This window comes from Theobroma cacao, chromosome 2, assembly GCF_053813885.1.
Source record: "Theobroma cacao isolate CCN51 chromosome 2, ASM5381388v1, whole genome shotgun sequence".
Classification (NCBI taxonomy): Eukaryota; Viridiplantae; Streptophyta; class Magnoliopsida; order Malvales; family Malvaceae; genus Theobroma; species Theobroma cacao.
The window spans coordinates 43,009,449-43,150,751 of NC_142640.1; the positions used below are offsets into that span (position 1 = coordinate 43,009,449).

At 35.0% G+C, this 141,303-nt stretch overlaps 16 protein-coding genes, 1 long non-coding RNA gene, 1 other non-coding gene and 2 pseudogenes across 25 annotated transcripts in view; 7 read left to right on the top strand and 13 right to left on the bottom strand.

Moving 5' to 3' along the window:
- Positions 1-391: 391 nt before the first annotated feature.
- Positions 392-2,720, bottom strand: LOC18609585 (GDSL esterase/lipase At3g26430-like). Its single transcript, XM_018114736.2, is given in 6 exon segments — positions 392-656; positions 659-805; positions 917-1,187; positions 1,277-1,443; positions 1,524-1,733; positions 2,428-2,720. Coding segments are annotated over 6 exon segments (1,068 nt in total). The 5' UTR covers positions 2,672-2,720; the 3' UTR covers positions 392-627.
- Positions 2,721-9,453: 6,733 nt separating this feature from the next.
- LOC18609586 (alpha-L-fucosidase 3-like) lies at positions 9,454-12,078 on the bottom strand. The gene is made up of 5 exons (XM_018114560.2): positions 11,719-12,078; positions 10,720-10,929; positions 10,430-10,599; positions 9,989-10,259; positions 9,454-9,865 (listed from the first exon to the last, which is right to left on the bottom strand). Exons 1-5 carry the CDS (start codon positions 11,969-11,971, stop codon positions 9,600-9,602), a joined length of 1,170 nt encoding a protein of 389 aa, XP_017970049.1. The 5' UTR covers positions 11,972-12,078; the 3' UTR covers positions 9,454-9,599.
- Positions 12,079-13,066: 988 nt separating this feature from the next.
- TRNAR-ACG (transfer RNA arginine (anticodon ACG)) lies at positions 13,067-13,139 on the top strand. Its single transcript has one exon. It is a non-coding gene; the product is annotated as a tRNA-Arg (tRNA).
- A 6,760-nt stretch (positions 13,140-19,899) lies between these two features.
- On the bottom strand, positions 19,900-20,508 carry LOC148764302 (uncharacterized). The gene is made up of 2 exons (XR_016024725.1): positions 20,394-20,508; positions 19,900-20,311 (listed from the first exon to the last, which is right to left on the bottom strand). It is a non-coding gene; the product is annotated as an uncharacterized LOC148764302 (long non-coding RNA).
- Positions 20,509-20,759: 251 nt separating this feature from the next.
- Positions 20,760-24,537, bottom strand: LOC18609588 (GDSL esterase/lipase At5g14450-like). Of its 2 annotated transcripts, none has more exons than XM_018115457.2 (6): positions 24,413-24,537; positions 23,297-23,821; positions 22,789-22,998; positions 22,523-22,695; positions 21,444-21,714; positions 20,760-21,298 (listed from the first exon to the last, which is right to left on the bottom strand). In XM_018115457.2, exons 2-6 carry the CDS (start codon positions 23,619-23,621, stop codon positions 21,051-21,053), a joined length of 1,227 nt encoding a protein of 408 aa, XP_017970946.1. In that variant the 5' UTR covers positions 23,622-23,821; positions 24,413-24,537; the 3' UTR covers positions 20,760-21,050. The 2 variants fall into 2 exon arrangements, with proteins under 2 accessions (XP_017970946.1, XP_017970947.1); XM_018115458.2 differs by having other exon boundaries at positions 23,297-23,805; positions 24,413-24,526.
- LOC108660933 (GDSL esterase/lipase At5g14450-like) lies at positions 24,484-27,703 on the bottom strand. Of its 2 annotated transcripts, none has more exons than XM_018115459.2 (6): positions 27,241-27,703; positions 26,570-26,855; positions 26,028-26,237; positions 25,725-25,891; positions 25,247-25,517; positions 24,484-24,809 (listed from the first exon to the last, which is right to left on the bottom strand). In XM_018115459.2, exons 2-6 carry the CDS (start codon positions 26,826-26,828, stop codon positions 24,571-24,573), a joined length of 1,146 nt encoding a protein of 381 aa, XP_017970948.2. In that variant the 5' UTR covers positions 26,829-26,855; positions 27,241-27,703; the 3' UTR covers positions 24,484-24,570. The 2 variants fall into 2 exon arrangements, 1 of the variants encoding a protein (XP_017970948.2); XR_001926665.2 differs by having other exon boundaries at positions 24,668-24,809; positions 25,047-25,517.
- A 74-nt stretch (positions 27,704-27,777) lies between these two features.
- LOC18609589 (eukaryotic translation initiation factor 4B2-like) lies at positions 27,778-32,696 on the bottom strand. The gene is made up of 3 exons (XM_007044772.3): positions 31,283-32,696; positions 28,879-29,289; positions 27,778-28,423 (listed from the first exon to the last, which is right to left on the bottom strand). Exons 1-3 carry the CDS (start codon positions 32,419-32,421, stop codon positions 28,399-28,401), a joined length of 1,575 nt encoding a protein of 524 aa, XP_007044834.2. The 5' UTR covers positions 32,422-32,696; the 3' UTR covers positions 27,778-28,398.
- Positions 32,697-50,587: 17,891 nt separating this feature from the next.
- SUFE2 (sulfur E2) lies at positions 50,588-51,779 on the bottom strand. Its single transcript, XM_088803192.1, has one exon. It carries the CDS (start codon positions 51,569-51,571, stop codon positions 50,888-50,890), a length of 684 nt encoding a protein of 227 aa, XP_088659318.1. The 5' UTR covers positions 51,572-51,779; the 3' UTR covers positions 50,588-50,887.
- A 7,636-nt stretch (positions 51,780-59,415) lies between these two features.
- On the bottom strand, positions 59,416-65,146 carry LOC18609593 (Melibiase family protein). Its single transcript, XM_007044776.3, has 14 exons — positions 64,877-65,146; positions 63,706-63,865; positions 63,311-63,568; positions 62,943-63,117; positions 62,471-62,532; positions 62,224-62,387; positions 62,020-62,117; positions 61,457-61,515; positions 61,228-61,362; positions 60,899-61,143; positions 60,647-60,806; positions 60,147-60,222; positions 59,982-60,032; positions 59,416-59,842 (listed from the first exon to the last, which is right to left on the bottom strand). Exons 1-14 carry the CDS (start codon positions 64,939-64,941, stop codon positions 59,625-59,627), a joined length of 1,926 nt encoding a protein of 641 aa, XP_007044838.2. The 5' UTR covers positions 64,942-65,146; the 3' UTR covers positions 59,416-59,624.
- Positions 65,147-65,295: 149 nt separating this feature from the next.
- Positions 65,296-70,996, bottom strand: LOC18609594 (O-fucosyltransferase family protein). 2 transcript variants are annotated; one of them, XM_007044778.3, is made up of 12 exons: positions 70,566-70,996; positions 70,217-70,267; positions 70,025-70,115; positions 69,606-69,682; positions 68,915-69,003; positions 68,087-68,206; positions 67,302-67,418; positions 67,025-67,168; positions 66,813-66,936; positions 66,524-66,715; positions 65,737-66,102; positions 65,296-65,639 (listed from the first exon to the last, which is right to left on the bottom strand). In XM_007044778.3, the coding sequence occupies exons 1-11, from the start codon at positions 70,989-70,991 to the stop codon at positions 65,743-65,745; spliced, it is 1,791 nt and encodes a 596-aa protein (XP_007044840.1). In that variant the 5' UTR covers positions 70,992-70,996; the 3' UTR covers positions 65,296-65,639; positions 65,737-65,742. The 2 variants fall into 2 exon arrangements, with proteins under 2 accessions (XP_007044840.1, XP_007044839.1); XM_007044777.3 differs by having other exon boundaries at positions 65,296-66,102.
- A 126-nt stretch (positions 70,997-71,122) lies between these two features.
- LOC18609595 (Ribosomal protein S21 family protein) lies at positions 71,123-72,595 on the top strand. The gene is made up of 2 exons (XM_007044779.3): positions 71,123-71,483; positions 72,343-72,595. Exons 1-2 carry the CDS (start codon positions 71,161-71,163, stop codon positions 72,350-72,352), a joined length of 333 nt encoding a protein of 110 aa, XP_007044841.2. The 5' UTR covers positions 71,123-71,160; the 3' UTR covers positions 72,353-72,595.
- Positions 72,596-73,368: 773 nt separating this feature from the next.
- LOC18609596 (sphere organelles protein-like protein) lies at positions 73,369-78,419 on the top strand. Of its 2 annotated transcripts, none has more exons than XM_088803355.1 (13): positions 73,369-73,696; positions 73,784-73,848; positions 73,942-74,223; positions 74,347-74,568; positions 74,796-74,865; positions 75,239-75,316; positions 75,779-75,947; positions 76,080-76,117; positions 76,603-76,800; positions 76,978-77,049; positions 77,138-77,290; positions 77,816-77,993; positions 78,066-78,419. In XM_088803355.1, exons 1-13 carry the CDS (start codon positions 73,508-73,510, stop codon positions 78,269-78,271), a joined length of 1,920 nt encoding a protein of 639 aa, XP_088659481.1. In that variant the 5' UTR covers positions 73,369-73,507; the 3' UTR covers positions 78,272-78,419. The 2 variants fall into 2 exon arrangements, with proteins under 2 accessions (XP_088659481.1, XP_007044843.2); XM_007044781.3 differs by having other exon boundaries at positions 73,374-73,696; positions 76,077-76,117.
- Positions 78,420-81,702: 3,283 nt separating this feature from the next.
- LOC18609597 (protein-tyrosine-phosphatase MKP1-like) lies at positions 81,703-86,667 on the bottom strand. The gene is made up of 2 exons (XM_007044784.3): positions 83,511-86,667; positions 81,703-82,173 (listed from the first exon to the last, which is right to left on the bottom strand). Exons 1-2 carry the CDS (start codon positions 86,025-86,027, stop codon positions 82,102-82,104), a joined length of 2,589 nt encoding a protein of 862 aa, XP_007044846.2. The 5' UTR covers positions 86,028-86,667; the 3' UTR covers positions 81,703-82,101.
- Positions 86,668-100,701: 14,034 nt separating this feature from the next.
- Positions 100,702-105,531, top strand: LOC18609599 (Pentatricopeptide repeat (PPR-like) superfamily protein). Of its 3 annotated transcripts, none has more exons than XM_007044787.3 (6): positions 100,702-102,400; positions 103,078-103,211; positions 103,472-103,537; positions 103,641-103,741; positions 104,852-104,964; positions 105,211-105,531. In XM_007044787.3, the coding sequence occupies exon 1, from the start codon at positions 100,845-100,847 to the stop codon at positions 102,393-102,395; it is 1,551 nt and encodes a 516-aa protein (XP_007044849.2). In that variant the 5' UTR covers positions 100,702-100,844; the 3' UTR covers positions 102,396-102,400; positions 103,078-103,211; positions 103,472-103,537; positions 103,641-103,741; positions 104,852-104,964; positions 105,211-105,531. The 3 variants fall into 3 exon arrangements, with proteins under 3 accessions (XP_007044849.2, XP_007044850.2, XP_088659478.1); XM_007044788.3 differs by having other exon boundaries at positions 104,865-104,964; XM_088803352.1 differs by lacking the exon at positions 104,852-104,964.
- A 212-nt stretch (positions 105,532-105,743) lies between these two features.
- On the top strand, positions 105,744-107,655 carry LOC18609600 (uncharacterized). Its single transcript, XM_018115635.2, has one exon. The coding sequence runs from the start codon at positions 106,353-106,355 to the stop codon at positions 107,445-107,447; it is 1,095 nt and encodes a 364-aa protein (XP_017971124.1). The 5' UTR covers positions 105,744-106,352; the 3' UTR covers positions 107,448-107,655.
- Positions 107,607-111,588, bottom strand: LOC18609601 (serine/threonine-protein kinase AFC2-like; annotated as a pseudogene). Its single transcript, XR_016024544.1, has 11 exons — positions 111,092-111,588; positions 110,419-110,445; positions 110,156-110,309; positions 110,015-110,063; positions 109,810-109,924; positions 109,075-109,166; positions 108,733-108,889; positions 108,593-108,657; positions 108,414-108,511; positions 108,229-108,331; positions 107,607-108,120 (listed from the first exon to the last, which is right to left on the bottom strand). The product of XR_016024544.1 is annotated as a serine/threonine-protein kinase AFC2-like (transcript).
- An 8,432-nt stretch (positions 111,589-120,020) lies between these two features.
- Positions 120,021-122,303, top strand: LOC18609603 (cytochrome P450 71B10-like; annotated as a pseudogene).
- Positions 122,304-130,171: 7,868 nt separating this feature from the next.
- LOC18609605 (cytochrome P450 71B37-like) lies at positions 130,172-132,294 on the top strand. The gene is made up of 2 exons (XM_018114645.2): positions 130,172-131,167; positions 131,440-132,294. Exons 1-2 carry the CDS (start codon positions 130,265-130,267, stop codon positions 132,070-132,072), a joined length of 1,536 nt encoding a protein of 511 aa, XP_017970134.2. The 5' UTR covers positions 130,172-130,264; the 3' UTR covers positions 132,073-132,294.
- Positions 132,295-137,403: 5,109 nt separating this feature from the next.
- Positions 137,404-137,961, bottom strand: LOC108660709 (uncharacterized). The gene has a single exon (XM_018114976.1). It carries the CDS (start codon positions 137,959-137,961, stop codon positions 137,404-137,406), a length of 558 nt encoding a protein of 185 aa, XP_017970465.1.
- A 1,293-nt stretch (positions 137,962-139,254) lies between these two features.
- Positions 139,255-141,303, bottom strand: part of LOC108660710 (uncharacterized) — a 2,445-nt gene continuing 396 nt past the window's right edge. The window contains exons 1-5 of the mRNA XM_018114977.2: positions 141,302-141,303; positions 141,008-141,201; positions 140,572-140,810; positions 139,919-140,328; positions 139,255-139,681 (exon numbers count right to left, since the gene is read on the bottom strand). The exon at positions 141,302-141,303 is cut by the window's right edge and continues 396 nt beyond it. Of these exons, the coding sequence (XP_017970466.2) occupies positions 139,255-139,681; positions 139,919-140,328; positions 140,572-140,810; positions 141,008-141,201; positions 141,302-141,303 (1,272 nt within the window). The remainder of the gene's footprint in view (positions 139,682-139,918; positions 140,329-140,571; positions 140,811-141,007; positions 141,202-141,301) is intronic.

Consider the following 141,303-nt stretch of genomic DNA (forward strand, 5'->3'; position numbering starts at 1 on the left):
ACGTGTATGTCAAGAGATATTCATGGATTGGATCGAGAGGTATTGATGGGTTGGATCGAGCCTGTGGAGACTTTCTTTTTTAAACTGTCAAGCTTGAGTTGGGTTTGGTTCACCAATTTAACTATTATTTTATTACTAAAGTAATAATATATTATGTCATATTAATAGTTTAAAATATTTGTCACAGAATTACAGAATTTGTTACATGAAATGATAACAAAATGATGTAAATGGCCAATAAAAATGGTATTTTTTTTGTAAATTACTGATTTTTTCTAAGCTTTGTTAGAAAGTTATTTAATATGTTGCATGAAAATAAAACAGAACCTTGTAAATGAAAAAGAAAATAAAAGTAGAGTTATTTAATACACTACCTCCATTTTCAGCAAAATTTAATAAAACAACCAGCTTTTATTGAAATGAGTATATATAACAGTCTATTGCTAATATTATTGAAGGCCAAACTATCGTCTATGTGAACGAAAAGAAGTTATTTGGAGGATGGAAAGCCTTCAGAGTTGGTGACAATGAAAATCAAGTCAGTGGTCCATTCTTTGACATGCCATTTTCAATGGGATCGGTGGGTCGGAAAAGGAGCCATTGGCGATTTGTTCGAATATCCACTTGTTAGCAGCCTCTGTGAAATGAATCCCATCCCAGTTAACCCGAACTGATGGATTTTGGCATGAATTTGCAATCAAGATCTCCTTGCCATTTACAGTAATCTTTCCCCCACACCTGACCGAGTTGTTGAAATTATACTTCCCACCGTGGCCACAGCAAGCTATAAGAGGAAGCTTAAATCCTGTGAATCCCATGAACCGCCATAAAGAAGTCATGAACCAGAAACAGTTGCTTTATTAACAATAAACTCTGCACAAAAACTTGTGCTGGGAACAATCACAATCAGAATTACCAAATTTCTTGGCTTGGCTGATGAGAGTGTACTTCACAGAGTAGACATCAACATATGTAATTGCAGCCAAAGGAAGTTCTTTCCTTAATCGAATAACATCATCTTTCAGTCTTCGGTTGAAATACTGAGCCACCTCATTGAACGGACTGGCGCAGCCATATTTGTCTACCTGAGGGGCAGTAATGAGAAATCTGTCCAGAACATACGGTAGGCAGCCTACCGGTCCTGTGTTATGTATCCAAAATGCTCTTCCTCCTTGATCATATACTCGCTGCACATAACGATATCAGATCATATGAGATGCCTTCAGTTAACATTAACCTATTGTAATTATTGGGAGGAAAAGGATTCTCATCTGACCTTAACAGCATCAGAAAATTGGCGGAGTACCTCTGGAACATATGCCTTTACTTGTTCCGTGGTCAGGTTAAGCTTATAGCCTGCTGTGAGATCGTTTTGGCCAATGTCCAAAGTGTACAAGGCCTGAGAGAAATATTCCTCCTCGGGCAACAATTTATCAAATACCCCTGATATGTAAAATCATTCCAGGATTATTCAAAGTAATTTTAGAGAAACGAAAATAGTATAATGTGCATTAGCATTGCACCTTGTTTATTGAATATCTGAGATCTTCTGTTAAAGTCCGAGAATTGGACCGACTGCACATCCAATGATATTGGACTAAACCCACTTTGAGACCTGGTTGTGTTTTGTGGCCTGATGGTTGATCCGGCAGTTGCAAAGTTGGCTCCATGGCTGAAATTTGAACCCACTGAGTCCAGATAAGCACTAAGATACGGTAATCCCAAGCTTTCAGCTAATTAAAACCAACAGAAAGTAGATATATTAGGATGGGTTGTAAATCTTCATATCAAATTCTACAGCAGTTTTAATGAATTAAACCAAATGGATTAACTTCGATATTCAACAGTTGATAACACTTTGAAGTAACCTTCAAAATTTTCCTATTAACAAAAAAGATGAGCTTCTAAAGATCCAACGGGTGAAAGAGGAAACTTTGGTAACATGTCGAATTTCTGACATCGCGAAGCAAACGCTTAGAAGCTCTCATATTCTGAAAATTTTCAGCATACCAAGAGTGACTTGTTTGACTCTGTACATGAGTAATCAATAATGCCTCATTCGGACTTTTACCTCTAATGGACCCACACTATAGAGTCTAGAGATCTATGCCACTTTAAGCTTTGAAATATTAAAACTTTAAATGACAAAAAACAAGGAGATATACGTCCTGGAATTCAACTACAGTATCCAAATTTCAAACTTTCAAATTTGACCTTAAAAACCTGTCAAAATTTGTTTTAATGGGAAAATTTTGAAATTCATGCCAATTAACCTGATGAAGTAGTGAACTGAATACTGAATAGGTAATACTTTTCCTAAAGAATGACATAGTTTTGCATTAATAGGAAAATGTGTTTGGACTCATTCGTCTCAGACAAATAGCAAGCGTAAAATGGAAGATGAAACGGAAGGAAAACTCGGAATACCTATGAAATCAATTATCAGTCGCCCATCAGAATACCGTCCTGCCGGGGCATGGAAATAGGTCTCTCCGTTGGGAGCAGGGGCTTGTCCAAATGCCGCTGATAGTCCACCGGTGTCGGAATTTGAGTCCCCAAAGTTAAAGATGGCTGGAAAATTGCAAGGCGCTAAAGAACCGCTTCGACTTGGCGGCAATGTCATTGAAAATATAAGGCCGATGAAAACATGTTTGAAGCTGCGAGGTTCCATGAATCAGAGAAAGACAGACACAGAAAGCGAGAAGGCTTCCATTAATTACATAATAATAAGGGTCAAATTTTAAATTTAGACCCTATATTCTATCAAATTTTGCATTTAGTTCCTCTACTAAATTTCATATAATTAAGTCCTTGTAATTTAAAATTTTTTTAATATCACTCCGCATAATTTAATATCAATCTAATCATTAACACTGTTTAACTTTCTTCATTAAAATTGTTTAGAGCATTGACCATGCTAATACTATTTAATTTAATATCAATCCAACAATTATTTTTTCTCACTTATTTCTTTTATTTTCAATCAACATATTTAATGATTGTTAACAATTTTTTTCCTATATATAAAACCAATTATTTCTTTTTTAATGTATAATATTTACTTTTAAATTTTTCTTTTTCCATTTGCTCTTTCTTCCTTTTTCTTTTAACTTTAACTTTCCTCAAAAGAATACACAAGAAATCTGTTATGTTATTATCTTCATAAAACCGTGAGTCTCATTTGCAGTTTGCAATAAGCATTCAACAATTATGTACTATTGTTCTAATATTTACAGATTTTTTTACTTTAATTTAGAATTTATATTATATTGTTATGTTGCCTTTATTTTATGTGATAGTTTATTTATTTGAATTAAAAATTTTGATTGTTGATTTTGTATTAACCGTTTAAAAAATATAAAAATTTTGCATCTCAAAAAGTTAAAAGAATAAAATTTTAATAATTTTTTTAATTTCAATAAAAAAAGACCTCATTGAATATTTTGCTTTAGATCTTTGAATTTATTGAGCCGCCCTTGGCATTAACCATGTTAACATAGTGTTGATCCATGCTAACATAATGTTCATCAGTAATAATATGAAATTATTGAAGACTTTAATGGTCAAATTTTAGATTTAATCTTCAACTTTATTAAAATGTTGAATTTAGTCTCTCTATTTTAATTGTATAAATTAAATTCTTATACTTTAAAAATTTGTTAATGTTAATCTAACCATTGACATAGTCAAGCAACTTGCGTTAACTCATGTTGATTTGGTGTGGACTGATGCTAACATGACCAAGTAAAATTTAAGAGAATTAACGTGTTTAGCTACTTGTCTACTCCCACAAAATAAAATAGAGTCATAAATGTTAAGAATATTTTTATAAATATCCATTTATGTTATCTATATCTAAATTTGACGTAAATTAGATTGGATTAAGATTTAATCTGTCTAATCCTTAAGTGTTATTTTCATATTATAAATTCAATCTAAATAAGGGGTTATTAGCTTATAAATAGACCATTTCACTTTATTTGTAAATATATACTTGAATAAGATCTTCTTACTTTCTCTAAATACTTTCTTTATCTATATATACTTTCTCTTATAGTTGTTCTTTTAGATTTATTTCATAACACGTTATCAGCACGACTCTCTAATCTCTCAAGTTTTAGAATTATTATGGTTTCTTCATCTTCAAGCTTCAAAAGGATTTCAATGATTGGGTTTTGATTTATGATTTTAAAAAATCAGGTAAGTGACTTGATATCTCTTTAATATTTTCATTCCCTAAAAATTAACCTTAATATGAATTTTACTATCATATAGTATATATTTTGTCCCGTAATTAGAAAGTGAATTTGCTATTATATAGCTCTTAATTAAAAACCATGAATGTCCATTCCTTGAAGTGAATGTGACAAACAAGCTACTAATAAAAATTATAAATGTTCATTCCCTAAAGTAAATGCAATAAACGGGCTACTAATAAAAAAATTATAAATCTATCTATTTTCTGAAATAAATGCGACATTATTTAATCATTATAGTCATAATCATGAATCCATCCATTCCTTAAAGTGAATGCAACATCATTTAATTATGATGGCCATAATAATTTACACTATCACTATTTTAATTATAATTTTACCACAAGAAATGGATGAATAATTTTATCATCTGAATTTAAGAATAATTTTACCACTAGAAGTGGATAGATAATTTTACCATCAAAAGTGAATGAATGCCTTAACTCACTAAAAAAAAATATAGATAATCCACCAAAAATGGATAACCCATCATATGCGGATCACCCACCAAAAGTGAATGTATACTTATAACCTATCACAAATAGATAAATACTTTCAACGCACCAAAAGTAGATGGATACCTTAAACCACTAACCCACTAGAAGTGGATAACTCATCAAAAAGTGAATGAATACTTGTAATCCACCAGAAGTGGATAAATAATGAAAAGAAGAAAAAGAATATAGAAAACGTATTGTTATTGATGTGGCATGAAAGAATATTGGTCACGTACCTATTGTACGTCTTAAATTTTATCAAGTATCATTGAAAATTAAAACATCTTTTGATAATTTTAATCATGGTCAAGTTGATATAGCACATCAAGATATTTGTCCACCCTAAAGAAGGAATTGATTACATGATTGGTAATAGAAATATCTATTATTGATTTTCTTGCCCTGAAAAAGGAATTGACCATTCGATTGGTAATAGAAATATCCGAGAATGAACTTAATAGTAATTGGTATATTTAGTATAACTATATTATGAAGATACTTTAATATGTTTTCATTATATTTAACGATATATTCTTATTATGTGTTTTAATTTTATATTTAATATTCTTATATGTTAACTTGCAAATTTCTTATTGTATATATTTATGGATATTCATATTGTTGGATCTAAGATTTATGATGTAAATATATGTTTAGCAGACATTACTATAACACACATTATATTTAAAGATAAGAAATATTTTTCCTATTTGACAAAAAAAAGCCAATGTCAATTCAATATCTAGTAGTCTAAGATTAACTGAAAGCTCCAAAAGAGCTAATATTTTACTACCTTGAGGAATAAAGTAATAGAGGATGTATTATTTTCAATTAAGTCTCAAAGAAGTTTATTAAGTTTTAAAGATATTCGTTTGAATAGATATCATATTGAGACAACAAATGAAAGAGATACTTCATACCTCTATATTACATCTATTATCTCAAGTAAAAAATGTGTGTTGAAAAAAAATTACTCGCTCCGTTCTCAGAATTAAACTATACAAATATTAGAATAATTAAAACCTATAGTAAACCAGAAGTTTACTAATGATTTTAATATTTGACATGACCGATTGGACCATCCCGGATCAATAACGATGCAAAAAATGATTGAAAATTTATCATTTATTAAAAAACTAGAAGATTTTTCAATCTAATGAATTTTATGTGTTACTTGTTCTAAAGGTAAATAAATTATAAGGCTATCATCAGCTAAAGTAGGAATTGAATTCCCTACGTTTTTGAATAATATTCAAGATCATATGTGGATTCATAGATCTACCTAGTGAACCATTTAAATATTTTATGGTTTTAATCGACGCATGACTAGATGGTCACATGTGTGCTTATTATCAACTTGCAATTTGACATTTGCAACCATTCATTTGCAAACATATTTTCCTAATTATGTAATTAAGATTATTTGTCTTGATAATGCTAGTGGATTTACATCTCAAGCCTCTAATATTACATATTAGTTGGAATAACTATTGAACAGCCTGTTGCTTATGTTTATACACAAAATAGTCTAGCAGAATTATTTATTAAACACTTCCAACTGATTACAAGCTTATGAAATTCAAACCCCCAATGTCTACTTGGGGGAATGCCATTTTGGATGCAACAGCATTTGTATGCATCAAGTCAAATGAGTTATTATAAATTCTCCCTATACAATTGGTTTATGATCATGAATCAAATATTTCTCATCTAAGAATTTTTGGATGTGCGGTATATGTTTCAATTGCTCCACCACAACGCACAAAGATGGGTCCTCAAAAGAGGTTAGGAATATATGTTGGATACGAATCTCCATTTGTAATTCAATATTTAGAATTATCAATAGGAGATTTATTCATGACAAAGTTTGTCAATTGTCATATTGATGAAACAATTTTTCCAACAATAAGGGGAGAAAAAATAAGCAACTGAAAAAGAAAAATTCTTATAATGAATTATCATTATCTAGTTTTGATCATCGCACAAAGCAATATGAACTTGAAGTCCAAAAGATAATTATTTTATAAAATATAGTAAATCAGTTGCCAGATATATTTACTAACCTAAAGGGAATAACTAAATCTTATATACCAATTGCAAATGCTTCTATTAGCATTGATGTCCCTATATGACAAGGCATGCTAGAAGCATGAAAACCAATTGGTTCCAAGGATAAAATCCTCGAAAAAGAAAAAGAGCAAATATTTAAGATGGTCAGAAAGAGGAAGTAGAAACTTTAGAAAAGACCCTAGCATAATTGATAAACATTATAGAAGAAATTCAGGTACCTGAAATCAGTTAAAATAAAGAGATCTCAATCAATTATGTCATAATAAGAAAAGATGGAACCGGTAAATAAATGTCGATGATATTTTATATATAATATAGAGCTCAATATTATGAAAGAAAAGCGAGGATCTTGAATTTATATTTATTGAAGAATATAGACATAGAAATGGTTGGCCAATGTGGAAAGACGCAATTAAGGAGGAAATGTATTTAATTGCAAAATGTGAAGTTTTTAGACATATAGTCCGTACACTAAATGGTGTAAAACCAGTGAGATATATACATGAGTATTTGTGTGAATACGAAATAAGAAAAATGAGATTATGAGATATAAAGTACGGCTTGTCGCATAAGGTTTTCTCTAAAGATTTAGTATTGAAGATGAAGAGATATTCTTTATGGAGGATACAACTACAATTCTATATTAACTAGTTTTACAATAAATAAGAAAATTAAAATGCGTCTAATGAGTGTAGCTACAACCTATTTATATGGCTTATTTGATATCGATATCTATATGAAAATGCCTGAAGGATTTAAGTTGCTTGAAGCACAAAATTTGAATTTTTAAAAAATTTATTCGATCAAATTAAATAAATTTTTATATAGATTAAAGCAATCCAGACACATGTGGTATAATCACCTTAATGCATATTTGTAGAAAGAAAGCTATAGAAATAATCCTATATGCCCATGTATTTTATAAAAAGGTTTAGATATGAATTTATTATAATTGTTGTTTATGTTAATGACTTGAACATTATTAGAACTCCTGAAGAGTTATTAAAAGCCGTGGATTACTTAAAGAGAGAATTTGATACGAAAGACCTTGGAAAAAAATAAAGTTTTGTTTAGGTCTGTAGATTGAACACTTGGCAAATAAAATTTTTGTCCATCAATCAAATTATATAACAAAAATGATAAAACGATTTTATATGGAGAAATCATATCCATTGAGTTCACCAATGGTTGTAAGGTCATTAGATGTGGAAAAAGACCATTTCTGACCTCGTGAGGATAATAAAGAACTTCTTGGTCCTGAAGTACCGTATCTTATTGAAATTGGAGCACTAATGTATCTTGCTCGCAATACATGACTTGATCTATCAATTGCTGTGAAGATATAGTTTTTTTCCAACTTGAAGACATTTGAATGGAATTAAACATATACTTCGATATCTCTGAGGAACAATGGATATAGGCTTATATTATTCAAATGTATCAAAATAAAATTTAATTAATTGTGTAGATGCAGGATATTTATCTGATCCACACCAAGCTTGATCCTAGATAGGTTAGTTGTTCACATATGGAGGTATGGCTATTTCATGACATTTTATAAAGTAAACTATAATTGCTACTTCTTCTAGTCATGTAGACATTTTAGCAACTCATGAGCAAGTCGTGAATGTATCTGATTAAGATCTGTAACTTAACACTTTGAGAAACGTGTGGCATGTCAACCAAGAAAGAAATTTTAATAACGTTATATGAGGATAATATTGCTTGCATAGCACAACTAAAGGAAAGATATATTAAAGGCGATTGAATGAAACACATAATTCGTCAAAATTCTTCTTCACTCATGATCTCTAAGAAAAGGGTAAAATAAGTGTTCAACAAATTCAGCCAAGTGACAATCTAGTAAATTTATTCACTAAAGTCCTTCTTACTGTAACATTTGAAAAGTTGAAATGCATCATTTTAAAGATCTCTATAATGCAAGTTGGAATGCATCATTTTAAAGATCTCTATAATGCAATCATCAGGGGAGTAGAATATGCACTGTACTCTTTTCCTTCATCAAGAGTTTTCTTACTAGGTTTTTCTTGATAAGGTTTTTAATGAGACAGTATTTCAAAATCGTATTCTTGAAAAGATTATATACTCTTTTTTCTTCACTCAGATTTTTTTTTCATAAGTTTTAACGAGGTATATTCTTAAGGAGGAGTGTTATGAATATTTTTGTAAATATCCATTTATATTATTTATATCTAGATTTGATGTAAATTAGATTGGATTAAGATTTAATCTGTCTAATCCATAAGTATTATCTTTCTTGTAAATTCAATTTAAATAAGGGATTATTAGCTTATAAATAGATCATTCACTTCATTTGTAAATATATACTTGAATAAAATATTCTTACTCCCTCTAAATACTTTCTTTCTCTCCATATACTTTCTCTTATATTTCTCTTATAGTTGTTCTTTCTAATTTATTTCATAACAATAAAATGATTTTATCTTTTTGTCATAAAAAAATCCCAAAAGCACTACTTGTAAATTTTAAAGAGTCAATTTGATAGTAAAACGTTCAAAATAGAACAAAAGTATAGACTCCCACAACACTATTTTACTTAATATTATACACAAATTAAAATTTTAATCAAATAAGATCTTAAATTCTAATAGAACTAAGACCGAAGACATGGTATTAATAATACCATGTAGATCATTCTACAAGGCATTACAGAAATAATGTAAAAAATCCAACTTAAGGATAGCATTGAAGGTGCTGAATACAGAAAAAACAAAGTTAGAAATGCAAAAGGAGTTTAGTTCCCCTTCCTCTGACAGGCCATATTTAATGGAATTGGAGGGTCCGAGAATGAACCATTGAGAATATGTTCAAATATGTACTGATTAGCTGCTTGAGTAAAGTGTACTCCGTCCCAATTAACGTAAGTCGAAGGATCTTTGCAAGGTGCCCCAACTAACACTTCCTTCCCGTGTTTAGAAATCTTTCCTCCACAACCCAAGTTCTTGTTGTAATTGTACTTTCCACCATGACCGCAGCATGTTCTGAGAGGTTGCATGAACCCTGCATTTTCATATAATCCTTGTCAATATAAGCCTACGGATTACATTGAATGGGTTGCTTGAACCATGCATCAGTTATGGAGAATTGAAGTAAATTCTGCAGAGAAATTTAGAATGGACTCACCATGCTTTCTTCCTTGGCTAATTAGGGAGTATTTCACAGAGTAAACATCAACGTATGTGATTGCAGCAAGCGGCAAATCTTTGCGCAACTGTTCCACCGTCTTTTTCAATCCAAGATTGAAAAATTGGGCCACTTCATTGAATGGGGAGGCGCATCCGTTTTCATCAATCTGGCCTGCTAAGACTGGGATACGTTCCATGACGTACGGCAGACACCCTACAGGACCTGTATTGTGTATCCAAAAGTATCTACCTCCTTGGCCATATATATACTACACATTTGCAAATTAAAGTAATAAATAATCAATAGTTAATTATAGTTTTTAATTCAAAGATTGCTTGTTGTTTTACTAGCCTCAAGCATAGACTAAACTGATTAAGCAAATTGCAAATTAGGAAGTAGGCAGAGTCTAAATCAAATTGTGAGAGTTGGTTGACTAGCCTGAATTATAGTCTGGAACTGATTAAGCACATCGGGAACATAGGCTTTAACTTCTTCGGTTGACATGTTTGAGAAGTAACCAGCAGTGAGATCATTTTGGCCAATATCGAAGGTGTACAAGGCATTTGAGAAGTCTTCTTCCTTTGGCAATAACGTTTCATACACTCCACCTGCATAGCATACATAGATAAACATAAGTCACATGCTTAGCCAACAACAACAGGGGAATTTACAATTTATGTTTTAGGCATAAATTAAGAAAAAAAGGGTAAGTGTATGTAAACTATTACCTCTTTTACGCACAACTTGTGACCTTACAAGAAAATCATGGAACTCGTAATATTGAACGTTCAAGGAGATGGGGCTGAAACCGCTTTGCTGCAAGGTTGTGTTCTGAGGTCTAATGGTGGATCCGGCAGTGGCAAAGTTAGCTCCATGAGTAAAGTTGGTCCCCACGGAGTCAAGAAATGCACTTAGATATGGTAATCCAAGGCTCTGGGCTGAAAAAACGAATGTTAATATAATATAATTCAAGCAGAACATCAAACAAACCAGGTATGCAAATCTTTTCAGATCTTTGCGATGTTTTAAGATGTTTCTTGGTTGTTTTCCCCTTCTCTGTTATCAGTCATAATCAAAGATAAGGTACCAAATGACTTTAAAATTTCGCAAAAGTGCTTGATTTCCCCCCGCGCGTTTCAATAATTGAATTCGGAGCTAGAAGAGACAAGCAAGACCCCATTTTCTCCTTTTGAGCAGAAAACAAGACCCAATATTCACGCCTACGTCTCTTTTTCTGCTTGCAGTTTGCTAAAATCCAATTTGCACGTGCCATACTTTTTTTTAGTCTTTTATGTGGAATGGAGTCTGCAAAATGGGACCCGGACGGCAGACTGGGACATGAATGATATTTTATTATATATATATAGATGGTTTTATTTGTCATGTCCGAAACTAGTCCTACTTTCGCTAAGCGTCGGTGGATGTTGTTGTTCTTGTTGTTAAGCTACTGTGATCAGCAAAAAAGGACGATTACGCTTACTAATCACTGATTACTTAAGGCCGACTGCTTTGTTTGTCTTGTTAATGGCAGTTTACTGACCAATGAATGAGAAAGCAAATATATGTAAAAGAAAAATGAAAAGACGAATGCTCTAATTAATTAAGATCATTTTGGGATAACCGTTAATTAATATTATAATCCTCGCACTGCATTCAATCCCTTCTTGCTTGATCTTTGTTATAGGGAAAACGAGAAACTATTTAGGTGAGATATGTAAGAAGTGTACCTATGAAGTCGATGACAAGGCGGCCGTCGGAGTAGCGGCCAGCGGGGCCGCCAAAGAAAGACTCTCCATTCGGAGGACCCGCCTGGCCAAATGCTGCTGACAAGCCTCCAGTGTCAGAGTTTGAGTCACCAAAGTTGAATATTGCTGGGAAGTGGCATGGCTTACGAGCAAGCACCAAGGATGGAGTGAGGCTAAATAAGGAGATGGCAAAGATAGTGGTAACTAAAATGGGGAAGAGAGATGCCATTAGCATAGGGAGAGGAGAAGCTAAAGATTATTTGGAGAGGAAGAGTATGCAACTCATTGATGAGAAGTGCCCTTTTATAAATAGCCGAGGATAACGCATATCATTGGATTTTTTTTTTTTTTGAATTTATCCAAATCAAACAAGATTTTGTTCCTTTTTTGTTTTCTAAGTCTAAAAGGGCAATGCTTTTTAGTGAAAAACCAGGCACTTTTTAGTGATTTCACTATTTTAGGATTCTCAACTTGCGAAGTAATAGCCTCCTCTGGGTCATGCTCCTCATTCCTCAAGGATGAGCTTTTTGGGTGTAATTAAGATTTGTGTGTCCTTTGGTTTGGCCTATTTTGTTTGACGAATCACCACTCGTCAGTGATAATTTTCTTAACGCAGTGTTTTGATAAAGGCATGATAGCAAGGCGTTGGTTACCTTTCCTTGTAGCAATAGGGTGCTCAAAACTCGCAGATTAATGAAAGACGAAAGGGAGATTATGCCTGGCACGATAGTTGAGTTCAAGCATCGAAGTTTGAGATAATATTTATCTTAAGCTAAGGTTGCTGCTTTATCTGTTTGTCTTCGTCAGCAATTACTATCAGACAAATTGCACAACACCAACAAGCACTTTTATATTGGAATCAGAATGGGACAAGGGCATGAAACCAATAAACGATGCATATGGTCTTTATGTTAAGCCGCAAACTGGTTCATTCTGGCTAAGATACTGTAACAAATATCCTGCAACTGATATCAGGACCATGTTTATGCGTTTTTGCTATACCCAACCGCTGCTTGCTTCAATAGATGTTTTTCTGACAGAAATTGGACCTAGTATCTTATTTTGTTAACTAATTCTACTTCTTGGGTGGCTCTTAATTAGCAAATGGAAGTTCTTTTGGTTTCAACATTTTGCCTTTAAGGCTTTTCCGTTACTTTGCTCAAACAAAAGAAAACTAAGATGGACTATGATAAAGAGTTGTTAATTTTATCCATTATTTTCTATAGTCATGATTGCGAGGAACTGGTTTGGCTCAGTTCATAGCCAAATGTAGACAAAAGCATGATAGAAAATTGAATTCTATTAGATCTAAAAAAGCCCACTGTACCAGGACTCCATGGCCCAATGGATAAGGCGCTGGTCTACGGAACCAGAGATTCTGGGTTCGATCCCCAGTGGAGTCGTCATGTACAATGTTTCATATTTTTAGTATAGTCTGGGATATTCCTGTATGAGAATAGATATCCGATTCAGAGCGAAGGTTGTTAAGTGTAAAATGTATACACTGGGACAAATGCGCATTTGCTCAATTTCTACCTCAAATAAGCAAACATGAAGCCATACGAATGAGCTACTAATAGAGATTACTATAAAAAAAATCAGTATAAAATGAAATCCAAAATTTCGAATATTACAAAACAAATTTCAATGGTTGCATGACAGACAGGGATTTAAAGAGCATTATTTACCTAGATTACAAATTATTCTATACAACGATGTCTCCCTCTGCTTCCAGTTTATCCTAATCCTTAATGCTCACACTTTTAACTAAAAAGAGTTGATTTTAAGTGCATCGATGTTTTAGACTGTAACACAATTAAATCAGCCAGCCTTAATCATTTTACCTATAACATGGACATCCAAAATTGTTTAATAATCCTTCTAAATACAAGATGGAAAGCCTCATATCTCATTTTTGGAGGATCGTGATCGGCGCAAGAATCTACATAAATATATATAACCTATTAAGCCCAAACAAACCTTTTCCATATATCTCATAATATCATCAATCTTCATGACAATACTCATCATGAAGTATATCAACAATTCCTCATTTAGTTTATATTACAATTTATACGCAATTCATGTAGATATATAGTTTGCACTCTCTCTAGTGCTCAAAATTTATCTATGGCCTTAGCCCATAGTTATCTCAAACATCATGCACTCATTCTCAATTATTTACATCATCATCTAACTCATAATAAGTATACTCAATTATTTACATCATCATCTCAACATTTATAGTACATAAGTTCAAGACTTGACTTGTGGAGTGTACGACGCAAGAAGGCTTCAAAGGAAGGCATTAGCACACCTACCAATCACAAGTTGAGTTACTCTCCACAAGGCGATAAGCCAAGCGAGCTACTAATCCAAAAAACAACAACAGATGAGGGGTGAACTATAAAACTCAATGGGCAAACACGGGAAGGGGACAAACCATAAGGGAGAGTGTTTGCATTAAACCGTATCTTTGTAAACCACATGCATCTCATGAATAAATCAACCCATTACGTTCAAATGTCTTAGATGTTGTTATTCACGTACCTTTCTCATGAATCTTACTAGTATTCATGTCATCTAGTCATTGAAACTAATTGGAAGCTTAAAACTAAGTAAGCAACCATTAAATAGCATATTTATACTGTTTTGTCTCCTAAGTCTTGATACTTTCTCCGAGGTATCAAGACTTTCCTCTGAGGTCTGGTTACATTCACCAAAAGTATCGAGACTTTCATCATAGAATACTCTTCTAGCATTCTATTTCCAATGTATCAGACTTATGTTCAAAGTCTCAATACTTCATTCATATAAATTCAGAATTTGAGCATTTTCCAGCATCCAACTTCCTCTATCTATATTTATCATTCCCCTATCAAGGTCAATCAATGTACAATCACATAAGGTCAAACATGCATATCTGTAATGCATTCCAACACATGACAATATCATTACAACATGTGTTTTTCATATGAACGCGCACATTTTGCATTCATGAGATAATCATGCCAATGAATACAATTATAAAGAGTGGTACATCCACCCTAACTCATGGCTATATACTTGTGTGATACAACACCTCACATTATGACCTCCAATATACATATGATATGACACCGCATATCATGGCCCTTACCCATGTGTGGTATAACGCTCCACATCATGACTTCCGTGTGTGTGGAATAATGCTCATTTACATATTCATATTTATATAAATCATAACGTAGACTCATAAGTTGTCTATAACCATCAATTGTTTTCATCATACTAAACATCACAAGTTCTCATATAATGTGGTATAACACCCCACATCAAGGCTAATACATTTACATAGAATTATTCATACCAATACATGCATTTTCATACTCTTAATCATAGTCCATTAGCATCACTTAACCATGTTCTTACTTCATGGTCCTCCCATGCTCGTGTGTGGGCATAACAATCCACACTTACATACTCATAAGTGTAGGCATCAACATATCCACGTCTACATACTCATTGTATGTTGTTAAAATAAAGGAATGTAAATAAGTAATGGTGGAAGAACAAGCAGAAATGAAGAACACTTCAATTCAAGGAAGAAAAACTACTGAAGACCATTGAACAGGGGATAAGAACACCATATGCGTCGTTTTTAAGCAAGGCAATAAGGGAAAGTTGAAGTGCACTGTTTCACTTATGACTTGGGTCCCAAAGTTATCGTTAAAAGTTTTTACCTTTCTACTTTACCCTTTTTAAATGTTGGTTAGTTAGTTATTAATATTTAGTTAATTAACATTCCCTCTTTCATCAGCTGGTTAGTCAGAAACCCTTGTATATATATATATATTTTGTAAGCTGACCATTCCCTGAATGAGAAAAACTTGACATTCTCACATCTTTTCTTTGACCCACTACGCCGCTTCTTCAGTAGTTTTGTCATGGTATCAGAGCGGGTTTAGGGTTTCAGCAAAGGTTAGTCATAACAGACTCTCAAAGCTGTTGCTACTTGGTCATAATTTTTTTTTTGGGTCATCTGTAAGTCACCTTCCTTTGAGATTTTACTCTTTACTCTCTCTGACATTGTCTCAAGTAGTTTTAGTGCTATTCATTAGTGTCTTTGCATCAATATGGCTAAGTCTATTGAATCAACTCAAACGAGGTAGCAAGCCTCCCCTGTTACTGAATCAAGGCAACAAATCTCACCAACTGCAGACCCCCAATCTGCATATTACCTACACCATACAGACCACCCAGGTTCAGTGACAATCAATCATAAGCTTACCACCACAAATTATGTGGCATGGAGTAGGTCTTTTCTGTTACCTTTGTCAATTAGAAGCAAACTGGATTTCATCAATGGTACCTTACCAAAACCAAGCATAACAGACCCTTTATACCTGCCTTGGACCAGATGCAACAATTTGATAGTAGCATGGCTACTAGATTCAATCACTTAACCTATAGTATCAACCATTTTTTATATGGAATCAGCTGCTGAGATATGGAACACCCTAAAGCAGAACTTTGCACAACTTGATGACACAAAAGTGTGCAATTTACAATACACTCTAGGAAATGTATCCCAAGGAACTAGGTCTGTTGATACTTATTTTATAGAGTTGAAAGGGATTTGGGAAGAGTTAAGAAGCTTTAGGCCTCTCCTACACTGTGAATGTGGGCACTACAATGCAAGCTGTTTTAAAAGGTACTCAGATTAATACCAAAAAGATATGGTATTCAGGTTTTTGAACAGATTAAATGAATATTTTTCAGCAATCAAATCACAGATAATACTCATGGACCCAATTCCAACACTAGATAAGGTCTACAGCTTGGTCTTTGGAGAGGAAACACAGAAAATTCTTCTTTTTCAATCACAACTAGTACTTGAGTCCACTGCTATGCTTAGTATAGCAGATAGAAAAAGGAAAACAAGAAAAGATCTAGTTTGTAGTCACTATGGAAAGAAGGGACATGTGAAAGAAAAATGCTACAGAATTGTTGGTTTCCCTGAGGACTTTAAATTTACAAGCGGGAAAAACAACTTCAGAAAAGGAAAGGCAGTAGCCAATAATGTAACAGTAGCAAGTGATCGGTACACTAGTGATCATCAACCTGATCAAGAAGAAGAATCAGTTGAGGGTAACTCAATGTCTCAATTGTCTATTATCAAGCAACAAGTCAACAGATTAATGGAGCTTTTGAATGAGAATGGGATCACAAATTCTGATGGTAAGAACTCTGGAACAAGTGTTCAACAGACAAAGCATTCTCTTGTCAATTCAGCCTTTGCAAGTATTGTTTTAAACCATTCTTGTTTTAGCACCATAAGTAGCATACCACCTAGATATAAATGTGAATGTTCTCATGGTAAAACAGAATTCCTGGATTATAGACTCAGGTGCAACAGACTATATCTCTTACTCATTGAGCAATTTCATTTCAGTTAGACTAGTAGAAAATTGATTTGTTAAGTTACCAAACAATGGAAAAGCCATTGTTTCTCACATAGGAACAGTAAGATTAACTCCCTTATTAGTATTGAAAAATGTCCTCTGTGTGTCTAGTTTTAAATTCAACCTAGTGTCAGTAGGTGAACTCATAAAATCTAAGGAAACATGTGTATTCTTCACTAACACGTATTGTATTATTTAGGACATAGCCTCACAGAGAGTGATTGGGGTTGCTAGGGAGTCTGCTGGACTATATCTGATGCAGGACAAAGATGAGCAAGATTTACAACATTTTAGCTTTGAAAAACTTGTTAAATTCCCTTTTGTTTCTTTTGTAAATTCCTTTAAGTCAGGTGCAAAGACTTTGATCTCTAGCATTTTAGGTTAAGGCATGCACCTTTAGAAAGGATTAATGTATTGAATCAAGATTTTCCAAATATTAAATGTTCAAAGGAATTATTGTGTGAAATCTGTCCTCTTGCAAAGCAAAAAAGGCTCTCTTTTCCAATTCATGTACAGAGTACAAAAATGCCTTTTGAACTAATCCATACTGATATTTAGGGACCTTATGAAACCCCAACTCTCTCAAGTCAACGATTCTTTCTCACAATTGTGGATGATTTCACAAGGTTCACCTGGATTTTCTTAATGAAAAGTAAATCTGATATTAGTTTAATCATTCCCTCTTTTAACTGTTTTGTTCAAAGGCAATTTAACTCTAAAATCAAAAGCTTGAGATCAAATAATGGTCGAGAGTTTAAACTTGCTGAATTTTATGCAAAAATAGGTATAACTCATCATTTGTCCTGTGTAGATACTCCAGAACAAAATGGAGTTGTCGAAAGGAAGCACTAGCATATCTTGGTAGTAGCAAGGTCTCTTATGATTCAGTTTAAACTTCCAATGTACTTTTGGGGTGATGCAATACTCACTGCCATCCATATTATAAATAGAGTACCAACTAGAATCCTCCAAAACAAATCTCCTTACCAATTGTTGTACCAAGAACCACCTACCTTTGATTATTTTAGAGTTTTTGGATGCCTTTGCTTCATTTCCACACTAGCACATAACAGAAAAAAATTTGATAGCAGGGCAAATAAATGTGTATTTCTAGGATACCCAAATTATGTCAAAGGGTACAGAGTTTATGATTTGCATGCACAAAAGGTCATAATATCAAGGAATGTTGTCTTCCATGAGAATGTATTCCCATATAGAACCTTGTAGCATGACTCACAAGATTCTGCATTTCATCAAATACCTAATGTGCATGCTGCCGCCATGAATATTTTTGACTTTGACTCAACAAATTCTGCCTTTCATGATCATACATCGACTGAATTACCTACAAATGAACCTTCAACAAGTTCAAAACCTATCTCCACATCGATAAATGATATTCAAACTCATAGTTCATCACCAATGCATACTCTGCAAGTTTCAGAATCTGAAACAGAAGCCACCTAGGAAACTATTGAGCCTGTTCAACCACTTAGGAAGAGTTTTAGACATAGACAAGCTCCTAAATACCTAGATGCTTATTATACTGAACTGCCATCTCATACAAATTCAGTCACAATGCACCCTATAACCAGTTTCCTATCATATAAAAAACTCACACCAGCACATAAGGCCTTCACAATTTCTTTGTCAAATATTCATGAACCAAGTTCTTATCAAGATGCTGTGAACCACTCACATTGGAGAGATGCCATGAATGTTGAGCTTAAGGCTTTGGAAGATAACAAGACATGGAATGTAGTCCCATTGCCCTTGAATTCCCATGCAATTGGATGCAAATGGGTGTATAAACTCAAGTTGAAAGCTGATGGAAGTATAGAGAGATTCAAGGCTCGATTGGTAGCCAAGGGATATAATCAAGTTGAGGGTTTTGATTACCAAGAGACCTTTAGTCTTGTGGCAAAACAAACCACAGTCAGAACTTTCTTTGCATTAGCAGCAGCATACAAATGGACACTTTCACATCTTGATATAAATAATGCCTTCTTGAATGGAGACTTGGAGGAAGAAGTTTATATGCAGCTTTCAGAAGGATACTCATTCAAAGGAAAACATCCTATTGGTTCAAAAATGAAGAACACTTCAATTCAAGGAAGAAAAACTGCTGGAGACCATTGAACAGGGGATAGGAAAACCATATGCGTCATTTTTAAGCAAGGCAATAAGGGAAAGTTGAAGTGCATCGTTTCACTTATGACTTGGGTCCCAAAGTTATCGTTAGAAGTTTTTACTTTTCTACTTTACCCTTTTTAAATGTTGGTTAGTTAGTTGTTAATATTTAGTTAATTAGCATTTCCTCTTTCATCAGCTGGTTAGTCAGAAACCCTTGTATATATATATTTTGTAAGCTGACCATTCCCTGAATGAGAAAAACCTACATTCTCACATCATTTCCTTGACCCTCTGCGCCACTTCTTCAATAATTTTGTCATATGTGGGCATCAACACATCCACTAGTATTCATTTTGAGAGGTGGGCAATAATCCTCCACATTCATATCACAAGAAGTGACAATCATATATTCACATAAGCAATGAACTAGTTATGCATCATTCAACTCATCCATTCAATCAAAGATTCTTCAAGTAAAAACATTTTTAAAGGACTTGTTCCCCTTTATTCAAAACTACTATATATTAGTCATATTTACATCTCGTATATATACTTTTTGAAATCCATTTTCAAAGTCTTTCAATAAGACATCGATAATCATAGCATTATCATTTAATGCATTTCAACCAAGGATTTCATAAAACATGCTTCACTTTACATATCACAAAATACATTAAATAGGAGGTGTCTACCCACTTTGATCAAGTTGTTGACGAACACGCGCTCGAAGTGTAGCGTCCTTACTTCCGCTAACTGTTGAAGTTTCGAATGATCTTAAAGTAGTAATCACTAACACATTAACTTCCGTTTAATCCAACAATCCTATAGCTCAATGTTAGGTCAGCTTAAATCCTAACTTAACCTCTCTTAATCTATTTTCCAGTATGTAAATCTACTGTCACATGTTAAACTAACATCACAACTACTAAAATCTAGGTCTTCATTTACCTTAGTGAGCTTGTAATGAGAGGAACCCACTTAGGATTTCAACTCCTTTTCTGAAAACAAGAAATCTAATGAGAGAAATAATTCTCAATGCTGGAAAACAAAGATTCAAGAGCTTTTAAGATTGAAACTCACCTTTTTTAAAGTTTTCAAAACCCATAAATCTGAAAATACTCTTCAAAAATGAGACCTTGTAGCAAGAGGGTTGAGGAAAGGCTGAGACTTGAGAAGCGAGCTACAAAATGCTGCGGGGGGCTAAAGCTTTTGAAAAATGTGTTCTATTTATAGTGTTAAGTGTGAAAATCCGTTTTTGCCCCCACAACAAGTCTCCATACTTTTTCAAAAAGTATCAATACTTTTCCATTGGGTTTGAAGGTTTTGAGACTATGACTCCGTATCTCAATAGTTCATTCCTTTAGCCTTGCAAGAAAGTCTTCTGGATAGGAAGTATTAAGACTTATCTTTTCATGTATCGATGCTTCAGTTCCAGAATGTTAAAAATAACCTTAAAACTTGTCCACATGGACTCCAAAAATCCATATACTCATCAAATCATCTTGGTTTTCAATTTGTCCAAGATATAAACACTAAGAATGAGATCAAAACAAAAATTCTTACAAGCTCAACAAAGGATTTTTTACATTCTATCCTCTATAAAAGGTCGGGGTCTCACAGAAAGTGGGAAAAAAGAAAAGATAACGGCACATCTATGAACACTTATAAAGTAGGACCTAGTTACATTTTTGTTGCAGAATAGTGTCTGTGACCTAAAGCGGTGATTTGGGCCTAGAATTACAAACGAAGAGGCATGTGGCATGCTTCAGTAATGGGGGTTGAAGGGTCTGAAAACAATCCATCAAGAGCCTTATTAGCTACCCACAAATTTGCAGCATGGGAATAATGAATGCCATCCCAACTTATATAAGCTGAAGGGTTGCCGCATGAAGTCCCCAAAATTTCCGTCCCATTCACTATTTTCTTCCTCCAGCACAGTATATCCCGATAATGCCCACAGCAATATGTAAGTGGATTTGCAAATCCTGCTAGAAGGGTCGGTATTAAATATAGAACATAATGAAATGTGAAGCTCATAATTGAGAGTTTCCACATTGCAGTTTCTTATAGAAGTTCATCTTTTATTAATTTTGGCTGTGGAAACAAAGATAAGTAGACAACTGAGCTTACCATGCTTCTTTGCTTCAGAGATTAAAGAATATTTAGCTGAGTAAATGTCAACATAAGTCAGTACTGCATCTGGGAGTTGCATCCTGAGTTGGGAAACTCTCTCTTTAAGCTGCCTGTTAAATTCTTGAGCGACCTCATTATGAGACCTTATGCAACCATTTTGATCCATATTTTCAGTTTGTGGAGGATAATCTAGAACCTGGTAGGGCAAACAGCCTATTGGACTGGTGTTATGTATCCAGAATGTTCTTGCTCCTTGATGGTGTAGTCGCTGAAACAGAAGAAATGAGGTTAAATCTTTTTCTTTTTTTTTTTGTATTATAGTTATTATGAGTGTATGCTGAATCTTCTGCAATACATCGAGGCCAATCTTATGTGCATGAGTAACTAGAAGCTGTAAATCTAGCAGACTAATATTAAGAGCATCGTCCAACAGATATATAAGGACAATCATCAAAGTTGGTTCTGTCTTTCTCTTTATGAAGTTTCAAATTAACAGAATTTATGAACTGCATGACTCTTTGGGCCAGCATGATGGAGATGTTTTCTTACTTATCTTTCAAGTTTCTATAATTTGTATGAGCTTTCTAAGAAATTATGATTGTTCTTACAAGGGAAGGACTACGCTTGTCCTTGGTTTTGGCTAATAAGATCTTCAAGTTGCAGTAATATCAATTCCCAAGCACTATTTTCCATGTTATTCTCTACCTAGGGCAATACAACATCAGCAAATGAACAAGGCCCTTTCCAGATCTGCCTAGAGCAATAATAAATGAAAAAGAACATCTGGTGCCATTATATTTGCTTGCCACTTAGAAGTTTATATCTCAGAGCATCAAAGTGTTAGCCACACTTGTACCAGTTATTCATTTGAGCTATTTACCGAAACCTAACAAAAGAAAATGCATATAGAAAGTTATAATTAGACTATTTACTGTGCTTTAGAGTAAGCTTCGTGCATGGTGTAAGCATGCAGAAGTATTGTAGATACAGAGTTTTCCGGAACCACATCAATCTCCTCATTTATTATAAGGAAATCAAGACTCTGATAAAATTGTGTAAGCATAACTTCTATTTACCTTTACAGCCTGCGCCAACTGGTTAATTATTCCCGGAACAGATTGCACAGCCTGTTTCTCTGTCATTGACTTAAATGCAGCACTAAGATCATTCTGTCCAATATCAAATGTGTATAATGCGCGTGAGAAGTCCTCTGGTCTTGCAAGCTTGCTTTTGATGTTTGAGTTCAAACCTGAAAAGAAAATTATCAGCAAATTTCATTCCATGAAAAATGAAAAGTCCAATTATGTCACTTTTTCCCTTACTTTCTGCAATTGTTTCTAACCTTCTTTGTATAGCTCATTTATTCTTTCTTTGAACTGTTCAAATTGCAAAAGTTGTACATCAAGAGAAATAGGGCTAAACCCTTGCTTAAACATTCTGGCATCCAGTGACTGAATTGTAGACCCTGCTGTAGCAAAATTAGCTCCATGCTGAAAGTTTGCAATTATTGAGTCCAGATACGCACCCAAATATGGCAGTCCCAGTTTCTCAGCTGCAAAGAGTGACCACAGATTTAATACTTGGATTCAAAGCTTGGAATTTTGTCAAGTGACCACCTAGCAGATACAGGCTTTGCACAGATTTTAAACTACTTGACAGATCATATACAAAAGAAATTACCACAATCAAAAACCCAAGGATGTGAAAAGTCCCAAGGTTGAGCTTTGAACTAGAAGGATTGAAAAACTATAATATGCGCAAATGGATAAGTCTTTCTTATGGGTGCATCTAAATGAACAGCCTTTTTCATTAATACTGAAGAAATGAAAAAGAAATGCGCACTCGCTGACCTATAAAATCAATGATCAGTTTCCCATCGCAATATCTCCCAGCTGGCTTATGGAAGAAGGTATTGCCATTAGGCAAAGGAATCCGGCCGAATGCAGCAGACTTTCCGCCGGTGTCTGAATTCGAATCTCCAAAGTTGAATATGGCCGGAAAATCACAACCATTGAATTGACCAACACTCCTTTGCTTTGCACTGAGCAAGAAAAGAGAGAAGGCAACAGCAAAGAAGGCTGCTATTGCAAACGTTTTTACATTCTTTCTTGAAGCCCAAGCAGAAGCAGTCTTCCATCTCCTACTGATACGAATACCGGGTCTTGCCCCGTCCATGCTGATGCTCTCAGACCGTTTAGCAAACAGCTGACAGTGCTAAAGTCTCGTACTACTAGTTGACACGTGATTCAATATTTGGAGGGAAAAAACACCGTCTGGACTAAAATCAGTGTCCTTCCAGGGAGCTGAAGGAGCCTCTTTCTTGCAAAGAATGCCAGCAAGTTTGAAGTAGAAGTGTGCTCTGTGAGGCAGCATAACTAAAAAAATCTTCGACTTGGGTAAATAAATTCGGATTCATAAACCATAAGTTTAAGGTCAGATCTAGATGAATAATATTATAATAATGGATTACCAAATCATAAACTATGCATTTGGCCTTAATTTTTTTATTGCTAATATAGCTTTAATGTTCATAAGATAAACTTATTTATTGTCAGGTGTCTTGTCGCAGTCTTCCCCAACCTACCTCGAAATGCTGCTTTTCCTTAAACTTATGTACTATTGTATTGTCAATTACTTGAAGATTACTCCTATGGTCCACCACTAGTACTACGCAATGCCACTGCTATTTAGCTCTACCCCACCAGCCACCACCCATTTTGCCTTCCTATCCTTTTTACTTTCTGATCACCAAACTACAGGAGAAGGCGATAATTTGGTAAAAGCAGTTCCTTGTTTCTCCTTTTTCTCTGATTTTTACCACATTTATTTACAGGAATTGGAACAAATGGGCGAAATGTCAAGTGGGCGTTTAACAAAGTTAATGCTGAGAGAGTGGTGGCGTTCAGAACAATAATATCGGATGTGCAGTTAAGGATGGATGTAACATGGAAGTGACTGATTCCTACCAGAATGAGTTTATTCTTTGGAAGCTGGCAACTTGGATCTGGTTGAGATTCTTTAGGCTGCAATGTTCATCTCTCTGAATCGAAATCTTTTCATTTACCAGGGATAAAGAAATAGTACATAACAGTATATTTGGGCTTATAAGTGAATAAGAAAGAGGCTAGAGACATGCTCTGGTTATGGGAACTGGGGGATCTGAGAGGGAGCCATCCAAAATCTTGTTGGCCACCCAATGGTTTGCAGCTTCAGTATAATGAATGCCATCCCAGCTGATGTGTTTGGAAGGATCACTGCAAGAAGCCCCAAAAATTTCAGTACCGTTCACCACAGATGCCTTCCCACATTCGACGTGATAATAACCGTACTGCCCGCAACAGTTCATAAAAGGACCAACAAAGCCTGCAATTACCAAATCAAAGATGGGCGTTAGAATGTTCCAATGAAATTTCTAATCTTCTATTGCATTTTGCGTGGACAAATAAAAACATAATCAACAATATGGCATCACAATAAGCATCATAGCAAGATAAAATCTTAATTATTGCTAAAGATACAGATATAATTTTTTTTTTTTTTTGAAAAGCTACAGACATAATTGTTGCGATACTGTGGAACTTATGACAAAGGGCAGCTCACTAGAAGAAGCTCCAACATTCTGGGTTCTAGGAGAGGTCAAATTACAGAGTCTTTCCCCTCCTTTGCAGATTCAACCTGGGACCACCAGGTCACAGTGGAACAACTTACAACAGCACCAAGGCTAACCCACTACGGAACTTCTGACAGCAAAAAGAAAGATGTCACATAACTGAAAAGGTCAATTATAGGGTAAAACCTACCATGTTTATTCGCTTCACTAATTAGAGAGTATTTAGCTGAGTAGATATCAACATATATAAGCCTTGCATCGAGGAGCTTGGCCCTAAGTTGAGAAACCCTGTCTTTAAGCTGCTTGTTGAATTCTTGAGCCACTTCATTGTAAGACTTAATGCAGCCCGCTTGGTCAGCATTTCCAGGCTTTGGAGGGGAATTTATAACAAAAATAGGCAAGCAGCCAATGGGACCGGTATTATGCATCCAGAATATTCTTGCACCATTTTGATAGAGCTTCTGAAAAGACAGAAAAAGAAATAGCAAAACAGAAGTCATTCAATTGTGATTTTTGAACATGAGATGTCTTAAAAGCTTGTCATCTAAATAAAGGCAAGGCATTCAATTATATATTCATGACACTAGTTACAATAATCTACAGCATCTAAGGGTGAAAAATCCAAGTGCAACTATGCTGGAAAACTGTTAAAGTAACATCAATATTACCTTTATTGCCACAGTAAGCTGACTGATTATGTTGGGAACGGATGCCTTCACCTGTTCCTCTGTAGTTGTTACAAGGCCATAATGGAGATCATTCTGTCCACAATCTAACATGTAAAGGGCCTTTGAGAACTCCTCTGGCCTGGAGAGCCTGTCCGTAATACTAATATCTGAATTCTTGTCCGAAAAACAAGCAAGCACAACATTAATCATCATGATAAATGAAAAAAATATAAACATTTTATCAAAAATTGCATAGCACTACTTGCAGAATATTTCTGAAGCCACAAAGTATGCATATCTAACCTTGGCCATAAAGCTCGTTGGTGCGTTCTTTAAGTTGCTCAAACTGCAAGAGCTGTATATCCAGGGATAAGGGATTAAAACCTGCCCCAACTAACTTGCTATCAGCTGGTTGAATTGTTGATCCGCTTGCTGCAAAATTTGCTCCATGGCTGTAAATTGACTCTATTGCATCAAGATATGCATTCAAGAAAGGCAATTTCAACTCATCAGCTGCACAGATTGTTAACAAACTTAATAAATCTCACAGGTTGTCTTGTTTAGAAAAGGTCAGTCGAAGAGATCATCTCATCTATGGAGGTACAAAAAGAACCAAAAGAGTTCCATGACATGGTGAGATGGCTTTAACCAAAAGTTGACATTGTAAATATCAAAGCAGGTTCCTTCCTGAATGAACATACAGTAGGAATGGTCATAATATGAGCTTAGTTCCCTACCATCTATCAACGTGTGGGCAGTTTTCCTCCTATTATAGCTGCAATCAAACTGTCACAAAACTTCAAACTTGAATCAGAGAAATGTCAACTGAATAAAGCCACGGTTACCTATAAAATCGATGATCAGACGCCCATCAGAATACCGACCAGAAGGCCTACCAAAAAAGGTCTCGCCATAAGGAGGAGGAACCCGACCAAATGTTGCTGAGACACTTCCTGTGTCAGAGTTTGAATCGCCCAAGGCGTAAATTGCTGAAAAATGACAACCACAAGTTGAACCGACTAACGAAGCCACAAGTGACAAGCCGATTGCCATAGCCATTACAGTCTCCCTTTTGCTAATACTGGTAAGGCTTCCACAGTCCATGTAAGGCTTTCCCAAAATCTATCAGATCTTTAACAAAAAAAGGAGCAATATCAGATAAACCAGGTATAGTAAACTTTTAACAGCTAATACGGAAAACTGTGGCACAGTGAGAAGGAGGCTCAACCTATAACTTAATAATCAGAAGTAATACCAGTTGGAAAAGATCATTGATTTGTGGATTTTTATATTCAGTTACAGAGAAGAATATGATTAGAAACAGTGAAAAGAGGAAAAGCCTATATTGATGCCGCCACATTGACAGCTTTAGTTCTTAGGATGAAGATGGTAGTCAGAGGCACAAAATGACTCGAGGTTCCTCGGAACAGAAGATGAGAAAGAATACACACCGCATTCACTGGCTCAGAGAGGAATCAAAGGATTAGAAGATTACAAGGGAAATTAGAAACTGTACCTTTGGTAAGGGCAAGATCCTTTGAGGGGAAACAACTCTGGTAGTTGCTCATTGAGATGCAGGGGGCCGCTCCATACTTAAAAGAAGTTGACCATCTTCATTTTTGGAACCGGGGACGGCAAATGCATCAGACAAATTCTGTGTTACGATTACATATTGTACCATACAATACCAAAGACAATAGACAAGATAAAGTAGTTTGTCAGGTAAAGAATACAAGTTGGCGTTAAAGCAAATGAAGGAGGCCTGATAAGGTCGCCAATTGGGCGTTGAGTTGTTGCTTCTTTTGAACGCAAAAACGACACGGGGTCTCAAAAGGAGCACACTCATTCAGATTCCGTTCTCAATCCATCGTTGGCCAGTATCAAACGTTGTAGCTCTACGCGAATTGAATTCCTAAAGCCTTTGTGTCCATGCTTTGCTTTGATTGTAAACCCAATGAATTATGCATTTCGTTATTTATAGGTGTATCTCCAGCATGAATTAACAATGCAAATAATTAAATAAATAATAAATAGTAAAACATAAAACAAACTGTAGTACAAATGAAAACAAATTCATTTCTAAGGGGCTCCTTTTCATCATTTCAAGAGCATATACTTTGTCCACCCCCGCAGCTTCATAAACAGAGTCCCAACGCCAACCTCTAATCGAACTGTAGTGTGAGCAAGTTGGGAATTTTGTTTTAAAACTAATTTCTTCTCTCTTTTCTTTTAAGGGAAACCATGGTCCGCAGTTTCCACCTCCATCATGTCACTCACACCAAAAACAAAACAGTCGGAATAACAATTCACTAACAACCTCAACCTCATGAACAATACACCAGATTATCTATCTAACATTCCAAAGGAACCTCAAAAATAAACTGGTGAATCCCACAATGTTTGTTAAATCAAATTTGAGTCCTAGGGGGAGAAAAAAAAACAAAACAAAAAAGCCAAAAAGAGGAAGAGTGGTGGAAAGGCCATTTTACATAGCTTCAAGATGTAACAATAGATTAACGCTGAGGTCCGTGTTCCAATACCCAAGAATCCTTGCCCCACTTTACCAGAGCAAAACGACGAGAACAATTAAAAAGAAGTGAGAAGACAAAATATTATTGGTCCAGGTGGTCAAAAGTAGACGATAGAATTTAACAAATCAATTGCCAATTACACTTCACCATCTCTCCCTTGACCTTGACCTGCCATTTAAAACAACATAATGTTATTAGCCATTTGACTAGTCTAATTTTTATGAGCACATATGCACACTCTTAACACGTCATAGTGGGCAAAACAGCATCACAAATGAAATGAAAGAGCAACACAAGCCAATATTTAGTTAAACATTTCAAAATATGACATACAGATAATGGAATTGGATAGAATGAAAACAATGGTAAATACTCCATTTCTTTTTTTCCTCAAAAAAAAAAAAAAAAAAGAATCAATCTGCCAGAAAAGGCCACCTTAGTATACCATGCACTCTCGTAAAACTCACAAATTCTCCTATTCATTATATCTACAAAGTGAGAAAAAAGTAGGGCGCCAGAAAAACAAATTACTCAGCTAAGGACGCAAAGTTTTCCATGAAGACTGGAGAAAGGAGAAGCAGAAAGGCATGAGAGAATAAACTGGTAACATGCTATATCCTTACCTGTCCAAATCTCTGTTTCCCAGGAAACCTCTATCCTTGCCACCCTGAAATCCTCTTCGCTCATCACCAGGCCTTGTCCATGCATCAGCAGTACCACGAGATCTAGGCCTATTATTCATGAAGTCCACACCTCTAGACCCATCAATTGACCCAGACTGAGAAGATGGTCTATCAGGTAAGCTGCCAATCCTGCCAGCTCCAGAACCAGGCCTTTCAACAGCTTTCTGCCCAAATCTAACTTTGTTATCCAAATCTCGGATAAGTATTTCTAATTCCCTTTCTTTGCGAAGCAGTGTGTCACGTAAAGTAGGTTGGTCTCCAGCAGATTCCACTTTTGATATTGATTCTTTCTCAATCTCCTTCTTTAGATTATCTATTTCTTCTTTCAATATCTTTTCCTCTGTTTCTGGCCTGAAACATTTTTCTCATCAGAAATTGAGAACACAATGGTGGGCAATATATTCAAAAGTTGCTTGCGAGCAAGAGATGAACAAAAGGGAATTGAGAAACAACTGTGTGCAAGTACAAAAAATGATTGGGGCATCTGAAATCATCTAGATGACAACCTTACAAAGGAAACCAGAAAGAATGTGCAGTCACCCCAATTAAACAAAGCATTCTCTTACTACAGAACAATAGAAAATCACAAAGAAAATTGATGAAGTAACACCTTATAACTATGATGCATTAATAATCTGGCAGAAGAATTAAAGATGATGTTCGATTAAAAGTAACTCCAAGATAAATAAGGCTAAATAAAGGAAGCACACAAGTTTACATATCACACAAAAATTTGAAACAAGCACATATACACATAAAAACATGGTTTCAGCTGGAGTGACAGAAAAAAAGGTCTAAAACCTAAACTAAATAAGCACTTCAAGAACTTTAAAGAAGCAAAGACGTGTGGAAGAGTGATTGAACAAAGTGTTACAATGGGAGGAAAGGGTAGTACTCATCCTGCCTTAGTCTTGGACTAAAAAACAACAAAATGTAATGTTTATAGGTAAAGTTTCCTATGCTACCTACATGTGCACCACATTAATCTCAGGGTAATCTCATTTACAAACGACTTGTGAAGAGTGTTAAGGATTGTGTACATGTGTTCACTTCCTGCAGCAGAGGGCAAGCAAATGGAAAAGATATTAGACCAAAAGCATGCCCATCCACATCAAAATAATAACATTTCCGATTTGGTAAATGTATGTAAATTTGGGAACATGGCTAAACATAGCTGTCAAGAAGAAGAAAATAAAAGAGGAATCCCCTGGCCAACCAGAAAGGAAAGAAAAAAGTAACTATACTCCCCTAACCCACCAAAAAGGAAAAAAAAAACTTAATTGGCTGTAGTTTTTTATTCAACAAGCCCCAATATTTGTGGTACCATAACCAAGAAAATATTTCAAATTCATAACTGAAAAACTCTTTTTAAAATTCAACAGCAAATTCGGTTTTAATGCATGAAAAAGCTGCTCAAGCTTGATTCAGAACCCTAACAGCTGTCGGGAACTCATACATAATCCAATAATAGTTTCTAAGATGGAACCCTAGACTCCATCATCAAGCGCTTCAGCAACTATACTCACTTTAAAAAAAAATCTGCTCAATCAGTAAATCATCTGTTAAGTAAATTCAGTTGTTTGCAGCTAGACCAGCTTCATCATACTAAACTTATCAGTTCTGTGTTGTCTAACAAAGATGTAAGCACAAACAACTCCAAAAGTCTCCTCGAACTCCCCCCACCCCACAGGAAAAAAAAAAAAGAACGACTCTAAAACAACTCAATTCCCAGCAGGGTAGAGAGGCACGCAATGCACGAACTATTGATCTTACACAATACAAAAACACCCCCTTAAGAACAACTCAACACTCTACAGAGAACAGATATAAAGGAATTGTTTAATATTTTATATGATACTGGAAAAATTCACATGCTACACAAAATTCACGGCAGCAATCAGACAATGAACAATGATTTAGTGGTTCCAAAGAAATATCAAAAAGAACAAAACTATTTTAAGAAAAAAAAAACAATAGGCAGCAATTACATTTTCTAGGTTTAAAGCAACATGATTCAATAAATCTAGGCTCATCCTTAAATAATATTCTTCATATGATATTTGAACTGTTCCACATTAATTTCAAAGTCATAGATCATCGGATTGCTTAATAGACAACATAATATACGCACTAATTATGGAGAATAAAAGAATCTGCAATAACAGCAATGTAGTAACAGATAAGGTAATTTACTGCAGCAAATATGCTGATCACTTAAGCATCTTCAAAACCATCATTAATAATAACACTGAAGGAAACAGAACAAAAGCAATTCTAAAAGATTCCACCAAAACCATTTGGCAATAAATTATAAACATAACGAATACAGAAATGAAATGGAAACCTTTCGATCCTACGACGTTCCAATTCACGATCAATCTTACGCCAATCCTGACCTCGTTCTTCCAGCAAAACTTCTCTAGGCTTAGCATCCCCAAATGGATTCACCTTTGGCCTCGGCTTCACTACATTTTCAATCGCTTGCTGCTGGGGACCCTCGGACCTGCTGGATTGTGCGCTCGATGGCCTGCTAGAGTGTGCGCTGGTAGGCCTACTAGTTACCTTCTTTGCCTCAATCTCAGAATCCAGCGTCTTCCAATCCAATCCTTTCTCTGCCAACACCTCTTCCCTGGGCCTCGCTGCCCCAAAAGGATTCGGCTTATTCGTCTTAACTACTGGCTCATTCACTTCCCCTCTCGGTGGATCCAAAACTAATCTAGGCCTTTCCTCTCGGAATCCACCCCCACCACCACCACCTCGGGTCCATCTATCAGGCTCGGGTCCAGAGTCACGAAAACCCGAACCAAACGTTGAAGATCGAACTGGAATTGGCCGTTTCCCAGCTGTCCAATTATCAACCTCATCCGCCCTAGACATTCCACCACCACCTCCAGTTCCAAGCCCACCGTATCTATTTTGCCTGCCTGAATCAAACGAAGAAGTTGCTTTCTTAGCCATTGCCCAGTTGTCCACCTCATCGGCACGCGACGGCGGATCGTAATCAGAAACCCTAGAAGGCGGACCCCGTCGTTCTTCATCAAAACCTCCGTACGCCCTCCTTCCCGAGCCCCATGACCCGTCGCTGTCCTCACGGTCACGCATAACCCGACCCGCAGGCGGACCGGACCTCCCATAAGACGAAAACCCACCCCCGAGACGCCCATACTGCATTTCCTCGGCGGACCGTTCCTTGGGTCGGGTTGGCAGGAGCATCATCTCTTCGGGTGTCAGCCTGTTGTATTCCGTTACCCTAGCGCCGCCGCCGGACGACGAATAAGTCCCCATGGTGAACTCTGAGAGAGTCATTTTCTTCTTCTTAGCCTTCGTGCTAACAGCTTCCCTTAGGCTAGGAAAACTCTGCGACTCAGCAGTGGGGGCAGCAGCTGCCGCAGCGGCTGCGGCTTTCGCAGCTTCACGCTCCTCAGCTTCTTCTCGCTCGGCCTCGGCGGCCCACGCGCCGATGCCACCCCAGGGTTTCGACATTTTTGAAAAATTTTATATTATTTCGTCTTTTTTGTTTTCCTTTTTTTGGTTGTTTGGTTCAGTTGAGATCTGGGGAAAAAAACAAGAGAGGAAATGGGACAGAGATCTAAAAGAGAGGGAAAATGAGATAATTGAGCTGGGGCTCCGTTAAGGGAGCCGGAGCTCCGATTGCATGCGAAGAAGTTAAGAGCGGGTTACAGTTGTTTTTCTTCTTTTATTTTTTTTCTTTTTTGTGTGTGTGAAAAATTGTAGTTGAAGAAAATAAATTAAAACATCTGAGCCCAATGCGTTTTGTGTAGAGAGAGAGAGAGAGGGAGTGGGGTAAAATATAATGGTACTAACGTGCAGGAAGGGAAGTGGAATGCACGGTCCAATGAGAGAGAGTGAAGGAGTTCTTGGAGTATGTGATGTTGTGGGTGTAGAGTGTAGCCCATTTAAGGTGGAGCCCATGTAGTATTTGACTTGTAGGTTTTGGACGGTAGGGATGGATGGATGGTCTGGAGAATCTTGCCTTTTCTCTGATTTTCTGTGCTTCAAGGAAGCTCTTTCCTCTATGGAGGCAAAGGGTCCAAAATATGATGTCAATTAGCCAATCTAAATTATATTTATTCAACTGATTAATATTATTATAAGCCAATAAAGATAAGGGATTTCTTTCTTTTATGAAAGAAAAAGTAAGATAAGTGTATTTACTTACACATTTCTTAGGTTGACAAAATACAATCATTTCGTGATTGAGAAAAATTAAAAGAAATACTCATTCTCATTTTATTCACGTTTACATCTTTTTTTTTTTGTATATTTTTCCTCTATTTTCAACCTCTGTTACCACAAATGAAAATAAACCAATATTAATAAGTTTCTTCCATTCCCACCATTTTCTTTCCTATTTATCAATTTTAAATTCTTATAAAAACAAAAGACTGGATCAAGATCACCACGTGCAGGTCGTTTAAACCGCCTCTGAAGATCATGCTATGGGTTACTTAACAACTGCTTTGTTGTTATGTTAAGTCAATAGATTGGATTGAATTTCTGGGCAAAATCATTTATGGGCAGGGCCTCATATTGAGGTTGGGTTCACATTTAAATCCAGAAAAACTGGACCTAAGAATCTACCAAAAGTGCATTGCGAAAACGACTCCAGCCATTTTAGTCTTCCAAATGATCACAGAGTCCGACTGTCAATGGGAAGTCAAATAATATGAACGTTTTATAGGCAGCAAAGCATTACTCCAAAGTCAGAAATTTTATGCCCCAATGCCTCTGCCTCTTGGCCATGTTTGTGCGCCAGCATAAGAGAAAATTGTTGGCCATCTCTTCCAAGTAATTGGAGCCTTTTTCTTTGGCTGGGAATTTTGGAGGTTTTGACTTTCGGCTGGAATCCAACTGTGACATGACACCCACTTTGGTCAAATACCATTACTACTTGTTAGCCAATAGCCATCCTCTTCTGCTATGACCCTATGAAGCTTCTGAGAGGAGCCAGAGCCTCGAGTGGAAAGTTATGAACGATGTGCCACAGCTACGTACTTTGTTGGAGTCTTATTATTACAACTCTACTTGTGAGGAGGTAGCTTTTGGTCACAGCATTGAATGCAAAGAAAACTGCAGCCTGTTTCATGTATGTCGAGAGGTTCTTGTAATAGAGAGAAAGTATTGGAAATACATAAAAGGTTGAGAAGACGGATAGGAAGATTAGAGCAATTTTAAAGTATTGTGGTAAGCGAGAGAGAATAGGTAAGTGGCAAAAAATCAGAGAGAATTTGAAAGAGGATATCAGAGAGAGAGCGCACTAATACTGAAAGTCAAAAAATCTTATTTTGTCTTAAAATGAATTGTCGAAACGAGAATTAATGTATATAATGAATGATAGTTAATGACAAATTTTATTATACACTATGAATAACAATCGTTGAAACCCCTACATAAAGGCAAGGTGTTGTGCGAAAGAAACAACTTGAGATTGTTGGGTTCTTTTACTTAAACTGCTTGATGTGATTGAAAGAATTCCATGTTGGATATACCACAAGTTTCCACTTCTAAGAGAGAAAGAATAAGCATGTTCTCACAAACCAAGAGCAGAGCACTTAAATTTTAGATCGAAGTACCTTCAGCAACGGAATATGCATATCCTGTGGGTGAAAAGTGAAAATAGATATTAGATAGCATAGGATTGAATAAGCTTGAAACTATGATGAAGAGCACAGTAATGCCTTAAAGAAGACTCGAGCAGAAAAAGGAGAAGGGAATGTGGGCATAAAAGAGCACTAGTAATACGCACCGTTTTGAAGAAAGCAAGAGGAAGACTTTCAAATAAATTGAAACATTGCGTTTCAATTAAATACGTTTAAAATTCCGTTTTGTTAGTTAATAATTGTAATTATTACTTCTTTTGTTCTTGTTTCTAACTGTTTAGACATTGTATATAAGCAACCTCTTTAGGCATTTTTTTTATGAGAAAACCCTGGGGATATTTTTTCTACCCAAACACAGCGTCGTCTCTCTCTTTCGTTCTCTATGCTATTTTCTTGACATGGTATCAGAGCGAGTTAGGATCTAGCTGGAAATTCATGCTCTTCTACAGTAACATTGGGCTTCACATCATCGGTTGGCTGTTCTATTTCCCTTTGTGACTATTTTATTTCCTTTCCAGCAATTTATTCCTTGTCTTTTATTGATTTAGTATTCATCAGAGTCATTTAATCTTCACATCAGTATTGTTTATCATCTAATTATCTAATCCTTAAGATACCTTTGTTTAACTGATTAATCATGACCGAATCAACTCAACCTATAACTCAAGCTAGTACACAAAACAGCACTCAAACCACTTAATAACATATCGTCAATCTCTTTTTTATTTGCATCAAATTGATAGCCTAGACTCAGTGGTTGTTGATCCCAAACTCAACAGTAGTAATTATATAGCATGAAGTAGGTCTTTTTTGCTTGCAATGTCCATTAGGAACAAAATAGAATTTCTCAATGGCACAATACCTAAGCCTCTAATCACAGACCCTCTTTTCTTATCATGGACCCGATGCAATAATTTATTAGTAACCTGGTTGCTTGACTCAATCACTCAGCTAATAGCCTCAACCATATTTTTCAGGGATACAACATCTAAAATATGGGCCACTCTGAAACAAAACTTTGTTCAACCAAATGATACCCAGGTATGTAATCTCCAATATACCCTAGGAAATGTCAATCAAGGGACTAGGATAGTTGACTCATTCTTCATTGAACTTAAGGAAATTTGGGAGGATTTGAGGAGTTATAGGCCACTACCACATTGCAAATGTGGGAACTGCAATCCTGATTGCTTCAAAGCATACTCAGACCAATATCAAAAGGATATGGTCTTTAGATTTTTGAATGGATTAAATGAATCCTTCTCTGCAATTAGATCACAGATTATAATGATGGACTCGATTCCAACCTTGGGTAAAGTTTATAGTCTGGTACAAAGAAAAGAAACACAGAGGAGTCTGCACATTCAAGGTCAAACAGTTTTTAAGTCCTCTACAATGATGACCACTGTTGACACTAGGAACAAGACAAGAGAAGATATCAGTTGCAACCACTGTGGGAAAAAGAGACACACTAAAGACAAATGTTACAGACTCATTGGGTTCTTAGAAGACTTCAAATTTACTAAGTCAAACTCAAACTTCAAGAAGGGAAAAACAATGACTAATAATGTGACTGCGACATATGATAGACTAGGATTTGATGATTGCAAGGTTGAACAGGAGAATGAAGGAACTAGAACTAGCTCTATGTTTTAGATATCAGCTATAAATCAACAAGTCAATAGATTGATGGAGCTCTTAAATGAGAATAACATAAGCAGCAATGATGGTAAGGCCAATACACAGATCACTCAATAAGGTAGCCTTGCACTTGTTAACTTAGCTTTTGCAAGTATAACTTCAGGCCATCTTTGTTTCCACACTTCAAACAATTTGCCTTCTAACCTTAAAAATGTGGATGTTCAAATGATAAGACAAAATCATTGGATTATTGATTATGGTGCTATTGATCTTATTTGCTATAATCTTGATAGTTTGAATGTGCTAAAGCAGTCAAAAATTGCTTTGTTGAGTTACTTAATTATAGAAAAGCCATTGTTTCCCACATAGGAACAGTAAGATTGACCCCCACATTGACCTTAGAAAATGCCCTACATGTACCAAGTTTCAAGTTCAATCTTATTTCAATAGGTAAGCTTACCCAAAATAAGAAAGCTTATGTTCTATTTACTGATATGCATTGTATTGTCCAGGACATACTCTCTCGGATAGTGATTAGGGTTGCTAGGGCATACACAGGGCCATACTTGATGCAAGAAAAGTATGTTGATAAAGATCTTTTAATGTCATGTTTTGACAAACTCATCAAATTTTCTTTTATTTCTTATGTTAATGGTTATAATCCAACAGCAAATGTTTTGATCTCTAGCATTTTAGGCTTGGACGCACTCCTTTAGAAAGGATAGCTGTCATTCAAAAACAATTTCTTGTTGTCAAATGTTCAAGTAATTTGCTTTGTGAAATTTTTCCACTGTCTAAGCAGAAAAAGCTACCATTCCCAATTCATATCCAAAGCACAAAAGTTGCATTTGAAACTCCCACCTAACCAATCAAAGATATTTTTTAACTATAATTGATGACTATACAGGTTTTACTTGGATTTTTCTTTTGAGGTGTAAGTCAGATGTTTTATCAATAATACCAGCATTTGACAATTATGTTGAAAAACGATTTGAAAAATCAATAAAATGCATCAGGTCAGATAATGGACTAGAGTTTAGACTAAAGGATTTCTTTAACAAAACTAGCATAGTTCATTAACTCTCTTGTGTTGAAACTCCCCAATAAAATGGCGTTGGTGACCATAAGCATCAACATATTTTGGTTGTAGAAAAGCTCTGTTGTTTCAATCTAGTTTGCCAACTCATTTCTAGGGAGATGCTACCATGACAGTAGTGCATATCATTAACAGTGTACCAACAAAGTTACTCAAGAACAAATCCCCATTTGAAATGTTATACAATAAACCACCTACATATGAACATTTGAGAGTGTTGGGCAGCCTATGCTTTGTCTTTACTTTGTCACACCATAGAAAGAAATTAGACCAAAGAGCCATAAAATCCATATTTCTAAGCTATTCAAATAACACAAAAAGTTATAGGTATATGATCTCAATGCAAACAGAATAATAATTTCAAGGAATATTGTCTTTCATGAAGGAACTTTTTCCTTTCAATCTAAACAAAACATTGCAAGACCTGATCCATTTTGTCAAACACCTAGTGTACATACCAAATATTCACATGAATTTGACTCAAGCTTTCTGAATTTTCCTCACCAAGAACATGTACCTGTTGAAACACATAGCATTGAACCTATTACAAGTACTAAAATACCATCAACCTCAAATTCAAATGACTTTGTGCCAAATTCAATTGACGCAGTTAGTATGCCTACTACAACAAACAATGAAAATGAAACCTGCAACAATGAAGACATTTAAATATCACATGATCCAAATAAGAACTTACCAGTTAGAAAAAAACATTAAACCTAAACATGCTTTTAGATATTTGGATGCTTATTATGTTGATATGGCTTCACAGAGTAATAATGTCACTACTCACCCAATTACCAAACTTCAATCCATTAAGAGCCTATCACCTGCACACAAGACATTCACCACATCATTATCACATACATTTGAACCCTAGACTTATCAACAAGCTGTTAGTTATTCTCATTAGAGAGATGCCATGAATGCTTAATTAAAAGCTTTACAAGATACTGGAACATGGAGCACAGTGCCTAGACCTCCAAATTCTCATGTAATTGGGTGCAAATGGGTGCACAAAGTAAAGTTAAATGTAGATGGACAAGTTGAGAGGTATAAGGCCTGCTTGGTTGCAAAAGGCTATAACCAGATTGTAGGATTTGACTACCAGGAAACTTTTAACCTTGTAGCCAAACAAACAATAGTAAGGGTATTCTTTGCCTTAGTAGCAGCTCTCAACTGGAACTTGATACAATTAGACGTGAATAATGCATTTTTAAATGAAAATTTTAAAAAAGAAGTGTACATGGACATCCCAACAGGTTATGAGGTCCAAAGGGAGAATCCAGAGAATGCAAAATTGGTTTGTAAACTTCATAAGTGATAAATCTATGATATAGAGCTATTTGGTGTCACAACCCAAATCTTAGACTATGACCGGCGCATGGACCAAATAGGCACAACCCATCAGACCCAAGCAAGCCTTTTTGTGAAAACTTATTCATTAAACCGCTTGTCTCTCATTTACCTCTAAGGTTCTCAATTCATAATTTTCAAAAATAATTCCTTCTCACGAGTTAAATCATGGAAACCAAGCATATAGTATTCACAAAATAATATTATCACTTGCCGACGTGTGGCGGCACTATTATTCAAACCAAACACACAATGTTTATAATAACTTTCATGAATTACACTTAAACAATTATACACACATACAAAAGACGTTGACTATCAGTGGAGTGACTCTAGTGGGGTTACTATCATTGGGAGTCCTAGTGAAACCTACCAAAAGATGAATAAGAGGGAATGCCTCGACCTAGGATCTAACTACCTTCGATCCTGAAAACTAAAACATGAAGTTGAAAAAAAAAAAGATGAGTATAAACCCAGTAAGTGAACATAAGAAAAGAACAAGCATCAATACGGGAAGTTTTACAAAACATGATGCACTTATGTTGAAAGTAATGCAATTTAGTTTAATTTCTTGTAAAGCTCTTAATTCAACCCTTGATTATTTAATCCCTTAAGGTGAAGGATTTATAATCCACAATGGAGTTGAAAAGAGTGAAAACTACAAAAAAATCCAATCAAGATAAGCAAAACAGAGGGTTTCTCGCTGCAGCAGAAAGACATTCTATAGCATATACTACAATCACATTTTTTATTTTCATAACTTGTCTATAGCATATATATATATATACACGCACACACACACACACACACACACATGTACACCACCGCCGCCTTACTCAGCTCATGTGCACTCCCTACACGCACATTTCAATATCATCACACGCATTCCCGCTCACATCATTATCGGCATGTGCACTCCCACACAGCACACCATTGACACCGTCACATGCACTCCCACACAGCACACCATTGACACCGTCACATGCACTCCCACACCACATGTGCACGGTTATAGCTATTATACAGTATTATCACTCAAAGCATAACACACATATCCACATAATATAGGAACACATGGTTTCATTATATCACATATTTTACCACATAAAAACATTTCATCAAGAGCTTATTCCCATGCACGTTTTAAAGAAAAGTCTGATAAAACATTTCAGGTGATTCAATTAAATACATATGCATTTATCCCAAAACATTTTAATGCAAGTTCACTCACAACGTCTTTGTTGATGCTTTGATCGACTCTAACAGCGTCTAATGCTCTAAATGGAGATGTGGAGTCTCGTTGGAACTTATCACACACAATAGCATCATACCAACTCAATTTACATAAATACTATTCCAAAAGTTGTTTCCTAAATCAAGTTTTACTAGTTATTCCTAACTAGCTTCCAATTATCATTTAAGTAGTCATTGTTCACACTAGACATGATTAAATAACCTCCAACAATAAATCAACCAACAAACCTAATTATTGACCATCATCAACAACTCAAAAATCAAATCTAACTCATTACTCACCTTAGTGGCTTTATAGTGGAATTCTTTTCAAGAGTTCTTCAAGCTATCAAGAAAAGTCTATCTCTCTATAGTACCCCGTATTTTGATACGATGGCTAATAAAGTTTACGAATGTCAATTTAGAGATTAATTACCGAGTTAAAAAGGGTAATTCAAAAGTGAACCTGTGAAATCTTGATCTCTATAGACACATAACTAGAAGTAGATGCGATAATGCGGATCAGAGATAATTTCGTAATTTCTCTTGGTGAGCTCCTACGAGTGGTTTTTTTTTAAGCTATTAAGGTCTAAATAGGCCTAAGGAATGAATAATTGATGTTTATGATGGTAAATAAATGAAAAAGGTAAAAATAATGATAATTTTCACGGTATGGGCAAAATGGTCATTTTACATCTCGAGTATAAATTTTTATGTTTTCATGAACCCAAGTATTTTTAGATTATTATGGACCTTGCCCTAGTGTCAAAAGAGTAAAAAGTTGCACAAAAGATGAGAGGAAGACAAAGTCACCATGTTAAGGGTATTTTGGTAATTTATGTGAGAAATGGATAAACTTTAGATATAAATATCTAAAGCTCCAACAATTTTCAGCAGCTTCTAGCCATTTCTTCTTCCCTTCCCATCTCACGTTTCTTCATATCCATGGGAGAAAGCTTCCATAACTTTCTCTCTCTAGCTTCAATTTTCATGCTTTTGAACATTTCTTCATAGAACCTTTTGTTCTCTTTCACTCTCTCACCTTAAAACCCTTAAAAAGTCTTTGTTCAACACTTTCTCTCACTAGTTGAAAATTTTAGAGAGAGAGACTTTCAATGATAGCTTGAGTATTCTTGAGAAAAAATTCAACTACAAATCCACCAAGGTGAGTAATGAATGAGGATTGATTTTAGGTTTGTTGATAATGGCTAGTAATTGGAGTTGTGAGTTGTTTTATTATTAAGGTTTGTTTATTTATTTCTAGAGTTACTAGAGTAGAGAGAATAGATGGCCATTTAATGGCAATTGGAAGCTAGTTAGGAATAACTAGTGGAACTTGATTTAGGAAAGAGCTTTTGGAATTATTAATGCCAATTTGGGTTGGTTGTGATGTTGTGTGTGACAATAGGTTCCAACGAGGCCTCACATGTTCGTTTGAAGCAATAATCGAAGTTAGAGTCAATTAAAGAATCAACAAGACCGGTGAGTGAACTTGCATTTCAAAATTTCTTTGGGAAATGTGATGTATTTGAATGAACATTTGAATGATTTTATCCAACTTTTCTTTAAAAATGTGTGCTAGGGAACAATCCCTTGATAAAATGTTTTGATGTTGTGAAAAATGTGAAATGTGTAAAAGGATAAATCCATGTGCTTATATATTATGTTGGTAGGTATATATATATATGAATATATATTTTGTATTGATGAATAATGTTCCATGTGCTTCTATATTATGTTAGTAGGTATATATATATATATATATATATGAATATATGTTTTGTATTGATGAATAATGTTGTGTGATGATGTTGAACTGTGCGAGTAGGGAGTGCACACATGATGATGATAGAGTGTGCAAGTAGGGAGTGCACACATGATGATGTTGAAGTGTGCGAGTAGGGAGTGCATAAATGATGATGATATTGCATTGAGTTGAGTGTGGTGGAATGGTATACATGATGATGTATGTATATACAAATATATATGTTATAGAAAGTTTATGAAAATAATCGTGATTTTGTTGTGTGTTGGCATTGTTAATTGCTCTCAAATTGCTTTTCATTTCAACAAGAAAAGGGCTTTTGATGTAACAAGACCCATTTCACTCAAAATGCTCTGTTTCTCGCTGCAACGAGAAACTCTCAGGTTTTAAGGGTCACACTGGCTTGATTCTCCGATTCTAGTGTAGTGCTTTCACTTCAATGAAGATTTTGACCACCTTCCCATCCGTACTGGGAAAAGTGGTAAACATAAAAGTTGTAGCCCTACTTCTTAGCTTTCTAATGGTTCAAAAATCAGATCAATTGGATTTTTGTAGTGGGAGATATGCTACACAAACTGAAATACATGCAAACTAACACTATTTCTCGCTGCAACGAGAAACTTGCTGCCATGCTTGCTACCTTGCTTGATTTTGACATATTTTTCAACCATTTAACTTCATGGATTGATCATGGGTTTTTGCAACACTATGAGTTTATTAATCAAAGTTTGAAAGGAGGGGTTTTTAGTAAGAAATTAAATCAATTGCATTGTTTTCGAAACAAGTGCATCATGATTTCTAAATTCTTCCTATCGATTGCTTGTTCCCTTCTTATGTTCACTCACTGAGTTTTATATTTAAGTTTTTAAACTTCATGTTTTCATATTCAAAGACAGTTGAGACCTAGATTGAGTGTTCATATATGCTCGTCCTCTTAGTAAGTACTATGGCATCTCAATAGCTGTACCTTCACCCACGGTCACTCCGCTGACGGTTAAGGGTCTGTTACCTGTGAACGCGTATATGTAATGTAATCCGCTAGAATCCATATTATAAGTCAATTATGTATATTTGATTACCGATGCCACTATGAGTTGGCAAACGGATGACATTATTTTGACATAATAAAATTGTGAGTTTTTGGTCACTATAGAATATTACTGAAATATTTTAGTTCAGAATTTCAATATGTGGTTTTAGAAATGATGGTTGGGAATAATGATCGGGTTTGCATAAAAATGTTTGCTTGGGCTTGTGGGCTATGCCCATTGGGCCCATGCGCCGGTCATGACCCAGTATTTGGGTTGTGACACTCTCTCTCTATCAAAATGTTCAGCTAGTGAGAGAAAGTGTAGAGGAAGAGCTTTTGAAGGTTCTTGAGGTGTAAAAGTGAAAGAGTATGAAAAAACCTATGCAAAAGTGTAGAAAAGCATGAGAATCGGAGTTAATTTGAGAAAGTTATGAAGGCTTTAAGGTTTCTTTTCCATGGAAGGAGGAAAAAGGATGGGAATTAGAAGAAGAAGTTGTTAGAAGTGAGGAGAAGGTGCTGAAAGAAATGAGATATTTATCCTAAAGTCAATCAAAGTTTCACAGAATTTACAAAAATGCCCATTTTTTATTCTTCTAGTATAGTGCCTTCACTTTGACAAAGATTTTGACCACTTTCTGGTCAGAACTGGGCAAAGTTTTAAACATCAAAGTTGTAGCCCTACCTCTTAGCTTTCTAATGGTCTAAAAATCATATCATTTGGACTTCTTTAGTGGGAGATATGCTTGAAAAAACAAAGCATATGCAAATCAAGCAACAGTTAATTATGCACATTTCTTCACCAATTAAAATTATTTTTGATCCTACTCTTATAAAAACATAAAATAATTATAAATAACATAAAACTAGCATCATTAATTAAAAATAAACATTTAAACATAAATTAAACTAAACTAATAAAATAAATAAAAATACCTAAATTCAATCCTAAATCTAGTCCAACTTAGACTAATTAGGTATTTAATCTCCCATTAAATATGTGAATTTGATGCACTCAACAGTCTACCTCTAGTCACGCATCTATGGAGGTCGAGGTTTCATAATTAGCCACCATATTAAAGTACAGGGTATTATATTTGGGCTTAATTTTGGTAATAATTTATCTTAGTTCTTATAGTAATGCATAGAAATTAGTAGATTTTATTTAATTATTTTAAATTAGTTAATTTAGGTGAGTCAATCTAATCTTAGTTAATTTTATACTTAATTTGGTGTTAATATGGTTAAGATAGGCTGTTATTGATTTATTTGTACTTTTGTAGGTGTTTGATGAAAGAAGAATTTTAATGAAAGAATAAGAGCAGTTTTGAGGTGCAGACTTTTACTGCACATGTTTCGGTATTTTAGCCATAACTTTCTATACAAAGCTTCAAATGAAGAAATTTTAGACCATTGGAAAGACGAGAAAAATCTACAACTTTCATGCTTACCACTTTGCTCAGTTCGGCTTATAATGTGGTCAAAACTCTTATCAAAATTGATGCACTGCAGTAGTCATAGAGCAATTACGATTTATGTTAATTAATTGGGCAAGGCCGCGACCCATATAGTCTGATAAGGAAATCCTTATTGGAATTGACTTCTTTCTTTACCCAACTTGGCCTAACTTCAAAGCCTATAAAAACAACCTTTTAAAGGACTTTGAGAAAAGAAGAGAACTAAACACTAGACTAACAATTGAGAATCAAGCCACAAAGTCATTGAAGTTGAGAAGAATGTGAAGGATTCAAGAAGACTTGGAAGATCAAGATTATAATTCTTGAGTTTTATTTTTTTTATTATTCTTTTATTTTCTTAGTTTGTTTTTATTGTTTAAATTTTATTTGATGATGATGTGTGACTTGATGGGGAACTAATTCATTAATCTAAGATTATGATTAAACTCAATATGTAGTCTGAATTATTTATCTCTCTTTTGTTTATGTTTTACGGATTTAAGTCATTTATTTTATTCTGTTCGTAATGCTTCTAATTGCCTAATTACCAATTAGATTGAATTGGAAACTTAGGTTAAACCTTAACGAAGAAGATTTAGGTATACCTTGAATAGAATAGTGTATGATCAAATGCGTTTAATTGATTAGGTGGTTTGATTTGCATACAAGGTAGACATACACTTATAAGCCATACGTAGCTAGGATTAGAGTACAAACTTAATGAATCTTTTTCAATTTAATTTGCATAGACATATAGTAAATTAATTAAGAGAGGTATTTTTATGAGAAACTCTACAAAGACTTGTAAATAATTTAGAACTCTAGGTTAGCAACTTAATCCATTAAACTAAGTTAAAAGATAGAGAAACAATAATCAGATGAAATATTGATGGATATTATAATTTTAAGTCTGGTAGTTACGTGAGTTTTATAAAATAAATTTACTATTTAATTTTAGTTTCAATTTATTAGTTTTAATTTTTTTATTTTAATTGTTTAGAAAAAATTATGGTGTTATAATTTTAGTAGTTAGCAATAGGAATTAAATAATTTTCTGTGGGAACGATACTCTACTTCATTACTATATTACTTGTTAATGATACGTGCACTTGTATGGTTTGAAGCAGGCCCCTAGAGAATGAAATATGGTTATACAATATGGTTTTCTTCAATCCAATGCAGATCACTCATTGTTCACTATGAAGACAAGCAATGGTGAATTCATTGCTCTCTTGCTATATGTAGATGACATACTAATAGGGAGCACTTTAAAACTAGTTGCAAATGGTGTGAAATTGTTCCTAAGTTCACACTTTAAGCTCAAGGATTTAGGAACAGTCAAATACTTTCTAGGACTAGAAATAGCAAGATCTCTTGAAGGCATCTCCATATCACAAAGAAAATACACTTTGGATCTATTGTAAGAGAATGGTCTGTTAGGTGTAAAACCATTCTTCACTCCTATTGACTATAATAAAAAATTAATCAAAGCTCAAGATGAAGAGAAACTTGCCAATTTGATAAACAACATACAATTGGTTGGCACATTACGTTTTCTCACATTCAATAGACCAGACGTAGCATATGCAGTCTAGGTACTATCATAGTTCATGAGCAAGCCTAACCTTGAACATTTGGCTACAACTCACAGGGTGTTGAAACTATTTGAAAGGGTCACACAACCAAGGCATCCTAATGAAGTCAGAATCAAATTTGAAGATTGTGGCATACTGTGATAGTGATTGGGCAAGTTGCCTTGATTCTAAGAGGTCAAGCACAGGATATAATGTGTTCATTGGGAATTCCTTAGTGACATGGAAGTCTAAGAAACAATTAGAAATATCTCACAGTTTTGCAAAAGTTGAATGTAGGGTCATGGCATCAACCAGCTGTGCAATTATCTAGTTAAAACATCTTTTAGCAGATTTTGGAATTAATCATAAAGATGCAATGATACTCTACTTAAATAGCCAATCAGCCATTCACATTAACAAGAACCCAATCTTCCATGAGAAGACTAAACATATGGAGATGGACTACCACTTTGTTAGAGAGAAAGTGATTGAAGGTACAATCAAATCAGTAGATATCTCAACTAATTTGCAACTAGTTGATTTATTCACTAAAGCCTTATAACCGAGGCAGTTCCACAGTCTTTTGAACAAGATGAATGTTCATAACATTCACATATCATCTTGAGGAAGAGTATTAGATATCATAGGATTGAATAAGCTCGAAATTGTGATGAAGAGCACAATAATGCCTTGAAGAAGACTCAAGTAGAAAAAGCACAAGGAAATGTGCCATTTTGAAAAAAGCAAAAGGAAGACTTTAAAATAAATTGAAACGTTGCGTTTCAATTAAATAAGTTTAAAATTCCATTTTGTTAGTTAATCATTGTAATTATTAGTTCTTTTGTTCTTGTTTCTAGCTGTTTAGACACTACATATAAGTAGCCTCTTTAGGCATTTTTTAATGAGAAAACCGTTGAGATATTTTTCCTTCCCAAACACAGCGTCATCTCTCTCTTCCTTTTTTTATGCTATTTTCCTGACAATAGAAAAGGTGGCTTTGGGGTTAGAGCATGAATGCGAAGAAAAGCAGCAGCTTGATTGAAGTCCAAGACAATCACTAAACTAAACATCATTTGTCATATTCTCTGTTTGCTTCTCTGCTTTTTCTTTTACTAAATCTTTTGTTTGAATTTTTCTTGGCGAAAAAGGGTAATTCAAGAGAAACTGAGAGCGAGGAGTGAAAAAAAACAGATTATGGTATTGTACATGCAAAGTAAAACGTGAAAATTGTGGTTAAACCCATCACCATTAGCTTCCTAAAGTGATTGAATTAAGTCCACCAAACCCAAAATCATGTGCAGCTGAAGTAGGTAGTGTTGCAACAGCCTAATAACAATGGTGGCTACCTAACTAAATTGCACATCAACTTTCCTTTCCATGAAATCTTGTACGATTATTGTTGAATTCAAGTCAAGGTTTTCAATACCAGGCTACTATTTGTTTCTTAGTACAGAAATTTGACTTGGTTGTATGGCTTCGAGGAAAATGGCAAAAAGTTTCCAAATTTAGCGTGCAAACCACACAAACAGTTCATGTCTAACTCAGCTTCAACAGTACATGCTTAATTTCAATAATCAAATTGAATCATTTCATAAAAAAGATTAAAACAGTAGAAAGTAAATGATATTCTCATAAGCATGAAAATTTTAGATCGAAGGGGGCAGACCTACATTAATAAAAGTGTAATAAAATGTCAAAAATTTATATTTGTTATACTACTTATGCTAGAGTTTTTATGTAGTTAATAATGCTAATGAACCCACTAATGTTTTGTATAATTTTGTAGAGAGTGAGGTCAAACATTCTAAGTCAAAGTAGATTTATTAAAAAGTAATTTATATACTAATATTTAAATACTACCTGGAATGATAAAAAAAATTCTTTTATAATTTAAGATTTTATTTTAAAAAAAATCAAAACCTAACTACTCTTCCTTCCATTTCAAAAATTCAAGTCCTACTCTTGAGACAAGCAGTAAGGCTTTTTTTGTGGGTCTTTGGTTGCATTTCTCCATCCTTTCCAAACCACTCATCTAGGCTTCAATTGTAAGTAATTTTCAATCCAAATTAAGTTTTTAAATACTTCATGTTTAAATATTTTTTGATTAATTTGATAGTTTGGGTTCATAAGTATAATCTAGCTAATAAAAAATAATATTACATGTCAAATAATATTTTGATGTATTAAATAAATATGCTGAATTTATATTTTCTTTAATTTAATGTTAAAATTTCTAATTTATGGATTTTAACATGTTTATATTTTTTGAATTATTATTATCATTTCAGTTATGATACCACTAAGAGAAATTCTTCATTATTAAACCACAATGGAAATGCATATGCAAAAGATGAATGAAAATTAAGAGGTACAAAATTTGTGTTTGAATGTCAATAAAATAGTATTGTAGCTTCAGTTTCTCAACTTATTTATTAGAGGGAATACTATTCAAATGAAAGCACAGAAAACTGTGCTAGTCTATGAAGTATGAAGTAGAAAGTGTTTTGGATTTCTATAGGCTACTCCAAGCACTAGCAGTAAAAACCAGTAGCATTCATTGTTAACCAAAAAAAGCTCAGGTGGTAGAAGAATCTTTAACCCAGAACATTGAATTAAAATTTATATCACACCATTTAAAATTCTGCACAAAATGGTGCCAACTTTGCTTAGAATTGGGACATAAGACTGGTACTACTTCTTTCCTGATTGAACACGACCTTTTTATATCATTTCAATGATATAACATATTTTTGGCTGTGTTGTAGAACGCATATCAGTGTTTAGCTATATATGCTACAAACTTTTGCCTCTAAACTAACTTGGAAAGGATGAATTCATGAAGTTCAAGAAGATTTGACAAAATTTAACAGGGACAAGGTGAATGCAAACTTGCAATTGAAGTTGTAGCAGCAGCTCTAATGGAGAAACATTAGACTTTAGGATATAAAATTAACATTTACATGTCTTTTTATTAGTCTTAGTAGTGATGGTGACTATCAATAAAATTTATATATATTTTTTAAAAAATTAAAATAAAATATATAATATAGAAAATTACATTAAAAAAATAAAAATAAAACATATAAGATTATAATAAAAAATAAAAATAAAATAGATGACATAAAATATAAATTTAAGAGATGATATTATATAAAAATTAATAATATAAAATACAAATATATTAAACTTACATTTTATAAATAAAGGTAATTTTGAAAAATGACATTACATTCCCAACAAAATACTTATAAATCAAATACTGCAATGTTATCTTTTTTATAGTTTAATAATATTATTTTTTCTGTAATCATATTATTTATAATTATATTATATTGTAAAATATATCAAATGTCACCCATATATTAAAATCTTTAAAAAAGAAAGGAAAAAGAGGGTGAAGTTGGTCAAAGTTGAGCAGGCAAACGTGAGAGACTTTACATCGTCAATAACTACTTTATCTCATTAAAAGTTGAGATAATTTACGAGGAAATAACATCTTATTTGCTTTCTGTTAATTTCTGTTTTGTCAACCATCGCTTCTTGGACTTAAGAAATCCGAGTTGGTGAGAATTGAATTTGCTTTTGCATCAGTGGCTACAAGTTCAGACACAAGTATGACTTTGGGAATTCGGATAAACAAGGGCTTGGGTTGGGTCGGTGTCCCAACTCTCAATAAAACCTTGCATCGACATGCCACAATTATTCTTTACCAATCAAAAGAAATTATTAAATAAACCCTTGTTACCTACCATAGCAGCCATAGGTCAAGAATTTTAATTCATCCACTCTGGAAACTTTCGTTAGAAACTATGACTGTATCATAGTAATTGGCCACCACCCAATTCTGAATTTTTTTAATTTAAATTTCTCGCAACACGAAAGAGACATATTAGCACTAAAAATGTAGTATTATACTTGTTACATTGGACGTGTTAGTTTTACCTTTCAAAAATCATACCATATATATAATAGAGTCATATTGCTTATCTCATCATCCTATATATCTCAAATATTTGTACTTCGTCCTAATATGACATGAACCTATTGAATAAATTCATAAATTGGATTTATTAATTTATGAATGGATCAATTCATCTATAATTACAATCAAATTAATAGATTATTGTCTCATAAAATAGTTCAAATATTTGCATTGAACAACTGTGATTCGTCAAATGCTGATTAGCATGTGTTTACTGTAGACAACTCTATGAGATTCTTCATTAGGTTGTTGGCATGCTAATCGCACTCTTGGGATGAAGCAGTCGTGATAGACAACTCTATAATGCTTGGTAAAAAACACAATTTGCTAAAAACGTCTTCTTTTTCTTGGAATGAATAGCATGTAGCATAGACTGCAATAATCCAATGTCAAACTGTTACGTGCATAGGTGGGTTGCTGAGTGTTGTTACCTCAATTACAGTAATCAAGCCACTACGATGAAGTCAGCAGCTATTTGTTAGCTCTTTTGATATATTTCAAAAGCTTGTAAACCCAATCTGATCAAAGTTTTTTTTCATTTTTTAACTGCCCTCAACAACCATAGGGCTCAAGAAGAACCCCATTGCACAAACATTTATGGCTAAACGTCAATTTGTATTTCGACTATTATTTCCATTTTTTCGTAATTTTACAACTACTTAGATGCCTAGTCACTATCTCATCACATCGCTAACCAATGGCAATGGAGTGCCCTCTAATATATATCGTTGCTTGTACATCATCTCTTCATGTAATCCCTACACCAATATCCATATCGCGAGTCCAAATTTCTGCTAACGAGTTACAATAGCGTATAACGAAAGGGAATTAAAATTTTCTGGTCAAAAACCAAAAAAGCAATTAAATTCTGGAAAGATATATAGAAGATGCTGAGAATAAGGCAAAAGAGATTCTTTTTCCCATATTTGATCCAAACGCCCCCTTTCTAGCAGACGTGTCCAATATATTGGTTGGTCGTTTGGTTATTGACCCACCATTTCTTTTTGCATAATATATCCTTTTATTGGGATTTCCAAACGACTCCACCGTAATTCATAATCCTAACCCAACTAACATTCATCTGCATACAAATCATAGTATTAAATAACCTACTTTAATTTCATCTACACATCCTGGAATTACCAAAAACAAAGACACAGAAACCAAACACAACCCAAATGCTTGTCTAACTTTCCATCAGAGCTTTATAATGTAGGAAACGGAGGCGGAGGCCAGAGGCAGCTCCCTTTGTCTCTCCAACATCAAACCCTCCGTTCTATCCCGCATGCTGATCAAGACGTTCTGCCACGTGTTCACTCTCGACTGGGCCTTCCCATGGACACCGACGTTTAACTCCACCAAATCCTCCGCCCTCACTTCCACAACTTCTTCGGGATCCGCACCGTCCATCATCCATATGAGGCACGAGCAGAACCCTTTCGTAATCTCCGAATCACTGTCGGCTCGAAACCTTACCTTTCCATTTTGGTCTATTCTGGCGTCGAGCCACACCTGAGTGGCGCAACCCTTGACCCGATTCTCCGGCACCCGTGCCGACTCGTCGAAAGGAGCAAGCATCGCTGCGTAATGTAAGAGCCGTTTCACGCGATCGACAGGCTCTGTTAAAGACTTGAATTCTGAAACCAAAAGTTGAATCTTGTCCGAAACTCCTTCATAGGTGGTTTCTGACCGAGTTTCAATCGTCGCTGAACACGAAGAAACAGCGAATATCTTATCAGAACCAGATTTACATAAAAATTTTGATTTATTTACTCTGGGAAACTTAACTTGAATCTTTTCATTGTTAGAATAAGGGTTTCTATCACTGAAGCAATAACACGAGGAAATATAAGGGACCGTTCTTATGGATGAGGAGGTCATGTTTGGATAGAACGAAAATGAAGGAAAAGAGGAAAGGGCAAATGAAGGAAAAGGAAAAGAAATACTCAAAGAAGAAAAACGGGGAACGAGCGAGAAGTTCGTTTTGTTGAACAAGTCAAAGGGAAAAGATCCTTAAATAACGCACCCCATCGGTTGTCTTGTCTGTGTTTGAGATTTTGCGTGGAAATTGAAGAGGCGGAGCTGACGATCCAATTGAAAATGTGAAAGAAGATGAAGAAAAAGAAGTCTTTTTTATAAAAAGGCTTGCTCGCCATTAAGATAACGCGCCAAAATTTTGTATAATTTGGATTTTGGCCCCACATTAGGAGCTTAATTAGCGACATGATTCCCCAAATCTGTTGGTAGTATTAAACTATACTAGTTAAATCATGTTTGAAATCCTCTATCCATAAAATAATGAGTTTTAATGCAGACAAACTTATGATAATCCAAGATATATTTTAATTATTTAATGATTTTATGACTTAGGTTTTGTTAGTTTACATATGATTGCTGCCCCATGTTACTTTTATATTGTAGCTTTGGTTTCTTATGTGAGCGATGACGTTAACTATATCAAAAGTTATTGCTTCCAAAATCTGGGCCCCTAAACTTAGTTTAAGTATGTTAATGGTATAATATTTTAAAAGAATTTTTAAATTATTGAGGAAAATTTAAATAAATTTTTATTTTTTTATTATGTTCAATCAAATTTTTATATTTTTATTTTGAATTAAATAAGCTTTATTATTTGTTACTAATTAAAATACCATTTGTCATTTTATATCACGTGATACTAACGTAGCATGTTGACATGTTATAATAGATATTAATATGACACGATGATATAATCATATGATATTTTTGACACGTGGACATAAAACAACACTTATTATTATACTACTTACATTTAGTATTTGCATTTTACAAAAAAAAAATGTTATAAAGTATGTTGAATATGGTAGTTACACATGTTTCAATCTACATGTGTTTAGTTTGTAAATAAGCAAGTATTTATTTTGTTGTAATAAGCTTTCTTTTAATTTGTCCTTTCTTGATAGTTAGCTGAAGCCTTACATAAATACGGGTAATTGCTTCTTAAACAATATAAGAATTCAGTTCAGTTTGCTTTGTTTTTTGGGATTCTCTTCATTCTTCAATAGAGTTCTTCTTTTCTAGGTCACTGGTACAAAACGAACATGGTATTAGAGCCAGATCAAAGCTAGAATTGAGGTTCACATCATCGAATACTTCAGCTTCTTGATTAGCTCATCTATCGTTCTTTCATTTCTTTCATTTTATCTTACAATTTTGACTTCATCTACCAGTTTTTTTCTTCTTTAATCAAACCCTAAAATGGCAGATTCATATGCAAAATCTCATATTTCACCTGCAGAAAATCTACTTTCATCATATTACATCCATAATAAATCCTAAACTTGCTGTTGCCAATTACATGTCATGGAGTCGAGCTTTCTTGCTTGCACTCTCAATTTGCAAGAAGAGGGGATTTATCGATGGAACAATAAAAAAACCAAGTGAAGCAAATTCATTGTTTGAAGATTGGTCTAGATGCAACATTTTAATAGTTACCTGGTTGCTTGAGTCATTGACACCTAAGATTGCATCAAATGTACTTGACATGGACTCAGCTAAAGAAATCTTGGAGACATTGAAGAATCGGTTTTCTCAACCATACGAGACCATAATCTGTAACCTTCAGTTTCAATTGAGAAATATTTTGCAAGGAACAAGGTCAGTGAATACTTATTTTACAGAATTGAATTCAGTTTGGCAAGAGTTAAAGAACTTCAGGCCTTTGCCTCAATGTGATTATGAGGGTAGAAAAAATAATTGCTATAAAAAATATGCAGATCAACAGAATAAAGATGCGGTATTTTGTTTCTTGAATGGTTTAAATGAATCATTCTCATGTCTAAGATCACATATTTTGATGCTTAAACCATTCCTTAGTATTGATCAAGCGTATAGTTTAGTGATTAAGAAAATGTTACAAAGATCTTTGATTTTACAATCCCCTGTTGAAAACTCAACTATGGCAACTGTTATAACTGAGGAAAAAAGGAAAAATACTAATCTAGTATGCTCACATTGTGGTAAGAAAGGACATTCCAAAGAAAAATACTATTGCATTATAGGATTCCCAGAGAACTTTAAGTTCACAAAGTTAAAAAGGAATATGAGGAAAGGAGGTTCATCAGTTAATAGTGCTATTAGTGGTTCTGAGCAAGATGAATATGATGAAACAGTAACCAATTCAATTTCACAATTGTCCTTGACTAAAGCACAGATTCAAAAGCTTATGACATTGATCTCTTAACAAAGTGATATAGCAGGTGTTAAGGAAAATCATTCAAATAAGCCTTCTTTTGTAAACTCTGCACTAGCAGGTATAATTTCATCACCTGATCTTTTAGTAAATTCTGCTATACATATACTGCCTACATTGAATCATAACACCTAGATTTTAGACACTGGGGCTACAGATCGCATTGCATGTTCTTTACATCATTTCAGTTTTTCTAGATCTGTTCATAATATGTTTGTTGAACTACCAAATAAAGCTAAAGCTATTGTGACACATTTAGGATCAATTAAACTTTCTCAAAACTCAACACTAGAAAATGTTCTCCTGGTTCCTTCATTCAGATTCAATTTAGTTTCAGTTAGTAAACTTACCACAAATAAAACCAAATGCTTATTTTTTGCTAACAATCATTGTCTCATTCAAGATCTTCTTACATGGACAGTGATTGGGCATGCTAGAGTCATTGTTGGACTTTATATCATACAAAGACAGTTGAATGCACAATTCCTAGAATTGATTTCTGTTCATAATGGTTCTGTTTCTGTTTCTTTTAAATCTAGGATTCATAATGTTCAGTCTGCTAATACAGAGTCTATAAAGTCAGATTTGGTACATGGTGATTGTTCAAGGTTTGTTTGTAGTTCTTTGAGTCAAGATTTTGATATATGGCACTATAGATTAGGTCATGTGTTACTATAGAGAATAAAATAGATTCATAAGTGATGCTCAGATGTGATTTACAAAGATGATTTTTAATGCAATATTTGTCCTTTAGCTAAGCAACACAAATGGCCCTTTCCTTTGCATACTCAATCTACTACAAAACCCTTTGAACTAATTTATGCAGATATATGGGGGCTTTATCGTACACTATCTTTGTCAGGACATCATTACTTTTTAACAATTGTTGATGACTATTCTTGATTTACTTGGTTGTACTTATTAAGAGTCAAGTCTTATGTCACTATCATAATTCCTACATTTTGTCAAATGATAAACACTCAATTTCATACATCAGTCCAAGTTTTAAGAACAGATAATGCACCAAAGTTTGGATCAGTGGAATTTTATTCAAAAACTAGAATTGTGCATCATATGTCTTGTGTGGAAACTCCACAGCAAAATGGCATTGTTGAAAGGAAACATTAGTATTTATTGAATGTTGCTAGGGCTCTTCTTTTCCAAGCTTTTCTTCCGATTAAATTTTGGGGGGACTCTGTTCTTATAGCCACACATATTATCAATCATATCCCTTTTCCACTACTTCACAACAAAACTCCTTTTGAAATGTTATATCACAAATCTCCATTATATTCTCATTTCAGGGTTTTTGGTTCTTTATGTTTTGCTAGTACTCTACAAAGAAATGGAACTAAATTCGATCCTAGAGCTCAACCATGCATCTTCATTGGTTATTCATTCGGTGTCAAAGGTTACAAGCTATATGATCTAGAAACTCATGAGTGTTTAATTTTCAAGAATGTTGTGTTTCATGAGTCTATTTTTCCTTTCAAACATTCAGGTAACAAGGGTTCATCATCCTCAACTCCTTTGCCTTCATCATATATTTTTGATGATCCAACTTTTCCTTCTACATCTATTCATTCTAATGCTCAACCAAATTCTCTTGTTTCACTTTCAAATATTACTTTACCATCAGATTTTTCTTCTCCTATTCCTTCAGATTCTTCATCTCTATTTTATGTTTAGCCAAATTCTATTCCATCACAAACAGAAACTTCTTTCATTCCTAGGAAAAGCATTCGCATCCGATCATTACCTAAATACCTAGAGTCTTATCATTGTGATTGACCCCTATTAACATCTAATGTTACAGCATATCCTATTAATAATTACTTGTCCACTAGTCAACTTTCTCTTATACACAAGGCTTTCACTGCCAGTTTATCTTCTGTTTTTTGGCCTACTACATATACACAAGCTGTACATCATGTTCAGTGGAGAAATGCTATGCAAGATGAATTGAATGCTTTAGTTGAGAACAAAACTTGGGAAGTGGTTGTTGTTCCTTCTGATTTTCCAATCATTGCTTACCAGTGGGTGTACAAAACTAAATTCCTTGCTGATGACAATATAGACAAATTCAAGGCTAGGTTGGTAGCCAAAGGCTACAACCAACATGAAGGTTTTGATTATCAAGACACTTTTAGCCATGTTGCTAAGCAAACAACTGTAAGGGTTTTTCTTGCATTAGCTGCTATTCATAATTGATCTTTATTCCAATTAGATATCAATAATGCCTTTCTTAATGGTGATCTTGTTGAGGATGTGTATATGGAGCTGCCTCAGGGATTTGTCATTCAAGGGGAGTGTCCACCATGGACTAAATTTGTTTGTAAACTCCAAAAATCATTATATGGTCTTAAACAAGCATCAAGATAGTGGAATGCCAAATTTACAGGGACTTTAATTCAGTATGGATTTACGCAATCGAAAGCTGATTATTCTTTGTTTACAAAGAAGTATGATTCTGGTGAATTTGTAGCTTTGCTTGTATATGTAGATGATATTTTAGTAGCTAGTTCTACAGCACAAGTTGAAACTGAAGTGAAACAATATTTGAAGTCAAAATTCAAGTTGAAGGTTCTTGGTTCACTAAGTATTTCTTAGGTATTGAGATAGCTAGATCTCTTAAAGGAATTCTATTGTGTTAGAGAAAATATGCACTGGATCTTATTAATGAGCATGGTGTTAGGTTCTAAACCAGCTTCAACCCCAATTGAATATAATCATAAGATAACTGCTGCTGATAAAGATGATTTGTTGGCTGATGGTACTGTGTATAGGCAACTCATTGGTAAATTAATATATTTGACCTTTACTAGGCCAGATATTGTATATAGGGTACAAGTTCTAGAACAGTTTATGGATAAACCAGGAAATGTGCACTTACAGGCTGCTTTCAAAATTCTTAGATACTTGAAAGGTTCTCCTGGTTAGGGAATTCTGATATCTGCTTCTTCACAACTAAAATTAAGGACCTATTGTGATAATAATTGGGTTGGTTGTTTACTTACAAGAAAATCAATGACTGGTTATGCTATCTTCATTGGTAATTTTTTGATTAGTTGGAAGTCAAAGAAACAGAATGTTGCAGCTAAAAGCTCTACTGAAGCAGAGTATAGATCAATGTCTGTAACATGCAGTGAAATTATTTGGCTGTTGTTCTTGTTGACGGATTTTGGAGTTGTTCATTTAGAAGCAGTGGAATTATACTGTGATAATCAGTTTGCTTTGAGTATATGCAAAAATCTTGTTTTTCATGGGAGAACAAAGCATATAGAAGTTGCTTGCCATTTTGTAAGGGAAAAAGGTGATTTTAGGGCTTATCAAACCAAGCTATATACAAACTTCTCATTAGCTGGCAAACTTGTTTACTAAATCGCTCTTACTAGGACAATTTCAAATCTTACTTAGCAAGATGAGTATTTTGAACATTCATGCTCATAATTCTCATCTTGAGGGGGAGTGTTGAATGTGGTACTTACACGTGTATCAATCTACATGTGTTTAGTTTGTAAATAGGCAAGTATTTATTCTGTTGTAATAAGCTTTCTTTTAATTTTTCCTTTCTTGACAGTTAGCTGAAGCCTTGTTTAAATACATGTAATTGCTTCTTAAACAATATAAGAATTCAGTTGTCACTTTGCTTCCTTTTCTTGAATTCTCTTCATTCTTCAATAGAGTTCTTCCTTTCTAGCTCATTGGTACAAAACGAACAAAGTAAAAGTAAGTAATAAAACACTACCCCCATATTTGATTAAAATGAATATTACATGATAAAATTAAATGATGCCATATAGAAATAAGTTTATGATTTTCATTATCAATAAACGTTATGGAACTCGTTGAACGGGGAACAAGTTAGTGACACAGAGTCATTTTCTTGAATTTTTTTTAGGAGATTTTTTGCCGTTTCTTGTTGAGTGAAGGTAGTAATGTCGAATGGAGTCTTAATGTCTATTTAGAGTATGATAATAAACTCGATTTAGCATCTTCTATAATCTCACCTTCTATTAATATGCAAAACTATACTTTTTTAAAAATATATAAAAAATTTTAACTTTTAATCACTTGAAAGCATTTTTTTTTACTGTCAAAAATAAAAACGAAAATTACGGATTTTGTAAAGAAAACAAAAAACAAAAAACAAAATGGCGAAAAGCCCGGAATGAATCAAATATTCAAACTCTTTGGGGGTGGGTCTTTTCTCTTTCTTTTGCAAAGGTGATCACTCATCCCACCAGGAGTGAATTATAGTAACATAGATTAATATAAGGCATGAAATCAGATATCATGACCCTTGCAGCTTATTGGCAAACGGAGCTTTAAGCTTTGGCCTTGGCCGCCTCTCGAGGATCCAGATGCAATTTCTGAAAGTGTGAGGGTCAAATACATGCGCTTAATTTGAATAGTTTTACGCAGTTGGTGATAAATCCGATGGAGGAAATAGAATCTTTAATTGTTTTGTTGGATCTCTCTCTACTGTTGCTTCGTGGACTAAGAAATGATCTTCAGTTGAATTTTCCATCAATTATTGGCCAAGAGTTGAAGCATGAGGCAAGACTTTCAGGTTCGGACAAAGCGGAAAGAGATAACGTACGTCTCAACATATCTAATTCTATACTATACATTTTATGACCCTACTAACATTGAGTCACCAAAACAAAAATTTGTCTTGCAAGCGAGGCCAACGCATTTCCCCTCTTGTTCACTTTGCTCCTTACGAAAGGTGACTTGTTCGTGCAAAGCTCACAAACATCACTTACCATCAAGAGATAGAGAGCGTATACAGAGCCCTTTCCATGACCAATGAAACTCTTGTTCCATACATGAAAGATGCACAAACCTATCAGCTTAAGTTTTTTAGTTTAGTTCAAATGGTGTCCGGCATGTACATATACGCTTATCTGGTGCGCTAATTTTATGGACTCAAGGTATAGTTTTATCTTCTCGACCAATTGATACCAGAGTCAAAGATTCCATTAAGTTTGACGAGTACGCTCATGCCGTATTTTTGGGAAAATGAAAGAGGACCAAGCGTTATTAGTTCAGTGCTACAGAGTCAACCTGGAGGAGTGTCGACAACTAAGAGAAGTTGGCATATATATTATGACAATGCTAGTCTAAAAGTGCATCAGATCACAACCCACAAGTGAAAGGATGGGGTTTATTGACATTTACATGAGAAGATACAACTGTGACACAAAACCCATTAATTTAGGCTTTTGAATTAAAGTGATATTCAACATACACTAAGGGGCCCCTTCGATGTACAAAATTTGACAAAGTGCAGGGCAGCAATCCCTAACTTGTTGGCATCAAGATACATCTTACCTGATACTAGACATTAATCTTAAAGATTATGAAATATCTGCGTAGCCCCAGGAATCTCGGTTCTTTGCAATGATTATGAAACCCATAAACAAAATTATATCGGTCTTAAAGATTATTTTAGCAGTACGCTAGTAGCTACTAATTGTTCATTGTAGAGTTATGCTTTCTATTGTTTGGCATATGAAAATAATTTAGTACTCCTAGTTATCATTGTCACTCTGTTTAAACGCACAAGGCCATCATCTCCATTTGCCACAACATGCGCCACTCCAATTTTATTATACAAACAACAACAACAGCATTGCTATCATAAGAATGAAAATGGAGACATGCAAATGAGAGTAATGGGACCAAAACTTTCCTGCACTACTCACAAAGCAGAACAAACAAAGCAGAACCGTGCATCTCCACCGCTATTGATATCAACTGCTTTGTCGCTCCATACTTTCCACTCCAAATTTCTCGGTACTTACACGATGCTCCATTCAAGTTTTTCCGCATAACTACTTTAGCAAGGTCTGCTATGTTAGCAGATATCATGGTCTTCTCTGGGTTCAAATTGAAAAATGCAAGATATATTTCTCCTGGAAAAAGTGTATGAGAAAGATCATTAAAACGGGAAATGAGCTTTCAAATAGGACAATATTATGCTTTACAGTGCTCAAATCTGCCATACAAATTGAAAATTCAAATTGTACCAACAGTTTCATATACATATCAAACCTCTTCTTCCAGTCGCGATCCAAGAACGAATTCCAATGGAATCAACATCAGCTGCATGAACAATCAAGAAGCATTTCGAAATTAAGAAAATATAAATTATAACAAAAATGTAACAAAATCTTGAAGATTTTTTTGTGACAGTTCACTTAACACCAAATGTATCACCTTCCAATGAGTTCACTGTCACACATAGCCCAGAATAACTATTTACGAGGGCTCCATTAGCATTCAACTCCCACATCTGTAAATTTCAGAAAGGAAGCATCAGACTTGAAGACTTATTCCTATGAACCTAGCCTAGAAAACCATGGTCATCATTGAAAAGATACGAAAATTTACTGGATAATGTTTGTGTTTAAATGCTGGTTGTCCGACAAGGATCAGATTTGTTTCATGCTGGCAAGCATGAGTTGATAACAACTCAGTCCTAGGATTGAGCATTTATGATAGAACTCTTAACGATTCTTCTTATTTGGGATTAAGGAACTACTTGAATGAAGTTGTATAGAACACAGTTTTGACAGCCAATTGTTTTAGATTCTATTTTCATTGATCATCTTTGGCTAAAATTTCAGCTTAATTAGTATTTCAACTATGGTTTCTTCCTGTAGTTTTAATTGAGAGTCCAACTTCTCTACTTTTGTAAATTTAGAAACAGACAATACCTGATTAGCATCCCACTTGCAAGGTGAGAAAGAACCTCCCCCAAATTCTTTTGAAGTAAGCCTCCTTCTTGGAGAAGCATCCAAGCATAATTCCCTTTCATCACTTGCTAATAAATGAAGTGTTCCCTGATATTGCTGCCTGTAAATCATCTCTTCACCCCTGCATTATTTATCCAAGATTGAATAAGAAAATTGCGCAAGTTACAAATATTGACAGGAAACAAGCTAACTAAAGAAGATAAAACTAATTACGAAGCCAGAAGAGGTTTTCTTTTGTAAAGGCATGGAGGTTCCTCAAATTTGCTCCCCAATTTCTCTTTCCAGCAGATTTGTTCAAGATCTTGGTCAAGAGGTTTAATTGACCAACCATTTGCTTTAGGATCCTTGCAGGTAGTAAGATCTAAAGCTAGTATATTATACATGCCCCCTTCTGTCAAATGTTGAGAAAGAACCTTAGTCTTACTTCTAGATCCCTTTATGCCAGTAATATAAGGAAACTGTAAAAACAGCAAAATATCATGTTACTATTTACCCTAATGAGGTTCAATTTTCCAAAACTATGTCCATTGAAGTTTACATGCCTCCATATTGTTTGAGCTAAAAGAGTTTATCTCAAGCAGTGTAGGGTTTGTGATCAGATTGTATGTGGTTTCGTCCAGCTTTCTTACATCTCCTCCAAACATGAGAGGTGACTTGGCCATAGCCCATAAAGTCATCTGTGAAAAAAAAAAATGCTAAGGTCAACATAAATGTCTATTTTTAGTGCTTATGTAATAAAAAACCAAATCACAGGTATATACAGAAACATACCTGAGTTCTTTGCTCATCTAGAATCAGATTACACGTTCTGTGTGGACCTTCGTTTGAACCTAGAGAGCAGGAAAGTATCCAATTATTTATGGTTCTTCACTAATTCTAGCTAAGTCCTCACATATAAATGCCCAGACCAGTGCAGATGCTTAGCAACTTATGATGTCAAGTCTTTAATGCATTAACAACTTGGCTGGGATTTTCTCAAACATGATCTATGTTTCAGAATTTGATTCTAGAGACAACGTGATAAGAACAAATACATTTTATAAGTAGCTCTGCAGGAATGAATATGTCTCAATTCCTCATGAAATGATGTAAGGTTGAGTGCATGGGAACAAACAAGTACTGTTAACCTAACTGAGAGTTAACAGCAAGCATCTCATTGACACTTTTTAATTAAATGATACATGTAAGCCTTTTGAAAAAAAAAAAAAATTGATACATGTACTGTGTTACTAAATTGTGATTTTGCTTCAATGAATATTGTCATCTTCTTGGAGTGAACGGGGTAAGGTTGATAAGAGCATGAAAGGGAATAGCAATTTTCCAGGGCTTATAACCTGGATCCGTGAGCCATCCCAATGGTAACATATCCAAATCAGGCCACGACCTTCCCAGCAAGCCCTTGGCACCTATCATTTTTGAGGTAGAGAAATCTCTAAAACAAAATCCAAAAATATCAGCTTATGTAAAAGATAAAGAAGCAAAAGTTGAAATTTCATTTGAAATAAATATCTCTTAATTATATGGAATGCTTGATCCACCTGGTAACGTTAAAATGGGACACAACATCTCTCCATGTATCCCAATCATCTCCAGTAATCCTGTACATGTTGACTAGTTCACTAACATCTTTAGCCATAGCTGGTGTCACACTGGTACCAGGGGACAATGAATATAAAACAGGGTGATCAAGCTTTCTCAGAACCTGCAGAAGTACACTTTGGATAATATCTCTCTACAGAAATTTTAACATAAATATCACTAGTTTTACCATAAACCACTGCATACCTCTGATACAAAGCTTATCTCATCTATATCCAAGTCATCACCAAATACACAGTCATGTTTTACTGCAAACAGAAAAGCAAAGGATATGAAAGACATAACATCAGAAGGATTCCAATTATGCCACCACAAAAAGGAAATTTGTCTGATCAAGATATCCATTACTGATTGAAACATATAACAAGGATTTAAGTGCCTCATATGAGATGAATTTGGATATAGTCTTCTCAGGCTTTCCCATTTTTACCCCCTAGCCCCAATCAGTAATTCAATCTTTCTAGGAAGGGAATATATTTTAGCAAGCTGACAAGCTGAAAAAAGAATGCAAACAATGAATTTACCATTTTTAATGCTATTCAAAACACACTATAAAACTATATTTCCTAGGGCATTCAGTCAATTTTGTTTTTTTTCAAAATTCAAAGTATAGTTATGACACTGAGCAGGAAGACTTTAACATAATAGTCAACATTACCAAAATCAACACCCCACTCAGCATATTGGAGATAAAGTGACCTCAAGAAAGCTCTTCCAGCTTCCAGCTTGGTATTTACACTCATGAAACCATGCGACATCCAAGCACAAGCCCTCTCCTTGAGCCCAATATCTTTTGCCCTCCATTGTCTACCAGAATCTTCATAGGCAGATCCCTAATAAAAAGATAATAGAAAGAAAATAAAAGTTGAAACATAAGTGTCAATGCTAATGCTTCAAATTGCGTGAGTTTCTTGAAATGCACCTTTAACAATGCCATTTTACATTTTGATGTCCAATGTAGGTTTGAAGCCACCATGCAGAGAATTAAAAAACGGAGTAACGTGTAGTGGGAATAAGGATCAGTACCTTGGCAGTGTCTAAGATGGGGGTGTTTGCATTAAAAGCTTGCAGGCTTATCCCTCTCATAACATGAATTCCAAACTTCAAACCCATGCTATGTACTTTCTTGGCTACTTCTAAAAACCCTTTTCCACCTTTGGATGAAGGCCATCTTTCTGGGTCAGGGATCGGCCTCCCCCATTCATCAATTACGTCGAATCCAAGAGAATCAGTGTAAGCACCTTCCACCTTCCTTCTATACCAAAGGTAATCCACCACAACATACTGCATACAAGCGCAGGGACAAAATGAAGAAAAATAAATTTTTTTCATTTTTGCATAAAAAATTTCCACTTCCATAATGCTACGATATCAATAAAAAATCCAAGGAAATTAATATGTAGCCATAAGCCGTGTCATACCTCATATCCATGTGGCTTAAGACGGCTAGAAATAATTTCAGCACTCTGCAAGAACTCTTCCTCGGATATGGTCCAGCAAAAGGAATCGTAAGAGTTCCAACCTCTTGGTGGGGTGCTAGCATGCTCTGGTTGAGTCACTAATTCTGTTTCAGATGGTAACCTGAAATTAGCAATCATCATGATCATCACTTTAGCACTAAACAGAAATGGAAAATCATTGTCAGACATCACATAATTTAATGAGAAGGTCAGTTATGTTGCAATAATATGCATCAATGTGGACATTGAAAAAAAAAAATATCACTTGAATAGGAAAGAAGGAAAACAAGGTGAGTTATGTTGCAATAATATGCATCAATGTGGACATTGAAAAAAAAAAATCACTTGAATAGGAAAGAAGGAAAACAAGGCAGATATTTGGCCTATCCAGTTGAACAAACTTCAAATTTACCTTACAAGGAATCCATAAACTACGGATGAAAGGATGCTAATTAAGCTAATATTAAATATTTTCCCAAGTTGGTAGGGGCTTGTCCGGTTAAAAGAACATATCTCTTAAACTGAACACCGGCAAAAAAAAATTGAAGATAGCGGTTTGACAATATCATCAGCTAATGCTATACATGTTTGATTCACACCCTCCACTCATCTCAAAACAGCCATTCCCTCCCTGGCGGGACCCCAGCTAAAGGACGGCTTTGGATGGATATGAGTGTTAGGAGGAAGAAATTCAGCATCAGTCATTTGTGTTCAGCATTCTCTGAATTGTTTCTCATCAGTTTCATGAACAAGGAATTTTGGAACTACTTTGCTGCTAAAAGGCAAAAGCAGCAACATATAAACAACGCATAATAAAGATGCAAAATATTCTCTTCTTTATAAAATAATAATAATAATAATAATGATAATAAACGAAGCGATGCAGTAGGAACTTCTTAGTGCTCCTTTATCCTTGTTTGGTATTACTGATATTTTCAGTTTTTCATTTTTCAGGTTTCACTCCATTTGAACCTCAACTGAAAAAGCGGTTAAGTCGGTAGTCATTTAAGTAACGAGAAATGAAGGAAATGATCAATCAAAGTCTTTAAATAAAAATCATCCGTACAATTTGTGCAGCAAAAAATAATTCAGTGGGCAATGGAATGAAAAGCAAGAGAGACAGAGAGAGAACCTGCAGAAGGAAGGAGTGAAGAAGAAGAAGAAGAAACAGAAAAAGCTCGAGAGCAAGATCTTCATGGTGATTTCGGCTATATCTGAAAGTGTTCCTTGCCGTGTCACGCGGAAGTGTTGGGCATTTAACTGGTCTTACGAAGGGTGGTTAAATAATCATCATCATCGACATCGTCCTCCACTTTTTCAGACGTGTCGATATTGCTCAGCTGACGTCAACATCAGACATTAGTGGGCTCCTCTTCATCGTGTCTGGAGCGTTTTATCACTTACCAACTTAACCAGACAAGGACAAACAATGCTTTCACGTGAGGCATGGGGTCTGCCCATTTGTCTAGTCGGCCCAAACTCCATTGAGTGTTTGAACTTTGAAGCAAGACTTTTAGGGCCTAACCAAGAAGCCCTTCCATAAGAAAATGATTTCTCCTTCAAAAGGTTAATAAAATTCTTGTAAATTTCACTAATATTTTACACCCACGTCCTGATGCTGGAAGATACAAAGTCATCTACTGTTTTGTGACAAATATGAAATATGCTAAAATCGATAGATAAAGAAAGGGACATATATGTTAAAATTTTTAATATGTTGTTTATGGAGACAAAACTGCTAGTGCCGGGTGTCCCTGCAGGGGCAGCCCTCACGAGATCAACTTCCAACCCGGTCTGAAAGGCCACTACCTTTCTGCACCCGATCCCATGTCTCTTACTCTTCCAGGCTAACAACTTTATTGGATGCTCTCCGTGCTTAGTTTCCCTCCTTATAGCTTGTGGATAAAAGAATTTTCATTTGTCAAATGCCGATATGCAGTTTCCTTTCAGCGAAGCTCCTCAAAAATAAATATAAGTAATGAAAAGACATACGTGCTATCAGGCTTTACACATGCAAGGAGTCAGGGGGTTCTCCCAAAGGTCATAGTTAGGGAAGGTCTCTTCTGGCAATCCCGTTCGGGTCTGGTGGGTCACGACTACATCCTCAACAAAAGTTGCCCACCCCATGTAAGGATCCCCGAAAGATCTAGACATAAGCCCCTTGTCTGGTTTTATGGATTTTTGACGGTGACCCATGTACCTTCTTGCCCCGATAATCAGTTTAGCAAAGTTGCCTCCATGGGTCATCACAAACACATCAGACTTTAGGCAGACCAAAAAATCAAGTGCTGCCAAGCTTGTTACATGCTTCCTGAAAACAGCTAACTCCTCCTTACTGGCCAACTCCTCCTTGGTAACCTGTTTAAAGCCTTGAGAATCTTAACTTTGCGAAAAAAAAAAAAAAGACTCATTTTCACAAAAACAATAGAAAAGGAAAAAACATGACAGTCAGTTTCCCATGCATCAATTCCTGTCAAATCTAACTACATGCATTGCAGCATCTTGGATATATTTCCTGTTTGTTAACTAACAGATCAGAACAGGTATACAGCTTTATCACTCCCACATATATATATATAAAATATGGTACAGGGACAGTAGCACAGCACGAGAAACTCCCCAGATAGATAAAATGCTATAAACTTGAACAAAAAAAATAAAAAATGTGACAAATACTTTAAAAGATGTCAAGTAATATTGTATTTGGATATGGAAAAATTATTCCAGACAAGAAGATTTTCTAGCATTCACAGATAATAAAGATTAAAAAAGCACATACCAGATTTGGAAACATATTCCTTAAGGGTGCCATCCGATTCTGACCACCATAAACCTGGCCAGAAGCAACATAAATCTGTGTTTCCTTCGGATAACCCATTGCCCGAAGAATCACTGCCACTTCCCCAGGTTCAAGAGGACACCGTCCCTCCTTCCGCTTCTGTAGTGCCAGCTGCCAGAGATGAGATCCATTCTGCATTCCCAGGCACTACAGAGATGAGACATAATCCAGGCCAAATTTTGGCTCTTACTAAACAAACAAGCAGAAAAAGCAAGTTGTTCTAAGTCACCTTGTACCGTCGAGGCCATTCTTTTTTTCTGTATTCTGCCATTCTAGCTTTCTCTTCCCTAGTCCCAACAAAATCGCAGAATGATAGGCCCACCATTCCTTTCTCAAACCTAAGATGTAGAGCCCTGAATGAAATGAACTGATAGTTAATTTGGAGTTGAAATAGCAGCAATTCAGCATATTAGCAGAGTCTTAACTGAAAACATTACATACATGTAAGGATTTGGACTCCCTGTGCGGTTCCTCATCCTTGAGACCAATAAATCTGCCATTTCCTCTATCTCTGGAAGAAATTTAAGAGCATGATAATTGACCCTGCATCTTAGCCTGTTGATTTCTGGAGGTACATTATCATACCTGAACCAATACCCAAGAGAAATAAGGAAAGAAATACAAAGGAGAATAAAAGAGTTAACAACCCGAGCCCAAGTTTCTTATCTAAAAAAGAAACCTTTTGTCATAACACAGATCTACAACATCCATGACTTACCCAAGTCTATCAACAAAAGGTTTTAGGGCCATTATCTTCTTCTCTTTGATCCGAGGTAGCACATTGTCAATGTAAAATTGAGCTGGTGCATATTTTGGAATGTTCTTCACTGTCCGTCTATTACACATCACAAAATCTCTCAATGAGAACAATTCCAGTTACAAAAAGCTTGAATAAATGTCTATGAAAAATGCTTTATTAATTCTCAATTTCTCATGTCATGTAATACTTTATTAATTCTCGAATTCTCATGTCATGTTTGAAGTCCAGAGACATTATTACCAAATAAAGCCTATGATCGAATGGCTACAAGCTCCAAGCAGAATATGACACACATGCAGCAAGATGAAGGTCTAAGATGAATAAACATGAACTGAGGCATAAGCAACATACTATTCTAACATTTCCTTTTTCAAGACAATTGGCAACAAGGTCCTATTGTTCTAAACTTAAATAAAATAATATTAAATAACTCTGTCAATTAGTCTAAAATAACGAAATAAAAAAAAAATCTGGTACACTGTCTGTTAAAAGTCATTACGACATATGTCCCAATCATTCAAAGTCCCATAGAGAACCCGCATCTCCCCCACCTCTAGCTTGTGTCTCCGAGGCCTTCATGCCAATAATAAGGTCATACTCACAATATTGAGGAATATCAGGATGCCATCATGATTGAAGCAAATCAACAGAAGCAAGACAGCTTCTAAATTGGCAGTTGAAATCTGGCTAATTATATTGCATATATCCAGCAGAGACAACATAGAGAAACATGAAAAAATCACCTTATACTTGTAAATAATTCTGATTTATCAGTGAACCACTCAGGTATGTCACGAACAATTCGCACATCATCCTTCAAGTAGTCAATGAAATGATCAACATCAAAAATGTCTTCAAATTTCCTGCAGACAATTTTACAAATATATTAAAAACAAAAGCAGGAATTAGAGTTGCCAAGTTAGATGGTAAGTAATGCAACAAAGTGATTTACTAAGGTCCATGAAGTGATTAATTAGCAGCAAAAGAAACTCAGAATTTTCACCAACCTATTGTTTGCTTCGAGCTTGAAATTTCAGTTCAATGCATGAACATATTTAACCTAGAGGTACTGCTATATATATATATATATATATATATATATATATATATATATTAAACTAGGCAGCTTCACAATGTTGTAAGCCAACCTCAGTTAACTTGATTGAGAAAACAATAATAATACACCTAGATATTTCAATTGTTAATTAATGACTAAGAATTTGATGTTAATACATACTACATTAATCCATGTAGGTTTTAGGCATTATTGGAGCTTTAAAAACATTGGATATGAGAGACACAAAGGCACTATAGCCAGACTAAAATATAATTCCAACCACCTTAGTTATAAGAAAAATACTCTTTTCTATATGATTTATCTGTATTAAGGTCGGGAAGCTCTAGTATAATAATTACATGTCTTTTTGCTACAGTAATAATCTCAGTCACTTCTTTTCACTGTATTTATTTAATTTTTACCTATCCATAAACGGACTAATGTTACAATGGCTATAACAATCATGTGCACAAGACCAACAGCATGCATGAGGTTATTGGACAAGAAATCTCACGTTTGGTCTTTCCAAATCTGGTCCTGCTTCAGCACTGGCAATATAAGAGTTGCATTGATAATTTTGGCCACAGCAACTGCATTACAAATCTGCATGGAATATGTAATAAGTTCACAAGTTTGTTGCTGGCCATTAAAGATACCAAATCAGTAGAATTTTCAGAAATCATTCAGCGAAAGTTCCACTTTTAGGACGATTCAAAGGTGTTTGGTAATGATAAAATAAGAATAGAACAATGACTAGATCAACAAATCATGACAGAACCAAGCACGAAAAGTACTTTCAGAAGCACTTTATTTACAGATTCTGATCTTAGGCACTGATGTGCTTATAACCATCATTGTTTTCTGTTCATATCAATTACTTGTATCAAAAGAATTTGAATGTACTCCAAAGGAAGTCCCCAGGACACAATAGGTCAAGAAAAAGTCAAAAATATAATGTAATTGTAGACTCTCTATTACATAATTAGTTACAGTCATTAAGTTGCCAATATAATTGATTATGACACTTGCCTTTCAAAAAAAGAATTGATTATGACAATTTCAAATTTCAAGGTGAGGCTTCAAGTCAGTTAGGCCAAACATAAATATTAGTAATTTTATAACTTAATCAGTTAAAAAAGACTTGTGGCCTCTTTCAACTCCATAAAATACACTTGATACATGAAAACTGGAAACAGGATCCATACCGCAATTCTTTGCTGATTTAGACCACCCTCAGCATGAATAAAAATATAACCACTTGTTTCATTCTCAGGAGGAAGGTCTGCAAAATGGTTAAAATAGTCACTATCCTAAGCTGTCATTAAATGCACATGAAAATGAAACAACTTGATAACACATATCAGGAATGTAATTGTTAACATGTCTGAAAACGTTTAGAGTGAACTAGTCCTTTATAACCATAAACTTCAGCATTTCTCTATCTTGAGAAAATATACAAATTGTAGAAGCAAGCCATATGATAATATAATCTTCTGCTAAACTGCTTTCTCCAACCCATAACACAAGGTAGGACACATTCAGCAGTAACAAACAATTTCATAAATGCATTTCACCAAATGTGGGTGATAGCAAACACATAGTACTAAAAAGGAACTACAGATACCTGATATTCCACCATCGCGGCGCTCGGCACATGGCTTCCAAGAAGTAGTTGCAGAAAAAGGATTCTCCCAAAGTGAAGGATTCTCCTTCACCTAGAAAGCATAAAAAACAACTTACAAATGGCGCAAGCCACCAATGCAACAGGAAGTAAGAAAAATAATAACAATCAGAACAAGATCCAACAGAAGCTTACACGCGGACAGTGAAGAACAATGCCATCTTTTTTACACAAATACGGGGAATTCTACAACAAATTAACATAGGCATTAGTATTAGTAACAAATTAAAATCCAAGAAGAAATTTGACCTTCCCTCACAATTTCTATTAAAAAAAAAACTTCAATAAGCTAATCTTTAATTACACTTCACCACCTAGCTCACTCCAATTGAAAAATAAAATCTCATAAATTAATAATATTATTATTGCAAAAAAATAAAAATCTTTTAAAATCTGAAAATCCTAAGCAACATAAAGAAGAAAAAAATCTAGAAAAATACTCAGAAATTCGACTATTTAATAACAAAGTAAATTGCTTTCTTACTAATCGATGTAAGATCGAGAAAAGGGAGATCAATCCGGCAATGGCGACGAAAAGGAGCAAGAGAAGCGAGATCCTGGAGCCATGTTGAGAAACCCTAGGATCATCGTTAAAGAAAGGGAAGAAGGAGTGAAGTTGCGACCAAAACGAGCGGTCACGATCTCGTACAGAATGGCGAGGGTGATCGTCGTCGTCATCTTGAGGGATGTGATCGTGGATTAGAGGAGAGGCGTCCTCGTCACGTTTCATTGGAGAAGAAGAGGCTCGGCTCCCGAGCGAGCTGCTCGAGTGCCTTAGCTCGGCCATGGCTCGCTTCGGACTGTAAGCCAGCTTTCGAAAGCTCTGCTTCCGCTTCCTCGAGTAGGATTTTGGTGACCGGTGAAGGTAAGACACTCGAGGGACAAAACCAAGTTCTTGCAGAGGCCACATGGTGTACAGATCAACTTGCCAATATCGAAAAACGTGGGTGAAATTACCTTCATTAATTAAGGGCATTTTAGTCATTTCATTTGAAAATTTAACAATAAATCAATATAAGCCCTAATAATTCACACAGGGGAAGGGGAAATCCCAAATCGTACCAAAAAGTATTGCAGAAATGAACGCTATAGCCAGGCGAGTTAGTGCTACTATCTTTGCTCCGGCGAGTCAGGGGGTTAACTCTCTGGGTCGTGATCCTAGTCAGATTCAGCAATGGAGAGGGATACGGGTGAAGGTAAGGAACGGGAACTTGGAGCGCGCGTTGGTGTTGATGCAGAGGAAGATGCAATCGAGCGGAATCGAGCGGCTGATAAAGCAGGAACAGACTCATCACGTTAAGAACTCGGAGAAGCGAGTTTTGGCACGCAAGAATCTGGAGCGTAAGATTCGATCGCAGGAGCTTGCTCGCAAGCTCCAAACTATCCTCATCAAGAAAGTCAGGTACCTTCTTTCAGTTCCTAAAATTTTTTAATTCTCTTTCATTGATAGTACAAGGCTTAGATAGCTATACTTAAAAGAAGCTAAAGAAAAAGATAGACTATGGATGACCTAAGTGACTATCTTTTACCACTATGTTCTTGGTTTCCTGTCAATATTTTCAATGTTTCAAACTCTGTGCTTCTTTGATTTGGGGAGATGTGAATGCTATTTTTTTCCTTTTAGGCTAGTATTTGTTGTAATGCACATGAACGCTTGTATTTTTTTAAAAATAATAATTATAGATAAATGCTACAATTTAGAAATATATTGAACACAGAATTCTAAACCAACCAAATCATTTTCTAATGGAAGTGATTCAATGGAATTAGAAATTTTATCATATATAAGATAAATCTTATCACTATCAATTTATAAATAAAATTGGAAATGTAATAAAAAATTATTCAAATGGCAACTTAGAAGTTAAATGAAGAAAAAATCTTCTTTTTTTTTTTTTTTGTCAATAAAAAATTTTACACGCAATTATCTTATATTATACATATAGATTATAGGTCATAAATGAATGTAGATAAAGATATAGGTAATAGATTATAGATAGATGGAGAGGTTATAGATTGATGAGATTTGCTGCGGGTTTCTCTGCAGCTAGAGTTTTGCACTATCAAAATTTGTACAAAGGATTGGTTTTTAAGAATTTGTAGTCTTTTCTCAAAATTAAGTTTTGGCTTTCATTCCTGATGAGCAGTGACTCTTATGTCTTGTTCATAGACTTTGATCACGTCCAACTGAAAGATCTTTCCTTTGGTTCTTGCTTTGCATTTCATGTCTAAGGTACTGATAACTTTATTTAAATATGCAGGGGTCTATGAGGACAGCTTTGGTGTAGTTGCTGGTGATTTTGCAGAAAAATTTTCATTTTCTTATGGAATTAAGGATCATGCAAACTTTATTTTTTATTTTTTATTTTTGCTAAACCTCATCAGTTGGCAAATAGCGGTGGCGTTGTACTGATTTCAATTTAATGTAGTCTTTCAGGAATTTACCTGGTTGAGAAATTGATGAGACCTTTCTGTGCGATGAAACAATTACTACATGAAATACACTTTTCTTCAGCCGTGATCTCCTGTTATGTTATTGGCTCAACATGAACTATAAGATTGTTGACCATGGTGATGATTAGATGCTTTTATTCATTCACATCTGTGTACTGGTAAAACATGTGTAAGCAGCTGTCAATATGCAACTGAGCAAACTATGCAATCCCATCTTCACTATAATTTTCATCTGGGAGTGATGGCTTTGAAATGCTTAATTTCAAATGTTCAACTATGCTGTTGAAAGTGAATTGAAAGCGAATGCAAATTGTGGCGGATTTCCTCAGCAATGATGGATGGGTTTTAATTCAGTTTTTCCTATATAATGTATTTGTTTGGTGTCTAAAATGTCTCTGTGTTCTGGTGCTAGATTGCCCATCCCTTCGTTCAGTTTCCCATAAGTTGGAGATGGTGAAACACACCAGTAAAGATCACAAGGTGTAATGACAGTAACCGGCCCATTTCGTGTTGTGGTAATCCTGCCCTACAAATGGAGAGCATTCGAAGAATCTTTGATACAACATGTCTTTATATAGTTAAAAATGATCATATGGTATTTTTTATATATTTTGATTAATAATAATTAATTAATTTGTAATTATTAAAATTTAATTATACATAATAAAAATAATAATTTATTTAAATTTTCTTAACTGATTCAAGAAATAAATAAGTGAAATTGATGGGTTAGATTTTGGCAACTGTCATTTCTGGGTCTTAGTTACGAATATCGGGTACTAATTAAATTAATCCACGACCCAACCCACTGCCCGACCCGCTGTAGTAAAATTTGAGCTGACTCGGACCAGTCTGACAGTTGCTAACTCACATTAGAAAAACCACGAAACCCCCATAGCAGAGGGTTTAAGAAGCGAAGGCCAAATAGCATGAACATTTGACTTTGCAGCAAAAATCCTCAGTCCTCACAAAATGGAGACGACAAGGCTCCGTTTGCTGTTCGAGGATCGCAACATTCTGAACAAGTCACAGAAGAAACAAGGACTAAAGCGAAGCTGGATTCTCCTTAAACCCCAACACCAAACCATCTTGGATCTTTCCTCTCATCTTCTCTACGTTTTCCACCTCCACAGATCTTGCCCGCACGGCCTCATCCTTTCCGTAAGCCTCTCCCTGTTTCTCTCTTGCTTCTTCATGCCCTAATTTATAATTTTTGTGCTTTGTTATAGCATTAATTTTTCATCGCAGATGGACGGCTTTGTTTTGCCACCTTTCGAGTCAACTTGTATTTTCAAAGATAAAGATATTATCAGGTTAGTTTATTTATAAATATGTTTTTTTTTTGTGTGTATGTTGGTGTATGCCTGTGCTCTTTTTGTAATTATTTTTGTTTAATTTGCAAATAGTGTGAAGAAAAAAGGAGGTAAGCGGACTGAGATTATTAAGGTAGGTGACGGTTTGAATTCTTTGGAAGAATTAGAAATAGTAGAGCAACCGCCTGTGAATACAGGCGTGAAGCTTCTAGCCAGTAAGGAGTTTGACAAGCAAACTGGGGGATATGAAAGTGAACCGGAAGAAGATGAACAAGAACTCGAGCCATTGGAGAATGAGGAACATGTGGAAAGCACTCCAATTCAAAACATTGTTTCAAAGAAAAGAAAGGCATCGGAGAAGCTTCCCAGACCTAAGTAAGTTACTTTACCCAGTCTCATGAAAACTGTATTTTTATTGATTTATTAAATTACTAGATATCTGCACTGGTAATTGCTTACTATCTTTAATTTCCATTGTTAATTACATTTATATTACAGGAGGAAGAAAAGTAAACTGTCTAGGGCCAGAAAATCTCCTGTTTCTGTAGATAATGGAAATGATGTCCATCACAAGAAAAGCAAAAGCTCTCATCAGCGAACTGTTCTCCCCGAAGAAAAGGTTATTGGGAAGGATAATCCAGTTGATATACAGGGAGAACCAGATAAGTTAAGCAACCCTGAAACTGATGAAAGTAGTGATGATGATACCAATGTGGGAAGGTAATTTCTATCCTGGTAATGTGGGTAGTTACAACATATTATAAGAGAGATAGATTGAAAATTTTGAGTACTTAAATATTTTGGAATTTTCTGTCCCTCATTTGCAATGATTTGGTTCATCTTTTCTGCAAACTGCTTGTGTGTGGATTAACTTAAATAGCTTGTCTTTGCCTCCCTTATTGGCTTGTGGAAGAATATTTCTTCATTTGCATGTTTCTGTTTTGCAGGTTCCCCCAGCTTCAAGAAACTGGCAAAGGGAGTGTGGTTGTATCTCAGACAACCAGTGAAGCTAAAAAGGTTTTGATTGATGTTATTGTTTTGAATGGACTTGATTAGTAGTTTCTAATGAGGAATCGGTCATGTCTGAGATGGTGTCATATCTCTTAGAGAATTGGTTTATAAAGTTGTGTTATCTACATGAAGAGTTGGTGTCATCGTTAGCAGGACCAATAGACCCAAGCCCGTGCAGCTACCTAATGCACTCAACCATCTCATATATGGTGGTTCAATGTAGATGACTAATGTTCCCGGCATTGAATTTAGAATTTTACTTTCTTAATTGCTTAATAATATCATAGTTTTTAGGTTTGTCAACTGTGCTTGCTTACTGCTTTATCTGTATTGAAATTCTAACTCCACTGTAGTTTTTGTTTAAATTTTTACTTTCCAGCCCCCTAGCAGAAGCGCACGACGTAAAAAAGCCAAAAGGCGATGGTTGAGGGAGCAGGCCATAATTGAAAAGGAAAAGGTATTTCAGACTTTATAAATATTGTCTAGTTCTTTTGGGCTTTTAAGGTCAAGATTTTGGTCTACACACAATCAGGTCTAATAATGAATAATGCTTGCACATTCGTTATTAAAGTTGACAATTCAGATGTTTTCTAGTTTACTATGGATGACTGTAATATATGCACTTTTTCTGTGTTGTTGTTCTTATCTGCTTAGTATGCAGATGATACATGGATGTAATTAAGAGTTGGAATGATATGTTCCTGTTTATAGTAAGCTGAAGGTTACAGCTTACATGTTCTAATGCATGAACGTGTGCAGCTGTTTGTGTGCATTATTTCTTACTCTGCTTTCTAAGCCATAAATTGTCAAACTAATAAATCAGTTGCATGGTTTGTTTGTCCTTAGCTATATGCTTTTAGAAAAAAGAAACTCATACATTATTGACTTAGATGATAATTCTGTTTCATTTGACTTGCAGCTGCCTTCCAAACAGCTGCTTGGGAAAGATAATCAGCAATCACCCGCAAAAGAGAATCTCGAAGTTTCTGAAGAACATCTTCAACCAGTTGGCAATAGCAGTGTCAAGGATTACATGGTTCCAGTAGTAATTAGGCCTGGACATATTCGCTTTGAGCCCCTGGAAACAGGTTTTGGTTCTATCTCTTTCTGGTTCTTGAGGCTTAGCTGGGTGATATTAGAGTTTCATAATCTGGAATTGCAACATAGAGGTTGAGATACCTTTGACAGTGTGTTTGACATGCGTTATTGTTTTCCAGAAGATGCAGAGCGAGCTGTCCAACAAAGTCAAATTTCAGTGGTATGTTTTATGGATAATTTTATGAACTTTGTGACCTTCATTGTGGCTCCCTCTTTTTGAAATATTGGTCGGGAGAGGTGGTCCAGCCAGCGGCAAATAGGGTTAAAGAGTGAGGGTGGACAAAGAGATTTTTCTCCACAAAGTGATCTTATCTTGGAAGGAGGGGGATTTTAGTGTTTTAGCTTATTTGTTTATATCATATTATTTTTCCTGCAATATTTCATTTACAAATATCTACATAGCTTATTTTCATTTCTTTCCAGGCTGTTGCATGCTTGTTCACTGTTTACTTGAAACAGAGGAAAGTAGAGCTAAATCAGCTATTTCGGCACATCCCGCTAACAGTGCATTATTGTTATTATCATCATCATATTGGATGTTGCTCAATCCAGTTCATCAGTGCATTATTTTTCTAACATAGTTGCTTATTCAGATGGCGGCTATGGTTTTGTTGATGTCAAATTTCTGTTGTTTGGTCGTGTCAGGAAACCTTTCAATGGAATGGAATAACCAGCAAGAAGAAGGGTCAAAAATGGGGCAAGGAGAAAACTCCATTTCTGAAAAGGAATGATGATAAAAGTTTTAGCCAAGTGAGTACCGAAATGGTGGCTATTGAGGAAAAGGCAACCATAACTGATGACATGGACTTTGACAAGCTTATGCCCTATTCTAGCTTGCCTAAGGTTCCTTGCTCTCTCTCTCTCTCTCTCTCTCTCTCTCTCCATGAGTATAATTTTGTTTTGAGTGAAACAAGGTGGCATATTCTTCTATATGTACTGTGTTTATTATGCCATATATCGGTTTCAAATTAATATTCGTCAGGGATAGAAGCATTAATTTTTTTTTTTAATATATTGCAGGAGGGAGATTTTGTTGCATATCGCTTAGTTGAGCTATCATCATCTTGGACCCCTGAGCTTTGCTCCTTCCGAGTACTGCTCTTTCTGAATTGTAGTTGCTTTATAGTTCCTAATTTTAATGACATGGACTTTTGTATTTACCCAATTTTTCTGCCTATAGGTTGGGAAAATATCAGACTATGATGCTGAATCCAACAGGATCATTCTGACACCAGTGCCGGAATATCCAAATGCTTCTGAGAAAAAGATAGATGAGGATGAATCTGAACTACAATCAGATACATCCCTTTATGGAGAAGATGGCTCATTAGAGGTATATAAACTCGAATTATAAACTCTTCATATGATCAGGAATTCCTTTGTTTTTAATGCCCTCCTTGTGTTGTATCTACAACATTGGAATTCAAGCCTGTAAAGTAGGTATACAGTATTAAGGTTAGCCTTGCCCAATCCTTGGACATGTTGTTGTGCTATATGTTCTCTCAGACATTATAGTTGTGCTTGTGAAAATTTGTCATGCATGTTGAATGAACATTTTGATAGTTCAAACTCTCATGGTAGATTAAACTATTTTCTGAATCATGTTATCTGGAAATATAAGATAGTGATGCCTGCCCCATAAGTTATTCAAGGTTACAGGATCAGAAATGGCTTTAATTATGATTGAGTATATAAATAGAATCACGGCTTCTTGGGACCCACATTTTTGGAATTCATGTCCATTGTAAATTTACATGCCAGAGGCTAAGCTCCGATTGCTGTTTTGTTCTTTTTTTTTTTTTGTGCTTGCTTCAGGAGTGCAGAAAGCTAACAAACGAAGTGTTTTTTTCTTTTCCAGATAGATTATACCTCTCTAATTGATGTCCGTCTCATCAAGCATGGCAACTCAAATACCATAATATCAGTTGCTGGTGGCATCAGTGAAAATTGTGCAGAAGATCCAAATGTTTTAAAAAATAGACAACCAAATGGCAGCAAGGAAGCGGCCCTTGTCTCAGCCCCTCCTCTTGCTCAAGGTATTAATAATGCTCAGTGTGTTCAACATCAGGTTATGTGATTGAGTGCTCACTTGTCGTGTTTTTTGGTAGCTAATGGTGTCGTAAATGGGTGGGAAGAAATTAGCCAGGCTTTGAGTGCAAAGAAGGTGGAGCTCTCTAAAGAGGATGGTTGGAGTCAAACAGATAGTTCAGGTAGGAGCTCGTGGTCCTATAGGGCCCTAAGACGCAGTGCCCTGGGCCCAACTATGGCTTTCTTAAGAGCACAAAATGGGATCATGGGAGCATCACCAACATAATTTAAGTGTAGTTCCTTAATGTTTTTGAACCTTTAAAAGATGAGAGCAAGGCAGTTTTGTTTTGGCTTTTGCTTTTAATGTACTTGAATGTCTCTGGTGCCATCAAACGCTAATGTCTTTGTATGGAATGCAAATGTTTTATTTTTCACTTGTTTTACTGTAGAGGAGCTTTAATCTTTTTCTTTTTCCAATTTTAATTCAATGGGGAAATTTTTGGTGGACTTAGCCAGTTTGTTTTATCCAAAGTTATCAAGTGCAGACTGGCTGGTTCAACCAGTTGAATAGCAACCTGCCATCCTTACCGATCCAGCATGATAGGTAGAACTGTTTGTTGTAAAAAATGGGGGATCGAACTGTTACGAAGGGGCAAACTGTTGGACCAGCTTTTTGCTTTGGGCTATAAAAATGAGCTGAAACTTTGACTTTTTCAGCAGGGCACCAAAATATACAAGAAGGTAAAGTGTGCTACACTGCCAATGCCGAGAGCTCGAGCTACAGTCTTCTTGCTTTCTTTTTAAGTTTTTACTTTCTCATTTCTCTTCATTCTTCTGGTCTTCACTCTTCAAGGCTTTGTTTAACGTTTTCTTTCTCTACCAGCTGCCTCATTTTACATTTTTCTTCCTGCTGCATCTCACTTCAAGAAGGTTAGCTTATTTCTCCTCCTCATTTTTTGTGTCATATTTGTTTGTAATTGGTCTGTGAAGATATTTGTCTATGAAGCTACCATTTTTATTTTTGTTTGATTTACTCTTTAAGGCCCAAAAATGAAAAGCTATGTACTCTGTTTAAGATAATTCATGATAGTGTCCAAGATACTCTTTTGAAGATCAAAGGTTGGTAATTTAATTTGTTTAGCCCTAACTTCTAAGTTTAAACTTTAAATTTGTACCTTGATTAAGTTTAATTTAAGATAACTATGTCTATTTTGTTGATTAAAATTTTTTGATAGGTCTAAAATTTCAGAAAGTTCTGTCTAATTTTTCCTCGGCTATGTAGTATATTTATATATTTGCTATGTTTTCTTTTTTTTTTTTTAACAGATAATGGACACTCCTAGCTCCACACGGTCATCTACTCAAACATTAATCAGAGTCTGCACGATCTGTTCATACCAAGTCTGATCCAGCCTAGGCTTACATCTTTGAACAAGAGCTAGTGATGGGAAGAAAATGAACATGTATTCTTTTTGTGAGAAAGTTGTGAAAGGTGGAGGTATTAATAGAATGAAAATGCATCTTGCTGGACAAAAGGGTGATGTTTGACCATGTAAAAAAGGCTCCTGGGAATGTCCATTTCAGAATACCAGAAAATTTGAAGGAAATTCAAGATCAGGAAAAGGAGAATGAATTAACTGGAAGCTCTAAATCCCTTTGGGTGTAGTGTGCATGAGTTTGAAGGTGACATTCCCAAGGATCATGGTGATGACTCCACTTCTTCCTCCCAAGCCGGTTGATGTAGTAAAAGTAGTGGTGCGTCAAACAAAAGGCTAAGGGCTGTTTAAGGGGTCGGAGCTTATTATCCTAGTGGCACTAAACAGGGTTCTCAGCCCACTATTAAGGCCAAACTCCAGAGCAAGAAGAAATGGCGTCAAGCAGACTTAGCTGTTGCTCACTTTTTCTATGATGCTTGTATCCCGGTGAATGCTGCAAATTCCTCCTACTTTCAGCCAATGATAGATGCTATAGCATCCATGGGTTTAGGATATGAAAATCCTGGTTATCATGCTTTATGAGTCGACTTACTGGAGGCTGCAAAAAAAGAATTGCAGCTGCTTATTAACTCCTACAGAACCACTTGGACACTGACACTAGATGTACTATATGGGAGGTTTGAAGGATATTAGTCAATGATCAATTTGCTTGTCCATTGTCCAAAAGGAATATTTTTAAGGAATCGTTTAAACTTAAGAAAGAGACTATATGATCCTTATACCAGCATCATAAAGGAGAGATAGGATCGGCAGCTTCTCTATGATCTCCATGGTGCTGCATATTGAGTGAATCTGGCTTTTCTGTATGATCAAAAAAAGTTGTCAGAAGCCAAGGTTATGGAAGGGCTTGTAAATGTTGTTAGCAACGAAGTTATTGGGGTTAGCAAAACCAAGTTGTTGGATGAGACAACTCTGTTTTGAGAGCTTATGCATGATTTTGGACTAGAGGTAGCCTATGCTTCTGCAAAATTTCAAGACTGGGTAACAATGGTCAAAAGAAATTATTTTAATTACGTAATGTGAATTTCTGTTATTATGTTTTTTTAGTTTTGGATGCTTACATATTAAATGTCACTTTTTATCTTCTAGATGAATGGCGGAGGTTGTTTGGGCACGACACTCCAAATTTGCACAATTCAGGTATACGACTTCTTGTCAAACTGTTTCTTCCTCTGGTTGTGAAAAAAATAGGAGCGTGTTGGAAAGGGTCCATTCAAAGAGGAGGAATAGGTAATGATGTTGTTTATGTACTTCTCAATATCCGTTTGAAAAATGGGTATGTAGCTTTTATCTTGTTAATTTGTTATGTCACTCTGTTTACTTAGTTCATTATGGAGACGACTCTGGAATATGATAGTCAAATTCATTTATTTTGTTTAAGTTTGTAGGGTTTACAGCAAGAAGACAACATTCGATCCTATTGAGTGTGAGTGTATTGAGAAGATTGACTATTAGATTATCGAGGAAAATCCTTCATCCCAACTGGGTGTGTAGAGTTGGACTCACCCTAGAGGAGCAAAATGCTCATACACTTGGAGGTTAGTAAATGAAGATGCAATATTAAACAATCACCTCATTTTTATATGTTTGATTTTGGGGGATGATGCAAAGATGGAGAGGAGGTTGATGATTTGTTAGAGGTTAAAGAAGGGATGGATCTTTCATCCTTTGATGTTGGACCTAGTGGTGCAAATGACAATAGTCAAAGATTAAAACATCTGCGTAAGATGTTGAACCAAACCGAACTGATCGATTAAATTGATTCAACTGAAAATTGCCTCCACCAGTTATCTCTTCAGAAAAATTGAATTTATGGTGTAGTTGCGTCTTGGTCGCCTGTTTTAATTAGACTGCTTGGCTTTATGTTTGAACTTCATCGGCTTAAGTAAATGCTATAATTGTAAGTATTCTAGGGTCGGATTGAATACGTCCTTATTCAAAGCGTGCAAATTTGACTAGTTTACGTTTATTGGCAATGTATTTCCTCTTCCCAAGCACTGCTTTTCATACCTTGTCTTGGGAATTTGCTACATTGAACGTCGACTGAAGTTGATAGACACCAATTTGACTTTTCCGATGATTTTCTAGTGATTCATGGTTTAGCCTGTGTCTGGTCTGGTCTAAATCACACCTCGCTTCATACTTAAACACGTTGAAACCAACCATTTTGTTAGACTCGTGATAACCACAGAGAAGATGCACCGGGAAAAGGGGGAAACACTTTAATAATGAAAGTCACTTTGATTCTCTTTTCAAACCCAAAGAGCAACACCTTTCGTTGTTGGATGTAGCCAGTCGGAAAACTGAAGAACAGGGTGGTGACAAATAAATTTCACAACTGCTTATTTCAACCGAGTATTTACTTGGATTTCCTATTAGTGTGTACAGCAGGCTTAATTTCTGTACATGGTTAAAACAATACCTCGGATCTGGTCAAATGATACATCTCACAAGCATATAGTTATGACCTGTACTGCTTGGGATGCCCAACTCCCTTTTTTTCACTAGGCTGCAATTGCTCCATTCTGACATTCGATGAGGGTGCTAAGAAAGATCATTACCAGCCTCTTGAAGAAACCCTACGTCATGGTTTAGCCACTCTCAATCATGGCTGCCCTGTTCAGCCTTCTGGAACGATAAAACAGTTGAAAAGGTTCAGGAACTGCTCTGGCTCCTTGCCTTCTGTAACTATCTACATGTTGCAAATAAATTTTCCACATTAGAGAAATAGCTCATAATATCAAACCAAAACGAAAAACCAGAGGGATAAGAAGAGACCCGTGTCTGTGTAGTAGTCTGGTTTTCTTCCTACGGTTTCAGCAGTCTAGACTGCTTTAAACTATAACAATAATGCAATAAAACACACAACCTATTGAATAAGTTCAGGTTTAGGCCAAAAAAAAGGCCCAAGGAGATTGTCAAAAGACACTTGAGACTACCGAAGAGGAAAACAAATTTTGTTCAAAGAAGCCAAATTCTTATGCTAACAATATACAAGTTAGCAAGCACAAATGCCTCTACTTTACACCCCTCTTTTTCTGTATCCAACTTCGTTTGAGAGAGTGCCTGTGGGACTTACATGCCTGTCTAGACTCCGCCTGTCAACTTCTGAGCAGCTATAGTTTAACCACGCCCCTCCCATTTTCCATATCCTTTTTTCTTTTAGCAAAAAATAAAAAAGTTGTAACATATTTGATCAATGACCTATTCAACAATAACTGCAATTATACAGGTTCTCTAACATCAGGAAGCTTGATCAGCTCCTAACCAGACCTAACCAGCACCATTTTTGGTAATTGACCAAAAATACGCATAGATCTCTTGCTTAACCAGCCTAACCTCTAAAACTTTATCAAATAAACCAACTTCAATTAATGCATCTCACTACAAGAAACCCTTTCCTTGTTTCTTCACTCTTCAGTAGTTAACTTCACTAGAAAAGAATCATGTGCCCCTTGATTTCAACACTATCAACTCTAAAGTTTGTAGCAGTCTGGAATTAGAGCTTGTATGTTTGATGGAGAGGATCAACAACCAAGTTTACACATGTAACCTGATTCCTTTTCAATCCTCCACTACTTTTATAGGAGTGGGTGGCGATTCTCCCTCTACTGTTCTCCCTTCTTCCAAGCTAAGAGGAAAAAAATGTATATTGAAGTGGAAGTCTCACAACAATACCTCTCTAAGCTCTAAGCATGGTATTATTCACATCATTTACATGAGGATGTACATCGACAAGAATCCAACAAAAATATATTGTTATACTTAAATCTGGCCTCTTGAACTAGAAGATATATATATATAGAAATTCACAGAAATTGCAGCTAATGGATTACAGATCACTAATACAACTACCCTCAATGTTATTCTCAATCTTCTTTCTGACCTAGAGAAAAGTGATTCCACTTAATGGCTCATGCAGAATTCTAAATCACTAATAAGCTATTGAACAGAGACTTAAAAAACCACAAATTTTAAAGGAAAATAAGATTTCTTATGTAATTTTCAGAATAGAAGTGCGGAGGTTACCTGTATAGAGGCATTTAGGGGCAAATCCATTTTATTAAGAAAGTCACGGCCAACAGATTCCCAGTGAGGATGGCTATCCTTGTATGTCTCCTCACAGCCTACAAATTGGCTCTGTCCTTTTTCACACACAACTTCACGCCCTAGCCAGACATATAAAACACCAGAATCACTTGTACCCAAGCTTGCATCTGGAGCCAACAACATATATGTTGCTCCAGACTCAAGGATGTGAGATCCATTCATCTCCACTTTATTGAGTGTAGGCCAATGGTACAGGGCCGAGGTGGTTACTCCTGAACCCTTCTCAAAGATTCCACCGAATTGAGGATGACATTCACCATATTCCCTTTTATCTTCAGTCCCACTATGTGACTCAAGACTAGCAGCAACAGCTTCAGAATCTAACATTAACTCTTCTCTATTGTTTTCAGGCTCATATTGATTACAATCTAATTGATTCATTACATCATCATCCAAGTCGGGCAGAGAAAAGGACCAAGACCTTACAAGATTCCTGGGGCCTGCTTCATCAACTGATGGTAGAAGCATACGTGGTGGAGGATGACTGCCCCTGCGCTCAGCAATTGAGGGAGAAGTACCTTTACAAGGCAAACAAGTATTTGCCGCCCTCGAAGTGAGGTCAGAAGAAAATGTCTGGGTCGGTGAAGGGAAAGTTTCTTTACATGGCAAACAAGAATTATCTGGCGAGGAAACATTCTTGACTGAAAACAGATCAGTAGCTTCCAGGCCAGAGGGTGATGGCTGCCGAGAAGACAAATATGACAAGTCAGACCAATTAGAGGATGAGGGTGAAAACGTAAATGAACTGGCATAGTCAGATGTTGAAGGTGAAAGTGTAGGAGACTTGGAACTGAATTTTGGGCTGCTAGCCACAAAAGAGGAAAAAGAATTTGGTGAACTGCAATGAGACCTTGGTGGCAATGGAGAATCAAAAAGAGTAACTGACGGTTCTACTTCCTCACAAGGACCTGGACTCCGAATTGGGCTACTATCTGGGAAACAGTCGAAGGAGTCTGGTGAACCACATGGAAAGATTGACGGCGATGATGGTGACGAGAGTGAAACGTTATCTTCTGAATCTCTATGAATGTCAATAACCATGTCAGATCGATCACTGACTGGAGTCAACTTACAACCCAGTTTGGATGAATTCACAAATTCTTTCATGACGCCATTAGCAAACTTCTGTCTTAGCCTACCCCAACCATTTTCTCTGGAAGGAAGACAAGTTTCTGATTCAGCGGTTGACACTGAAAAAGGTGGAACAACTCCACCAGCCAGTGCCTTATGGAACAGTTCAAAATCCAAATCATAATCATCTACCTTCCTTTCACCGACCCAAATTTTATTTGACGAAGCCATCTTATCGTTATTAGAAGTCAAATTATCTACGTTCCTGACCTCTGCTCTGTCACAACCATCTGCTGAGAGCTGTCCAGTAGCAAGGGCATCCCAGAATTCCGAAGGCTCTTCCCCTTCTCTAATCGATACAATAGGACCCTGAGCCCTTTCATACCGAACAACCTGATTGGCAGCCAATCCAGCACTACTCGACATTACCTGGTTGCATTTCTTTCCAATCCAAATATATATAGCAGAAGGAACATGCACAATAAACGCCCCACGTGAATCAAGTCCTTGTTTACCAGGATGATTTAACATTTTTGGTACAAGATGAAGAGGATCATAGGATGAGTGCGGAGCCATTCTATAGACCCTAAGCACAGAATTCGGGCTTGCGGGCACAGCATGCACCCTCTTTTGGCACTGCAGAAGTTGGAAAGCAAATCCTGTATTCGGATTAGTCACCCCTCGTGCTGCCTTCACATATTGAAACGCATCCTCAAAGCTCTGGCCTTCCCTCCACATGAGATAGGCAATAACCAAAGAGGTTGATCTTGACACTCCCTGGCAGCAGTGCACCAGAACCCTCCCGCCTTGTTCTCGAACATCTTCAAAGTAATCAAACACATCATACAGAATACTGGTAATATCCTCAGAAGGGCTATCTTGTAACCAAAGTGTCTTGTAAACAAGATCATTCTTGAAATACTCGGGACTAACAAAACCAACACAGTTCAATACATGAGTAATCCCATTTTTTCTCAAAATTTCCCTGTTCTTTGCCACGGCATCACTCCCTAAAAAAATATGATCAGCAATCCTGGAACACTCTTTATCATAGAAAGCTAGCTTATCTCTCCTCAACTGAAACTCCATATTGGAACCCGGACTCTCAGGGGGCTTAACAGAGCCTCTAGGCGTCTGGGGATTAGGCCAAACACCGAGATCATCAGAACCAGCTTTTGGCCACTCTTCCACGGGCCTTCTAGTTATTGAAAGGGGAGGCAAACAAGACCTCCCCTTCGTGTTCTGTGGCGGTTTCGGATTAGGCTTAGTTGGCGAACGGTCAGTCCAAGAAACTGACCGTAGATATGGTTTCCGGGCAGTAGCAGCAGCCCCGGCATGCCGGTCTTTTTCTTCTTGGCCTAACATCTCAAATTAAAAAAAAAAAAAAAAGAACTCTAACCAAAATTCCAACAAATTAATTGATACCCATTAAAGGATACTTCCGGGAAAGGCCATTCAAAATGGGAAATTTATGGTCTTTTTGACAATAAAGAGCCCTGTTTTTCTACCTAAACCCCTTGACTCTTTCTCTCCCTATCTTTCTTTGTTTATTTTCTGTATGTACAAAGTTTAGACAGAGAAAGAAGAAGAAAATTCATAAACGAATATGACCCAGTAAAACTTGTAGCTGGTATGGTTATGGGACCAATAAAAATCCAACTATGATAGACAAAAGAGGAAGAAGAAAACAATAAACTTTGTTTATTTATTTTAATAAAGCTGAGATTTTTGAAGAGAGACTTACTTGGAGTCTACCTTCAAATGGACAAACAAAACCAAGAGAAAAAAAGAAAGAAAAAATTACGAGTCATTGGAAAACTCAAACTTTTGGCAGCGGAATTTTCTTATGAATTGTCAAGGAGGTTACTGCAAAAAGCAAAAACCATTCAACCAAAGAGAGAGAGAGAGAGAGAGAGGAAGAAAACAGCGACAGAAAGGGGCGAATGAGTTGGAGGGAACGAGTTGTGGCGGGCTCAGTTGCAGTAGCCCATGGGAAGGCGTTTGTTGGATTTTTGGAAATGAAAGGAAAGGTGAGAATGGGTCAACGTGACATGTCATCATGGTTTGTGGCGTATTAATCATGCATGTCAAGTCTTGTGATGTCATTTACACTATTGCTTCGAAGAAAGAATTTTCTTTTTTCTTTTAGTTGCAGAGTGAAGAATGAAAGATAAAAGATAATTTATTTTTAAAATTTTTTTCTTCTTTATTTTTTTATAATATAATCGTGGATGATGAACTAAAAACGCACTCTATTAAACTTACTCACTATTTTTCTTTAATAACCGTCACTTATTTTTTTAATTTAATTTTTTTAAAATTAAAAAAAAATTAATTTTATTTTTAAATAAAAAGATCATGCACAAACAACGAACTCAATTCTTGAATGTAATTTAATTTTTAATATTTTTTTAATTCATTTATTTCAATTAAAAAAATTATTATGAAATTTATTACACCGTTTAAATTTAGCTATGTAGGTAAAAGATAATACATATTTTCAGTAATGACTTATGTAAACTATTCCTTGTAGTGGAATCTTTTTCCTTTTCTTGTATTTTTTATTTTTATTATTTTTCTCCCTTGCTTTTTTTTTTCATAAAAATATACTAAGCTATTTGAACCGACTAAATGAATAATTAAATTTGATGCGTTTTGTAATATTTAGCTTCGATTAGCTCCCGAATTTTATCAAGTTTTTTGAATTTTTTTAATATTATATATAAATAAAATATAATATTTATTTACATATTTTTTTGTTTAAATTTATATTTTGAGTTGAAGCTTGATTTGAGTATCAAACTCATTATATAGGTTAATGATAATTAGATCTACTCAATTCGTAAATGGATTGCCTTTTTAGCCAAACTAGAGTACAAAAAATAAAAAGTTGGAGCCATGAGTTTTTTCAATCGATCCAAGTATTTTATCAACTCGATTACACCCCTTACCAATACGAGCTCATATTTTTTATGATCTAATGTTAATCAGTACTTTTCTAAAAAAAATACTAATCAGTCCATTTTTGCTCTTTCTTTCTTTTCAAGATTTAGAAAAAAAAAAGTTGAATTCAACTCTTTAAATAAGAAATTTATTCTGCTATTATTAAGTTAAAGCCCATCCACTTGGACATTTTGGGGACCTTGCATCCAAACTCAAGTTGGTTGCTTTATTACCAACTTGAGCTTGAGGGAGGAGGTTGACCATCCTTGATTTCATCCCGTTAATGGAATTTCGTGACTTAATTTCATGCTTATTTTGTGAATAGCCTAAACCAGGGGTATTATTCAGAGTTCTCTCTCTCTATGTATAAATACTCCAAGCTTTGTATAATTCTAGTATCTCAAAAAATACAATATTCTTTAGTATTACAACTCATAAAATTAAATTTATTTTGTACATATATATATATATTTTAAAAAAAATTACTTTAAACAAGCTAGTACTAGGTTGCATCCTTTGTTAAATGTTCAACCAAAGTTCATAACTTGATATTCTAATTCCAGTTTTTTAGCTTTCTTTTTACTATTGACTGATAGCAATATTAAGCTATGGATCTCAACAGTTAAGAAATTTATTAATTGAAGCAACTCCAAATAATTTTTAAGTAGCACTTCAAAATAAAAAAACCAAGCACAAGTGTTGTTATTTTCCTGTGTCTTGTATTTGCGAAATTTATAAAATAAAAACCATCGCACGTCCATTGAAGTCAAAACGAAAGGCCCGCCACAGTTCCAAAGCCGGAGCGATGACTTTCCGTGAAGTGCAATGTGAGATGCCAAAAAGGAGTTAGGAAAGCAATCTTGTCCTAAATTTACGACTAATAAAATGCTAGTACTAATATTATATCTAACCAGAAACAAGCAAGAAAAGGACAAGGCCCCAGTTGGGTGAATGAGACAAAACCAGGCTGATAGGCTATTGCTTTGAAACTTCCAACCCAACCTAATTGGGCAGATCGACCGTAGTAGAAATTTGACCCAAAGATGACAAGCTCACTCTCCTCAACCACGGGCCAATGAAACGAAACTGCAAATCCCTAGAGGACGGACACTTGACCGTCTCCGTTAGAAACCCCCCATTAGGAGTAGAAGTGTAGGACTGCTGTTTTGTTGTACTAGTTTCAAATTGAAGAGATCACGCTGGAAACTTACCCGAGGGGAGGGGGACAAACGCAAGTGGGTGTTCAACTTTCAACTTTCCTGTGGATTGAAAGAGATTGTCAGATGTGTGAATGGAAGACTAGTGTTCGACTCCTCCCAACTTGCTCATCATATACAGTAGAGGCCACTCAAGCCATTTACAGTTTAACATTAATACATGCATGCGGTAACAGTTGCACCTTTCTTTTTGTTTACGAGCACTTAAACAACACACCCCAAATTCCCAATGCTGTTTTTTAAAAAAAAAAAAAAAGAATAGAATTCATTAATGAAAAGAAACAAAGAAGAGCAAGTTAATGTCTTCCTACTCGTAACAGTAAAATCTACAAGAAAGAAAGACTCTATATCTCCTATCACAACATGTACATCCCCCAAAACAACCCAGGAGGTTAGCATGATCTCCACAAATCCACTCTAGAGTAGGAAAAAGCGATAAGATCAAAAAAGTCCCTATACAACTCAAGCCACCAGCAACCAAAAATAAACCAGGCAGCATCACACCCAGATAATCAAAAAACAAGGTAGCAGCAATATATATTAAACTTAAACCAACCTAAAAAAAAACCCAACGCTGTTACTTGGATGGTGGATCCACAGGTTGGTGTCTTACATTTGGTTTCGATTCTCTGTTTTTGGCTTTTCAATGGTTTGGTTGTGTCAGGTGAATGGTTTGCTTTGAAGTAACAGTGTATCATTTAGATATTAGCTAGTCATTCAAGAAGCAATTATTTTTTTGAGTAATATTATTTTCTTCCATTTTTAACTACTTAATCAACTATTCACAAATTATATAAATGTAATGAGAGTCATTCTACTTTGTCATTACTTTTACTCCAAATATTTGTATTCTTGACTAATAGTTAGCTATTAAATAAATTTAGAGATGGGGTCTATCAATTTATAAGTCAGTCAAATCATGTATCAATGAAATATTATAATCATACTAACTAACAGAATATTGTCACATCAAGTAAGATAAAATTTTTGGGCAGATATGAAATGCTAGGACGAATAGTATTTTTCATGCATTAAACAATGTTTATGAATATTTATATTATGTTCAACTTTCAAATAGTACTCAACCAATTGGACGCTAACACACAGTAGAGAGGGTTTTTAGCAACTTAAACAATCCAGATTTTTTGGAGGGATGTTGCGCAATGATAAAGGAAAACCGATGATTCTCTTTGCAAAATCAATTGGCATTGGGGATGCAAACTTGGCAGTGGTTAGAGCAGTGAAGGAAGCGATGATGATATTCGCGGTTTCAAGGTGGAATGATGGTCACAAACTTGTTATTAAAAGTGATTCGAATAACGTGGTTAAATGGATTCAGTAATCGAAAGAAGCGCTTTGGAGGATGCGTAAATGGTTGATACAGAGTGAAAGGATGAAAGAGAAGCTAGGAGATTGGGAGATTCATCACATCAAACGTGAGGCAAACCAGAGGGTTGACAGTCTTGCAAAAGAGGGAGTTCAACTCTAATCAGACATGCTGCGAGTTTTCAATTAAGTTGTGCTGTTTGATTTCCTTGCTGCGCTTTGGTCAGAAATGTTTGGATCTTCCTCTGGTTCCTTGTGGAATGTAGGACAATAGGATGCTGTTGGATTTGTTTTGAGGAATTGGATGTTCTGCATAGGGAGAAATGATTTGTTTTATGGATGTAACGTTTTTCGGTCGGGGTCAGCTTTTGTAAATAGGTAGGAATCACCGTTTCTTTTGGTCTCTCTTTCTTGTATCTGTTCAGGATGAAATCAGAGGGCGAGATATTGGGAAAGTATACTGATCTGGATGTGAGTATACCAACCAATATTTCGGTGTTACGTAGATAAGGATGACTTTTGTCTTTGGGTGGAGGGAAAACGTCTTCTTCCCTCCTCGTTTAATGACATTCCTCTCTAACTTTAAAAAAAAAAAAACAAGTCAGATTTTTGAGTTTGGTAGAAATGGCTCAACCAACGCATTCTCTGCACGTGGCAGAAAGATCATCATCACGAAGGGTTTGGGTTGCCTAAAGAGTCTAACTAGCAAGACATTTTCATCCAATAAATACCTGACAAGTGGCATACATGTTTTTCACCTGAGGGAGACGCCTGATAGATATAATATTTTGACTGGATTGGCAAATGTATGCCCAACTTCCAGAAAATTTGGTCAAAAATGAATCTAATATTTCTCGTATTTTAAATTTTTGATATTACTAAATTCGTCAAGATTTCGTTGGAGAAAGTTGAAAATTTGTGGAGAAAAGTCATAAATATGTAAGAAACGTTTAAAGTCCATTAAGAGAAGTCGAAAATTCTTCTTAAATCTATTGAAAATATAGCAAAAAAATTATCAATTTGTCAAAAATCTATCAAAAGAGTCAAAATCTCTTGAGAGAAATCATAAATCTATTTTAAAAAATTAGAAATTCGTTGAAAATTTTGTGTTTTAGTAATAGACTTTCATCGATAACATATTATAATTTCAACTTGATAGATTAATTTTATGACAATCTGTTAATAATAATGTTAAATTCTAACTACACATCTAATAAATCACAACTAAACAAATAATTATGTCTTAAACAAGATATTAATGATCAAAATTTAAATTTTATTAAAATACAACAAGCATAAAAAGTATGAAATATTTGAAATCTCAAGTCATAACAATCCAAATCTTAATAAAAAATTAAAAGAAATTACGAACATTTTGAAATGCAAGCGCATGTAAACAAAGAAAAGGAGCTCAAGATTCAATGCATATATGGTTATCCCAAGTCGTCAAGTTTGCCATTAATATGTCATCCATTACAGAAAAACAGAATATTATTGACGAAAAATTTTGTCAATAATAGTTAATATTTCATTAGCATGTTATATTACCGACAAAAATTTTCATTGGTATTCAATTGAAAAAACTGTGGTCAGAAATGACAAATCCGTCAGTGATGAAATATTGCATCGGTAAATTATTGACTGAATATTCCATTGGCAAAAGCTCGGATCCGTCAACCGATATGTTGTTGGTAATGGGGGAATTCTGTCAGTAATTTATGTTAGTAACATTACAGATGAATTAAGATCCATTGGTAATTTTCATCAATGATTATCGACAGAAAGATAACATCACCATTTTCGTCGGTCTTTACTGAAAGGTTTGCTGACGGATAGCAGATAGAGCTAGCCTTGAAGCGCACTAGTAGTATCCATCGACAATGGCTTCAAATCCGTTGGTATTGTGAATGAACTCCGTTGGTAATTTCGTTGATAATTGATGAATTTTTTTGGTAATTTACGAATTCCGTCGGTAATAACTATAGGATCGATTTTCTTTTAGGAAATTAAATTTTGTCCGGTTTGTAATAAAATTATTATATGATGTTGTTATTGATAAAGTAAACATATAGAAAACATATATGCATATAAAAATATATGAAAATGTAATACAAATCATAATTAATAAAAAAAATCAATGTAAACATATGATAAGAATCCAAATAAGTATCTGATAAAAACCTCATGTAGGGGATGGGGGTGGTTGCTGTTGTGGTGGATGCAGCAGACCCAAATGTTGTGATGAGGAAGACTCGAAGGGTGTCTGAAGGCGATAACCTTACTACAATGACCTTCAATAAGTTATTAATTCTACCCATCAACATCATCAAGTACTAACATTATTAATCCATTGTCGATATCTTTTGGGCTTAAGTGCAAAAGAAGGAGGAGGTTGTGCACTTTCAGGATCGCTAGCAAACTCAAATGTCGCAATTAGATCTAAAAATATCAAAACAGGGACTCTAATGCCAAATTCGTAGATGTGGGTGTGAGTACTAATGGGCTTTCCAATGGCCTCGATCCATGCCTCAAGATAAAATTTCAGTTGGGTCGACGGCTCCTCACCGTACTTGTGCAAGAAAGCTAAAGTGTATGATTCCTACAAATAGAAAAACAATTAAAATTATTAAGTTATTTAATCAGTAAGCAACATATATGTCGAATATATATAAACACACGTATTACTTTGCACAGATAGTTTTGAACTTGTTGTCCACAAATTCTCCACTACTTTTCTGCCATTTGTGAGTGCGTTCGGAGAATTTGGAAAACGTCACCTGGAGTTACTTTGCCTCAGACTGTAATCATTAAAAGAGAATAAGAATATAAAAATACATCATTACATAGTATCGTAATCGTTAATAACAGAAAGAATTGTATTATTTAAGTGAATGATTTTTATAGTATTAAAATAAAACCACATACCATCCTTTTTTGGTGTAAGGCGAAAGGCAAAGAACCACCTATATGTTTTGCAACGTTGCTGTCTTTCTCTATCAGATAGTTCTGCTTGGTCTGACGTGAACGTGACTGCCACTCGGTCTTGGACCATACGTTATCAACTAGTTGGTTCCATACTTTAACAATGATCCAAGGTCGTGTTGTACCCTTTGTCAATAGAAGATCAACATCGAGGCCACCTGTCTCCATCTTGGCCTTGTTGTGCTCATCCGCTAATAGATCCTTGAGGTAGTCTTTGCAAATTTTCTCTCATATGGATCGAACCTTCGTTGCATCTATAGCAACCCATTTAAAATATTCCTACATTGAAGAAAAATATATATTAGTACGGGAAATTATTATAGATATACTCTAATACTATATCCTTTTGTTACCTCGAATTTACGCCCCATGTTCTCTTTATGCTCTTGAAGAACCTGCCTCCATATCGATTAAGGTCCACTAAAGTTACTCTGATAATTCGTGTAATCATTGTAGTAACGCTAGTCTCCTCAAAAGTTCTACAAAATAAACTTATTGTTAGTAAAACACAATGATTAATTAACTAAATTGACTACATATAATTAATTATATAAATTGGAGTAGAGGAAATTACCTTCCTTTGAGAAGATGCGGAAGTATCCATCGATATGGATGAGTTTGAGTCAATAAGCCGACACTCAACTCTCGACCCCTAGCCTGCGACATGTTGTTGGACGCAATAGCGTTGTCCGAACACTTATAACACACCTCCAAATCACGACAACCCTTGATATTGCTTTTTATCTTCACTAGAACATCCATCATTGTGTTGATATATTTTCAAATACGTTATACTCAATATGCATCAACTCCAAATTGTGACAAATGAGATTCGTCTGCCAATATAGTAATTTTCAAAATATCCTTTTCTTAGTCCAATTATGGGTTTATTCAAAACCTGGTAACTTTTGGTTGCCCATTTTTGTCCCACACGTGATATTTGCAATTGAGTCCAATCGTTCCAAGATCTCTGCATTGGATAATCGAAGAATTGAAAGGTCTCATTTAACACATTTCTTAAATTTATCTCTTTGGCGACAAAAAGGATGATCCATCAGCAAAAATTGTTAATGACAATAAAAATAAACCTTCATCCCATACTCCAAAAAGAAACTCTTTTCATTTTCCATGCAATATGGACACGATTAACGTCCATGAGTACTCCACCCGGACAATATACTATATGCAAGGAAGTCATTAATGGTCCATAGGCATGCTGCTCTTAAAACAAAATTTTGGCAAGTAAAGGTATCGTACAAGACAGTCCTTTCATCCCACAGAACTTTTAACTCATCTATCAACAGTCGAAAAAACACATCAATGTTTTATTTAAGACTTGTAACCTCCTTAAGATGATCATATTAAAAAAGATGTACAGTTGCTTCGTGCATATCCATAGAGGTAAGTTATAGACAATGGCCATTACAGGCCAAACATAATATGAATTTTTTGTCGGCCTAAATGGACTAAAACTATTTGAACATAAATAGAGTCTGACGTTGCTAGGCTCAAAGGCAAAAGATTGATGGGTACGATTAAAATGTTGCCATGCCTCACCATCAACAGAATGCCTTATCACTTCATCATAATATTGGTGTGTGGCATGCCATGTCATGTGTTTTGCAGTTTTCACTAACATATATAACTTTTGCAATCTCGGTGTTAGTGGAAAGCATTGTAAAATCTTCAAAAGAATTTTTTCTCCTTTCCTTCCCTTGATTTATCTGTTTTATACTAAGGATGACCACAAGATGAACAATAAGACAACTCAGAATATTCGTTATAAAACAACACACAATAATTCTTACATGCATGAATTTTCTGAGAGCTGAGCTCAAGTGCCTTTAATTGTGTCTTCATTTTATAAAAATTTGTCGATAATGCTTCATCAGATGGCAACAACTCCTTCATTAGCTACATCAGATGATTAAAGCATGCTCACTCATGTTAAATTCTAACTTCACATTCAATAATTGTGACATAGCTAATAGTTTTGTGTGCTTTTCACATCCAACCCACAAAGCTGCATCAGCATCATTTAACAATGAAAGGAAGGTTGCAGCATTCGAATTTGGATATTTAGGAAAGCCCAGTTCATCTCAAGTCTCATCATTTAATTGAAACTCTTATTGTAAAGCATCCATAATCATTTCAGCATAAGGATTTTCTACTTTGAGTTCATTAACAACTTAATTCTGTTCACCAATAAAATGTTCCTATCATTAGCCAGCATGGAACAATTCACCATGTGCATCCCATATTGTGTACGCATTGGTAAACCTTTTACGAAATAAGTGTTCCTAAACGTTATTAGCAACCAATAAATTGCTATTTTTACACCAAAAGCAAGGACATTTGATCTTATTCTTAGTCATGTATCTTGGTTGACTAAACACAAATGAAATAAATTCATCTACACCATTCACAAATTATGTCTTAAAAAATTCACTTGAATTGACTTGGGAATACATCCAACTCCTATCTCGTTCCATGCTGAGAAAAATATTATAATAAACATATGATGTTGTCCGTTATCAAGTATTAACACAAACATCAATCGAAAATAAAATCCAACTACATACTAGAATTATTTAATTGCTTAACTACTAAAACTTTTTTTCATTTGATTAGTTAAATTATTTAATTAATTTAAGAAAACTTTAATTAATGTAAATATTTTTAAATTTTACTCAATTTACTAATATATTTTGAATTGATTAATTACTAATACATGATTTTTCAGAATTAGTTATATTTTGTAATTAATTCCCTAAACCCTTAATTAATTTAAATAAAAATAATATTATTTAATATTACTAATTTAATTAATTCCTTAATTACTTATAACACCCTAACACTTAATTAAGTAAATTATTTAGTTACCTCACTAAACACCTTAATTTATTTAAATATTTTTAAAATTAAATAATATTACTAACTTAGTTTATTGCTTAACTACTAAAACTTTTTTCATTTGATTAGTTAAATTATTTAATTAATTTAATAAAATTTTAATTAATGTAAATACTTTTAAATTTTACTAAATTTACTAATACATTTTGAATTGATTAATTACTATCATTTTATTTTTTTTTATAATTGAGAGAGGGAGGATTCGAATCCAGCTCTTAAAACAGGAGGATTATGCACCAACCAATGAGCTAAATGCTCAAGTGCTAATTACTATCATTTGATTTGTTAAATTATTCATTCAATTAATTGATTAATTGATTTGTGTTAATGACAAGGTTTTTAATTGATTTGGTAGCAAAAATATGCATTCACATTAACTTCTGAATAGGTGTATGTAATAAAAGAATTTTGCATGATTTAGCATAAATTAACTTTAAACCACACAACCAAATATCAAACCAACCACCTCTTTCCCCTCAATGAAGAAAGAGTTCTATCACATTGGTCCTAAATTCAATTTTAACTCCATTTCCCTTTAAAATTTTTCAATTGTTTAAAGCGCAAATTAGTAGTGGCCCTTCGCAGTTGGGAACCACCATCCAATTGCTCCAATGCTCATACAATAGCAGCATAGGTAGCCACAATCCAACAAACACAAAAACCTTACAAAGCTACATTTTCCTTTTACACACACACACACACAAAGGTGTCAAATCTTAACATTGTCCAATTTCAACTCTAACCCTAAATAATAAGCTACATTTTTAGTGACAAAGAGCAAAGCATAGTCAATGAATATTTTTTATGACAACCTCTAGCTTTCCCAAGCTGACTATGCCTTGTTGGGGTTAAGGAAAAATTTCCCCCGTGGGTGTACAGTTGTTGGGTGAGAGAAAATGTAGCATGACAGAGCGATGTGTAGACGGAGAAAGGGGGAGAGGTGAAAACAGATGAGGGTGGAAAGAAGAAAAGTAGAGAAAAACAAGATGGAAAATAAGAAGTCGAAGGAATAAGGGGAAAGATCCATGGTGGCAAGAGATAAGGTGGAGTCGCCAACGTCGAGAGGGAAAACGAAAAGAAAAGGGGACGTAGGAAGGGATGAGTGGAGTGGAGTGGAGCGGAGGGAGTAGGGAGCGACTTGGATTTTAGGGTTGTAGGGCTAATATGAAACGTGAAAGAGAAATAAGTTATGTATTTTAACCCTAAACTATTTTTTATAAATTTTCTATTGAAAACCATTTTTTTTTATTTTTTCTTAGAATTGTTGACGGAATATTTCATCAAATCATCAACATTGGTACATGTAGAGTATTATTGACAAGTTTTTGTCGATAATCCTAGTTCATACGTTAGAAAATTTTATTGGGAATTCATTAATCATATATTTGCAAAGCAAAAATTCATTTGATTGAAAATCTATTGACAAAGATATATTATTATCAATGGATATGTTTCGACGAAATTGATTCTGTCGAAATATGTTTTTTTTCTTGTTGTGATCATTATTAGTGGAATATTTGGTTGAAAATTTATCGATAAATATTGATGAGTACCCATTATATCAATGGAAATTTTTATTAAAAATGTTGACACCAATTTATTTAATTTGAAGTTATATCCTTATCGACAATTTTTTGACAGAGGTTTTTTTTTTGTCAAAAACATTACTAGAAAATACCTCTAAAAAATGTAAAATTATTTTATTGAAAGTGTGTTGCTATTCCGTTGGTAAGTGGAGAGCATCATCGACGGAAGTTTTCCACCAGACTTAATTATTTTCTTGTAGTGCAAGACGAAAATCGTTGAATCTAATCTAGCCTAAGATACGCTTTATTCGGTCACTTTGCCAACCCTCTCGCTTTGAAGGTGGAGTAGGTCGAGCTCACACTTTGCTATTTTCTTTATAAAAAACAAAAAACTGACACGTCAAACAAAATTAACGTGACAAAAAAAAATCAACCAAAAAACTTTTAACATTTTTTATTTTACTTAAACGTACATAACATACAAGCTATTGGGAATTGGCTACCTAGGCTTATTAATTTGCCAGGGTGGGGCTATTTTCCATCTGAAATATAACACGAGAAAGAAAAAAAGGAAAGAAGTTGAAGGTGGTGGTTAGGGGGAAGTAGGTTCATTTGCTATACAATGATAGGCGAAAAACGAGATGGACATATAATTCAAATAGTACACAATTCAAACTCATTTGAGCATGTGGTACATGGTCTAAATTATAAAAACGTGGTCGTTTATTTAGCTCGGTCAAGGTAAGCTACACCAGAAATTTAATTATATAAAAAATATAAACAAATGGATAAGAACTAGAAGGTCAAAGAAGTACTGCCAAACCAATAAAATATTGGTTTATCGTTGCTTCGCTGATGCCCACACGTTCGAAAATAACTAAAGGACTTTGGAATAATGTTTCCAAATAAAACAAGAAAGAGTGAGTTTGGTATGTTGCCAATTGTTTCAAAGGTGTGCTTAATTTCGCAGCATAGGCTTTTGTTCAAACCACGCACTAGAAAGTAAAAGTTTAAAAGAGAAAATCATTTTGAAACAATTTGTTGAAAACCCAAATACCTTTGAAGTTTGAACAAGTTCTCAAAGTTTGGTTCATAAAATTATTACCTACCAGATAAAGGTTTTCGAACTTGAGACAAGAGAAAATTATATATTAACAACTGATTAATCAGGTTACACTTTAAGTCAATACTGTTTATATGATTAATTAATAACACAATAATTAAAATTCAAGCAACAAAAACTGCTGTTGTCATTCTATAGAAAGAGATTTTTAACAAAATAAAATATATTAATATATTTATGCAAAAGGATTTGTCGACTGCCAGCACAAGACGAATATTCCCTACTCTAATTAGTACCATTAAGCACAATTGTGCCATTTAGTCTTAATTTTTTCCCAAAACTTTATTTTTATTTTTAATTTGGAAGAGATCAATTTTGAAAGGAAAGGACGGGATTGAGACAATACGGGTAAGGGCTTAAGGGAAAGAGATATATAGCATCAGCTCTTAAATTATGGCTTGAACACTTCTGTCGGTTAATTGACTAAATAATTGGGGAAACACGTGTAGGTGACTTTCATCTTAGTACCCATCATATAAGAAATTTTCTTTTGTAAGCATTCCAGCAAGTGGGTGAAGCTTTCATGCCGACATCTTTGAGTAACTTTTAATTTTGTGGTAAATTTAAAGTTTTGTACGAAAGCTGATAAAAAGGTAATTATATAATGTTATGTATAAATATATTTTAAATTATATATAATAAAAAAATAAAAATTAAAAATTTGAGGGGTAACTACTGTTATTACCTTACTCCGCCACTGTTTTTATTGTTTTTAAAATTACGAAAATTGACATATTTACCTTACTATTTATACCTATTTCCTGGCTTATTTATGCAAATTTTAATCAAAATGCAAAGTGAACATTTTATATAATTGGATATTAAACTTTATGGTTACTCTTTTTAGAAATGATTAATGCTCTCTTTTTCTAATATTCAAGGTGTGAATGAGTCAAACCTATTCATGAGTTTCTTAAGTTCAACACTTCAACTTGTGATTTATGAATACTTGGGCTCAATCAGTTTATTCAAATAAACTAGTCAAACAAATTGATTTCTTGTTTTATGCTCCAATCAAGTTGCCCGCGAGCTTTTCATGAGCTTCACAAATTTTAAATTTTATACTTTATTTTATGAACAAAATACGAATATATATAATTGAATAAGTCATCAATTGCAAGTTCCTTTTTTATTAAATTGTAGATACTAAAAAAAATTCAAATTCAATTCTTTCAATTAATAGCTACCGCAAGAATTATCGGATTAAACAGTTAAATGCTTATATCTAATTTGATTATAATTATAATTAAAATTGATTGAGTTAAATTGGAGTAAATCAATAATTTCTTTAAAAGAAAAATGAATTTTATTTAAGTTCAAGCAGAAGTGTTCCTGGTTGAGCCATATCATGTACGAACCAAATTTATTGAGACGTCTTTTTTAACCAAATTTGAGCTTGTTTTGTCTGATTTGTTTAATTATTAAAATAATATTATTATTTCAATATTTTTAAATATAGTTTAAAATTAAAATTAATAAAAATATAATATTTATTAACAAAATAAATGAATTGAGCTGGTCCAAGACCAAGTTTGAGTCTAAATACTATACCAAACTCGACTTATGAACACCTCTAACTTCAAGTTAAAATTATTATTATTATTATGAAATTCAAGTTAAGGTCCCTAATGGACCTAGTTTGACATTTTCAACTCAATTATTCTTTTTTTTTTAATTTTTTTGATATAGAGAATTAAGAATTTAAATTTAATTTTTTGAATAAAAAATACATGCACCAAGTGCAAGTCGATTATACTTTTAAATCTTAATTAAAATAACTCAAGATCTAGTTTATCTTCACCCTTATATATATAAAAAAAAAAAATTTGAAAACTTAGTTTGGAAATCAGAAGCCCAGTAACAAGCAGCAATAGGTTAAATCTAAAAATCCCTTCTATCAATCAATCCAAAAAACAATAACAAGCCCAATAGGTATAATCTTTGGGCCTCCCACACCTGAACCAGCAGCACTCTCCTCCCTAGCCTAGCCGTAGCCGAAAAAACCATAAACACCAACGTTTCCCTCTCCTTCCCTCCAACCCGCCTGCTCTCTCTCTTTCTTTCTTTTTTTTTTTTTTTTCTAATGCTCCCACATAGATTCTGGTCGGGTCCCAATCCCTCCAAATCCATCTGATATGCCTTTGCCTCTGATATGTATCACGCTCTGGGCGCTCCCCGCCTAATATACCGTGCCCACATCTCAAGACTCGTAAAAAACGGCCTCATTAACCAAGCCATCAGCATGTTCGACCAAATGACCCAATCAGATTGCCGAGTCTTCGGCCTTGACTATAACCGCTTCATCGGCGTCCTGCTTCGCGACTCCCGCTTCGACTTAGCCGAATATTACTACTTCCAAATGTTCCCTCAGGGTTTCTCTCTAACTCCCTTCACTTACTCTCGCTTTATCTCCGCTTTATGCCCTGTCAAAAACTTTAATTTTATTGAGCTTCTTTTGAATGACATGGATAAATTGAATTATGTTCCTGATATTTGGGCTTTTAACATTTATTTGAATCTTTTGTGTAGAGAAAAAAAGATAGAGTTAGCTTTAGAGGTTTTCCATAGCTTGGTTAAGAAAGGGAGAGACCCAGATGTTGTAACGTATACAATAATGATTGATGGGTTGTGTAAAGCTGGGAAGTTTGATAATGCTGTTGGGTTTTGGAGGGAAATGGTAGGGAAAGGTTTTCGTCCTGATAACAAGGCGTGTTGTGCGCTTGTTGTTGGCTTGTGTGATGGTGGGAAGGTTGATTTGGCATATGAACTTGTTGTTGAGGTGATTAAGGGTGGGGATATTGAGTTTAGTACGTTGCTTTATAATGCGCTGATTAGTGGGTTTTGTAGAATTAGGAGGATTGATAAGGCACAGGCAATAAAGTTGTTTATGACGAAAAACGGGTGTGAGCCAGATTTGGTTACATATAATGTGTTGTTGAATTATTGTTGTAATGAGCTTATGTTGGAGGAGGCGGCGAAGTTGGTGAAGAAGATGGAGAGGAGTGGGATAGGACCTGATGTCTATGGTTATAACCAGATGATTAAAGGGTTTTGTAATGCTAATAGGCCAGATAAGGCATTATTGTTGATGGTGAACAAGATGGAGGCAAATGGGTTGGCTGATGCTGTTTCTCATAATACAATTATCAAAGCATTTTGTAAGGGTGGTCATATCGGAAAGGCTTACAAGCTGTTTGAAGAAATGGGTAGGAAGGGGATTGCACCTGATGTGGTGACCTTCACGACCCTTATAAAAGCTTGTCTTACCGAAGGTAGTTCTGATATAGCAAAAGCACTTCTTGATCGAATGTCAGGGATGGGTCTGTTGCCTGATTGTATTTTTTATACTGCAATTATTGACCACCTATGCAAAAATGGTAAAGTTGAGATGGCTCATAGTGTTTTTGATGACATGATAAAGCAGGGAGTTAACCCTGACGTGGTTTCATACAATGCCCTCATAAATGGGTTTTGCAAGTCTAACAGAGCAAGTGAAGCCATACATCTCTACGAGGAAATGCAGACTAGAGGATTCTCTCCAGATGAGGTTACTTTCAAATTGATAATTGGAGGGCTTATACGGGAAAAGAAGCTCTCTAAGGCTTGCAAAGTATGGGATCAGATGATGGAGAAGGGTTTTACTCTTGATGGAGCTGTTTCTGAGACACTGATCAATGCTATCCATTCAGTAGACTCCGGATGAACTCGGTAGTCTTTTGCATTTTTTTTTTGAAAAGTGTATTTTGAGTTTCAAATTCTATTATTTCCTTCCATGTGTGTCTTTTTGACAACTGTCTCTTTTTGTTCCTATGGAAAGTACTTGATGATTTGCTCTAAGAGCGGTGTGCGGTGTAAATGATATATATTTTTTGACAGTACTAGAACTCAATGCCATCATTCATGCAAATCCACCTAGCAGATTCTAATTTTACTATAGCTTTGTTTGCAACACTTCTGTAAGCTTAGAAACTAGATACTGGACACTCTAAAATGCACTTAATATGTAGCTTGAAAACTTTTGATTTTGCATTGCATGTAGCATTTTCATTTGACATCTAGTTACAACTGTTGTAGTGGTATTAGACATACAATAGAAGTTATTACGTGGCATTATTATTACAAGCCACCATGTTGCAAAGTTTTGTTCTATTGCATGGTACTGTGCATCAATTAATCCCATGCTTGCATATTGGCTAGAAAGTTTGCTTAAAGTGATCTGTTTAAGAGCAGCTTAATGATGGTTATTGCATCTGTAGAATGAATTTTGTGTCTGTTGGCAGAGTCTTAATGTGAGGTTGATAATTTTGCAATTTTCATTGCACTTTTATATTTTCTTGAGCAACTGATCTTGCCTCATTTTTAACAATAAAATTGTGTATTTTCAGGTGAACTATTTGGTTTTGTTGTTGAATCACCACAAAAGTAGATGGATTGTTTGGTTAAAGCTCTCTTGTTGGTCCTCTATTCTTGCCTACTGTTTCGCCCTTCCCTGTAGACTTTCGGAAAAAATAAATCTCAGGTTTGAGCTGTTTTCTTTCTTGAATATACTTGTAGATGAATTATAGACCAGCAGGCAACTTTCTACTGGTTATATGGGCAAATAAGAAGATTGCTGTTTGGAAATAATGGATGTCTCAGTAAATTGAAAGTGTAAGAGCATGGTTGTAGCATCAATATAAGTGCCCAATATGGCCATAGTACAAATTTTTCTGTTTGATACTCTCCTCTTTGTGTTACTTTATACCAGTCAATATCCTTCTGTGTGCTTGTGTATTGTAGGTGAAACTCTGGTATGCCATCCTTGAAATTGGACTGGATGCTTTCTAAAGCTGTGAGCTCAGAATTGTATGTTACATCTCTCGGAAGTTAATAAATATTTTCTCCTCATGATTCAGATAATTTATTTGACATAGTTATACTCCCCTGCCCCTTTTTCGCATCTTTTTAGTTTCAGTTGGAATCTGTGTCTCACTGGTGAATCTATCCATTGACCAATTGTTGTTTTGTTTTGGGGGCAATGGATAAGTGGAGCAGGCTTCATGTTTTATGGTAAGTTCTTTAACTTAACTGTTGTTCTTCTGGAAAAGAATGATATCTTGCATCTCATATCTTGTAATTATGTGTATAAATATCCTTTTCATATCAAAGCATATTATAATCCTTTTTCATGGTTTATGGTAAGTTCTTTTCTTGTTCTTCATCAAGCATCCAAAATAAAATTTTCTTGAAACCCTGAGAGAGAGAAATTTCTGAAATCCTATGAAAGAGATTGAGGAATTTGTTTGGGGGATTTCAGGTTTTTGTTGAAAGAATAGGAACTCAAACCAAAACGCCGTATCTTTCTGAGACCCTAAGAGAGAGAGAAATTGTTGAAACTCTAAGAGAGAGATTGAGGAATTTGGTAGGGAGATTTTGGGTTTTTGTTGAAAGAATAGGAATTCATATGTATAGATCACTTAAAAATATATCACTAAGGTCAACAACTAAACATTACCTTGAAATCTTTAGTTATCCTATTGTTGCACAATTTTACCAAAAGAAGAAGAGAAGAAGAAGATGATGGAGCTGGAGAGAGATTGAACGAAGAGAAGAAAAGAATGGTTGTGCAGGAGTAGGAAAGAGAAAAAAAGTTTTTTTTATTATTTATGTATTTTTAAGGAAAATTATTAATATTTAATTTTAAGTCCTTAAATATTTTTAGTTTTACCTCATTAATTAGGTGACAGCATTTGATGCACTGATAGTGTATAGTTTCTATACATTGTCAGTGCATCAAATATAAATCCATAGATTAAAAAAGGTCTTCATACTTCATTTTCCCCTCTCATTGATGACAACTAATATAGAGCAGCATGTCGTAATACAGGAAAAACCAAATGTGATATCTGTAATATCTATAAGTGCAATGGGAGTAAAATGAGGTGTGAAGAGCTGATCAGTGATCAGGTGATGCTGGGATTTCAGATATTTCCCCCTTACCCGAGAAGATTAACCAAACTTTATGAATCACACATACATTGAAATGCGCTTACTTTTGATCATTCCCTTCAGCCCTGGGGTATTATTATGAAGATTTTTCTGTTATTTTCTATTTTATTTTTCATAAGATGCTATTCATCCTGCATTTTTGTTATGAATAATTGTTAATGATGTTTATAGTTTTCTCTTACAGCATGTCAACTGGGCCTTGGACAGTTTTCAGATCCATCCAGGGTGTGCCACTTTTAATAATTGAAATGGGAGGCTAAAATTGAGCCTGAAATCCAAATAAGGTATCTCTTCACATTTAGCTTCCTCCAATTTTTTGTTGGTCTTTCGAGAGGGAAAGGAAGAGGAGGGAGGGTGGAGGAATATCTGACCTGTTTGGGAAGGCTGCCTATTTTTAATTCATTTTTCTGTTCAGTATAATTTTCTGATGGATTGGAAGAGTATATAATAACTGCTAACAAGTTATAAATTCAGCACAAAATTACCAAATGACTTCTGTTGAAGCTAAAGTTGCCACCTTTTTTGTCCAGGTCTCCAAGGAGGACAAATAAAATTAAAGGAATGGACTAAAAATTTCCTCAGATTCCTGAATTTCAGTCAGGTGCTGTGTGACAATCCAAAAGTCAGAAGATAATTATGATCTTGAAAAATTCATAAATCAAAGTTGCATCTTCTAATTTAGTGGGTCATGTAGCTAAAGATATTGGAGAGGTTTGTAAACTTGCAGCCTGTCCTCGTTGTCTTCCAAGTTTTAAGACCAACTGCTAATTACAACACCATGTCATAACAAGAGTACTGTACTCTGAAGGCCAACTGTTCTTTGCTAGAAAAGAAGTTGATTTATTTTGCTATTTCTACCATCTAAATAGGACATTGTATATCACTCTGCTGAGCTTCAAGAAGAATTATAAGAATTCAGCCACATTCAAGAGTGCATGCTATTAGCTCATGCTTTAAATTAATACTTGTTGTCATATTAAAAAACCAGCAAAAAAAAAAAAAAATGCAGATGCCTTGAAAAAGAAAGGGATACATGAAAGAATGAGCTGCTGGCGCCAGATGTGGGAAGTGCTAATTGTTGGTCTGTAACTATGAGTTTCGGACGATGGCTTTGTTGTTTTCTCCTTTCTTTGGGAAGAATTAGGAGTTAAAAAAAAGGTTATGCAGGATGATTATATGTTCCAAAAATGGAGCTGTCACCACGAAGATCCAAGATAGCTGACCTGAAAGTGTTGCCATGTTACTAGAGATAAACCAGTTTGGTTTCCTCTTATCTGAATTCATTAGTAACTGTCAAAAAAAAAAAAGAAAAGGTGTTGCCATGCCCAAAAACTAATTTATGGCATTGGAATCAGAGCAACATTCTGGCATTTTGGCATAGTTCCAAGGAGCGAGAATCTAATTCGGGTGCTGGATCATTTGATTTTGGGGTACAATCAATAGAAATGAATACTTAGCCGAGGGGACCCTACCTTAACGGAGCATTTAGAAAAGCAATCATCACCAAAGATTACTTGCCTCCCGTACTCGGTTTATGTTTGATTCTTTGCCTCGACATGAATCCTCCTACATGAAGTTCCCTTGAAGTCATCCTCTTTCGCAATTGCCTAGCATCAAATGCTTCTTATTTCCCTTGGCCAACTTCCATTGCCGGTCATAACTTCATTCTAGAATGGCTCAGCAGCATGTTGAAACCAACCCACATTTTATTGGTCCTGATGAAGAGCTCTCACCAGAGCTACGTGATCATCTACCTAATGCTTTGTTGCGATCACGACGGGATCATGACCAACGTCCAGCGCCGCGTGGTCCACGGGAGATGCAACCTCCTCAAGACGAACGTCTGCACCCGAGACATCTTCAGGACCAAGGTCCCCGCCCACTTGGTCCGTCTCCGCCGGCACAACATCATGAAGACCAACGTCCCCAACCGCAACATCGTCAGGGCCAACAGCCCGAGCCACTTGGAATGTGGGCGCCAAGAGCACGGGTTCAAAGTCCAGCCCCAAAAAAACAGAAACGTAGCAGGACGCGTAAGGAAGTGGTGAAGCAACCACAGGTTCAAGACCAACATTCTCGTGCGTCATTGTTACAGCCGCAGGGTGAAAGCACCCAAGGATCAATGACACCGAAACCTGAGGGCCAGCAACCCTATGAACGTCGCCCCCACTCAAGCCTTTTTCTTCCGCGAGTCCGTCGAACCAAACCTGTAACATGGTTTGCAGCAGCTTTCTGTATAATTTTTTGGCTTGCCGTAATAATAGGAGGCTTAATTGTTCTGGTAGTCTATCTCGTCTTTCGACCACGTAGCCCACGTTTTGATGTTACTAGCGTCACCCTGAATGCAGCCTATCTCGACATGGGTTATCTGCTAAATGCTGATCTTACCGTGCTTGCAAACTTCACAAATCCAAACAAGAAGGTGCGCGTGGATTTCAGTTCCATGTACCTTGATCTTTACTTCGAGAATACACGGATTGCTACTCAATACGTCGAACCTTTCTCAGCAGCAAGAGGTCAGTCCATGTTTGCAAATATTCATATGGTAACCAGTCAGGTTAGGCTTTCAGTGAAAGAAACTCTGCTGCTTCAAAAGCAGATTCAGAACAACCGAGTCATCTTTACAATCAAGGGGGAGTTTCGAACGCGATCCAATTTCGGAAGTGTCTGGAGTTACTCGTATTGGTTGCACGGTCGTTGTAGCATCATGGTGTCCAGCCCTCCCACCGGGGTCTTAAGAGACAAAAGATGCAGAACCAAACAGTGAGGATGAATCATTTCCATTGTAATTATTTTCTTCTTTTAGTTTTGCTTCAAAACTTATTAATAATATTAGAAATTGATTTTGCACTTGTTTGAAAACAAAACACTTCAATTTCATATATATCATACTCAATTTTGCAAATTCAAGAAGAAATCAACGCCATTGGTCAACTCTTTTTCTTACTCTCATCCACATTTCTTTTTTAATTCCATTCTCCATCTCCCATACAATTTAAGACAGAACATCTTCTACAAGAATCAGGGGAGAATGCCTTTCCAACAAAAAACTACAGAAACCCAAGAATCCTGGTCGGCCCTTTTCTCTATTAACCAATAAAAAGCTAACAAAAAACTATAGAGACCCAAGAATCCTGGTCCGCCCTTTTCTCTATTAAAGGAGTCACGCAGAATTCATCACCAACCACATAGCCCTCTTGCCTAAGCCTGGACCACATACACACAATTTGAGCAAGCAAAATAGACAAACCAGTGTTGAAGGAAAATACACAAAAAAAAAAAAAAACCCCTTAGAATCTCAGGCAATGATCTCTGGTGAAGAAGGGATGCCTGAGGGCTTGATGAGCAGTTAATCGACTGCAAGGATCAAATTTAAGAAGACCTTGCAATTGGTCAATCAAATCCCATGCAGAGTGATCTACATGCTGCATCACCAGATTCTGCCAGAAGAAAATATATATTTGAGTCAGAATGACGATAGCATACATACAAGTTCATCACAATCATCATAAGAATTTCTGATTACGGCGTGCAAGTCAACAAGACACCTGAAGACAAGGCAACTTCAAAACAGCTTTAATGCTCTCCCTTGAGGTAGCATCCTCTGGCCAATCCAGTCTACCCCTTTTGACATACTTCTCAGCATGCCGACTTGACAAAAAGAATCAAGAATATAAGAAAAGATTTTGCAACACTGAGAGTATAAATACACAAACTCCAAAAAAGTACATACTCCACTCATTTTAACATGTGCTGAGGCAATGGACCCAAAACCTTCTCCATCATGACAAGGTGCTCCAAGTTCTCATGAGTTTGAAACAAAGCTTCTCCCTGTAAACAAACATATTTCTGCCATTCTTACCATCTAGCATCTGAAATTCGCAATAATATGCTTTATAACATTAAACATACCGAGCACAGTTCCACCAAGATACAACCAACACTCCATATGTCACATGGGTAACTCCATCCTAATCCTGAAAAGAGAAATAAGCTCAGTATGGCTCACAGAAGGATAACAAGAGGACAGGATAAGGAAAATATTAGCATACCGAGAATAACCTCAGGTGCTCGATAGTGCCTTGTGGAGACAATGTAGTTACGATCTTGATGCTCGTATACAGTACTACCAAAATCAATAACCTTGATGGCACTTGATTTTGGCAACCTCTTGTAGCAAGTTCCCTCCATTGGTGAACAGGACATAAACTGTTATAATAGATTAAGAAAAGAATACAAACACAAGAAGATCATTAGTGATAAATATCAACACCAGCCATCCCTGGCAATGGAAATGGGTAGATTGCAAACAAAGAACATTATGTTGGCAACATCTAAAAGATCAACAAAGAAAAAATAATCAAGAATTAATTTAGAAAGATTACAGAATATACCTTGTAGTCAGGTATTTTTGCATATTCTGGGGAAACAAGAAGCATATTCTCAGGCTTCAAGTCAGTATGGATGAGAAGCAAATCATGCATAACTGGATATTGTTATAAATAAGCAAAAGCAAATAACCATCAGATATAAGCAATTATTACTATTTAAAAGTATAGCTTTACCCTATGCACTGTGCATCTTACTAAGACAGAAATGAATGTCTCCATAGAAAGTACTAAATACTAGAGTAAACTCCACTTACACCTCCTATGGTTTCAATTTTTCCAACATAAAACCCTGTATATTTTCCCAATTAACCACATGTGGATAAGTTTTGTTCCCATAAGGGGTTACATCATTAATTTCACCACATAATTTACCAAAATAGGGTCAAAAGTTTGCCAATTTGTTCACACTTAAGGGTATTTTGATAATTTTAACCCCTTCTGAGAACAATACTAATCTAAAGGGAGCTAATTGGGTAAAAAAACACAAGGTGCTATAAGGAAAAAGTTGAATAGGGAGTGTATGTGGAGTTTATCCTAAATACTAATAAAGCTACAAGGGGCAAATTTATATATAAATAAATATAAAAATATATAATACAAAAGTTAAAAATTAAAATAGACAAATAGAAAGAGCCATTAAGTCCCTAGTGGTAAAATAGTGATCCATGCAACTCAAGTAAACTGTTGCCACCAGCTTTAAAAAGAAAGTGAAGAATGGCAGCAGTAATGTCTACACACATGCTACACATTCCAATAGTTGTCTGCCAAGCTCCCGGACAAGGTCAACCGAAAAGAGGCGATAATTATTTTTCCGAAGAAAATCATACAAGCTTGGTCCAAGCATCTCAAATACCTGTTGAGGCCATTTAAATCCACATGCAAGTCTTAACTTTCAAAACATTTATAATGTGGGAAGCATATTGTAAATTAATAGTATACTTACAATGCAGACATGATTGCGATAGTCAAACCAGTTCCGTAATTGAACACAACTGCAAAGATTTAATCCATTTAACCACTGAAATAAAAGTAACATTTAAACCAAGAGGTTATGGGGGATAATTATATGAGAAATCACACTCACTGGCCACCATTTCTGTCATATTTACCAAGCAACTGGAGCACATCAAGTTCCATCATTGCCACTTCCTGGTATTTCTTGATACTTCGAACAACTTTTATAGCAACCATTTCTTGAGTTTCCCTGTCCCAGCACTCCAGAACCTGACCAAAGGTGCCTGTAGAATAAAAAGGATGAATAACCACACAAGATTAACATTAATGGATGTGCTGACAAAACATGAGCCTGTCAGATGATGGAATATGATACGAAGTTAAAAAACTAACCTTCACCAACTTTTCAGTAGATCTTGTCTGCAAAAACAAGAGCAGAAAACCATAAGCTGTAAAGGAAGGTTGAATTTGGGAAGAAATAAAATAGTAGATGCATCAAGAGTAAAGGGAATACAAGATTCCAGCTCAACTAACATAAATCTTATTAGAACATTGGGAGATAGAAGGGTAACGATAAATTTGGGTTTCTGCAAAAAAAATAGATAGATTGTGCGAGTACTATGATCAAGATGAGAACTTTTTCTGCTTTCTTCTTTTTTGTTAACTTCACTTAGGGAGGTGGAAAGGAGAGAGTTAGTAAAATATATTTCGGCCACCAAGAATAATGAATTATTGGCAGTTGAAAAATTGTTTTTCCCATGATTTCAGCCTATCCAAAACTTTATGAATAAATAAAGTAAAAGAGATTTTAACTTTTGTAAAACTAGGACTGTAAGTCAATGTGAAACTTCATTTATAAGATTGATCTTGAAAATCAATGCAATCTAAAAACTAAATGAACTTTAGGTGGTAAAAATCAAGGAAAGTGGCAAAACAAAAAAGACAAAGATAATGTTACAATATTCTCGGATATCATCTAGCCTGTTATAGTCCTTCACGAAGTAAGCAAATGGGACAAAACAAATGTAGAAAAAAAGCTCTTCAATAAGTGATTAAATGTAATTACAGCGAGAAGTTAAATTCTCTCCAAGTGCAAACATGTAATGTCCATCTTTGTCATCATCTTGCCATGGGGGAGATACTTTTTGAGCCAATCCCTTCTCAAACAAACTAGCATTATCCGGGAGTGCCCTCGAAGGCCCAAAGCTCGTCACATTTCCAACATCTTGCCCATTATGCATTCCTGACTGAGCCTACACGCAGCCATTCCATTCACACTCCACTAAATAAATAGTAACTCCAAAACTTATCATCCCCTTCCATCAAATTTCCCGCTTTGATGTCTCAACATGAGCAACATGTTTTGGCCGCCCAAAATAACGGATTTTCAATACCCAAATGAAAATAAGATTTTAAGCAATCAAAACTAATCATAATTGAGATACAAAAAGATATTAACAATGTATAATTAAGAACATCAAGAAATTAACAACAAAATTCCAACATGCTTCTCTGTCATAGACTTATCGAGGAAAAAATCATAATTCCCCTACGCTAAATGAAAAAGATCATCAATTTACCGAGAAAACCAATTGAAAAGAAAAACAACTTTTACCTCCCCAAAATAAACGATTCACAATTTTTGAGACAATCTCGCATAATTCAGGTAAAGAATCAGAGCAAATTAGCAGGAAACTTAACAGCGCATACAGTAAATTAACCGTCCATAAAATTTGAAAAAAATAAAATAAAAATGCTAACTTTTGCTGAGGTTGGTTGAATTCCCAAGCTAATCTAGGCCTCTTCCTGGGACGGCGATCCATGTGAGTATGAGGAAACTCCGTAAAATAATCCATCTCCATCTCAATCGAGACCCTAACCCTAATTGTTTTTCCGATTTTATCGAATTTGTGAAGAGATCGATTCGTGCGTTTCTTAATTTTGCACAGGAAGATGGAAAAAAAAAACAAAAAAGGAAAATAGAGCTTAATCTCACGTGGGTGATTGGATTTTGTTCTGAGGGTTAATCTGGACCGTTTACTAGTTTAGTTTATATTGTTCCTCTCTTGACCACGGTCAGTTAACTATGGTTGCGATTCTAACCGCCGTTGAGTTAGTCTTTTGGTTCCTTTTGTGTCTCTGTTGATGGAATTAGGATTTAGGAAATATGCGAATGTACTTTAAAACCGGACATAATTATGTGAGGGCATTCCTCTGTCCAACAAAACCAAGAAGATATTCTTAGAAATACAAACCATGCTTAGCTTAGCAGCTTCATTTCCATGAGGCTTATACTAGCAATCTTGCAGACATGGAATTGTATCACTTTCACCTTTGCTTTCTTAACGTCAATACCAATTGGAGAGAGGTCTGGATTTGTCCATTCCGGCTTCTTTACAACTCCTAATGCATCTCCTTCTAGAATGATATCTGTGTTAGAAGTCATTAAAGGCAGCTGATCGCGTGATCCTCACGTGCTGGCTTCTGTTAATGGCTTAATTGTTATTAAACAATGCTTAGTTAGTTAATTGTTATCTAAACTATATTCATTCTTAGCTACATAGCTGCTCCACATGCAACACTTATTCCGAATTTTATTATGTTTAGAGGGCGTTTTTGGATTTTACCTATGTCTTCTCCTTGATTCCCCTTCCCTTTAGGATCCACAGGTTTTTGGGTTTCCTGTAGTTGATTGTGGCAACTCTCCCATTCTTCAATACATTGGTTTTTTTTGGGATTTTCCTTTTTATTGAAGGGGTCTGCTGTTGGTCTCCTCGTCCCATGTCTCTTTACTTTATTCTTCTCTCTGTTTCTACTTCTTGGGTTCAATCGGTTAGGGTATTTGCATTGTTCCCTTTCAATTGTGTTGCTCTTCGGATTTGGAGTTCTGCATGGCAGAAATAGTTGCTTTAGAGATAGAGATTTGTTTTTCCAATGAAATTGTAGAGGGAGGGAGAGAAGGGGATAAAGGGGGAGGAGCGACTGAGTTTTTATTTATGCGAAAACAAAGGCGTTTCATCAATACAGCAAGAACAAAATTATTAGCTCCAAAAGCTGTGCAACAGAGTTATGCACATTTTTTTTCGCTTTATTTGGTATTTGTCTTTTTCTTTATGGTTAATTATGTATTATTTTATTAGTAATAGGAAAATAGAAATAATGAAATAATAATCTGATTTTAGATTTTATTTTTTAAAATCTTCTTAGGATTAGTTAGTTGTTTCAGAGTAAAAAAAAAAAAAAATCAAATAGCAAAAGAAGAAGAGGATTAAGTTACAAAAATTGAAAATTCTCTAATCCATTTTTCTATTTTGATTAATGGACTCAAATTGCTACTGAAAACCTAGATAATGGAAATGTGCTTTTATATTATCTACAATTATTGTTATTTCTCCTACAATGTTGTTAAAAAATACTTTGTTACTTTAATTTATTAATGAAATATATTTTTAAATTATTTAATTATTCCAAATGATCTTCTAACAAAATGATGTTCAAATTATATATCAATTAATATCTCCAGCAGCATAACGCGGGTCAATAATTAGTTGTTATTAAAATTAGTTAAGTAGTTAGTGGTAATTTTGTAACAAAATTTTTTTCTATTTTCTTTCCTAGTATGGCCGTTTGGTTCGCGAAATGAAATAGAACAGTTATTTTGTGAAAAATAAGTAAAGAATAGAATAAAATTATTATTATTATTATGTTGTTTGGTTTATAGAATGGAATATGGTTAGAATTAATATTATGACTTATTCTAATGTTTGGTTGGTAGGAATAATTTTAGAATAATTAAGGAATAAATGATAAAATTACAAAACTACCCTTTATTATAATAAAATTTATTTTCATAAAAAAATAAATTATATTTTCATTAAACATTAATAATTTATTATTAAATTATTAATATAAATTTTAAATATTTTAAATTTATTATTAAATTAGTTATATGATTTTTAATTTTAATTATTTGAATTATTTTTCTCTATTTGTATTTTTCATTTCTTAATCTTTTAATTTCTATTTTCATTAAACATTAATAATTTATTAAATAATTTATATTAAATTAGTTATATAATTTTTTATTTCAATTATTTGAATAATTTTTCGCCATTTGTATATTTCATTTTTTAATCTTTTAATTTTTGTTTTTATTAAACATCAATAATTTATTAATTAATATAAATTTTATTTTAATTTGTTTTTTCTTTTTTCCTCATTTTTCTTCTTTTTCTTCCATTTCTCGTCTGTTGCCAACCATCGGAGCAATCGTCGGCAACATTGGGGCGCTAATCTGACGTTGTTCGCAACTAGGTTTGACCATTGGAACATCAATCTAGCATTAACCGTGGCCAGATCTGGCCGTTAAAGGGCCAATTTGGCTAATGGGGTCGCTCGATCTATCGCTTCATACTGCCAGATCGACGCTCCAACAGCCAAATCTGGCCACAACCATCGCCAAAATGACGTTTCAACATTGCTACAATTTCTTCGAGGGTTGGCGACAGATAACTTGGCGATGACGATGATGGAGGACAACGGTAGCTGTGGAAGAGGGGGATTGCAAACTTGCTTAGAGAAAGAAGGGGTGGGAGGTAAACAAGAAAAAAAAAACTTTTTAAAGTGTTAGTGTTGTAATTATTTCTATTAAACAGGAATATTTTCATCTAATGATATTTTTGCCCTATTCCATCAGCCATGGAATGGCTAATAATGGGGGGAGAGAGGGGAATGGCTAAGCTCCGTTGTTGGGGAATAGCCATTTTTTGAAATAACTATTCGCAACAGTAAAATGCAACCAAACAAAAGAATAAAAAAGTTAAAGAAACAAGGGGGGAATAAGCTATTGCCTTATACCAAATGTGCCAATAGGGTATAAAAGACCTTTTCACTGATGAGTTCGTTAAGAAATCTATATAGCAATTTTACCGGATTCTTTTCCTTCCAAATCAGTTGTCTTTTTCCTCTTAATTTAACATAGTGTCAGAGCCTTGATTAGGGCCTTCTTACTATGTTTTTTTTTTTGAAATTTTTTGTTATCCTTTCTCAATTAACAAGAATTGAAATCAAGATTAATTTAATTTCATTTTCTTGCAATGTCAATTCCCATGAGCTCACCAACCTTATTATGTCTCCTTAAAGACCCCCATTCACCTTATTTTTTGCACCACTTTGATTACCATGGATTGGTGTCATTATTCCCAAATTGACACCAAACAATTGCATAGCTTGGAACATATCATTCATGCTGGCATTGTTGATTAGAAATAAGATTTGACGGACAATTATAGAATCTAGTGCAACGAATGACTTGTTTGTATTATGAACTTAATGTAACAATCTTATAGTTGCACGGTTGTCAGAATTGATTTCACCTCCGAATGGTTGCATTGTGTTTTATATGAACTCTATTGCACACATTTGGAGAATATTGAAGAAGAGGTTATCATGGTTAGATGATGTAAGGATTAGTAATTGCGATTCTCCCTTTGTAGCATCTTAGAGGGTCCTAAGTCAATGGATGCTTACTCCATAGAATTAAATGGACTTTGGGATGAATTAAGAAATTATAGACCAAAATCGTATTGTCACTATTAAAAAAGCAACTAAAAATGTTTTCAATAATATATAACTCAATCTCAAAATGATAGTGTATTAGGTCTTTGAACACCTAAATTAGTCTCATGTTGCATTAAGAACTTAGATTGTGTTATTGATACCATTTCCTATTTTAGATTAAGCATATAATTTGGTGTTGAGAGGGGAGTTTTAAAGGTGTTTGCATATGCAGTCACAACCTTTCGTAAAGGTGTCTACAATGATTACTTGGAAAAGAAACAAGGGTAATATGTTTGGTCTCCTTGTGGAAAGGTTGGACATCTTAAAATAAATGCTATAAGAATATAGGGTTTTTATTGATTTCAAATTTACAAAGAGAAGGACTAACGTGAAAAGAGGCATGCCATTTGTGAATAATGCAATAATTTCTGTTTAAGTTTATCAGAATATGGAAAGCACAATGAGATTATTATCACAGTTTTCCCTCACAAGGAACTAGGTTCAGAAACTCATGGCATCGATCAAAGAGCTTGAACCAGGTAGCGTTAGTAATGATTCTTCTCAAATCAATATTCAACAATAAAGACCTTTTAAGATAGATTCAACTGTGGCAGATATTATCTTAAACCCATTAGCCCTTGTATTCTTGAATTTCATTATAATGTATCACTAGATGCCAATGCAATTGTGTTTAATCATCATACTTAAGTAATTGACGATAGTGCAGTAAACCGCATATAGCATCTTCTTTAATTGTTTTTGTATCTTCTAAGAGAATGCACAATATATTTGTACAAATGCTAAATAACACTAATAACATACTTGGTTGGGGGGAATGGAATAATTATTCCCCTCTATTCCAATTACCAACAAAAGACTACATTTGGTTGGATGGTCATTCCTCAAAATAGCCATTCGAAGAGGGTCTTGAATAGCCATTACTGAGCCTTCTTCGGTCATGGCTATTCCAAGTTGGTGGGAATAGAAAAAAAATTGGATTGGAGAAAATATCCCTTTAAAATTTCAAAAATTACTCTTATATAATATAATTTTTTTTTCATTTCTCAAGTATTCTTTTTCTCTTTACCTATCTTTTTCCATTTGTTCTTTCTCTACATTCCCTTTATCACCAGAGGCTAGTGGAGGCGACATTTGTGCCGACCATGGGAAGTGCTGAAATGGCGTTCCTTGACTAGATCTAACCATAGGAAGTGCCAATCTGGCACTCCTCAACCAAATCAACCATGGGAAGCATCGGATCTGACTCTTCCCGGCTAGATCTCATTGCCAGATTTGGCACTGCACGATTGAAATTCAGCCACATCTCTAGTGGTCGGCCAACGAGAAGAAAGAAAAGAAAATAAAAAAGAAAAAAATTAAAATGAATTTAAAATAAAAAGGTTTGAGTTTTAATTCTAAATTATAAAAATTTCTTAAAAATATTTTAAAGTTAAAAATTAAATTAAAAATTTGTAATATTTTAATAGTTTTAAAACAAAGAAAAAGATAAAATAATGATGTTAATGTTTTAATTATAAATTATTAATAGTTTAAATGAAATATAAATTATTAATATTCTATACATTAAAATAAATAATCATATTAAAATTCAAATAATAATTTATTAATATTTTTAATAAATTATTAAAATAATAAATATTTTAATTTCAAAATTAAATATTATAATAGAAGTATTTTTGTCATTTATCTTTTATTCTTTAACTATTTTAAAAACTATCCCTGTCAATTAAACATTGAAATAATTCAAAATAACAATTCTTATCCTATTCTTTTCTTATGAACCAAATTACATAATAATAATTTTTTTTTATTCTATTCAAAATAACTATTCTATTTACACTCTATTCCATTCCGCGAACTAAACACATACTAAGTTTTGCTTCTTCTCTTTCTTAAGTATTTAATTTTCTATTTTTTAAGTGTTTAATTTTCATTTTCCAATTTTTATAGCACTTTCCTGCAAAACAAACTTGGAAATGCGGTGTAGGGATATTTTTACAATTATGAAGCCTTTACGGTTTAATTGCTTTTTTTTTATACTGACTACACGTGTGCTGAGAGGCAATCTGCTTAAGTAAAAGCAAACAAGGGGGATTATTGTGTGCTTATGTTTCTCTTCGATTTGTGTTTTATTATCAATGTAGTTTTGGAAACAACATAAAGAGACAAGGAGGATAACATTCGAAGAATTACGTAGAATTATTAAATTTAAAATAATGGATCAATTCCTTTTTTTTTTATATGTAAGAGTAAATTATATTCATAATTTAAAAAATTTGAAACACACATATCCTTTTGATCTTTATAATTTAAATAATAATTTATATTCTTTACACTTTTTAACACTATCACGAAATGATTTTTCGTTCAATATTTTTATTAATTATGATGTTAAGTGTCAATTGACGAAATGTGTATGATATACGACAGGGACATGTCAATTGACATGTAAATTAATTATTTATTAGAATTTTTAATTTAATTTAAGTTTTAAAAATCATATTTGATTAAAAAGATTAAAATAAAAAGTTATTTGTTAAAAATTAGAAAAATATAAAAATTATTCATTTTACTATCTCTTATGATTCTGGATAAACCTTCGTTTAACAACAAATATTGTTAGTAGCGTTACCATAACCGCCAGAATGCAAATCTTCTGCCCCGAATTGGTGTCCCATTCCCTGCCCCTCTTATAAAATTATGCCATCTGTGCAATAAGTGGAAGTTTATTAACGGCACGTTAACTCCTTTTTTTTTTTTCTTTCCCCGATATTTTCAATTATTACTTCCCAATCTTGGAACCATCAGCCATCTTAGGGATTTTTGGATTGTTCTTAGCTTTACTTTTCTTCATGAACAAGTCGTCAACAGTTAAAAGCTCAAGTGATATTTATCTTCTTTGTCATTCTCTGTTTTAGCAAAATCCAAAATAGACTCCATCGGAGAACTTAGATCCGAAAAGAACACAAAAGCCATCTTTGAGATTCTTTGCTGAAGAAGGGATCCAGTGGACAACTAACTTACCAATGGCCTTTGATTAGCGTGGTTTGTGATATGTTGGTGTGTATTGATGGCATGATATTATATTTTGGCTGCTATGCTGTAACCCGATGTGGTTATGTCTCAAGATAGTGTCATTATTCTGGTTTATGCAGTGTTTTGAGGATGGCAGGGCATGAAGGTGAATCTGATTCTATTTCATGCTAAAGGAATGGAGGATGGTCTTTCTACTCATTGTGTTTCTCTTGTAGATTTTGTGTTTTTGACTCTTGCGCTGTACAGGGATATTATGTCTATGGGATGATTTTTGGGTGGGGTTTAAGCTTATGACTGAAAACGTCGGGCGTCTAGCAGAGTCTTTGTTTTCATCCTAAGTGTAACCAAATTTTTGATTTTGATATTCTATACGCAAATTCAAGTAATGAAATTAAGATAATTGCCTTGTATGGCTTATGTGGCTTGTACTTGCATCAATCTGGTTCTCTCTGTGTCAAATATTGTGACCAATGGAGTTGCTCGAGACCCAGATATGAAGAGGATGATCAAGTGCGGCTTTCTCTTTTCTTTTTCCCCATTTTTAAGCTTTGTGCTATTCCACCATTGCATTAATCACTTCTGTAAAACAACCATCTCATTGATTTTGGCAAATTTAAATCCAATAACATTGTTAGAGCAGAGAACATCCAAAACAATGTGGTCAATCCTGTCAAAACAATGGTACTGTATGTACTTTCTCTCAATAATTGTTTTTCAAAAAAACAAAACTTTGGAATTCTTGGGATTGTTCTTAGCTTTCTTTTTGTCCATGCACAAGTGGTCCAATCCAAAACAATCTTCGGGATTCTTGAGATTGTTTTTAGCTTTACTCTTGTCCATGAACAAGTCATCCTCGGTTAAGAACCCAAGCGAAAACTAAAACTTGCTATTGTCTGAAGCCGTCCACCATGACGGCGGAAGAAGTAAAGAGAAAAAACTGGAGAGTAACGATTGAAAACATTGGAAAAGAAAAAACAGAAGGGAGTTAACGTGCCGTTAATAAACTTCCATTTATTGGACAGATGGCATAATTCTATAAAGGGGGCAGGAAATGGGGCACCAATGCGGGGCAGAAGATTTGCATTCTAACCTCCAGGGGAATGAGAGGAAAGAGACGACCACGGTAATATTTATAGATTTTTTGAGAATATTTTTTCCCACTAATTATATTCTAGGAAAAATGACTATCCTGTACAAACGCAACCTCTATTCATGATGGTGGGGGGAAGTTTTGCGATATTGCTTTTGACCCATGAAAGTGGAGAACCAATTAGAACTGCTTCCGTATGAGAATTAAGCTCTTGAGTCTTGACGAAAGGTAGCATAGTACTTGTTTCCTTTTGCTACAATATTTTGTCAGATGAAAGCGAAGCCCCCTTGTCTCCGACGCTTCCGTGGACAACTCCCAATTGCCAATGACAGCGGAAAAATTGTGGCCCGAGTTCGCCTAGTTGGTCTGAGCTTTCAAACTCCACGTCAGGCTTGATTTTTGTAAAAACAAAAACAATCCACGACCAATTTCTTTTTAAACAATTGTCCGCAGAATCAAGCGTGAAGTGTTCAAAGTTCTCTACAGCAACGTTTAAGCATGTAACTAATTGCTGTAAGGCTAAGGCATTGAAGGAAGTCACCCAACGTGAGTTCCTGTCAAAAAATTGATTGCCTTCGAGTTAGCTGTTTCATATAAATGATTTGAAACTTTGAAGTTATACCAGTGAAATAAGAAAAGCTACTGTTGTTTTGCATTTTCCCCTTAGCCATGTGGCTTCCCCTTCTCTTATTGCTCCCTTTGTTGCTGCTAATTATAAAGAAGATACAGATTAGAAAAAAGGGTAAACTTCCTCCAGGCCCTCCTAAGCTTCCCATTTTGGGTAACTTGCATCAACTTGGTGCATTGCCACATCGCTCTACATGGAAGCTTTCAAAGAAACACGGTCCTATAATGCTTCTTCAACTTGGTGCTATACCGACCATCGCAGTATCCTCGGCTGAGACTGCAAGAGAGGTCTTGAAAACTTATGATCTTGACTGTTGCAGTAGACCTCCCTTAGCTGGCCCCAAAAGACTTTCTTACAATTTTCTAGACATTGGTTTCGTACCGTATGGATATTACTGGAGGGAGATGCGCAAAATCTGTGTTGCTGAGCTTTTCAGCATGAAGAGGGTACAATCTTTTCAATCTGTCAGAGAAGAGAGGTTACTTTCCTAATCAATTCAATCTCGGAATCAGCTAATTCAGGAAGTCTGGTAAATCTTAGCAAAGAGTTCTTTTCGCTCACTGCTAGCATAACCTTTAGGATTGCTTTCGGGAAGATTTTTCAGGGGAGTGAACTTGATAATGATAAGTTACAAAAAGTGGTCAATGAGGCCCAGGCTATGTTGGGAAGCTTCTGTGCATCAGATTTTTTCCCATATTTAATTTGGTTGGATGATTGACTGGCTTACTGGTTTTCACAGAAGGCTTGAGAGTAGCTTTAATGAGCAGGATGTTTTCTTCCAGAAGGTTATCGATGATCATCTCAATTCAGGAAGGACCATGCAGGAGCACGAAGACATAGTCGATGTGCTGCTGAGAATGGAGAGCGATCAAACTGAAAATAGTGCTATTCAAATTACTAAAGATCATATATAGGCAATTCTTATGGTAAATAACCGAACTTTTTTTCATCTATTTAAATAATGCCTTTATCAGGTTACCCTTCACACAATCTCCACCGATAGCAGTAGTAAATTTACCAATATCACTAGCACAACGCAGCACCACTATTAGAAAAGGTTGCCCTTTGACATATTGTGTCAGCCGCAATTTTTTTAAGGGAATATCAGCCTTGTCTCTATGCGTTTGATCTCTAGTTTATTTTTCTTATAACTTGGAGCTAAAGTTTGTTTATATATATATTATATATGTATGTATATTTGTTTCTGAGGATATTTTCCTGGCTGAAATAGACACTGGTGCACTCACCATGATCTGGGCCATGACAGAGCTAGCCAGGAAGCCAACAGTCATGAAGAAAGCCCAATATGAAATTAGACGTTGCTTGGGGAAGAAAGGAAAGGTAACAGATAATGATTTTAATCAGCTTCAATACCTTAAGATGATAATTAAGGAGACTCTAAGATTGCATCCTCCAGCTGTACTTCTACTTCCAAGGGAAACTGTGTCCCAAATTAAGATCGGAAATTATGATGTTTACCCCAAAACTAGAATTGCAGTCAACGTTTGGGCGATAGGACGAGATCCTGATATTTGGAAGAACCCTGAAGAATTCCTTCCAGAGAGGTTTAATAATAATCCGATTGATTTCAAGGGGCAACATTTTGAGTTATTGCCATTTGGTACTGCTCGAAGGATTTGCCCTGGAATGAATATGGGAATGGCTGTAATAGAGTTGGCACTTGCAAATCTCCTTTACCATTTTGACTGGAAATTACCTAGTGGGGTGGAGATTGACATGGAAGAGGAGGTAAGTATAACAGTCGGTAAGAGATCAGCTCTTAAGCTTATGCCAATCAACTATATTTCGGAAGATGACAAGACACAAGGCGTTGCTGAAATACAATTTGGAAACTTTTAAGAACTGTGTATTAGAAGTGTATATGGGAAATTATTATGCAATGAACCATCTATAAGTGTATTTGTATCAAAATAAATGGATAAAAGCAGCATCCATGTATATATATATATATGCACTTTGCATGATAATCATCAATTGGTTCCATTTACCGATGCTCCAAAATTGCCCTATATTTTTCTTGTTCTCCCTGGATAAGTTTTTTTTTTTTTTGCCAATCTATGAAGTATTTTCATTAATAGAAACCAAAATATAGATATACAATATTTACTTAACAGACGAAATGATAAAATCTTCTATCACTATGCCCCCTATGTCCCCTCCCAATTTCAGTAAGAGAGGATGGAGACTGTTCAACCCATTTCGACTGACACATCCTTTTATTTGATTGGGTGGCTCAACCAATCTGCAGCCGTGTTCGCTTTCCTTGAAAATGAGTGTACACACAAATTTTGTGAAAAATAATTTGGACTTGAAAAATTTTGAATACAACTATAAAATTTATTTATATATACCAGACATGGAGTTTACAATCTCTAGTATTCTTTTATAATAAAGAATTTTCTCTGATTAATTTTTTCAATCTTCACTTCAAGGGTCTTGATCATTTGATCTTGAATTTTGTTGTGACTTGGTCTTTGAACTTTGTATTTTGATTCAAGGGTCTACGACTTGGTCTTGAATTCGATTCAAGGGTCTTGTGAACAATTTGGAGGTTTCGCTTTAAGGGTCTTGAGACTTGATCTTGAATGAATAATTTGGAGACTTTGTTTCGAGGGACTTGTGACTTGATCTTGAAAATGAACAATTTGGAGACTTCGCTTTAAAGGTTTTGACTACTTGATCTTGAAAACGAACAATTTGGAGGTTAGGACTTGTAGGTTGGAACTCTGGAGAGGCTTTGATCTTTAGATCTTCCTTCTTGGACTTGGTTGAACTTTAGAGGCTTTAATCTTCATAATTTTCCTTCGAGGCTTTTGATCTTCAGAATCTTCCTTCGAGGCTTTGATGTTCAGAATTTTCTTTCAAGGATTTGGTTGAACTCTAATGTTTTGATCTTTGAATCTTCCTTCTGGAGGCTTTGATCTTTAGAATCTTCGTTCTGGGGGCCTTGGGCTTGTAAATTGAAAATCTAGAAAGGCTTTGTTCTTCAGATCTTCCATCTTGGATATGTGGAACACTAGAGAGGCTTTGATCTTTAGATTTTCCTTCATAAATATGTGGAACTCTAGAGACTTTGGTCTTCATATCTTCCTTCTTGAATTTGTGGAACATAGAGAGGCTTTGGATATTCAAAATCTTCTTTTGAAAAAGGCTTTGGTTGTAAGATATTCTTTCTTAGATATGTGGAACTTTAGAGGCTTTGGTCTTTAGATCTTTCTTCTTGAATTTATGGAAATCAAAAAGGTTTTGGATCTTCAAAATCTTCCTTCTAAAGGTCGTTTTCTGGAGGCCTTAGACCTATGGGAGTTCTGGAGGCTCTGATCTTTACAATCTTCTTTTTTTTCCCTTGTTCTCTTCCTCCGTAGTTCATCACATGGTTTGGAGGAGCACTATATTGATAATGCTGATGAGAGACTTTCATGAGAATTAAGTCTCTTTGAATTATCTTTAAATTATTTAATTTAATTAGAGATAAATCATGATGACTCATAAATGATCTTTTGATTGACCAAATTCTAAGTCTTTGAGTTTTGATTGGTTGAATTTGAGTATTATCTTTAGATTATTTTAATTTATTTAGAATAAATTGGATGACCAAAAATGAATTTATATATAAATTATCTTAATTTATTTAGAGATGAATTGGATTACCAATAAATAAATCTTAATTGGTCTAATCAAGATATTATCTCTAAATTATCTCAAGAAATAAATACATGACACATAGAAAAATTTTTATTGGTCCAATTATATGTCCTCAAGATAATTAACTAATAAATTAATTATTTTATAATTAATTATATGGCTATCTTAAATGATGTCCTCAAATCCACATGGTGGCACATGATTCGTCTCTGAAAATTTTCTTCCATTTACTAATTTGGGACATGTGGCATGTTGTAATTCGATAACAATTTTTCTTCTTCTACAAATGCACCCTCAAGACTTGTTCACTTATGATTTTGAATGTGACAAGTGGACAAATCTTGAAATTTAATCTTCATTATCCAATTACAATGTGACAAGTAGACAAGTCTTCGAAATTTAATTTGTTTTGGTGGCAACACTTGCTTACATTCTTGACTTGAGGAGAATTTTTACACATGTACATGCCATGTTATCAATATGCTTGAAAAGGTTTATGACCAGCTAAAAATCTCTTATAGAAATATGTTAAGATCGTTAGCATATTTTTGTCTCATCTAATCTCAGTAACAATTGAAGTTATAATTCATCCATGAGATAATGCAATATTGGCATATTTTGTCTTGACACACATTGAATTAATTATAATTCATTCTTGAGACAATTTCGTCCCAAGCAATCCTAACATTTTTTTTTGTTTGTCTCACCACCAATTGAAATTAAAGTTCATCCATGAGATAACTTTGAGTCATGCAATCTTGGCATTTTTTATCCTCATCAATTTGATAGCTTCATCATTGTAAAGAATTAGATCATTTGCAATCTAAGAAACTTTTTTTTTTTGGTTGACTGAACTTGACAATGAAAACAAGTTGCCTACATACCTCCTAATATAAAAGATCAAGTCATAACGTAGTTTAATTTTTTTTATGCCTTAACTTTTGCCCAAGTCATCTTGTTAAAGATTTTCAACTTAACGGGCTTTTTCTTTTCTTTTCTTTTTGAGTAATATTGGCTCTTGCTAAGGAGCAACTGATCTTTAAGCATAGTAGCACTTCAAGAATTGTTTTCTTAGCATTGTTTGTTGCATTGGCTTCTTGATGAGTAGCTAAGGTCCATCTTTCATCGTCTTGACCCTCATTTGTGTGGTCATAGGTATTGCCTCCATTTTCTTGAAGATCAATTACTTTTTTTTGCTTTTTGGGATTGAAGTCGTGGAGTCGAAAGATCCAAATTTTATAGTTGTACTCAATACATTAAGTTGAGAAATCATTATTGATGTCAAATTTGATGACATAGTTTCTTCTTCAAATTTAATTTTCCCATCATTGTAAAGCCCCATGATTTTGTTTTTGAAAACAAAACATTTTTTTGTGAGTTGGCTAATCAAGCGATGGTACTTGCAATAGTTGGAATCATTCACTTTATCAACTTCTTCAAGCCACTTCATATCTAGCAACTTAATGAGCTTAGCTTTCAAGAGGTTTTCGAACATGTCTAAAACATTTGAATCAAGGAAAATATATTGCTTTTCCTATCTTTCTTTTAAAGAGGTCTTATTTTTACTTTTAGTTTGAGGAGGAGATTTTGGTTTTTGCGAATTCTTTGAATTGATCGACATCTTGAGGCCCTTGGTGTTTATAGTCGTAGACTGTTCGTTTCCACACATATCGACAATATTTTGCCCTTTTGATGAATGTCTTCATTTTCCTTGCCTTTATTAGGGAGGTCCTCGATTTCCAGCAATAGACATGCTTAAATCCATGTCATGTGCATGAGTAGCTAACTCTTCGAAGGTTTTAGACTTAATGCCTTGAAGAATGTAGCTTAATCCCCGATTCATCCCTTAGATGCACATATTGAGGGCAGATGACTTAGACAATTTCTCTTTACAATTAAGACTTAAATTTCTCCACCTATGGATGTAATCAATCACAACCTCATCTTTCCGTTGGTGTGAAGTTGTGAGTTTAATCATGCTCACAACACGTCGAGTGCTATAGAAGTGATTGAGGAAGTTATGCTCTACTTGTTCCCAAGTGTCAATTGTCCCAGGCTCCAAATTAGTATACTAGTTAAAAGAGTTGCCTTTTATAGAGTGAACAAATTGCTTCACCATAAGATCTCCATAAGTGCCAACATTGTTGCAAGTTTTCATAAAGTGTGGAACATGTTGGTGAGGATTTCCTTTACCATCGAATTGTTAGAACTTTGGTGGTTGATAATTTTCTAGGATCCTCATGTAATCAATCCTTTGGGAGTATGGTTATGCATAAGTGTAAGAGGGCTGGGTGACGCTTTCCACTTGTTCTTTGATGGCTTCCATGATGAATTCCTTCAATGGGTTAGGAGTGACCACTTCATTGGCTTTTGCTGGGGATTATTTTTCACTTTCGTGGTGGAATTCTCATAATTTTCTTGAAGATTTGGCACTAATTTTGATCAAGATCAGTTGGTGCCTTTCTAGTAAGATTGTTAGTTTTTGCCATCATTAAGGTAATATGATTATCATTTTCTCTTATGCTTGTTGTTAGAGATTCCACAATCTTTGCCAAAAGCGCAACTTGTTCTTCAAGAGATGTGCTGGTCGTCGTGACAACCATCACTTAATAATTTGCTTTTGAAAAGGCATTGTGGGGGGGGGGGGATGACGGAACGGAGTTGTTGCTTGAATAGCCATCTTGTTCCTTGAATGATAGAGTTGGCAATTTGTACTTGATTCTTTAAAGGAAGCAAGTTGCCGTATGGAAACTTCTTCTAAATTTGAGGAAGAAGTATCATACAAAGGATTTTGATTGAACATTGAGAAAGTTTGCTCATATAATTTATTATGAGCTTTTGCCTTTCACCTACTACCATATGGTATAGGAATGTCAATGGGCATCCTGTTACAGGATACCCGTAAGTACCTAAATAGGGTTAAGTTACTTTATAATCAGGTTTGAGATAAGTTCGAGTAATTTTACTACCCTATTTGGAGGCCTTAGACTTGTGGGAGTTTTAGAGGCTTTGATGTTCAAAATCTTCTTTTTTCTCCCTTATTCTCTATGGTTCATCAATTGGCTTGGATAGTGCTAGATGAAAGACTTTAATGATAGTTTAGTCTCTTTGAATTATTTCTAAATTATTTAATTTAATTAGAGATAAATCATGATGATTTATAAATAACTGAATTTGAGAATTATCTCTAAATTATTTTAATTTTTTTAGAGATAAATTGGATGATAAAAAATAGTATTTTATCTCTAGATTATTTTGATTTATTTAGAGATAAATTGAATTACCAATAAAGAAATTTTAATTGGTCAAATTTAAAAATTATGTCTAAATTATCTTAATTTATTTAAAGATAACTTAGATGATCAAAAAATAAATCTTAATTGGTTTAATTAAGATATTATCTCTAAATTATCTCAAAAATTAAATACATGACACATAGAAAAATTTTAATTAATCCAACTATATATCTTCAAGATAATTAATAAATAAATTAATTATATAGTTATCTTAAATGATATTTTTAAATCCATATGACATATGATTTGTTTTAAAAATTTTCTTCAATTTATTAATTTCAGACATATGACATCGTGTAATTAGATAAAAAATTTTCTCATTCTAAAAGCAGCTTAGCTGAGTTTCAATCGTTGGTGAAAGTTCCTTGAAGTGTTACTTGGAGGATTAGTCTGCTGTGTGGCTGTGTCCACACGCTCTGGACAAAGAGCCAACAGTAGACAGTGCTTCTCGACATCACAGACTCAGAAATCGTAGCCAAACGTACGTCAGTCTCTCTTCGTGTCGCCAGATTGTTCATTTCAGCAGCTTCTCTCTTCCACTTACTTCTCTGTTTTTCTGCGCTAAATGACACCGCGTTTCAGCTTTTCTAGATACATTGCACAAATGCCACTACGTTTAGATAACTTTAAGCTGCATTCCCCAATTTTATCTTTAAACTACAGCTCATTCATTTCGATTGATAACTGCGACTTACTGCCTTTGCTGGACAGATTCTGTATTGCCAGATAATACACCAACATCATCATTCCTCGAAACGTGTTATTAACCACAAGTTCACGCTTCACTAGTTTTGTACTACGTCAGCAATTTACTGTTGTTGTGTTTATGACAGTTATGCACCTAATGAATGATTAATGTGATATTTAGCATGTAAGCAAGTGTCTAACTACAGCTCAAAACGTGCTTGTTAAGTCCTGTAATGTATATTTTCTAAGATACTGCGTATCATAAGTGAGCTTTTGTTGTTTCCAGAACTCAACTTCTTCTTTGCTCTGTTTTCTTTCTCATCCTTGACAACTTATTTCTTTGATATGTTGAGTTGAATTCTATTTTAAGAGTTTATTTAGTTTGGTTTTTTTTTTAATTTAAAAATTATTATAAAGTTTTTATGAAAAATAATAACTTTTAAAATTAAGTTAAAATTGTTTAGTAAATTTTTTTTATAATTTTTTATAAGTTATAATTTTGATTAAAATTATTATAAAAAATATTTTTTTTGAGAAAATAATATTGTAATTATATTTAATAGATAAAGATATTTTTTAAATAAAAATAAAAATTTTCTTACATTTTTAAAAGGAGAGAAGAAAAACTCCTCGCACGAGAGTTTTTTTCGAAACTCTTTTTTTCAAAATTTTATTTTTTTTAAAAAAATTATTTTTTAAAAATTTTTTAAAATTTATATTTGATTTAATTTTTATTTTTAAAAAATAAATAAACTGAAAAAAAATCAAGTCAAACAAGCACTAAGTCTAAAAACAACAAGAAGGACCATGGCACTCCCCCTGGTCACAACAAGCGGGAAAGCTCGGGTATAATGTTTGAACAAGTGAACTAATTGTCTTGATTTTCGGTAACATTTTTGTAGAGACTGTGGCTCCATAGTTGAAGTTCTCTTCAATTCTCACCTGGCTCATTTATCTCTATATATGATTAGTACTTGATTGGGTTTCCTAGAAGTTTTATTTTGTTCCCTCTCCTCTTGCTGCTCTTTTCTACCAACACAACTCCCTGTTTACTAATTGGTACTTGATTCCGCAGTGAAATGAAGGCTAATATGAATGCTGCTTTGAGTTTTTCTTTATGGAGAAACATTCAAGTACGTTAAAATGTTTTTACCCTCACTATCTAATCATTTTTTTTTATAAGCCAAATGAATTTTATTTAATAGGAATGTTACCCTCAAATCGTAACCCTTCCACAGCAAGACAAACATTTACAAATCAAGGGCTTTGCTCCTACTAGCAAACGTTTAACAGAGGTCCTTGTGGAAGAATTTTCAGTCGTTCAGCTTATTCTTAGTAGGTAGTATACCAAGTTTGGATGTCATGAACTTGATTCCAATGCCAAAAGAGTCCTAAGCAATTTGTTTACTTAAAGGATCTAATAATCAATCATTAACAAACACTGCTTTGGAAAGGTTTTTCTGTATTCTGTAAAACCATCAAACTTTTAGAAAAAGAAAAAGATTCTTACGTTGATTAGTTGTCCCCACATAGATTGTGATTAGATTTTTCAATAAACAAGAGGAGAGAAAATGAGATGAAAGGGACGTATTGTCATATTCTTGACCCTAAATAGACTTGAAGGTAAAAGCTTTTGGGCTGACCTAAAGTCTTCTATTCAAAAAACAATCCAAGCCCAAGGACTTTTAGTTTGCATCCATCAATAGCATGTAACTCCCTTTGATGATTATCGTTCCGGATTCTTTACCTATACGTAACAAATTTGATATTTTTGCCTAGAATGCAAAGCATGATTGACATGTAGCCTTTTTGCTTAATCCTGAAAATATATAACGAGTGATAAAAGAAGCAAAGCATATAATTTTAGCTTTTCCAAACGTACTGTAGTTATCTTTTAAACTTATTTAATTTACTAAATCCATCTAAATAGCAACATGTTTTTATGTGTAAGATTCACTTATTTGTGTGTCTATCTACTCACAGCATTCCAAGATTTATGACATTGATTGATAATGACATGATGACTTCGTTGTTGCAAAGCCAAATTGCTCTCAAACGGTGGTGCTACGACAAAAAGGGTAAAGGCAAAAGTAGCCAATTATAGGTGGTAATGGTTAATTATAGGTGGTAATGGTTAAAAATATTATTGGTGCCTTGCACAGTGGTGTTGCTGAATTATAGATAGATTGTAGCCTTATTTTATGACTGACGAGAGCCCTTCAGGAAAGCTCAAACGTTTGCAAAGCTAAAGCAGTGATGGGTTTTCTTACTCCACTAAATTTTTGGCTTCCTTTTCTCCTTCTTCCCCTGTTGCTACTCTTCAAAAAAAAGACTCAAGTTAAGAAAGAACTCAAGCGTCTTCCACCGAGTCCTCCCAAGCTTCCAATTTTAGGCAACTTGCACCAACTTGGTGCACTGCCACACAGCTCTCTGTGCCAGCTTTCTCGGAAATACGGTCCAGTCTTGCTCCTTCAGTTTGGTCGTATACCGGTCGTTATCGTTTCATCGCCTGAGGCAGCAAGTGAAGTTTTAAAAGTTAACGATCTTGCTTGTTGCAGTAGGCCTCCGACAGCAGGTGCTGGGAAGCTTTCATACAACTATTTAGACGTAGCATTTTCCCCATATGGCGAGTATTGGAGAGAAATGCGGAAAATATGTGTTCTTGAGATCTTTAGCGTGAGAAGGGTGAAGTCTTTCCGGTTTGTCAGAGAAGAAGAAGTTGCTTCCTTGATGAATTCGGTCTCTCAATCGTCATCCTCCGCTACTCCAGTGAATGTTACAGAGAAGGTATTTTCTTTAACCGGAAGTATAACGTTTAGAACAGCTTTTGGCAAGTCTTTCCAGGGAAGTGACTTTAATCGAACTAAATTCTACGAATTGGTTCACGATGCTGAGATTGTGGCCGGAAGGTTCTCTGCAGATGAATACTTCCCAGGCGTTGGTTGGATTTGGGACAGGATAAATGGTCATAAGCAAAGAGTTGAGAGAGTTTTCCATGAGTTGGATACGTTATTTCAACAGGTAATTGATGATCACCTTAAACCTGGGAGGACAAAGCTGCAGGAAGACATTGTCGACGTGATGCTCGGAATAGAGAAGGAGCAAATTGAAGATGGCCATGCTTGGCTCACCAAAAATCATATTAAGGCAGTTCTCTTGGTAAGTTGCCAAATAACACCCTTCAATGCATTATTTACACATTTGGTGTCATTTATTTCGAGTTTACACAGTATATCTAAACCAAAATTGAGCACCTTATAAAAAACTTGTAAATTTAAAGCTAATTAATTAATTTTATTTGAAATATTCACTAATATTTCTTTTTGGCTACAAATTGATAGATGTAGTTTCCTTGCCATTGCCTATTTGATTGTTACCATGAAACTAAGGCTCTGTTCTGCTGGCTCTGATGACTGATGCTTGTCTTGCAGAACATGTTTTTGGGCGGAGTGGACACTAGCGCACTTACTGTGAACTGGGCAATGGCAGAGCTGTCTAGAAAGCCAAGATTGATGAAGAAAGCACAAGATGAAGTTCGAAGCATTGTTGGAAAGAAAGGAAGAGTAACAGAAACCGATCTTGATCAGCTTCAGTACCTCAAGATGGTCGTAAAAGAAACTCTGAGATTGCACCCTCCTGCCCCATTGCTGATTGCCAGAGAAACCATGTCACACTTCAAAATCAATGATTACAACATTTATCCTAAAACACTTATCCAAATCAATGCTTGGGCCATTGGAAGGGATCCAAAGTACTGGGAAAACCCAGAAGAATTCTCCCCAGAAAGGTTTATTGATAGCACCGTTGATTTTAAAGGGCAACATTTTGAGTTCTTGCCATTTGGAGCTGGTAGAAGAGGCTGCCCTGGGCTGTACATGGGAACGGTTACATCAGAGATTTTACTCGCAAATCTGTTGTATTGTTTTGATTGGAAATTGCCTGATGGGATGAAGGAGGCAGATATTAACATGGAAGAGTTGGCTGGACATTGCCTTACCCTCTCGAAAAAGACACCTCTTCTCCTCGTGCCAAAACAATACTTTCATGATCAGGCATCTGAATAGATTAATGTGAGCTAAAAGTGGATTTCGTGATATCTGTTCAATATGAAGGTATATATGCCAGACAGGCTAATAAAATCAAAGTAGGTGACCCAGGCTTGCCGGGCTGTGGCTGTAGAAGTCCTGGTCACGATGGAAAAATAAAAGTATCGGTGACAAGTGATGTAGATCTGTTTTTGCAGCAGATTGGAAGAATAAAAGAGATTGCAGATTTCATTAGTCTCTGATCATTAAGGCCTGTGGTATAGGTTGAGGTTTATTGATAGCTCAATAAGTGATTGTAAATTGTAATGCATATGTGTGAGATGCAATTATCCTGTAATAACAATTTGAAATTACTTATGCTAGGATATATTTAGATATTTCGACAAACAAATTATTTTGGCATTTTGGTAGATATAGAGTTGTATGCTTGCTAAGACATTGTGTTTAATCATAAAAATCTTTTGAGACTTTAAATTACACTATATTATTTGATTATATATAATTCGCATCAGTTTTTTTTTAAATGTTTCTATACATTGTTAGAATTTTCTGTTATATGGGCATTAATTAATTGGTGATTTTGATTTAATTTAGTCTTATTGTGAGATGAAGTATGAGAGCTCAATTAATATTAAAATGATCAGTTAATAATGGGCTTTGCATATCTAATTGGGTTAGTGTGATTTGACAGTTGTGTAGGCTTTGGCCCAGTACGCTTTTAATGGGAAGCTTGTACAAGGATTTTGTTTATTATATATATCTGTCTAGGTCCCTCTTCCCTTCTAATGATATTTGTTCATTGAGAGCCGTCACAAATAATAGAGAAGTGTGAAAAGGAAGATCTAGCCTTTATTAGGAATTCTTTGTTTTTCTGTTGCGGGCAATGGTTATCTCTATGAATTAAACAGGTACGTAATAAATAGTTGATACTTTTGGTGTTCTAATATTCACACAAGAATTTAGGGATTCAATTTACGTGTGGTATCAGAGCAATTTGTGTGAAATTAGAACCAAACAAAATTTATAAATTTAATGAATTTACTTTGTAAAATTGTATGTTGAGGCAAATTTATTTTTGATCGCCGAAATTCTATTCTTCGGTCGATTTTTGATTGTCGAAATTCTATTTTCGATCATTGTTTCTGATCATAAGGTTAGGGTTTTTATTCCTCATAATGTATAAACCTTTGCTCTTAACTTGTACTGTAGAGATAGGAATTAGATAGTAAGTTTTGGGTTTGAACATAAAACCCAAAATCTAGTTGTATTGGACTTTTAAAATCAACTTACTTATATTATAGAGTTGATATTTAAGTTTAATTACATAAAATATAAAGTCGCTTTTAGTACTTTACAATGTAATGTAATTGCAGGTAATGTGATTGTAAGTATATGGTTCAAGAAATTCACATAGTTTGTCTGTTGGTTTTGAAAGAAAAAATGCTTTTGGTAAAATGATAAAGATGAACCAGAGAAAAAAGAAATATTTTCTAGAGAAAGGGAATATTCATAATTGTTGAAATAGCTGGTTTATATACCAGCACCTTTATAAAGGCATTGGGTCCTACACAAGCATTTAGCAAATGAAAAAGCAAATAAAAGAAAGTCATGTGGCTTTTACAATATCAAGGCTAACAGTCTATTGAGTAACAAACAAAAGAAAATAAGATAAAGGAAAAACAAAGAAGCATTAAGAAGCACATGCATAACACGCATATGAAAACCATTAAAAACCATGTGACTATCATGTGATCACCATTTAGCACCAAGATTGCAAATTTAGACTTCCATTCTAACACACCTCCTAGAAGTTAGAGTTTGCAGATCCCCAACTTTGATCTTAACTGCTCAAATTTGTCTTTGTAGAGTCCTTTTGTAAAGATATCTCTCAATTGGTCATTGGTGCTACAATACTTTACATGAACTTCTTGATTCTTAATAACTTCCCTGATGGCATGAAATTTGACTCATATGTGTTTAGTTCTTCCATGCTTTATAGGATTTTTAGTAATTGCAATTGCAAATTGATTATCAATACATATAGTAGTTGGAGTAGATTCTTTAAACTTTAGGTCTATAAGTACTTTCGTTATCCATAAAGTCTGATTGGTTGTAGCAGCAGCTAAAACATACTCTGCCTCTACTGAAGATTGAGCCACAACATTCTACTTTTTTGAGTTTCAACAAAACACTGCACTTCCAAAAGAGAAACAAAAACCACAGGTACTTTTTGAGTCTTCAAAACTTCCTGCCCAGTCACTGTCAGAGTATCCTACAAGCCCTTTACTTTCAATCTTATTGTACTTAAGATCAAAATCCAAAGTTCCTTTCACATACCTTAGTGTTCTCTTTGCTACAATTCAGTGTATATTTGAAAGAGCTTGCATAAATTGGGAGAGAAGGTTGGTAGCAAACATAATGTCAAGTCTTGATGCTGAAAGATATAGTAAACACCTAATCAATCTTCAATACTGTGTAACATCAGCCTCAATACCTCCATTATCCTTAGTAAATTTACTTCTAGCAATTAAAGGTGTGTACACAACTTTACATTCATCCATTTTGAAATTTTTAAGCAACTCTCCTCTATATTTCTTTTGGTGCAAGAATATGAAATCTGAGTTTTGAATGCTTTGAAGTCCTAAGAACTATGACATTACTCCTAAATCACTCATATCAAACTCATTTTTCATCTTAGTTTTAAATTCATCTAAGTATTCACTACTTGGCTCTGTTATGAGAAGATCATCTACATACAGTGACACAAGCAACTGAATATAATCAATAAAACTTTCAACATATAAGGTAGGCTCACTTACACTTCTGGTAAAGCTTTGACTCTGTAGATAGTTGTCCATTCTTTCATACTAGGCCCTTGAGGCTTGTTTGAGTCCATATAGTGCCTTTGTGAGCTTGCATACCACATCTTCCGTTTTTGGTTCAACAAAGCCTTCTGGTTGTTCAACATAAATGTCTTCACTGATAGTTCCATTTAGGAAAGCTGATTTGATATGAAAATGCCAAATTAGCCATCCTTCCTTTGCTGCAAGTCCTACCAAGTGTCTGTTGGTGTTATGCCTTGCTATAGGAGCAAAGGTTTCAAGATAATCTACACCATTTACTTGGGAACCCTTTTAGCACAAGTCTGGCCTTATACTTGTTAACAAATCCATCTAAGTTGAGTTTTGTTCTGTACACCCATTTAACCCTTACTGTAACGACTACTCCTTGATCGCTACCGACGTTCGAGACTTCCGAGGAATTCTGCCAAGTCCCGATCCAGCCTCATTTGAGATTTCCATTAGATTCATCAAATATACATCCACGTGCGTAAGTGAATATTAATAATTATACTATTGTTTGCTCCATTCAAAATAATAATAATTAAATATCAATTACAAGGTCTTTAATAATTCATGTCATGAGTTAACAACATTTTTCAACATCCAGCAATTTCGTTATGACACAACCTTAAGCAGCGGAGCGATTCGGAGCGGGTTAGGAGATATCTTTACCTAATCTACGGTGGACCGTATGCACAGATGATTACACGTTAGCCTGATCCTTATCTGCAAAAAAGGGAACTAAAAAGGGCGTGAGTCTCACAGACTCAGTGATCACCGATCCAGTGAGCAGGCGAGGAGGGAAAACAAACATAAAGATGGAATGTTTATTAATTCACGAGTAAACGTAGAAAACACACTCTATAAAACTGAGAGATTTGTTTTTATACCTTCAAGTCTTAAAAGTAATAAATCACAAATAAACAAATATGAAAACGGTTGTATTTAAGTAACTAGAAAATCTTTCAACTTTGATATCCAGTCAATAGTAAATCCAATGGCAAGTGTAAAATGAAAAATCTCAAACATAAAAATGCGAAATAACCGATCACTAATGAATATGTAAATTGCACTTGTCATTCAATAGTAAATTTTAAGTGTTAATGCCATGCATTGTGTAATAAAAATCCACAAGTGAGCATCATCCTCGGGTAGGTTTCGTATAGCCCTTAGGCTTACTATCTTAAACATCATCACCTATTTGTGGGAACTGCCCACGCCACCGTATGAATCGGGGCTTCAGGTCCCCCTTTACCTACTCGTGGGAACTACCCAAGTCACTCAATATAAATCGGGGTTTCAGGTTCCTCTTAACTTACTCGTGCCCAATATGAATTGGGGCTTCAGGTTCCCCTTTACTTACTCGTGCCTAATATGAATCGGGGCTTTAGGTCCCTTTTTTTCAATCAAATATCGATAATCAACAATTACTACTTTGTGCACAAAGACCACACTTTACCTGGTGTGGTAACAGGTCCTACCCCAGAATATCTCAATCACATTAAAATGAAAATTGTTGCAATTTAATTCATTTGCAAAACATGATAGATCGAAAAAGCAATATAATCATAATTTGAATGCTATGCATAATTTATTTCAAAGAGTGACATATCCATCAAATCAACATGCTAAATGAAATCAGTAATATTTTTATCAATCCCATGAATCAAGTAATGACCATTGGCCCAAACATCACACAAGCTTGCAAGGTATGATTTTGAAGCGAAAAACCAGTCAAAGGTTTATTTTCCCGTAATTAAAACCTTGTAGATATATACTTAAGTATAATATATAAAAAAAACTGAATTTAAAATCATTGATTGCAATCACAAACAACTTAGGGCTTTCCACCAACTCCTGTTTTCACAATTTCGTCAACCATCAAATGTAATATATATAATATATTTACAGAGATATAGTTTTTGAAATTTAGCACACACTCACCTCACAATAACGGGACGCTACTTCGCTATTGGTTCGTGCTTGTATTTAGCTATTCTTTCTTCCTTTCCCGTTTTTTCTTCTTTTTTTTCTCTATTTTCTCCTCTTGCTGTCGGCCTTTTTTTTCAGTTGGTGTTTCTCTTTCTTCTTCTCTTTCTTTTTCTTTCTTCCTTTCTCCCCTGGCTCCTCTGGCACTGTCGCTCCCTCTCTCTCTTTCTTCTTCCTTTTCTTTCTCTCTTTTTCTTACCTTCCGAAATGCCGCTCCCCCTCTCTTCTTTTCTTTCCTTTCTCCTTTTTCTCACCCAGGTACCCACTCTCTTTCTTCTCCTTTCTTTTTTCTTTCTCTTAACCGACCCCCCATCATTTCTTCTCTTTATTTCTTGTCTTTTCTCTCTTTTTCCTTTTTCCAATGCCGGCTTAACTTTTTCTTCTTCTCTCTCGTTTACTCTTTACTTGCAGGCCCCTACCATCATTCATGAATTAAAATATTTGTTTGACTTTTTAATTGACCACATGGGCGGTTGCCCATGTTGGTCTTCATTCCATTTTTTTTATAAGAGGGGTGTTAAAGTCTCCCCCACTTAAAACAAATTCGTCCTCGAATTACAACAACATAGAGACACTTAACAGTACATTTAACCTTTATATAAATATGGTATTTTGCTCGCATTTCCTCTTCTAGTTCCCAAGTTGCCTCCTCTACCGAGTGGTTTCGCCATAATACTTTCACTAAGGCGATGTTCTTAGAGCGAAGTCTTTTTACTTGATAGTCCAATATGGCTACAGGCTGCTCTTGGTACTTCAACCCATCTTCCAACAGTACTGTATCATGTTGTATCACATGCGAAGGGTCTTGAACATATTTGTGGAGCATGGATACATGAAACACTAGATTTATCCCTTCAAAATCCAGTGGTAATGCCAATCGATAAGCAACAGTTCCTACATGTTCCAGTATTTCAAACGGGCCAATATATCGATGATTGAGTTTGCTTTTCTTGCCAAATATTCGTATTTCTTTACATGGTGACACTTTTAGAAACACATAATCACCTACTTCGAACTCCAAGGGCCTACGTCTGTTGTCGGCATACGACTTTTGTCTACTTTGAGCGGTTAACATTCGTTCTCAAATTATATGTACTCCTTCCACTGCTGCTTGTACCATTTTCGTCCCCAATGATTTCCTTTCTCCAACTTCCAACCACCCAATGGGTGACCTACACTTCCGCCTATACAGTGCCTTAAACGACGCCATCTTGATACTCATTTGGTAACTGTTATTGTACGCAAATTTTGCCAAAGGCAAGTATAAGTTCCAAGAAACTCCAAAATCCAACACGATTGCTCTTAACATATCTTCCAATATTTAGATCGTGCGCTCAGGCTGACCATCTGTCTGAGGGTGATATACTGTACTAAAGTCCAGTTGGGTCCTCAATTCATCTTGTAACCTCTTCCAAAATCAACTAGCAAATTGTGGTCCCCGGTCGAACACAATGATCACCGGTACGCCATGGAGTCTAACAATTTCATTAATGTAAATTCGGGCATATTGTTGGCTCTCGAATGCATTGCATAAGTAGCAACGTGTGCTTCTTCTAGAATTTCTTCCCTTAATCCATCCAAGTTTGGCACATAGATTTGAGATCCATGTCTCAACAATCCATCAGACCCAAAATCAAACTCAGAAACTTGCTCACCCACACTCCCCAAAATCGTCATTACAAATGTATCTCTAGCTTGGGCATCTCGAATTCGATCTATTAGTATTGGTCAAACCCTAAAATGTGCTAATAATGCATCTGACCCACTGACCTCAAATTTAACTCCCATATTACCCAGATCATGTAATTCTTGCACTATCGATCTTCTTTCCACTGCAATGTGTGCCATATTGCCAATTGACTTTTGACTCAATGCATCAATTACGACATTCGCCTTGTCGGGATGATAGTGTCATACAATCATGGTCTTTCAACAATTTGATCCATCTACATTGCCTTAAATTTAGATCTCGCTGTTGAAATATATACTTCAAACTTTTGTGATCCATATATATTTCACATGTTTCCCCATACAAATAATGCCTCCATATTTTTAAGGCAAACACGATCGCTGCCCTCTCAAGATCATGTGTAGGATAATTTTGTTCATGCCTCTTAAGTTGTCTTGAGGCATAAGCGATGACTCTACCATGCTACATCAATATACATCTTAATCCAACCCTTGAAGCATCACAATAAATAGTGTAGCCCCCGGACCCACATGGTAGACTTAATACTGGTGCGGAAGTCAAACAAGCTTTTAATGTTTGGAAACTGTGTTCACAAGCCTTTGACCATTCAAATTTTACTCCCTTTTGAGTTAACCTCGTTAATGGAGAAGCTATCTTAGAGAAATCTTTCACAAATCGTCAATAATACCCAGCCAATCCTAGAAAACTCCTAATTTCTATAATTGTCGTGGGTCTAGCCCAATTCTTCATTGCCTCAACTTTATTGGGATCAACTTGTACTCTATCCTTAGATACAATATGTCCTAGAAAACCAACACTACTCAACCAAAATGCGCACTTAGGAAATTTCGCATACAGTCTATGCTCCCATAAGGTTTGTAGCACGATCCTTGTATGTTGTTTGTGTTCTTCCCAACTTCTCAAGTATATTAGAATGTCATCAATAAACACAACCACAAATCTATCCAGGTATGCTCGGAACACCCTATTCATCAAGTCCATGAAAGCAACAGGGGCATTCGTTAATCCAAAAGACATCACCAAAAATTCATAATGTCCATACCTCGTACGAAATGCGATTTTGGGTATATCCTCTTCCCTGATCCTTAATTGATGATATCCAAACCTTAAATCAATCTTCGAAAAGCATTGAGCCCCTTGTAGCGGATCAAACAAATCATCAATTCTAGTAAATGGATATTTATTTTTGATCGTAACTTTATTAAACTGCCAATAATCTATACATAGCATGAGACTACCATATTTCTTCTTTACGAACAACACTAGCACTCCCCAAGGTGACACACTCGGGCGAATAAAGCCCTTGTTAATTAAATCTTACAGTTGTTCCCTTAACTCCTTTAACTTTGCCGGTGCCATTTGGTACGAAGGCATCGATATTGGTTGCGTTTCTGATATCAAATCAATACGAAATTTGATTTCCCTTTTGAAAGGTAATCTAGGCAGTTCTTCTTGGAACACATCTACAAATTCATTTACTACAGATGTAGCTACTAAATTTTCTTTTTCATTCTGTACTTCTCTAGTAATTATAGCCATCACACTATCAACCAAATGGCTATTGTGACCATAAATAACAAATGACGGCTCTCCAGGAAATTTAAACTTCACCAACTTGCAATAACAATCTACATTAGCGTAGCAAGACACTAGCCAATCCATTCCCAGTATCACGTCGAATCCTAATGTTGTCATTAACACAAAGTCCACCCAAGTGTCCCTATCTTTAATCTGGACCACACAAAAGCGAAACACATACTTTGCAACATACGATTCTTCCAACGGGGTGGTTACTACTAACGGTTCATCCATATATTCATAGTGCTTGCCTAATTTAGGCATGAAATTTGAAGACACAAAAGAATGGGTGGATCTTGGGTCAAATAAAACTGATGCTTCGTAACCACAAATGAAAAGATTACTTGTTACCACTACATTCGAGACATGAGCATCTTATGGTGTCAGAGCGAATACTCTAGCTTCTCCCTCTCCAGAAGCACCTTGTTGAGTTGACCTTGTCGATCTACCTTGTGACGAGGAAGTTACCCCTTTTCCTTTATCCCTCTTGACATTTCTAGTTGGTGCGGTAGCAAAATAGGATCGTATCGAGCCACAAGCCATCTCCTGGTTATGTCTATAGGTAGGACAATCCCTCTTCACATGACCAATTCCCCCACACTCATAACAGAACGCCATCATCTGGTTACATGGCCCTGTATGAATCTTACCACAAAAAGTGAAAAAATGATCCCACTGACCACTCTGTCTAGGATTTGAATTAGTCATTCCACTACTCATAGCTCGCCTGAAATTAATCCCACTAAAATCACTATTACGTGAGGGACTACGAAACTAAAAATTTCTTCGTTGATTCAGTGGACTAGAGAATGCTGACCCTCTAAGAAGTTACCATCCTTTCGACTTTGTTGTCCAACTATATTAGCATCTTTACCCCTACTAGGGTCTCTATATCTAGAAGATCCCTCACCTCGATTTCTTTTACTCCTCTCTCTTTCCACCCCAACCTCTTTAGGTCCCGCCTCAATTTTTCTAGCAGCATCAACTACTTCGGGATATGATGTAAATCTCTGAGAGACTAGAATTCTGTATATTGGCTCATGTAATCCCTTAATGAACCTTTTCAGTCTGAACTAGATACGGGGCATATCTCAACAACTGAGTAAACTAGATGTCATAATCTGACAC

Excerpts from the sequence above, each read along its gene's own strand:
- LOC18609595 (XM_007044779.3), top strand. The coding sequence starts at position 71,161 with ATGAACGCTATAGCCAGGCGAGTTAGTGCTACTATCTTTGCTCCGGCG.
- LOC18609594 (XM_007044778.3), bottom strand. The coding sequence starts at position 70,991 with ATGTGGCCTCTGCAAGAACTTGGTTTTGTCCCTCGAGTGTCTTACCTT. Across the intron at positions 70,268-70,565 it reads TCTCGATCTTACATCGATTA|AATTCCCCGTATTTGTGTAA; the intron begins GTAAGAAAGCAA and ends AATTTGTTGTAG. Across the intron at positions 70,116-70,216 it reads TTGTTCTTCACTGTCCGCGT|GTGAAGGAGAATCCTTCACT; the intron begins GTAAGCTTCTGT and ends TATGCTTTCTAG.
- LOC18609597 (XM_007044784.3), bottom strand. The coding sequence starts at position 86,027 with ATGTTAGGCCAAGAAGAAAAAGACCGGCATGCCGGGGCTGCTGCTACT. Across the intron at positions 82,174-83,510 it reads CCCTAAATGCCTCTATACAG|ATAGTTACAGAAGGCAAGGA; the intron begins GTAACCTCCGCA and ends TGCAACATGTAG.
- LOC18609593 (XM_007044776.3), bottom strand. The coding sequence starts at position 64,941 with ATGAAGATCTTGCTCTCGAGCTTTTTCTGTTTCTTCTTCTTCTTCTTC. Across the intron at positions 63,866-64,876 it reads TTCACTCCTTCCTTCTGCAG|GTTACCATCTGAAACAGAAT; the intron begins GTTCTCTCTCTG and ends TGCTAATTTCAG. Across the intron at positions 63,118-63,310 it reads CCATCTTAGACACTGCCAAG|GGATCTGCCTATGAAGATTC; the intron begins GTACTGATCCTT and ends TCTTTTTATTAG.
- LOC108660709 (XM_018114976.1), bottom strand. The coding sequence starts at position 137,961 with ATGTTAACCGCTCAAAGTAGACAAAAGTCGTATGCCGACAACAGACGT.
- LOC18609596 (XM_007044781.3), top strand. The coding sequence starts at position 73,508 with ATGGAGACGACAAGGCTCCGTTTGCTGTTCGAGGATCGCAACATTCTG. Across the intron at positions 76,118-76,602 it reads AACAAAGTCAAATTTCAGTG|GAAACCTTTCAATGGAATGG; the intron begins GTATGTTTTATG and ends TGGTCGTGTCAG. Across the intron at positions 77,050-77,137 it reads CTGAGCTTTGCTCCTTCCGA|GTTGGGAAAATATCAGACTA; the intron begins GTACTGCTCTTT and ends TTCTGCCTATAG.
- LOC18609605 (XM_018114645.2), top strand. The coding sequence starts at position 130,265 with ATGGGTTTTCTTACTCCACTAAATTTTTGGCTTCCTTTTCTCCTTCTT. Across the intron at positions 131,168-131,439 it reads ATATTAAGGCAGTTCTCTTG|AACATGTTTTTGGGCGGAGT; the intron begins GTAAGTTGCCAA and ends CTTGTCTTGCAG.
- LOC108660933 (XM_018115459.2), bottom strand. The coding sequence starts at position 26,828 with ATGGACTGTGGAAGCCTTACCAGTATTAGCAAAAGGGAGACTGTAATG. Across the intron at positions 25,892-26,027 it reads CAACGAGCTTTATGGCCAAG|ATATTAGTATTACGGACAGG; the intron begins GTTAGATATGCA and ends ACAAGAATTCAG. Across the intron at positions 25,518-25,724 it reads AGCTTACTGTGGCAATAAAG|AAGCTCTATCAAAATGGTGC; the intron begins GTAATATTGATG and ends CTGTCTTTTCAG.
- LOC18609589 (XM_007044772.3), bottom strand. The coding sequence starts at position 32,421 with ATGTCGAAACCCTGGGGTGGCATCGGCGCGTGGGCCGCCGAGGCCGAG. Across the intron at positions 29,290-31,282 it reads GAACGTCGTAGGATCGAAAG|GCCAGAAACAGAGGAAAAGA; the intron begins GTTTCCATTTCA and ends AAAATGTTTCAG. Across the intron at positions 28,424-28,878 it reads GGAAACAGAGATTTGGACAG|GTCAAGGTCAAGGGAGAGAT; the intron begins GTAAGGATATAG and ends TTTAAATGGCAG.
- LOC18609586 (XM_018114560.2), bottom strand. The coding sequence starts at position 11,971 with ATGCTAATGGCATCTCTCTTCCCCATTTTAGTTACCACTATCTTTGCC. Across the intron at positions 10,600-10,719 it reads ACAAGTTGTGCGTAAAAGAG|GTGGAGTGTATGAAACGTTA; the intron begins GTAATAGTTTAC and ends TATGCTATGCAG. Across the intron at positions 9,866-9,988 it reads TAGCCAAGGAAGAAAGCATG|GGTTCATGCAACCTCTCAGA; the intron begins GTGAGTCCATTC and ends ATGAAAATGCAG.
- LOC18609599 (XM_007044787.3), top strand. The coding sequence starts at position 100,845 with ATGTATCACGCTCTGGGCGCTCCCCGCCTAATATACCGTGCCCACATC.
- LOC18609588 (XM_018115457.2), bottom strand. The coding sequence starts at position 23,621 with ATGGACGGGGCAAGACCCGGTATTCGTATCAGTAGGAGATGGAAGACT. Across the intron at positions 22,696-22,788 it reads AAATGAGCTATACAAAGAAG|GTTTGAACTCAAACATCAAA; the intron begins GTTAGAAACAAT and ends TTTTCTTTTCAG. Across the intron at positions 21,299-21,443 it reads CTCTGAAGCAAAGAAGCATG|GATTTGCAAATCCACTTACA; the intron begins GTAAGCTCAGTT and ends CCCTTCTAGCAG.
- SUFE2 (XM_088803192.1), bottom strand. The coding sequence starts at position 51,571 with ATGACCTCCTCATCCATAAGAACGGTCCCTTATATTTCCTCGTGTTAT.
- LOC18609600 (XM_018115635.2), top strand. The coding sequence starts at position 106,353 with ATGGCTCAGCAGCATGTTGAAACCAACCCACATTTTATTGGTCCTGAT.